Source organism: Nymphaea colorata, chromosome 6, assembly GCF_008831285.2.
Source record: "Nymphaea colorata isolate Beijing-Zhang1983 chromosome 6, ASM883128v2, whole genome shotgun sequence".
NCBI classification, from domain to species: domain Eukaryota; kingdom Viridiplantae; phylum Streptophyta; class Magnoliopsida; order Nymphaeales; family Nymphaeaceae; genus Nymphaea; species Nymphaea colorata.
The window spans coordinates 5,122,900-5,244,795 of record NC_045143.1 but is presented as its reverse complement, the minus strand read 5'-3'; the positions used below and the strand labels follow the sequence as shown (position 1 = coordinate 5,244,795).

Sequence of the window (121,896 nt, the reverse complement as noted above, 5' to 3'; positions counted from 1 at the left end):
TTTTGGAAAAAAGGACTGTTACCGAATCATAATCCTTACCGATATGTGCTTAATGTACATCCATGTTTGGATTCACTGAGAAAGTCCTTGATCTAAGATGCATCTGAATTTACGGCGCTCACATGGCAATTATATATGCTCCTGCAACTGCAGATGTGTTTGCTGTGGATCGTTTCTTAAGAACATATTTTGAATCCATTTTTTTTTTTTAAGCAGAAGTTACCATTTTCTTGATCAGAATATTTATCAAAAGATTCAAGGGCATGATTTCCAAATCATTTTTCTTTGCATTATAACATGAATGTGAGCCAGGCTCCTAAGTGCTAGATTTATCAGAATGGTATGTACACATATTTTTCTCCTGCATGATTGGAAGTTGCATTCACATGCTGGATTAATTGAAATTTATATTCATGTAAGTATATGGAATTAAAGTACTTTGTTGTTAAAGAGAGGACAGAGAATCATCTGTTATGGATTCAGTACTGGTTGCAGATCCTCTTACTAAAACGCTAGCATCTGAACCCTGTTCAACATGTAACAAATATGGGTCTGTTCGATTCGACGCAAACACGCCATATGTAATATAGTGATGTTTGATTTGACGCAAACACGCCGTATGTAATATAGTGATCAGATATAGTTTGTTGATTCTTAGGAGCTAAAACTGTTTCCTCCTAAAACTGTTAGGAAACAGGTAAACCAAGAACTAGAAAGTGATCACATATAGTTTATTGATTTTTAAGAGATAAAACTGTTAGGAAACGAGTAAACCAAGAACTCGAAACCGGACTGTGACATCAAATTTTTAATATAATAACATACCATATCTAGGGTAGAAATATATGATCAAGAATTTATTTTTCCACTAAGAGATATATATATGTCGACCCCATTTATAAAGTTAGATGAATAAAAAAACCATGTTATTAATGAAAAAATAATCTCTTTTAGGAATGACAGCACTCTATCATTATTGTACATCTATAGACACGAAGAGCTAGGCTGCCAGTTGTGCGTGAGAGAGCAAGTCAAGGGAGGAGACAACCATGAGGCATGTGAGACAAAGATGAGCTGTTTTACATGGGATGCCCACATCTTCGTTTAGGGAAAGCTTCGGATCCTTTCCCTTTTTCAACGATACGAATTTGATGGTACTTTTAGAAATAATATTGATTGAAATTATCTGAAATCTCAGGAAATTCGAGCAACAAAACTGAAGCACAGAATGGAGATGGAGTCCCTCCCAAGAAAAAAAAAATGAAACAGCTTCGACCTTCCTGAATTCATGGCTACAGTGGGGAAAGTTGACTAGAAAGTTGCCAATTGCATAGGACCAAAGATTAGTCCACCTTCCACAGTTAAAATGGCAACCAATAGTGTCCAAATTTTATAATGCATCAATTGGCATTAACATCTGCATCAATTCATCGAGGTAATTGCAGTGAACAGCAAGCTCTTCAATGCCTTCTTCAAGAGCTTGAAGAGGCAGCCATGGACCAGATGGGCGTCGAGTTCTCAGCTTCTCAGTCACTAATTCTGAGGCCAGATGAAGAAGAAAGAGGACGAAGATGGAAGGAGCAAGCAATCGTTATAACTTTAAACCAGAAAATTACACATATATTCCATAAATATATCCAATTGTGCTAAGCCTAACTCACTTCAACGATTTCACATACACCATATAACAATCCATATTTCAAAATGAAAAAGAAAGCTGTTTTTTTTTTCTTCTTTTCGAACAATCGACTGACTGAAGATTTAAAGAGAAAAGAAAGAAAAGCAAGAATTCACAAACCGCCATGTCAATAAAATTGAAGGTGGGTAGAGGAGAGCAGAAGGAAAGGACCCTTAAAACTATCAAAACTCCCATCTGAGAATCTTGACCCGGATTTTAATGGCGCATTTGCCGTCGGAGAGGGAAGGCGGAGCCGCGCCCTTCTTCTTGACGACGGCGACGGAGAAGCCGTCGCAGGAAACCTTGATTCCCAACCTCCAGCTCCGCAGCGCCCCCATCTTCGCCCGAACCTTCGTGTCCAACTCGATCGACAGCGGCACGCTGTTCTTCTTCAGATCCGCCGCCAGCGCCTTCGCTCCGTCGGAGTCCACCTTCTCGCCCTTCGCGGACAGGGTCGCCGACACCATCGTCGTGTTCTTCGCCGCGTGCTGGAAGCCAGGGACCGACCCGGACCCGAGCGACACGCCCCCAGAGTCGGCCGTCACGGAGATGTCGTCATAGAAAAACTCGACCTTCTTGTTCGGGTTCTTCGCGTCGAGCGAGATGGAAACAAGGGAGTCCACCGTCGACCCCCCCGTGACGTTGAGCTTCGAGATCTGGAGCGCCGACACCGTAAACACGGGCCGCTGAGGCCGGAAGAGCACCCAGCAGACAGCGGCGGCCACCGCGGCCGCCAGGATAAGGAAAAGCACGACGATGCAGGTCCAGATGAAGCAGAGGCAGCAGCACCGCCTCTTCGACCGCCGCCGCTTGGGCTGAGGACGGTACGCAGGCCGATTAGCGCTGTAAAGTTGGGACTTCATGTAGGTCGGCCCGCCAGTCCCACCGGCCCCAGCCGCTCCCCCCGCCGGCGCCGCCCCCGCCGGTCTGGACGCCGGATAAACGCGATCGTTCATATCTGAAGATTTATCCGCTCCCAACCAAAAAACTTCACGATGGTATGTCGGAAAACCGCAGGGGAAGTCAGGAAACCACCTCTCCCTCTCACTGCTGCTCAGTTGAGTGACGAAGAGGGAAGGAGAGGAGAGAGGAGAAAGGGGGAAGAAGGGAATATGTAACGGAAAGTGGGGGAGAAGGTGCGAGTGGCCTTGGTTTAGCGACAGCCGCTACGCAACCATCGCCGATCCTTCCATTTTACCTACTCCTTAACTTTAACCCCCCATTCTCAATAATTGGAACTTACCATTAAATTCTTCAAGAATTTGATTTTCAGCTTTTTTCTTTATTTTTTTCCCTTCATATAATTTATTTTATAAGCAGCCGGATGCATATTATATTAAACAGATTTGAATTCAATTGGACGTTGAATTTGGATCCAAATCACCAATGGATAGGCTCATAATTTTAGTGTAACTGGTGGGCGGCCGGAGGTGGCAATAAATGTTGAATTTGGTTAATGGGGAGCGGTGAGTAATATGCGGCGGTGCATCTGATTCATTTATATATATATATATTTTTATCTTTGACATCAATTCCGTGGATCCATACTGATCCCATGCTTTCTTAGTCACCTTCTTCCGATCAAGATTACATTAAAAAGAAAGAAAGAAAAACAGAGATCGTACTTTAACCTCATGCAATTTGAGAGTCAACACGTAATTAAGTGCCACAAACAACTTCTTTTTTAGAATAATAATAGCGATATATTTTGTATATCTGAAATCTTTTTTCTTTTCAATGTTTCTTTGGTTCATGGTACAAGAGAAGTTTGGTTATAAAAAGGCACCAACTCTCATGAGTTTTGAAGCTTTCTACCACTTTGGTTTAAGCAAGTCGATCGGAACAACTCTTTTTGATATAATGAAAGCTGTCGATGCATGAAAAAGTCGAGTGGAGCCCCACTGGGACCCGGATTTGGACTTAAAACTTCGATATCCGACTGAAGACAAACGCTGGATGGATGGATGACTTTGTTATCTGGTTTGGATCCGGTTATATCCGAACCGCTTCACCTTTCTCGGAACGGGGGCGGCTAATTAATTATTCCCTGCCTTAAAGTTAAGCCATTAAAAAATAATTTCGTGAAATGAATTTATAAATAATATATAGGCCTGTGGACTGTCGGTGTGCTGCCACGTGGCAGGAAAGTTGGTGGGGGCTCGGTAGTCATTTATGGAAAAGATTCTGCCCCTGTGGGGAATCACCGACACTTTTGAGTCGGTCGAGAAGCAAAGTGCGTGCTCGGGGTGGTGGGCCGGTGGGACCCACATTTGTTGCGTCAGCTTCTCCTTTCACACGTGTGAAAAGAGAAGGGCATAAAGGGGTTTGTGTCAGTGTGTGTGTGCGTGCGTGCGTGCGTTGGGGGAAGGAAGCGTGTTGCTTCCGTCACACGCGTGATGTCTCCTCTTTCTCTCCCTTTGGTCCGGGTCGGGTCGTTATTAGATGCCTCGACGACCGGGACCCGTTTAACCTACCGCGCGGTCTGCGGTTGAAGGGTCGCTTCCCTTTTCCCTTTTCCCTTCTCCCTTCTCCCTTCAAACGGGTCGGGCACAAACCGCTTGAGCTTAAGAGGATCCAGATCAGTAAGCAATTATGGAGTACGTGGATCCCGGGTCCAGGCTGTCACCTGGCCCGATCTTCATTAAAGCATGTGCACTGTAAAATTAATGGGGGTTTGGCACTCGCTGTCTTGGAACCAGACTCAGATCTGATCTCTCTTGTATCACCCAACGCTGGGGCCCCGATCTGGACCTGTACCAGGCTTGGGTCCGGACCCACCGGATCCAGCTCAGGCCTGAATGGATGGCAGCCGGACCTGAACTTTGCTTCTCCTCTCCCGTCTTGTCTGTATCAGTCGGTCGCCCCTCATCTAACCCAATCAGGTAGATCTAGGAATTGACCAGCCGAGCGGGTCGGGTCCATAGATGTCTTCTCCATCTAAAAAACCCGAAGCCCGGACCAGACAACTCCTTGAGTGAGTGAGTTAAGCTGATCCGTCGATTTCTCATTTCACCGATTTGAGATTCTTAAATAATTAACTTCTAAAAAAATAAGATAATTTTGTATTTTACTTAGTTTATATTTATACAAAGTCAAATATTCTTTGACTTATTTATTTGTTAACATTATTATTATTATTATTTGTCATGTAAAAGGCCAAAAGCGAGGCAAAAGGCTGTCCAAAGCTGCATGGCATGTGATGTTAGCTGTCAGGGGGCATCAATGTCACAGCTTAATGCGAGCCTACTACTTTATTGAACTCGGATGGCCGGATCCAGTTGTAGGTCCAAAGCCTCGAATCGGATCTATAAGTACAACTACAAATATATAAAATATGGTAGGTTGCTACAGTACTAATAAGGGTGGCTTGGATCTGCTTGCCATATCTAATCTATTTGGCAGCCCTGGATCCAATGTCAACAACTTGGTTCCATCCGTTGACCCACAAATGGGTTCGAGCAAGCGGACCAGCTACCAGTTGCACCAAGCACACCCCTTGACCTTGTTCCCCAGTTGCACGGGTAGGCGATCCAAGCACACCCCTTGACCTTGTTTCCCCAGTTGCTCGCTATCCGGTTTTCAGTCGAGTAGGGTCCACCATGAAATTAACCTAGCCAGGTACCAGTTAGATTCAAATGTGGCCGAAGCCAACTCCTCTTTTCATTTACGCGTGAAGTCTAAAGCTGCTTCTGGGCTCAGCGGCATACATCATTCAACTTGAGTGTTGTGCATGTCACGGTTTGAAGCCTATAGTAGTAACACCCACAAAATCAAACTGACGCCATGTCGACAGTAACCACTCAAACCAACCAGCTATGCTACGAGAGACTCTCGAAAGAATTTAAACTCGGATTCGGTGTCCAAGCAGATCGGATCCGAGTCCTCGGTCGAAAAGTCAGAGGAGCATTGAAAGTGGTGGTTCAGTACATGTGTCCAGTGAGTTTGACTTGTAATCCAGCGGACAGGAAGGGGAGCTAAGAAACGTGGGTAGGGACCCCTGCATGTCTCCTACCATAAATCTCACTTTCTTCCTTCTTTTCCTCCATGCATATGCGTTTTCACACTCTTCAATATTTTAATGAAATAGTGACACATTAAGCCATGTTCTTTTAAACAGTGAATTTTATAAGTGGTGATTTGAATCACACCCGACCCCTCATGTACATCTAATTTCTATCGGCCACTGCGAATTGAGTAAAAAATATACGGTATTGGTTGTCAATATGCAGCTCACATAAGCGGATTTAGCGCACCCAACCAATATTTTAAGCAAAGAAAAACATTGTGTTCTTGAAATACATGTTTCTTCAACACATTATCTAAAAAACACTTTATCTTTCTAGTTTAGGAAAACATAATGTGATTGATTATAAATGTCGTTCATCAATTCAACAATCAAAACGTTAAAAGTGATCACGCAACGATTCCTGTTACAAAAATAAAGTGGACTTGGAACATTTGTTCTAACAATATGCGTTAGAACTTAATGCATGTAATAATTGCCATTTAAAGAGGTCGTTTGGGCGCCTTATCATCTCATTTTTCACCTACATTCAATGCGCATATGCAGAAGACCCATATCAACAAACACTGAAAATGATATTTAGGGAAAAGAAAAGAAAAGAAAAAAAAAAAAGAAATGGAGAGAGGCACTCGCCGTCGACATGCTCATCAGTAAACACTTTGTGCAATGCGGCTTTTGGACAAAGCCTGCTAGCGATTTACAGTTTACCTTTTTCCCGAGGAAGGAATCTGTAGGACTGACTATCTACATTCTATCTTTCATCAGTTGGACTTGCTGACCCACGAGGTAAATATTTATGTTCCAACTTTTAACCGGTCTCATGCTTAAAATCATTGAGTTAAAATGTCACTTTGAGTCAAAAAGTTGTCCAAAACACACTCAACTTTTGAAGAGGTAACAGGAAACGCGCTTGGGTCCGTATAAAAGAGAGAGTTACAGGAGAACCAAAAAGAAAAACAAAAAAAAGAAGAAAAAGAAAAATCTAAACATGGGCACCTTCAATACCACCAAGATTTGGAGCCTTTTTTTTTTTACTGTCAATCCCCATTGTGTGCTGATTTACATTTAGTCATCTTATCTAGAAGACTGTTTAATTTGAATACCAAAACCACGACATCAGACTAATAATAGTTTTCGAGTAATCAGTGGGTTGTTGGCAAAATTTTCCCATAGAAACCTGACTTGTTTCGTCTGACAAGGAACAAGATGTGTGGATGCTGAATTGTTATAAAGGATGTGTAATAACTTGATTAGTTGTCAAAATTTTAGACAATGTGGTTAGTTGGGGAATGAAAAATCTGGTTATTCCTACTAGTTCACAATGAAATCTGTCTAATGGAGACTCTGATGCTTTGCCACCATCAAAACTCAAATATCATGCAGGTAAATTTCAAGATGTAAAAGAAAAAGGCCATGCCATGACAAAATGCTTATTGACAAATACACTGAAAATATTTCTAATTCAAAAATTAAAAATAAGTCAATACAAGCTAAGATGACGCAATGCTTATGGGCACCTTTGAGCAAACAGGTACAATTTGAGCAAACAGGTACAACACTGTTACCAATATTAACAACATTGGTGAGCTTAACTGCCTCAAAGGAAACACCGTGACAAAGCTCAGGTGAAATAACAGCAGAGCTGAAAAATATGCAGCGATGCCTACACAATAGATGGATCATCGCATATACAAATTCTCTCTTAACAGCAATAAAGCAGAACATTCTAGCATGTGGTCAACAGTTCATGAAAGGGTCAGAAGATGTTTCCTGTCTTTCTATTTCCCAACTTGGGGAACAACTGCGACCCAGTATACAGAAAAGACTGCATCCTGCCTCTACCGTTTCGAACTAACCAGGACATTGAGAAGAAAGACCATAGGATTAGGAGGACCTCTAACGATCTCAACTACGGTAAACTTTTTCTCATCCACTTAAAACGCGGTAGTCTCATCCAGTTACTGACCAGAAAAGAATAAGCGCACCAGAATATGTACTTATATAACTAGAATCGTGAAAAGAAAAAGTTGTGCAGTGAGTTTACGCGGCACAACCTTCGTAAAAAGGGACTTACACCTAAGAGTTCCAACCCCGTGATGGTATCAACTTAACCTTACATGCTCAGTCAGTCTCGAGGGATAAGTGAAGCTCTCCACTAGCCAGACACTTGTGAAGCGTTCATTCTTATGCGCAAGCATGCAGTAATGGATCAGAACATCAACGAATGAATCCACTGTGCACTACACTTGTTGCTGTAAGCCTTTGAAAGGACATGGTAACGTATCATGCTTCATGGCTGGACTCGACCATGGAAGGACCGAACATGGATGAGGAAGACAGCAAAATTTGGAAATGACGCCCATGCTTGAAAGCATAATAACTGAACACCCATCGGAATAACAAAAAATTCATTGTGGCATATAAAAAATTGTAAGCCTTTGTGCATGTGGCCAAACCTTTATGAAAGTGGAGTTCCGGATACATACGACGAAGCAGCAACAGCATCTTGCAGTCCATCCTATTCTTGCCGTCCATATCTCCACTCCTGCCAAATGAGCTGGATGAGTTGCAGGTCTTATAAATAATTTAGAAAGCTCTGTGTTCAATCATCGGTCCTGCATAAAACCTTCGACCACTGGTCATCCATAAGATCCTCAGTGTGAAGCATGACTTGTCATCATCGTGTGATGTAACCTTCTCGCACTCAGTTTCCATGTTTTGTTTCTTGATAGCTGTTTGTACCAGTCAATGACGCCAGTTGCCCAGAGTAATATCATGTCGGTCTCCCAATGCTTGATCACGTTATCAACATGTGTAGCTCATTTCCTCTGTTTTTAGCACTCCATGTTTCCCTAGACCACTTTACGCTAGCATATGATAGACAAGACGCTGCTTCCATCAACAGCTTTACCATGAAGCACACATGGCATGTTCTTGAGAGTGGGGAGATCACCAATGCAGCCACCGCCACGGTGGAAGAAGTATCAACAGGAATGAGCATCCGGATTGTCCAGAGGTAATGACTGATCACTGCCAACTCTTTCACTAGGCCCTTCGTTTTGCTTCATCTTTTCATCACGACGAGTCTTGTTCATGGCTTTGTCAGCCCTTGACACAATTTTTGAGACTGTGAATCCAGCAGTTTCAAACATTTTTGCTTTGTCAGGGATTAATGCACTGCGCACCGTGATATCAATTCCATCGTAACACCATACACCAAGAACAGCCTCTCCCTTCAATCCTATGGCAAACCAACCAAGCCCAGCAGCAGCCACATCTGTGGAGTTCACGTCCCAACTGGCTCCAGAAACTTTATATTCCCGCCTGATCCATTTTCCAAGTTCGCCAACTCGTTTTTCACCGATTGGTGGCTGCATGAACAATGGTCACAGATTAAGAATTTATCACAATAGCTAGATGAGGATATAAAGAGGGACCGACATGAAGTTTGGCGTTTCAAAATCACAAGAATCAGTGGTATTAATACCTGTAACTGTCGACCAAAATGAGCTTCCACCATTGTGCTTGCATGCTCAATCCTGCCCATATGAAGTGGGATATAAGGAGATGCCCAGACTGTAAGATAAATGGTATCAACTGATGCCTCTTCCACGTCCAGCCTCAGTAGTCCACCTATATGAACTGCATAGCCAGCCTGCAGAGAAAACATTGGATGCACTTATTGCGGTAAAATATACAGCATTTCAACATAAGGCTTCTGAATGTTCGTCAGAAAATGCTCCAAGATTGGGTATATTTGCTACTAAGAACATTTATCTTTTTAGAGAAGCTAATATTCAAGTAGAGAAACTATTCGACATTGATCACTGCTAAAGTAACAATTTAACCAAGAATCTGAAGTTTGGACCTCCACAGTGCATCTAACCGTAAAACTATTTTAATTTGTAATGCAAAGCACGAACAAAGTTTCAGGCTTTGATAAATCAAGACATAGCTCGGTTTGCACATGCCAATGAACGTCCTTTTAAAGGTTGCAGGAAAATTATAGACATCTAAGTTCAGAAGAACGTAAAGCCCTTTGTTTCCATACGCGAGATTATGGGACCATAAAGATGGATGACCACTAGACTACCACGACTATAAATTCATCGACAAAAAGAGGAGGATAACCAATCCTGCGTTTCTCTTACCCAACTGATAAACACACGGTAATGGCGATTGGATGGAGAAAAGTCATTTCTGACTATGACCAAAAGGTTAAACTTAATGAGCATAACCATTAGTTCAGAAAATAAACTTAAGACGATATTGCACATGGGCTAAAACAAATCTTGTGAAACCTCCTCGGTTATGCAAAGTGACTTCAAGATGGACAGGGATTATTTATATGGACGAGGTGGTTTGGTAGCTTTAAAACTTCCTTTAAATGAACCCGATCTACCATGTAACCTCAAGGTTGGATTTGTAGAGTAACCAGGTTCAACTTATTGACGCTGTGATTTCAATGGTCATAGCTCTTATAAAGATAAGCCATCAATCCTCATGCCTTCGACTATTCTTTTTTATGTTGAGTTGTTCAGACATGAATTTGCCAATCTTACGTTTGATCGAATTGCATTTATTTTCTACACAACACTTTTGACATGGGTAGATACAAAACCACCTTCATGAGTTCTCGTTAGAAAATTCATCTAACATCATGAATTCTTCGTGTTCGCTGTGGCAATTTGTCGAACAGTTCCTCGAGCTCGAATACACGAATGAAAGTGTTAACCAAACCCAAACCAGAAAAACTAACATGCTGGTTTCGAAATCTGTTCAAGAAAACAAATAGCGAGTTACAAAGCGTCAAACCTTCACTCTGAAAGTCCTTGGCCTAAGCTCCTTACTGATGTGAACCAACTTCTGCTCATCTCTCGTTAACCTCGTCGTAATCTGATAAGGATGCAGGATGCCCGGTGTATCAAACAATTTGGCCTGACCGGGAAACACGCCCTCCACCCGAATGATCCCCAATGTAGTCCCCGGCACCGGCGCCTCCGTCAGGTGCATAACCTTCCCCTTAACCTGCTTGCTTATCGCGTTGATCAGCGTCGACTTCCCCACATTCTGTGCCCCAACTGCCCAGACATTCCCCCGCGTCCCCACCAGTTCTTTGATATCCTCTATCAGATTCTTCATTCCCCAATCGCGCACTGCGCTTACGAGGTGAACGCTCGTCAACTTGTTGGATCCCCCTTCCCTTGCTCGCTGCCGCACCCAATGCTCCAGCCTCGTCGGCGAGATGCTCGACGGCAGGAGGTCGATCTTCGTCACGACGAGCACAACTCGCGGCACGTTCCCGGGTTTCCCCTTCTTCCACGCCGCAGAGTCCTCCTCAATCGTGTTAGACACCAACCTCGCGACTCGCCGGGGAAACGACCCGTCGAAATCGGAGGCATCCACGACCATCATGACCACCGACCGGCTCCCAGTCGAACTCGACAGACGGTGTCCTAGATAGTAATCGAAGTCGAAATCAGGCAGCAGATTCTCTGCGCTCTCGTCCTTCACCCTGCCGTAGTATCGCAACGAGTGGCACCGAGAGCAGACAACCGGCTTCTCTTCAACCGGATTGGAACTAACGCTGGCGTCTTCCGGCTTGCGGTCCTCATCATCGGAAAGGAAACAGAATTTGGGAGTCTTCGTCGAGGGTTTGATGAAAAAACCGGGTAGCTTGGGGTTCTCGTCCTGCAAGTAGACGCCGCAACCGGGGCAAACGAGGAGGTCGTCTCCATCAGCGTCGCCATGGCTCCTGTAGTTTATGGTTTTGGGGAGGACTCCCTCCGAGAAACTCCGAGAGAATCTCCAGGAAGGAGCACCTAGGAAGGTAGGATGCCAGGGGACGGAGGGAGGGTCGGGAACTTCCACGATGTGATCCGACGGCGTTGTTGGCGGAGGGAAGCGAGCAACGGAGGCGGTGGCGAGGAAGGAGGAGATTGTCAGAGCCGAATTACGGCGGAGAAGCCGCCGCGAGAACGCCGAGAAGAGCATCGCCGGTGGGTGGGAAAGGCCCCCGGCGGCGGCGGGAAGAGCAGGAATATGGGCGGACACAAGCAGGAGGCGGGAAAAAGAACTCCGACTAGGACATAAGATATGCCATTCTTATGCACCGTTAGATCAGTCACATCTGACGGTCCACGAGTCGTAGTTTCATAAGTAGAGACCACATATTGTGCGCCTTAGATTGATGTATGGAGAACAACATAATATTGCTAAACTGTACAAATTTACATGATTTTAAGACACCCAACCAAATGCCACTGAATAAATTTTCCGGAAATATTATGTGTGTCAGCAATCCTGTTCATATCTCACAATTGAAAGAGAAACAGCAAATCTTTAGTCGTTGACATGTTTGAGACCTGAATAGAAATCCTTGAAGAGTCAGATTTTGATTACTTAAGCTTTAACTTCACTATGTTTAGTTTGTTCATTTCCATTCATCACGAAAGAGGATCACAGATGTATAATAATGAATCATGAAATGATATCTAAAAGGAATGACGATATCAATAAGAATGCTTTAATGATAGGTGCTTCAAAGAGGCATAATCAAACAAAAGTTTGCCAATCGAGAAGGAAGAAACGAAGGGATCAAATGTACTCATTATAAAAAGATGGGTCGTGTGTGTGGAAGCTGTTGGTTTTCCAATGGGTACCCAGGTGCTTCTCAGTCCAATCTACTCCAAATTTCAAACAAAAGAGAAGACGGTGAAACTCTTCTTACTATATATTAAGACTCTAACTCAGATTTTACAAAATTTTAGCAAGAACAACTATTGGCTGCTTCAGTCGTTGCAGAAACCAGTTCATTCAACAGTTGTTCAGCCCTCTCAAGTACTGATTTCTAACTCATTTGAATGGATCATAGATTGACAAATTATAGAAACTATCCACATGTTAGAAAACTGAAAATGGCGTCCTGCAAATGGCTCTAAGAGAGAAGGAAGCCGCAGTAGATACATTAGTTTTCTTTGTTTTGATTCCAGAGAGGTTCTATGTATACTAAATTTGGTATCAGTAGTTTATAGCTATGTCCTCAATTTACCATCCTCTGTGGCTCACGACCGCAGTGTGTTGCTTCCTCCTACTGATGAGGACTGTTCGACCATGAGAACGATTGGTGATGGAAAATGTGATAATGGTCTTTACATTTTATATAACAATGACACGATATTAGCTATGGCATCGCAGACATGGCTACCCAACAAGGTTCTCCTGATACTTCAAGTTGTGAGTTGTGTTTTGATATTTCAAACTTAGTAATTCTTCTTTTCCTTTGCCTGGAAATTTCACAGAAAATACCTTTTCAGTTGGTTCACTCTAATGTTTAGTCTGGGTCTGGTGCGTGCATATTGTAGATTTGAATATTAAACAAGTTTTCTTGATGATTTGCCAAAGCGCATATCAGGTTTATTTGATGAAATTGAAAGATGGAGCATTTAGATTTCAAACAGTAAATCAAAGCTGAGCTCACTGACAATGTTATTGAATATAAAAATCAGATTTTTCATAAACTATTGGAAAAAAGTTATTGTTTATCAAACTATATGTGTTATAACACAACAATAGCACAGAATAGTAAGAGGAAAAATCTCACTTTCACCCTCATGAACCAATGAGTGTGCACAATTAAATTGCAAACAATATCGATGCTTTGTGTCTAGAGACTGGGAGGCCAGAGGTGGCTAATGCTTGGGTGACGCTTATTAGAAAAATCTTTTTCAGTTACCTGGATTTTTGTTTTCATATTTATTTTTAATTTTTGGCCACCTTTCTTTTTCTCGTCGAAAGATTAATTGTTTTAAATCTTCAAGGGGCAAATGGTTTCGACACCTTAATATATAGATTGAAACAAATGGGTACTCAGCTAGCTAGCTGCTGCTATTTCTGTTGTAATCAAGAAGAAGAACCGTCCCATGCCCTTTTTGGACGTTCCTACACAGTACACAGCCAACATTTGGCTATTTATTTCTAGAAAATTCAGGAAAAGGATTACCCTTTTTGCCTCTACTACCCAAGAAATTAACTAAGAAGTGGAAACTGACATCTTTTAAAAGAGGATGGCTTTGCAAATGCAGTGACTTTTCCAATTGTGTCTTGGAAGATTTGGATGTTAAGGAATGAGATCCACCACCAAGGTACTCATTATTCAATAAAAAAACTTAAGTGGGCAGTTTAGAAAACTTGTGTGGATTCCTATCTGCCGCAGAATTGTGGTGATATAGAAAAAGAGGTCCAATTTTGGATCAACCATGGTATATTTATTGATCAATGGCCAATAGATGAGCACACAAATGCCTCTATCCACCTTACTGGTAAGTTGGTTATGTTCTCTTCACTAACATCAAAAAATGGAAAGATCCTTCTATGTTCTGTTCAAGGTAGGAGCTGACTTCTTCATTTTTCATCCTTGACTAGGGGGGTTGGTCCAATGGGCCAATATGATTGAGTAGGGACTGATAGGCGATCAGTCTCCATTGAGAGCTAATTATATATGCTGAGACCACCACCACCAAGTAAGTTGAAGTGCAGGCCCTTGTACCCTGAAAGATGAAAGGTTAAGTGAAGGCTGTGGGCTTCTTCGTGCAGTTATCAACAACAAATCGATTCACACCATATGACCAACACCTTGGTAACTTTACGTGAATGAGTGAAGGCTAAGTGCAGTAGAAACTGTTGTAGACAAAAATGGAATGATCAAAGGGCATGTTTTGCATGCAGGCATACTTTATATGGATTGGGACAAAAGAGTGCATAAATACAAAAGGAAAGCATGGAAGAACAGCTGCCACGTATCCCTGAGAACAAGAACTCCCACTACGTGGAGGAATCCACTCCATCCACCTGTATTGGTCTGTTCTTCAACCTTCCCGGCCCCGGGAGGCCGCCATGGCCCTCAGCGATGCTGTGTCTCTTCCCACGTGAAGCCATGCCCTCATGAGATGACCACAACAGCATCAGATTACCATCTGATCTGACATCCCTACATTGTTACAGTGCATGCCCTCACATCTGCACCCTCTGCTTCTTCTATCCAGCGGTTCTGGAAGCAAGTCGTGAAACCATGCCAATGGTGTTGAGCAACAAGCTCGTGATCATGACCGTCCACATCCAAAGTTCACGGCCGGGATGCAAAGGTGTTTCAAAGATGTGTGGATTTTGCAGATGAAGTTGTGATCGAGTTGTGCGATCACATGAAGGACCACAGAGAGATAAGCATCAAAGAATGAGAGAGCCAATACGAGTACAATTATTAACTTAATTTGGAGCCTTCTCCATAAAGGGCTGGCACCCACCTGCTCCTCAAGAAAGCTGATCAATATTTTATCCCATTTTATCCAGATCTTGATCGATCTAAACGGGCCATGGAGGGACATGGTTCTCTTCAATTCTCTATATAAAGCGGTCATGGCCTCAGTAACTCCTCACTAGCTAATCCATTTCTGGTCTCGCTGCTTGGGAAATTTGGGATCAGAAAATGGCTTCTTTTCTTTCTTCTGCTCTCACTTCTGTTGCATTGTTTCTTGCTCTGACCTCGTCGCTTGTTGCTGCTGATTTTGATGTTTACTATTATGGCGTAATGGTATCCACCGTTTGGCCTATACCACTTTAGAGACAGGCACACACACACACACACACACACACACAGAGAGAGAGAGAGAGATAGAGATTGAGAGAGGGAGAAATGCTTTTCCTGTATCGTAGTGAAATGGCTTGGCTCTGTCTCTAATTCGTGTGCGAAGGTGTTCACATGTTGACACATACACACACATGTGTGTATGCATGCACGCAACATTCAATATCAAGAAATTAGGAACTTTCTTTTGACAGGTGTTGGTATCAACGTCTGTCATGTGAACGTTTTACTGTGAAAGTTTTCTTGGTTTGAGAGCATTGCACGCAAAACTTTATATATGTATATATAACTATCTTTCAGTCAAAACTATGAAAACTTTCCAGCAATGTTGAAGGAGCTAAATCTATCGGTTCTTAATCTCTCTTCATTGCTTTGGCTCAACTGCACTTGCTACTAACGGCTTTGATCTACAGTGGCCAGGTGCGTATTGTACACAAATGAAGCCAGGAAGGTGCTGCATGCCCAGCACAGGTGCCCCTGCAGAAGATTTTTATGTATCTACCATGGCCACATACACGAATGACGGAAAAGAAGTTAAGAAGTGCAGTTCCTCTAATTTTTACATCAATGAGGTAGATTAACTACCGTTAAAATCTATTTATAAGCTCTAGCTGATACTCCAATTGCTTATGTCTGACATTGTTCCCCTAGTAAAAACAACTACTCACATAAGAACCAACTAGATAAACTGGCTTAATTACCATGAAAATGCTAAGAAAGAGCTTCAAAGGCTGAGTTCAATTCGTGGGTGCACCTCTGTTGGAACAATCTTGCAGGAACATGGTTCTCTTAGCCTTCTGTCACTGAAAGGAAAGAAAACTTATTATGCACTTGATCGTAACTAATCATATGTTTTTCTGTAAGTATAGTGCCTGGGCTAATCTGGGAGAACCTCTGTCGTCATTATTTTTTCAGCTTTTGGATCTGAGTGAAAGCCTCCAACTCTACTGGCCTAGCATAAAATGTCCACAAAATGATGGAAAATCTAGCTGGAGAAGCATTTGGAAGACTTTTGGAGTGTGCACCAATCTGAGTGAACATGATTATTTTGAGAAGGCACTGCAGATAAGAACAGATGTTAATGTACTGCGAATACTAGAAGACAATGGTAAGAAAAATTTTCCACCAACATACGTCAATCATACACCAAACATTCTTCTTTCGTAAACAGCATGTGAACGCTCTTTGAGCTCGATTCTGTTGCGTCTTTTACTTGAAGTTTTGACTGGTCAGGGAGACTTTCAGACGGGCAACCCGTGCAAAATCTTTTACTTCCTTATTGACTCTGTTCATTCTCAAGTTCATCTCTCTCCACAATAATACCAATTCAGAATTGCTCTCCGTAGCATTTGTAGTTTATGGTTCATGATATATCTTTCTATTAATTTGTTTTTGCTTCCCCTGTTCTCCTAGGCATTGTTCCCGATGGAAGTAACTACAGTTTGGCGTCGATCCAGCAGGCACTTGACAATGGCATTGGACAGAAGGTTGCAATTCAATGTAGCAAGATCTACAACACCAGCCTCTACCAGTTGTTTCGGATCTTCTTCTGCGTGGACCAGTCTGATGCTTCCACCATAGTCTCCTGTCCATTTGTCTCCAAATACAAGTGCCCAGATGAAGTTGTGTTCTCACACTTTGATGTAGGCATGCTCAAGGGGTTTACTGCACTTCCCGAGCTCAACCCCATCAAGCTTTATCCGGAAAACGAGTGAGCAGCCACCACGATCGAGACTTGTGGATGTTGCTTGCTTTGTAGTTTCTTATGAATAATAAGCTTGCAGCCATCGAGAAGCATCATTTGAGCTCAAGTGTCGTATGAAAAGCAATTGCATATTTGGTTGGTGTTGTTTTTTTGGGTCTTGTGAAATGATCGTCCTAGTGTTCTCTGCAACTAAGACGTAACAGATTAGCTGGGGTCAAATTCCGATCAGTTAAAAGAAAGAAAAAAGCGGATTCATTATAGCGGCAAATAAAATAATAATAATAATATTCAAAACCGTCCCATCTTATTTATGCCGCTAATGCTGATTGTGAACTTTCGTTACAGCATACGAATCCATGCATTAAAGCAACAATTATCAAACACTAACTTTTCATGGCAATTTGTCAAACAGTTCATTGAATTGTGACATATGAACGAAGGTGAGATCTCCTTAACTCACCGGTGCTAGTGGTAAATAAACTAAATTAAGCTAAAAAATAAACGCGGTGATTTTGGTAGTGGTAACGGACGGCCGCCAGTTTCTAGTACTTTTTTCCTTCTCTTTTCTCTCGCTCTGCCTCTTCCACCACCATTGCGTTCATTCTCTATCCACACCAGGGAGAGGCTGGCTGCGGCCGTTGGAGGGGACAAATGCCATGGTGGGGGAGGGTTCTCTCTCTTCTCCCTCTTCTCCCTCTCTTTTTCTTCTCTCGGAAACGATAGGGCGAAATGCCATGTTCCCTCCTTCCCCCGCCATGGATTTTTCAGCCCTTTGACGGCTGCCCTCCTCACACCAGTGGCACCGGACTCCTTATTGGGAGATGGATGGTGAGAGAATCGAGGGGAGAGGAAGGGGTTGAAGAAAAAAATAAAAATAAAATAAGAGCTGTCCACCAGCTTAGCGTAGCGTGCACCTTGGCTTGGCTTAGGCTTCTAGCACACCTTGTCATTCAGTCATCCGGCCTCTCATATACCTGCGACTCAATGTTACATTTTTGTGTATATATATATATATATTGAAATCAATTGCCAACATCTATTGTTCCAGGACTTTTTAATTTTGTAATACTAAAAATTATCAAATGGTGCATTATGCAGCTAGAAACCTTGACCAATGATTTCCTGCTACATGATGTATTATTTGTGACATTTTTAGCATTGCAAATATTGTAAAATTTAAATTTTACCTATACCGCAATCATAACTATATCTTTTGAGAGTCATCCAACTATATCGTCTGATCCAACATGTTAGATAGTAAAGAGAAAACCAATGACAAAAAGTGGTGGGCATTTTCGTTATCTAATATTAATTCATGTATTTTTTTTTATTTTTCTTTCGACCACTAGTTGTTTCAAATGAACAACCTTGATTAGATAGCTGAGTGATTATTAATAACCAAGTCATCATTATATATAAATAAAAGGAGAAGTGATCTTTAAGATGATCGCTTAAGAGAGCTACAACAAGTGTGGAGTTGTTTTTTTACAAAGTAATGCTCAAATTGGTCTAGATCAATTGATCTTTGAGTTTAGCCACTCAAACTGAATGAGCACCTCCAGGTATGACACTTTCTGCCTTTTTTCTCAAATGCGAGTCATAAACTTTATTGCTCGCAAGTTTCTTTTAAAGGGCACAGTTTAACTTAGCTGTAGAATAATATTGCCAAACATCTCCATCTCTCTCTTTCTCTCTCTCTCCTGTGAAAGAATAGAATCTTTGTTGGAAAATAAGTACATCAGGTCGGAGGAACCTTTACTTAAATAAACATTGGTAATATGCTTCTGCTGCTTCTACTACTAATAGCTATTTGATCAGATTAAGCAGAGTTAGCTAGTCGATTGTCATACGAGCACTCTAGTACTTTGAACTCGACCTAACAGTAGGCAGAGTTCTTGCAGGCTAAGGTCCTGTTGGCCAGCTTCCTGATTATTTCGGTTGGTAATAACCAATTAACATTACTTTTCTTCAGAAAGTTATATGAACTGCATTTTAACAACTTTATGTGCATGACGAAAGACTAGGAGCTCTCAGTTTTTTGTAAATATGGGAGCATTCAACGACAGGCTTACATGTAGATAAGAACATTGCATGAAAAGGGACAGCAGAAAAGTAAATGAACATAAATTGTGTAACGCGCCAAGCTGACGAAACCCATGAATAATAACAGGCGACCCCATAATCCAGCTTCCGCCTTTAGTTTTTGTCACAATGCGCCTTCTTGAAGACAAATAATGGGCATCATGAAAAGAAAAGTTGAATTCTATCATTACTCTGTTATTCTCACTTCTATTATCACGAAGCATATCATAGTTACACATCAAAACTCGGACCATTGTTTTCGTGACAAAATACAAACGTAACGTACAAAAAAATTAGGAAAGAATCATCTGGCTCAATTTATTCATTCATACCAGCGGGTACCATTGATACAAGGGCGAGAAACAATATCAATCACAAGGAAAAACGTATTCACTTCCCGTCGGGTGACATTGTGGGGCTCTTGGAACACATGCTGGTTTTGTGAAGCTCCTTCAAGCTATCAACGGGACTACAAAGCCCTGAAAGCACCAAATTTCCTGTCATTAGTGCATGCCACTTACTAGATGCCAACTTAAAAATAATCTCGATCCAATTTGCTTTAAGGAAACGGAGCACTAGGATAACATTATGATCATGTGCCTTGATCTACTATTTTTCTGTAAAAACATGACTTTTGTTGTGCTAGACATGTTTATGACCTGCAAAAGGGTTGCTACTTGCGGAAGCATACTTACTAAAGATGACTTGGTAGATATATGAACATTGAATGCCAATGAGCAGGCACTTTCTTCACGTCCATGTTCAAGTAGATTATAGCATGTTACGTTTGCGAGGATAAGTTAGAGCATTTTCTGTACATAACATTAGAGTAAATTTGGAACAAGAGTTTTAAAAATTACTCAACAAATTGTATCTTTGCCCGGCGATTCTAGAACAGGCGACCAGTCACCCTGAGAAAACTTGCTTCACGAACATTTCAAGTTTCGTTGTTTGAAGACCAATATCTCACCTGAACATTTTGAAACATCCCACACTGCAATGGACGTTGGTGTGCATTGACTATCACACATTGCCCGACTGTCTTCATGGTTGACATTCATAGCTAACATCCACAAACCAATAGTAACATCCTCATGACTGAAAATCCTCAAACTGGAAAAAAGAAAAAAAAAAGAAAAAAGGAAGAAGTTATGCAATAGAGTTAATGAGCCAGAAAAACCAGTTCAGTTAATCATGAAATCTTTAAATTGGTGACCGATTCACAGAAGGTATAACATCACAACTGGAAACCAGTACGTGCATGTAAAAGTTGGTACGTGGTTCTAGGCCTGGTGGCAGCAAGGGCTGGGGCACAGGGTGGCGCCAGTTCATCAACGCGATGCATCATATACAACAAGTTTTAGAATTTCCAATTTCTTATATTTAGATGCGATTTCAACTATACTGACAAACTACACAACCATTTCAACTACACAACACATTTATGTTCATAGAATCCATCCTTGATCCCTGGGGAAGAAAAGTTTGTCCTCAACTTGAATAGAAGTTCTAGAAGTTGGCAACCGTTCCTGTGCATTGTGCAAGCATGTGCATGCACATACTATCACACTTAAACCACCAGAGGTCACAACTCACAAGGCAAAGTTTGCAAAGCCTACCTGTCATTCCTTGTGTTCACTAATGCCGCCACCACTTCAGCTGATAGAGCATATAGAGGCCCATAGGCATGATAAAAGTACTCTTTACCAAGTAAATGCCCTGCCGGTTCATACCTGAAGATGCATGCAATTCAATAGAGAAGTGAGGAGTAACTTCCAGAAAGGTGAAACATGCCCATATCAGCTGATTCATTACATTCTAGAACAGCAGGAAAAATGTTTTTGTATGTCCAATTACATTCTGTTCTACCATTTCATCTTTGGATCTGTGACAACTGAGCCCTTTTTCATGCAGCCAATGTAAGTGGCCGGATTAATGCGATCTCTAGCTAGAAGGGTTGCAAGACGATCTGACAAAGAAAGAGAAAATAAAGTAAGTCTGCTATAACTATCCAAAACTCACCCACTTAAGATTTAACCTTACCGGGCCTCAGATATACGTCATCATCTAATTTCACATAAAATTCTGCGTCAAAAAGATCAAAAGCTGCTTTGAAGAATGCCAACCTGGAATAAGGCAAAAGATCATTCTCCTCCAGAAGCATTATCTGAGGAACGGAAAGTCATCATAATGAATTTACATTCTTACGTTTTGTACGGCAATTTAAGACCCTCCTCCTCTTCAATGTCTAGAAGCAAAAAGTCGTTGTATTTATCCACCTCCTCCTGAAGGTCAGCATTTTTCTTTGCATCATTTGTGCGTCCAATGACAAATCTGAATGCTAAGCCAGTAGCATGCTCTAAGCTGCAAGAGGTGGATAGAAAAGATAGTCACCTACTGTTTTCAAGTTGTATACATAATAATTCAACTCCCAACACATTTCATGCCCATGATCAAAAATTCTTAAAAATGTAGAGAACATGTTTCTGAGAATTTCATGCAGATCAACAGAATACTAAACCAAATTAATAGAGATAGAGAAATACAGGACACGGTTGCTAAATTTCCACATCTTGCAATGAAATTAAAGCACTTCTAGTTATAGAGCTTGATATGCTTCACAATGGCTTGACCAATTCAGGAAAAGTTTCCAAACATGCAGAGATTTCAAAGACACGGTCAATGTACGGCGTGATTAACAATTCCATACAGAGAGACTATCCAGAGGGTCCACAAAGTCTTCATATCATAATGAAAATCAAAATTCCGTTGTAATTTATCCAACATTCCCTCCCACAAATGATAAGAAACAGTACCACTGGAATACAGAACAGCATCATCACATCAAAAAAGAAAAGGAAAAGGATCCCAGAAATCCTATATGATCTCGCCTAGAGATGATGCAAAGTAACAATTCAAGACATTCTTATAATGATAGCCATGTAATTCAACAGTCCCACAACACAAACGAATCAATCACGTGCAGAATCATGAGCAGACGCGGAAGCTCAACAGAGAACAGAATAAATATCAGCAGATCCGGAGAGGAGGCGGCCGGATCTCACCGAAGGAGCTCCTCGTGATCCGCCGGGAACCACGTATCCCGGAGCGCCATCCTGTTCTCCCTCGAGAAGAAGCTGGTCTGAACGCCGACGACGCCGAGGAGCCTGGGGCGGGGAACGAAATCGATGTGCGCCTTTGACCGATGGGAATTGGCAAGCCGAGCCACGCGTGCCGTGTCTTCTGACCCTCGACATCGAAGGAAGCCAGGGAGGGACGAGTAGGCGTCGAGGGGACGGAAGAGGAGGGCGTAGGCTGAGAGGGAGAGGCCGGCGAGGCCAAGCGAGAAGGAGAGGAGGGAAAAGACAAGGAGGGGAGACAGGAGAGGCCGTTTCTTGCTCTTCCTGAATTTCTGTTTGGGCTTGCCGTGGCTGCCGTAATGGTCGTCGCCGCCGCCGTCACTGTGGCAGCGGGACTCCTCATCGTCGGCGCCGGCGAGACCGCCGTAGTGGGCGTGGGCGTGAGCAGAGAGAGGGAGCGGAGGAGATGATTCGGACGTCATTATTTCATTTCCGTCCTGTGGTCCGCGCCGTCCGCTCCCGCTTCGCCGTCTTGGCGGCAGCCACTCGAGAGCGTCCCGCTTTTGTCCTTTCTCATTTAGACGCTCGTACTTCTATGATTTGCCAATTAACGCATCATCTTTATCTTTTTCTCCTTTTAGCTTGTTCTAGAAGTTTGTTGGTATTCATTAATTTTATACCTCAGTACAAATGTGAGGGGAGCTATTGTTACGCGGAAAATTTAATGACTTGTCACATTTTATGGGGTTCTTTTTTCACATTTATTGTCCATTGTAAGTAATTGGACCATTTTATTTGAGGACGTAACGTGTCTTTCAATATTGACAAACAAATGAAAATGTGGTTTACATTAGACTAGCAAACAAGTCATTTTTAACGATGTAAACCCAATTTTACTTGGACTAAGCATAGCCATGGTAAGTTAGTAACGGATGATAACACGATCTTTTGTGTTTGTTCTGTTTTTGTAAATAAGATTTTATTTGAATGTATCCAATAACAAATCCTTGTTGTTGCATTATCATAATCTATTTTGTTTGATTGCTTATCAGTTTTATAAAACGCCTTTTATCGTAAAATCAATCGATATCTACGTGTCATTTTCTTCTTATAAACTTTCCTCTTTACAAACATAATTGCTCTTGTAAATTTTATTTGAGTGTATGTAAACAAAAACCTGGAGACAATTTATTTTATTCAAATTATTATCGCCTCTTAGTAAATAATAAAAAAGTAGGACTTGTCTTAAAAGAAAGATTAAGAATCCATAAATGAATTGCAATCAGGAGTGTGATATGTTATTTACCAATTAAATCACATGGATACGGTTATTATGGTACAAGTGCGGCGAAACAAGTACGGGTACAACAATTGAAAAGTATATGTTAATATGTACGAGAGTATACACATATAGGAAAATTATTTCTCTTCCTCTTCTCTTTAAAGTTTGTTCGCAAATTTGCTTAAAGACGCCCATAAAACAATATATAAATATATTTTCTATGATGTAAACTTATGAAGTTAAGTTGCTAATGATAGATTATGTTAGGAGCATAAGAATGGATTTGTCAATTCCAATTTACAATCGAAAAAGAAAACGTCAATTACACTGCAATTCAAAGGGCAATACGAGCGAACCTTGTTTGGTCGAGATCGACCTCCAAAACTTTTTGGGCACGTACGAAACGGATGCGCACACACGAACGCGATAACGGCAGCGCCATCCCTACCGGTCACCTTCTCACTCCTTTGTCTCTCTCTCTCTCTTTCTGCTCCTTTGCAGGGAGGGATCTCTAACTCTTCATGGGTAATACAGTCTGCTGACAGTTGAATCTCTCTCTTTCTCTCTCTCTCCTATATGTCCAATCTATGGCGAATGTTATTCATGGAGCGCGGTCCTTCACAGCCACAAACTCCACCGCCCTCTCCTTAGCCTCCATTGATGTCCACAGCGTTTTGCGCTTGCAACCCCAACAATGGAAGCAGAGGTTCTTTTTGTGGGTGTCCAAGTTTTCTGTGAGACACAGTATGAGAAGCCCTCGTGTCAAGGTGAGTTGCTCGCTTGCGCGCTTTTTTGTTGTTCGTTTTTGTTCTTGTTGGGGGTTCATGAATTTTGCTAGTTGACAAGCTTGAGACGTAGAACTGCCCTACTTTTTACGAGCATGTGACAGTCTACCCTGTTTCAGCTAGTTTTGGTTTACTACTTCGTATTTTGAATTTTTGTTGTTACTTTGTGACGAAATACTAGAAGAAGATAGGGAATTTTGGATGGGTAGCCGTCTAGGGGTTGCTAGTGGGTCCGAGGGCACTCTCAGTTCGGAGATTGAGACTAACATGGTGGCTGTGGACCGTAGCTTTCGCTTCTATTTGTCAACATATGTCAATTTTAAACATCTGCCGATACATGTTTTAGGCATATCCTGCTGTTGGTGAGAATGAAACGCCAAAGTGGTGGGAGAAGAATGCTGGTCCAAATATGATTGACATTCATTCTACCCAAGAATTTCTTGATGCATTAAGAGATGCCGGCGAGAGGCTTGTCATCGTTGAGTTTTATGGTACTTGGTGTGCTTCCTGCAGAGCATTATTTCCTAAGGTGGTATCTATTCTCATTGTGGGACTTTTTTCGTTGATATACCTTCTTTTTCATTTTTAATGTGGTTAGCATTTTCCAACTAGAAGGATATTATTCGATGCTGTCACTGATCAAGTGTAGTTAGAAGTATCAAATTCAATTATGATTTTGTTATGAAATTGAAAACAGTAGCCTTTGACGATATGATCATGAGGGCCTATATTATCATTCTGGTAATTGGAGAAAAATGGACATGTTACATCGATGGCATTCCAAACTAGTAAGAACTAAATTTCAGTAGGACCGAGGAGGCGTTGAATCTCTAATATTTCTTGTAGCTATAGTAAACAGAGCAGATTACCTTAACTTTATGATGTGATCATGTGAATTTTCAGAGGAGCTTCAAAATGAAACTCTTTCCAAAAAACGTAGTCAAAATTTTCTCATTTAAATATTTCATGGTTGATGTTCATTAGAATGAAACAGGTTTAAACTTGTGTTAATAGGTTAAGGTCATGCTAATAGAACTGGGATTTGGAGAAAGAAAATTCACTGGAAGTAATCCTATATTGCTTCAAAGTTCAAACTGTGCTGCCGATAAGCGGACGTCAATTTAGTGGCTCTAATCAAATAAAAAACGTGCATTAGGATACAAAAGCTTCTTATACCTGGAAAATGAAAAAAATAATAATAAATAGATTGTGGAGAGGGTGAGCTTTATCAGGTGACTTGGTGTACTTCAAACTTTGAACACAGATGAATATTAGCCTGGGAAGATATGATACATTCAGTTTTAGCAGAAAGATTCTTGTGGATGGTGCACCTCACTGAACTCATCATCCTAATCCTGCCAATCACACGAACAAAAGGGCTATTCTTTGAATAGTGGGGCCAATGCAGTTTGGCTGATCATGTTTAGAAGATTCCTCAAGGATAACAAGATTGATGACTGGCTGAAGTAGCTGGGTGTTTTGAGTACCTGTAAACTAAACAAGCGAGACAACTATTTTCTTGTTGTGATGTCACAGAAATGTCCAGTACACATCCTTGTTTTGTTCATGGATTTGAGTCATTTCATAGGAAGAAAATATGGAATTTCCCTCTTCTCAAGCAAAGGCTTCTCATGGCTGGTTTCTTTATGGAAATTCAATATGCAGAAAATGCATGAACTGGGTGACCTGGCTAACTGCTGTTCTATGCTGATGGGACATGAAAAGACCACTTTAAATTATTGGCTTGTATCTTTTCATTCAGAACCTAGTCAAGGAGCCATTGTACTGATCTCTCTTGATAAACGATAGTTCTCTTTTCTCTCAAAATAAACAGGGAAAAAGTCAGTGTGCCAGCTGCTCCAACTGCAGATGATCATCATAGAAAACATATCTGTCGACCCCTAACCTCTACACCGGAGAGCTAGAATGTAAATTCCTACCACTGCAAACATGGGATTTAATTTATAGGTCAATATTTGTAAACAACCTAAGTCTAGAACTTCTTTGATAACCCCAATAGTGAATGATGAAATTCCATCCTTGGTTTCACTTTCATATGCATGATATGACCAACAATATGTAGGAAGTTCCAATGCTGGCAACCAAGGTTTAGTGAATATTTTGTAGCAATCAGATTTCAATTGACCTGCTGCCCCTGTCACCACCTCCCCTGCAGCCATTTTTTCTGATAATGCATCCTTTTCTTGACTATGAGATATAATTGATATTGATGAATTTTCAGTATAATTGGTGGTCAATGATCACCAAGATTGCAACTTGGGACATGGTTATCTTCAAGAACGTCGGCCAATGAAAACTCAGAAAATGTTTAGTTCAACTTCGCTCTCAAGTGCTACAGATTTGATTGTCCCACAAAATATGTCATGCTTAGAACATCAATGTCCTATTTATCTCCAAAGGATTCCTGCTCTCCATTTGAGAATTGTTCAGGAAATAAGCTTCATAGAGAATGCACTAGTACACCGGTCAATGCTTTCACCAGATAATTGTCGTCATGAACTGTTCCTGCACTGCATGCAACATTCATTTGCTCTCCCTGTGCTTGCTACAAATAACTTTCAAACAAGTAATGAACCACTATACTTTTATTTATTCTGTAGAATGACATTCTTGATTCATTTTGCATGTTTCTTTTGTTTTTAGTGGGGACATGCTGATTTTTTTTGGGTATGATGCAGCTGTGCAGGACAGCAAAAGAGCACCCTGATATTCTATTCTTGAAAGTGAACTTTGATGAGAACAAAGCTATGTGCAAAAGCTTAAATGTTAAAGTACTTCCATATTTTCAGTTCTATCGTGGTGCAGAGGGGCAGTTGGAGTCTTTCTCTTGTTCACTAGTAAAGGTTAGCATTCTAACATGATGATTTCTTATACTCTCGCTTCCATTAGAAAACATGGAAATGGGATCTATTTAACACAAATGCCCACTGAAGCATGAGCAGATGTTTCTTTGTTGGTTGACAGACACAATCATATGATATTTGATGACAATTAAGTACAATCTTATGATGAATAAATGAAGCAAGAGAAAGAAAAAAATTCGGTGAACAAATTTACTTAACTATATGGTGAACAAGTTCATGATAGATAAACTGACATAGGATTCCAGTCATCAGGTGACCTGATAAATAGAAGATACTGTTAACAATGCTGCTTAAGGAAAAGGACCTCATATTGTGCCAGAATGGTATTTCCTACAGCTCTATTTCATTCTTTGCAGTATACTTCTTGTAGAAAACCTGACCATAAGCTACTTATAGAATAGCTAGCAAAAGACCAACCTAATGTTGACTGTCTAGCTGTAAAATTGTTGGTCAATTACAAGGTTCTACTTGTAGCTATGTTTGTGCCATATAAAAGGAACTGTTAGCAGACTATCAGTAATCATCCCTTTAGAACCGAAGTATCCAAAATCTGCTTTCCCAGCAAAGCAAGAGATATCATTCCTTCATGTCTGGGCTTAAGATTGTTAGCCTTTCAATACCCTCCAAGTGTTGGATTTGCTTTGACAGAAACCCATATGATCTCTAATCCTTATATTTCTGCTGAGAACACACTTTATAAAACCAAAATGCAGTTTTTCACTAACACCTTGACTATATATTGATTTGCTGTTGATCCTACATTCATTCTCTTTGCAAACTATCTCTGCTATTTGAACCAATGTTTTAAAACCCAGTGACTCAGGAATCAACTAATCCATTTTCGATTCATGACTTAGGGGGTAACTTGGTGACTCGGGTCAGGTTTTGTTGACTTTGTTTTTTAAAGGAAACAAAAATATAACTTGTCATTTAAACATAAAAAGGTTGTATAATGACTTGATAACCTGTATAACTCAGAAATAAGTCAAACCAAACATTAAGTAATAACTAAGCTATATTTGCTCATACGATAATGAGAAACTGAACAAATGAGCTACTGCGGCTACTCTATAGTCACATACTTCAACACAACTAAATATCAAGTATCAATATATTAATGAAAAGCAACTCAATAAAAAACAAACGTTAAAGTTAATATATTCTAACATTTGCAACTATTCAATAGTTGGCAAACTCAATATGTTTCTATGTGTCATTTAAAACTAGAATTCCAAAAGTAGAGAGATCAATTCTCTAAAAATTGAAATAAACAGATAACCATATCTGGAATTAAGCCTAATCAGATTGAACTTTTCATTTGCAATTTGAAAATTTATCAAACGTTGATCTTAAATTTTTATTTTCCAATAGATTAAAAGATTTACATAAAAAATTAAGTAGTCAAATAGTTATTAACCAGTCACTTGATTATAAAATATAAAGTCTATCACCAGATTGCACCGAGTAGAATGAGTTCCAAAGCGAGTCAAACTAGTTTTGCTAAGTCAAAGTGAGTTTGGGGCGCGTATCCGAGTCGAGCTGAGTCAAGCCAAGTCATGCCAAGTTCCAAGCAAAAAAAGTTCCCCTATTGGGTTGACCACGTTGGGGGTTGATTCAATTAGTTTTAAAACACTGATTTGAATAAACCAAAATGAAAACTTTCAGATTTGTGTTTGCACCTGAAAAAATGAACACCTTGTCAGCTTCAAAAATGGTGTTTCTTTATAAAGTAGCTAGATGTTTCTGTTTCCTGAATACATTCAAAGGGAACCCTGTGGCTTCTGCTTTGCAGTTTCAGAAGATAAAAGACAGCATCACAAGACACAATACTGCTCGCTGTAGCATTGGCCCGCCTGCTGGAGTTGGTGATATACAGCTTCTTGGTTCTCTTGACATGAATGCCAAGCAGGCAGAAGCGAATTCTCAATAGTCATTTTTTAGTTTCAAAGTTCAACCTGTTATGTGATACACTGATGTCCATAGTTCGATCTCCGCTACGTGTATAATTTATGTTCGAGGTATTGAGTTTCTGAAAATTTACAGAAGGTCTTCCTTCTTTCTCTTTCTTTTACTTTGTGTATGCAAGGAACCGAAGAGCAAAAAAAAAAAAAGGAGAGGAAAGAAATTGGGATCTTTATCTTTACTCAGTTGAGTAAACGAAGCCCTTAGACACATCTTATCGCCTGCTGTTTTCAATATTTGTTCATCTAAGATCTCGTGTTCTGTTGAGTCCAAGACTCCAAGCAGTCTGTTTTATTTACAACTACAAGTGTTATTTAATAGGTGTAGCACTAAAACGCGTTTGCCTTCTACTCGTTTTTCTCGCCCTTGGTGGTTCTATTGTAGACCAAACAGATCGCTGCAGTATGCTCTCTAGGTGCACGGTATGCTCTGCTACCAGAATTTGGTGTTAAAAGTTTTGCCAGAACTTATCCCTAAGTTCGTAGTAATATGAGACGCATCGGGTAAATTGCTTACTAATCGCTAGCTTATCAACTAAGAACCCTAGGGGGAAGCTTCTCGGCATCATACTTGGCTGGAGGTTCCCGAAAAGCATTTTCATCGGAGCCAAAACAAGATGAAACCGTGTTTTCCAAGCCATGGTTTCATCTAATGAAGTAAAAAAAAAAAGGGTCACTGCAGGAAGCTATTGAATGTCAGTGGGCCTCGCTCCAAAGGCATGGCTTTTTGCACGATTAAGCTTTAAAATTCTCAAACTTTTAAATGTCAATGAGCCTACTCCAAATTCAAGGCTTTTCCACAGTTAAGCGTTAAATTATTAACTGCAAACATAACTGTTTCTTTTTTTTATCACGAAACAAGGAATCCACCAGGATGAAGCCGTCTAATACTTGCTCAATCCAAATTTCCATATCATCACATAATCTGGCAGAAACATTTGGAATTTGATAGAAATGTTCTGTTTTCAAATTTATCAATGGGAGAAGATAGATAACCTTCAAGTGCAACAAAAAGTACAGTATGTATTAATGAGGAGGAAACAACTATGTACATCACTCACGGTTTGTGAGAAAATAACCATCAAATGGAAAGTTATGAAGGATGCTTCTCTTCTAAAATAATAATCCGGGATCAGCTTCTGCATGTTGCTTTCCTCTTTCACTGATGGTGATCACTTTCGTGCCCACAGAATCAGAAAAAGAACAATATATAAGCAGAAACTATGCTAAGGTCTAGTTTGACTTCATGATTGCCGCCCTTGCCAACTGTAAAAAAAGGCCAATAATGGTTGTGCAAGAGCTTCACTTCCTTACCACGAACCTCTCCAGCTATGTTGAATACCAACCAATAAAATTAGTCAATCAACAAAACCAGAAATTATGCTGCAGAAAGCTAGTTGACCAAGGTCCACAACGTGCAAGAGGACAGGGAGATAGCCAAGCAAAAAGGGACTAGAAACTTCTAAGAATATACATATAATAAATAGAAGAATCAAGGAATTGAAGGGGAAACTTCTAGATATCCCAAGAAAGCTAGGGCTGTGCGAAGAGTAGAAGATAGAAGAACTGCATCGACTGGTGCTACTGAACAGAGCTGCTATGAAATTCCTTTTCAGCCTCCTCCATACGAATCCGAAATTCTGTCCACTCTTCTTTGCACCTAGCTCGCACCTGAAAGTATGACTAAAGATGTTGATTCACCATTTATAAAGAGGCCTATCAGACCCATATGATATACACTAAAATTCAAGTCCTACCCCTTCCCAAGGTTGCCTTCCATCTTTGCCTTCACCCTGCAATGTAGTCAAACATTAAATACAAGAACAGTCAACCAACTGAAACACATCCACATGATCACTCTCTTTCTCTCTACAATGTATATATATATATATATATATATAGATCCTATGTCCTAAATGTCTCTTTATGTCAGCACATCAGACACCCTCTACCTTTTCATAGTAAGACATGTAGGGTTATAGTATGAACCATTCTATATATATATATATACATATATAGAAACACACACACACTGTGAGATATACCATAGCAAACACAAACAAGTAAAACCAACTCATATTGCAGGTCACAAAGAAATCTGCATGTGACACGAAATTGAGTTTGGACAGAACAGATGGTATACCTGATCACCAAGTGAAGGGAGTACCATGTGAATGATCCACTGGGCATCAACAACACCAATCTTTTCATGTGCTGGCTGAATCACAGAAGAAGATTATAAATCATCGCACACATTGTCTCCATAATGCAACATAAAGAACATCCAACTAGACTTTAGGAGGAAGGCAGGCATAGTACAAGTTATCGATCTATAAAACATGCTGGATAAGGTCAATAAGAGATGCACACAATTCAGATACGAGCGAGATTAAGATTGATTTAAATAATCCAGAGTCCGGAACATGAACATGGTTCTTTTGGAGATGCATCCAGGTCAGAAATGAGTAAGACTAAGATTGATTCATATAATCCAGAATATGAAACATGGTTCTTGATTTGGAAGTATTTCTGACTCATCTAACCTTGATATGCCAACTCCCAATTCAAAACAACTTTATTGGGTTTTTGATCAGCTGAAAATGATAGTTGAAGATTTCACAAACGAAGACTCGAAACCATGCCGAAGTCCATTGTATACCAGCTGAAATTGCTGATTAAGCTACTTGCACATGCAGAATCCTTTTCATGGATAAAGCCCTTTGTGGTCCAGTTTTGGATGTTGGCTAGAATTGAGATGCTGCAACACATTGTCCATGACTAAACAGTTGGGGTTAGCATGGTAAGGATAGTGGTTCAATGCATCATTTTCATGGTTCTGTCCATAACCATGTTGGTGTATTCACAAAAGTAACCCCAATCAAGTCATGATGGAGATCATCTCAGATCAGATAGCATTAACCCATCACACCAGAATCATGGGAAGGAGCTCTTAGTAATTGGTAATTACAATTATCATGGAGCTCCTGTGGAGATGACAATCACATGCTCTTGGAGAATGGCTTGGCACAGAACTTCAATAGCATTTGACAAAGTCACAAAAGTAACCCCAATCAAGTCATGATGAGGATCATCTCAGATCAGGCAGATAGCATCGATTCATGACACCAGAATCATGGCAAGGACATCCCAGTAATTGGTAATTACAAATTTACAATTATCATGCAGCTCCTGTCCACATGACAGTCACATGCACTTGGAGAATGGCTTGGGGCAGAACTTCAATAGTGTTTGAGCTACTCTGCAAGCACTAAATTACTGACTTGCAGCAGGGGATATTAATACTAGCATTTCAAAAGTCTAGGTTTTACCTCAACACATCTCTGCAGGGCAAGATCCAAACCCCACCCATGAACCAAGTCATTCTGCAACAGGAGAAAGAACATCTTCTAACACCATAGGCATAATGAAAAAAATCTTGAGACAATGAGAAAAAGAGTAATAGGACTGCCAGACACATAGTGGCTTCATGATCATTGCATCAAATGATTACTCAACGTACCTGAATCATGTGCCAAACACAGCGCCATGCATTCATTGAAAAAACAGGGGCCATTATCTCAACAAATCTGCCATATTGCGTTTTCGCCAATAATCTTTCTTTCATCAGAATTCCATAAAAAAAATAGATTTTACCATCTAAAGACAATGACATAGCATAGAAAGCAAATATGCATTGCTTTAGAAGCAGCAATATTTCTTGTTGTATCAAGTAGACAAGTTCGAATAACAGTTCGAATAACAGAGTTACGATATTTACCCAGCACAAGGTGGCAGATGTGGATCTCGGCACCAGCCTGGTCTTTCTTGTGTTTCTCTGTAGCATGCACAAAATATTATTGAAAAATAGACATGATGTTTCAGACAGGGAAAGATCTTCAATGTTCGTACTTGTGGATTTCAACATCAGTTCTCCTCCTGGTCAACAACCATGTTAAGGCATTGTTTTCCTCCAATGCTGGCTGTGATATTTCCAGACCATATTTTCTCACAAGCTTCAGATACCTGTTCATGTAATTGCATATTACTATGATAATATGGAAATGCCAATTTGATCATTATATGCATAAAAGATGGATGTTCGCCATCATAAGTTCAATTAAGAGGTACATTAGAATCAACCTATTAAATCTTCAGAACTAACAACATATAAAACAGGAAGTCATATGCAAGAAGCAACTTACTCCTCTGCATTAAAATGTTCCACTCCCAAATCTTCATCCCAAATGAATATGTAATCATATGCAGCAAGTATATCTGGGTGAAGGAAACGTTTGGCAAACCACCTAAAAGATACAGCGGTATAAATTATAAACAATCTTGATTGTGTGTAAATTGAAAAAAAGACCAATTAAAAAGAGTATGAATGAAAAAAAGGGAATTTCATTATCTGAATGCCTCACATACAAGATGACATCTAACAGCTAATGCAAATAAAATAAAATGTTATCCTCTAAAATAAGCCCTTTTACATGCAAATTTGGCAAAATAATTAACAGAGGAGGACAACACTCAAAAAAAGTGCAAGGTTACTGTTTCAGCTATTTTCTTAAGCGACTAAGTAACAAATGTTGAATCAACGAAGGTTGTATGCATTAATGTACTTCTACTGTCAAACTGTACATAACGACATAAAACAGTTGTTCAAGGTCTCCATAAGTCAATGTGTTGTGCCATATCTTTAATGACATGACGAAGAAGTGAAATTGGATAGAGGACCACCAAATTTAGTCCGTTAATTTAAGATCATGACTTCATCCACAAGCTGCTCTATCTGTGGTTTGACAATATATGGCCTACTGGTTTTAAAACTGATTTTTTTTAAACTACTTGCTTATGCACCTATCAAAGGGAGATCTTTATATGGTTCCTGGAACCACAAAAAATTTTAAAGAAGGAAAATCAGTCAAAGACACGTAGGTGCCTATGGAGGATGCACGCGCACATTACAGCTTGATATGAAAGTCTCTACATGAAGGATGCTTCTAAAGTTTATAAACAGGCACTGCAATTTGTTAGGTGCATAACTAATTTGGCATGTCATAACAAATTGATCAGACGATTAAACTAGGAAATGAATTACAAGGACTGATGGAAAAGTCCTTTTCTAATTATAGTGGGCATCTTTTATCTTAAATTATAACATCTTAGAAAGAGAAACAAAAAGAACACTTGAATCTTCATCACCATACAAAATGAAAGATACAGTCGGAAAAGGAACTAGACAGTTATAAGTAAAATCCAGAGGAAGTAATGTTCCTTACCACTTCGCTTGTTTTCTTGCACTAACATGAATGGCCCTCTTTGACCATTCAAACTGGTCCCATTCACTGGTTTTTCCATCATAATGGAACAAAAGAAAGGAGAAGTTTTCTGAAAACTGAAAATACAGAACAGTAACACCATAAAGCACTATATAAAAAGCAACATAATGCAAAGAACAGTGACAGTCAAAAGTGATATTTTGATAGTGAAAGGAAGTTCACCTTTGACACTACAGCATCAATGACATCCTTTTGACGATAACCAACAGTCAGTACCAACAGGTATTTTGGCTTCAAAACCAAGTCCTAAAAGATGTCTCAAAGGCAAAACAAACAATAAGAAAATGAAAGAACAAGATAACTGCCTCTACAGGCACAAAAAGCAATGTTTATGCCCTTTCTGGCATAACTTCTTTTGAACTGCCAAAATGATACTCAATGTTTGTACCTCACTAGGATTGCCCCATAGTCTGCGGAGGTAAAGATCTGAGCTAGCATTAATGATGCCTGGAGGCAGCAACTCAGCTCCACGTGGATTTGTGGGCACATAAATCTGTATTAAAACAATAGGAGTGTAGATTTTTAAAGAATGTAGAGTTTAAGAAAGTACAGCTAAAAGCCTAAAACACAACAAGGGAATCAAATGCATGTGTGAAACTGACATCATAGTACACCGCTTACAGAGGTCTATGAAAGCTAGTAGCAAGTCATGGCAATGACAGGATGGAATAATGAATAGGTATTCTTAGAACTACACAAGTTGCTTTATAATTTCATGAACTTTTTATATAAACCTTATTCTTTATATTCCTCATCTGTCAAAAACCACATAATATCTGTCATGTTTACAACTTCATCAAATGTATTATTAGCTTGAGAAGCATGAGAAACACAACCACCAGTAACCAAGCCAGCAAATTATTGATGAGACTATCGGGTCTGAAAATGGTTCTCTTGAGATTTGCATCCATCATGTTGTCAGCGAAAGTTTTACTCAGTGCATGCTAGAGTAGATTTCTCACATTGTGGTGAAAGGAAGTGAAGCAAGAAGAGACATCCTTCAAATACTTGGTTCCTGTCCAGTTAGCTTTCTACATAACCAAGCAGACCTTACAAGAATGTGATGCCACTGGTCTGCCTGGCAATCTAGTTTCAATCTTGGATGAATACATAGGAATCTTGATGCACCACGATGAATGCCACAGTGCATCTGCCTGCATTGAGGTAAGGCACCACTCTGTTGTGCCAGAAAACTGTTCTAGCGTGCCAACTTAGTTCCCTCATCAAGCCAGTTGATTGATGTCTAGCTTCCCAACTCATAGGCAGCTCATTTTCCCCCAGATCAATAAAGAAGGGAGTAGTCACTTGATGTCTATAAGCCAGGGACTCTCCTCCCCTAAATTCCTTGTTAAACATTTGAGTATGGGATCCATCTTTATTCTGAGATTGAGCCCCCTTGCTAACGGTATGATTGCATATTCTATGAATGTTAAAGTCATTATTTTTAATAAAGACTCTTTCTGTCCAAGATAGTCTACAGCAACTCCTTGTTTTGTTTTTCTTCCCTAATCGAGGATGTTGTGGGGCCAATCAAGAACCGATAATTGTATCCAACCAGTGAAATATATCATGTACTATAACATAACACTGGGTTCTTTGAAAGTAAAACCATAGAATGTGCAATACAGTTTCGATTTCTCCCAAACGTAAATAGAATTTAGCCGCCTTGTGTGCCTCTTTTGTTGTGTCAGTTTAGAGTGATTATCTATGAATATTTCCCAAATTAAGTACCAGTTTCTCCTCCATCCAAGAGTTGGCAAATACATCCAACAAATGGTGAGATATCTCATCCTATTTCCACCTAAAAACTATGGTATCTTTGGAAGGGATAAACCCAAACAATGTGCAATGTGGTTTCATCCTTTGCTGTAATATAAGTAACAGAGACTCATCAAGTGATTTCCCTTTTCCTTCGTGTTAGACTGAAGACCAAATTTTGTTCATAAAGCCGTAAAAAGGCTTCTGCAGGTGTTCAAAACTAAAGTCTGCACGCTTAGGGGCTCTCTCCACTTCAGGAGGACTAACAAATTAAGCATAGACACGATTTTGAATTCCTCGACGCACCACCATCTGAATAAATTCTCTTTTTCATTTAACTCTCCTGCACCTAACACCATTATCGTCTTCAACCGCTTCAAAAGTTCGTAATATATCATACATAATATTTATGACAAGTAATTCTCAAGCAAAAGCCAGCACCATAAACGCTCAAAAAGATAGCTCATATAAAAATGTACATACAGAAAAGCCCAAAGATGGATAATAGTTACCCTGGAATTGTTTGCTAAGTTTACCGAAGGGGTGGCGTTGGAGACGTTGGCAGATGGTGTCTGACGCAAATTCAATTTCCTGTGCAACAAAGAATTGAGTCTCTCGAGGTACCGATTATGCTCTGCGTTCTGCCTAATATTCAACAAATCAACCTGCCCATCATCCAAAATAAAAAGAAAAAGAAAATTAGAACACCACCCAGATGAAACAGGATCTTAGCTCTCTTTCGTAGAGAGATGGAGGAAGAGGCCACCTTAAGCAAAGAAGTGCTTGGTAGAGAAGCCCCAACGAAGTAACCAACAACAATACCAACAAGTGTAGTCAGAATCAGCCTGAATGATTCATTTGATTTCCTGTGTGGCGGACTGCATCCTCAATTGACACAGAGAGAGACACAGATAGATTCAGCCATATCATATCAACATGGAACAAATACCAAAAGAACTTAATAAAAAGTTTGTTAACCTCAACCTCCTCATAATGCCTGCCATCGTCAAGCTTTCATGTCGAATATCAGATTGATAGAAACTCGTTGGTGGAGATATTAAACTACGTGCACGTGCCTTTGGTTTGCTCAGAGAAACCGAACTACCCACAACCGGAAAGGCCTTCTTCCGGTCGGCCCCCACCAAGAGGGTTTCTGCTCCCTCTAACTATACATATCTGGAAACCAAAAAAAACCGTGCAATCCGATACATACAGCACTCAAAACCCCCAACCATAACGTGCAAACCGCTACATTTCGCACGCAAAGCTTCGTCACCATTCAAATACCAACAGAATATCTGCAAAAAGACTCTCGCTCTCTCTCTCTCATGAGAAAAGTATTCCGACCTTAACGCCTCGGTGTTGAATTCCTGATTGGTGTCCCACCAAAATTGATTGGTATTCGATTAAAATAATCGTTATGGCGAACCAAACGAGGCCAATTTATAGATCCTGGTGGAGATTGTTGAGATCCTAGAATCTTTATTATTCTTTTCTCATGCATGGCATTAGCATCTATCTCATCAAACGCGATCCTTTCGGTCCCACTGTCAGCAAAATGTATCGGAAACTGCTCTCAATTTCTCAATTCCTTTCTTGGCAATATGGCTTCAAGATTCTCCCCTTACCCCAAACATCTGGGCTAAAGAAAAGGAGAACTGCTATCCGAAATCGATGATTCTATGGTGGTTTCACTTTACACTTTATATGGCAAACTATACCGAGCAAAGAACACATACAGATTGACTTAAGATATGCCAAGTTCGAGAAAGATTATTTTCTAGATAGAAGATCTAAAGGAGTTCGTGGAATGATTGGAGCTCTAAACGTGGTGCACATAGCCCAATAGAGCACGAACGTTAAACTTTTAATATAATGAAATGTAGTAAGTTCGACGACCTTGTAAGATTGAAGCAGACCAAGCAGTTATTCTTTATAATCGGTTCACCAATGTTGAGATTTTTAAGAAGATCCTTAAAGCCAAGCTGACCGATCCCAATGATACAGGAGCCCATATGTCTCATTTTTTGGTGGATATAGTATGTGAATCGGGTCAGTTTAGGCCCGATTATGCTATTTTTTTAATAAAATAATAAATTTCTATTTTTCTAACTTTTAAAGGCGATGATTCAGGCCGTTATTGGTCAGCACACCCTTTTTGCTGCGCGATTGAACGGACAATGTGGCCCACAAATTTTCAAGCGCACTCGAAACTTTGGCACATTATCAAAATCATGACTAAACTTTTCTACTTCCAATTGAAATTCTCATATATTGATTTAAGTTAGTGAAAAATTATTCTTTTACCTTCCAACAACATGAGAAAATACTTAATTTTTCAATACATGTAGGGCACGTTTGAATGACACCCTCAAAAGGCTTGACTTTGTGAGAACCAGGTTTTCTTGTATAAGTTTTTAATATTAATGAAAATAAAATTCTCCTAACTATGTTTCATACTAATATAAATTAGTAATTTGTATATAGCTAGACATAAATCAACAACATTATTTGATTACTTAAAGAGACCAATGACATTGGGATGAAAATGCAAATTGGGTATGCCATGATTAATTATATAATCTAATCATATTCAAAATAATGGAGGTTTTTATTTGTTTTATTTCATTACCCAACTTCAGTTATTGATAGCTTAAAGGTTCAATTCGACTAAACTTTTATTTTTGCTTCGAGTGCAAGACCTAACTATGTCTTTATTCACGTCAAATTTCAAGTGTATTTTAAAAATTCCCCCCATAAAAAAGTGGGTCTAGTAAATTTATGCTGAATTCGCAATCACTATTTATTTTTCAAGATAAAGAGCTGAGAAAGAGAATTATTTTGTCACTATACATAAACCACTCTTAATTTGTTTGATTTTAAAGCAAGAATAGACTAACTACATATTGTTTGTTAAGAAGAAAATACAACAAAATAACTTGAAAAACAAACACAGAGTTGAAACTTGATCCAGAATTTTCAACTTCGACACCTTTCCATAGTTTACTGTTATCAAATGTCACCGCTGTTGGTGGTACAACCTATTAGTTTGAATGGTAGATGACATGAGTGCAAGAGACTAAACTTTTTTGAGATGGTCTTCGAGCCTCAGACTTAGACTTAAGGATAATCTGAACATATTAGACTTAGACTTAAGGATAATCTGATCATATTAGACTTAGACTTAAGGATAATCTGATCATATTCGAATTAGATGTACCCTTTATCATATTTGATGTATTAGATGTTCATATATTTGGGTTTAAGTTCATATGCAAATAAAAATGAAGAAAAGTTTGTATTATATGTGAATCTAATCTTAAGTTTACCCTCCAAGTATGATCTAAATCTGTCTTTTATTTTCACATATGAATCTAAGTTTTAGAAACACAACCAAGTCTGAATTGCTCAAGAACCGACTTTCAAGATGTAGGGATATAGGACATAAAACATTCACTTGAAATTAAATGTGAATTTGAATCTAAATCTACTTGGATATTTATTTAAATCCGAATTTGATTGGACGTCAATTTTTAATTTCAAATCCAATCTAATTTCTTAATCAGAATGGACGTCCAAAATTCACATTTAAGGTCGCTTTGCTATTCTACACTACCATGATCGAATCAAACACCCAAAAGAAGCTTTGACAGATCTCAAATCACCCTTGACAGTTTTGGGTCCAACTCAAAAAAAAAAAAAAAAGCCAAGAATCAGAACAATCAACCATTTAACAATCACAATTATAGGCCCTTTAAGATTTTGCATAATTTCTCAAAGTGAACCATTACCATTCATCTCTCACACGCGCTCACATGTGTGGAACGTCAGGTATGAGTGTTGAACTGTGTTCTTATATCACTATAACAACCCAACTCATTCCCACATCGGGTTCAAGCCTTTAGTTCGACGAATTTCAACCTGCCTCATAAGAGCTTTAGTTTCAATCCTAAAAAGGCTAAGGACCAAGACAACAACCACTCAACAACCCTCTTTATAAGCAATTGAAGATCTCTTGGACTTTTCAAAGTGAGTCTTCACACTGTTTTGGCCCTGATGCAGGAGCGAACTCCATCTCACTTGAAGGAGGCTACAAAGAAGAATCCATGTTTAGCATGTTATTAGCGGATAATTTTTGGGTATTTGCTTTTGTTCAGACCTTTGAATGTATCATGAATCCGAATCATATGTAACTGGACTTGGAAAATCCAAATCTCATGCACATGGATCCAAATGGAAGGCCCGACCTCTTCCCTCTCTATAGGGATCCAAATGGAAAATCCAAGTCATGTTGAAGTCGTGAAATCAAGTTTTACTAAGTTTTTTTTTTTTAGTTCAACAGATTGCTTGCTGCATCCTCTTGTCATTTCGTTTCACTCTTTATATTTATCTCCGGCCATCCAGCCATTCTTCGATCACAGCCACATGATACAAATACATTGTTTGATTAAATACACTATCAGGCAGGAACGGAGTCAAGATTTTCTTTAGGGGCAGGCCGACAGTCCAACTTCTAAATCCGAGTAAGACCAAACTGAATTCAAATCCAAAAAATACATTACGTAATTAAAAATTATTATTTTTTCAATATATTTTTTTTTTCATTAGTCGGAGTGGTGCCAAGCGGCCGCCCCTACTATCAAGTACAAACTGTATGATGTGAGAGGGTGGAACAAGATTAAAGATACTTATAATATATATATATATATATATATATATATATATATATATAAAAAGAGAGGGGAAGACTTCTACGCTGAATTTCATTCCATTCTGCCGGCTGTAGAAGAATTCAATTTCAGGGTCTCAATGTCGCAGATGCGATCCAAGAAAACTTCTTGGACAAATTTAATGCAGTCGCTATCGACGGAAGATAATGACTTAGGGTAACCCACCGGGTCAATAGACTCAATCCGTCGTTTTCAAATTATATATGACATATACAAATTAAAATTTATAAAGATTTTATCGGGCATTCTAGTTTTTTTCTAAAACAATGCACTCCTTATTCTTTTATAAAATATGGGAGATCTTTCAAAGGTTGACGTGTGAGGCATATGGCACGCACCTCTGTCCAATCAATCCGCACTATACATTGCATCAGATCAAAAGGTGATTAAATGCATTCATCAATGCATTCCGTGAAAGGTAGGGCTGTTAGAAAATGAACTCCACAACCTAAACGAGTGGAGCTCAGTTAATTGGGCTCAACTTGGTTAAACTCGATGAAAATATATAAAATATGTCTCATAAAATTATAAAAAAAAGGTAGATTGCTCAAATGGATATACATGTAACAGGTTTCATATTTAAGTCTATATGATGTCTTTTTTTAAAAAAAATAAATCTTTTTAATGAAATACTTGACTCGGTTCAAACCAATCTTCGGCTCAAGCTTAAACGAGCTGAATCGAGCCGAGTTTAAATTTTAAGAACTCAAGCCAAGTCGAACTCAAGCTAATGAAATAGAACTTGACTCGAGCTTGAATGGAGTTCGAGTTCCTTTCAAGACAAACAACGCGAGTTCAAGTTGGCTCAACTCGGCTCAAACTCTTGAAAGGTTAGAGTTGGAAAACTTTTCTTTAAAACAAATACTATGAAATAACCATATTATTAGTCAGGGGCCGAAGCAAGGAGGGGCCCATATGTTATTTGGCTCCACCTCAATTTTTTCTTTAAAAAAATTTCACATGTAAATTTAAAAAAAATTTATTCGTCCTATATAAAAATTTTGAAAAAAAAATGATATTTCAATTCGTATCAAAATTTAAAAACTCTAATTTCACCCTCTTCAGGAAACTATGCCCCTGATTAGTCTTATATCAACCCCAAAATAGAGCCTACATATCTATTTTTTTTTTTCTGCCGCAGATAAGGAATCGAATATGGGGGTTTCAAACAAGTAAAGGATAAACTGGATTATTCCTTCATAATATCGGGAAGAACAGGTTATATATTTCAAAGCCAACGTAGATATAACATGAGAAAACTCGTTGATCAACGTTTTTTTAGCGTTATTTTCACCTCAAATATTCAGAAAACCACATTGTCATGGGAGATAAATATATCGACAAAAAAAAAAATGGAACTAATAATTAATATGAATGAGATCCTGGAGACAAGTGTCATGGTGAGAGGGCAACTGCGCCATTTGAAGTGGACTGACTGCTTGACCTTCACTTTCTTCCTCATATCAACATCAATGGTCTAATAGTTCACCTCCATTGACTTGGCTCCGTTCTTCGTTGCCTGCTCACCTATAACCAACAGTCTAACACATTAAATTGTCTTTGTCTTTTTTATGTGGTGTTCTACTGCTCTCCTGGGGAGCCCTCAATTATGTACTAACTTCTCAGCTTTGAGCTCCCTAGAAATATCTCCAAACCCACCCTTTCCTAGGCTTATGGTCTTTATTACAAAGAACTTCCACCAAAAAATAGGGGCGAAACTAGGATTTTTTTTCAGTAACGAGCCAAATGGGGGCTGAGTTTTTTTTTTCAATTTTTATATTATATTTTTGTTTCTTTCATTTGGTTCCGGTGGGGCCATGGTTAGGTTTCGGGTCTTTATTAAAAAGAACTTCCACCAAGAAATAGAGGCGAAACTAAGATTTTTTTTTTTTCAGGAACGAACCAAATGGGGGCTGAGTTTTTTTTTTTCAATTTTTATATTATATTTTTGTTTCTTTCATTTGGTTCGGATGGAGCCATGGCCTAGGCCCCCCACCATGCATATAACTAGTTTTATTGTGGCGGTTTACATTTGAGGGCAGAAATACTCTTCTTTGGTAATTTGGTTTCTACTTTGGTGATTTGGTTGAGTTAACATGGAAAACAGTTCTGTCATCACTTTTATGATAAGGGCATTTTGGTAATTTTTGTGCATTAACATAGGAAGCAATCGTGTTTTGGTTTTTATTAGAAAGGTATTTTGATAATTTTAACTTTTTTCACCATGGATCATCTCCAAGCGAGCGTTTGATATGCTCGGAAGCATTTTAAAAAATTAGAATTATTAAACAAACAAGGTATTTTGTGTTTGGAATTAAGAAACTAAACCTGGAATTTTGATTTCATTTCATGAGGACAAGTATGGAGCCAAGGGGGGCCGGTAAGGGCACCTGACCTCCCTCATTTTTTTTTTCAATTTACATGTAAAGTTTAGAAAATTTAACTTGCCCGATATTAAAAATTTGAAAAATGATATTTCGCTCTTATCAAAATTTAGAAACTTTAATTTGGCCAACTGAAAATTTTTTTGTTCTGCCCCACATGAAGAACAATTATGATTCTAGAATTTTCATTCTCCAATCCAAATTCCAAATCATCAAACTCCCCTTAAATTAAAAAGAAGCACCTTGGATGACTTTCTTGTCATTCAAAGATTAACGTCTAGAATAAGCTGATCTTGCAAATAACTGCTGACACTTTATTTGTCTGCATTTTCTTGCCTTGGAGGTTTAAAAATAATTCGATTCCAAAAGTAAAAGTATGAACTTATAACAATATTGGCTTCAGATCACATAATTATTTTAGTGGAGATCATGCTTCAATATGGGACATCTTTAAAGTAGACAACAAATAATTTGAAACATTCGTTGACTAGTTTCAAACAGGCAGATACATAAATACGTCTGTTATTCCTCACTTTATATAAATTATATTCCGGTTTAGAAATAAAAGCGTATAAAACTGAGCTTCTGTTATTACAGAACACCATGATAGACGGTGGAGGTGGTCAATCACTGAAAGTTAATTCGTGGTGTCAATCAGTTGCCAGATGCTAAAGGACAACAGGTTTCGCCACCTACTTTGACGTCGTCCAGGCCCTTCAAAACCAATGACTTTTCGACCGATTCTTCCCCCCTCTCCCTCTCCCTCTCTGTATCTGACGCAGTGCTGAAAGAAAAAAGAGTGGATTACAAGGTCATATCCTGGCATTTAAAGCTTTCTTTCTGCTCACATATATATAGGAAGAGCTCCCCATGATCCCAACATGCTTTTAATCTTGGTGTTACAGAGTGGAAGAAGAAATGGACCTGGTTTTCATGCTGGAGGAAGAAAGTCGATCTGCTTTCATTAGATGGGTTGTTCAGAACCTTGGTTGCAGATACATTTGTTTGTGGTCCTACCAGCCTTATCTTCCCAAGTAAGCAAATCACCACAGAAACTACCACCCATAGAATTCATAATTAGTTTCTCTTCACAGACAGTGTTTTGATTCTGGTTTCTACTGTGTGCTTTAATGAAGGTGCATGCTATGCACGAATGGATGGTATGAAGAAGATAAGTCGACTGCAGAAGCCAGCTGGTTGAGGCAGGAGCTGTTCGATACATACAGGGGCTCTGTCTGTGTCATAGAAAATGGAGGGTAGGAAGAAATTAAGCGATTGACCTTGTAAATCAGCACATTCTATTAAACGGCGAAGCTCGTGTTCTCATCTTCCTAGTCTAATTCATATGGCTTCTGAAACTGAGCAGGATTCCGGGGCTTGCTTTCACGGAAGGAAAGGCTTACTTAAGGCTAGGAGAGGCGAGTCTCCAGAGCATGGCGAGAACGGACACGCAAAGGCAATTCTATCAGGTTTTGTTTCTTCTCTGCCGTTGCTCTGCTGAGATTTACTGTCGTTGCTGCTGTTGTAATGATCATGACGAGTTCCTTTGCTAATTATTTTCAGGGAGCTGGGATTAAGGTAATTCATGCTTTTCTCAATTTGGTTTTCCGAGATGATGATCATAGAAGCGAACTTGAAAGATCGTTTACCAGTGCTGGTTCTTGGAATACAGACTGCAGTTTTCTTGGCGTGCAGAAGTGGTGAGGTGGAGATTGGTTCATCCTCTGGCAACGTAAGTTTTCTTACGACTAAAATCTTAAGTTAAGCCATTTATAAATCACAAGATCAATGGGAAAAACCATAAAAAAGAACGACTTACTTAAAAAGACAAAGTCAGAAAGTAGTATTATTAATGATGAAATTTGATCGTATTCTTGTTTATTTATTTGATAACAATAGTTTAACACTAAAAGATGAAAATGATACGACATCAGATTCACAAAATACTCCACAATCACCTGAACAGGGGTCACAGTCAAGAGAGCCATCAACCATGACCCCGAAGTCCATATAAGGACAAGTGGGGCCCACCGCAGTCAAGATACATGGCTTTGTTCCATAAGAAGGGAGCCAGTCTATTATGGTTGTCTTGTTGGTAGGAGAGCATTTGGTAATTGAAAAATTATGATCTTAGAACACATATTCTCATGCAACTTGTTTGATCAACGCCATGTTATTGTTTTATAAGATATAGTAAGTGTTCATACAGGTGGGTGTCAGTTAATAAAATTAAAATTGTAAGAAATTTTTGCCAAGAATTGATTTGGTAGATTATATGATCTGCTCGATCATGGCGTTCCTGAATTCCGAGCGATGGAACTGGACTAAAATTGTTTTCAGGATTTTAGTATTGCTGTTGGGTAGTCATCCGCTTTATCTTATTTTTGCTGTTTGCTTGATTTCTGAAGCAACTTATATAATAATGTGGAAGATGCAGTGATCCAAACACCTTTTGACTGCCATATATATATATTTTAATTAAACAGTTATGTATCAGTAGATGATCTTAATGAAATTGCATTTCTGTTGCCAATTATGCTACTCATTATACACTACGAGAAATTAGTTATTGCATCGTTGATCATTATTTGTTTCATGATTCTGATTTTAAACTTGACGTAGCGATCGTGTACTTGAACAGATCAACTTGGAGATGGAGGAGATCAGAAGCCTTCTTACAGGGGAATTGTTTAAGCAATTCCAGTCAGTAAACCCTGCTCATCCTCTAGAAAGCAGCCGAGCATCGTCTTCCTCTTCCTCGTTGCTATCCTTCTCCATTGGGAGCCCGGAGTACTCATCTATGCTGATCAACCTGCCCAATCCGCAAAGTTTTCAAGAATCCATAAGGAATCAAGCTTCCATTCTTAGGAGCACAACTAGTCATCCTCATCCTTACGCTCTGCCTCCAGCTACTAGTATGGAGGACGCAGCAGTGACAAAAGCAATGCTTGCGGTTCTCTCATCATCAGTTTCTCCATCTCCGGCATCATCGTCGCCATCATCGTCCTCATCATCTCCTTCATCGTCCGCTCAACTGAGCACACAAACTGGCGCATTTAGAAAATATTCACGTGCATTGTCCCCATCAAGATTCATTCGCAAATCGAGTTCCCAGAGCCAAAACCTTCAGAAACTTTCAGTTATTATTCTTCGGGGCATCAATCAGCAAAGACTTGAAGCTCAACTTGGGGCAAATAAGCCTGCAAGCAGCCAACTAAGTCATGTTATGTCAGAGAGAAAGAGAAGAGAGAAACTCAATGAGAGCTTTCTGGCTCTTCGTGCTCTCCTGCCTCTTGGAACAAAGGTGAGGATACTAAATAGCGCACTCCCTCTGAAACCAGATCAGGTTGACTGGGGGGGGGGGGGGGGGGGGACTATCTTAATGTGTAACACCACCAAGATGCATATACATGTCTTAGGTGTTCTATTCACTGTTCTGCTAATGCATTCTCTGATCTTAAATGCTTCTAATCACTTGTGTTCTTATTGGGTTTGCTAATTATACTTATACTCTGTTCTTCTTGGGGATCAATCAGAGGGACAAGGCTTCTGTGCTAACAAGCACTAGAGAATACATGATTGCACTCAGAGAACAAGTCAGGGAGCTAGAAAGCAGAAACAGAGTTCTCGAAGCTCAAATGTTTCTGCTTCCAACTTCAAACGGTATAACAAAAGGAAGAGAAGATGAATCATCTGCTGGTGAAGGAAGAGAAGAAATAAAGGTTGTCGAGGTCTCGTCGGCCCTTGATGAGAGGGAGATCGAACTGATTGTCCATAAACAGATCGAGCTCACGTATTTGGTTCTAAAATTGTTGGGATGTATCAAAGACATGGGCAATGTGGCCCTGCTTGCAGTGACTGCTGATGTCCAGAAAGTAGAGCAGCAGCAACGAAGCTCAGTTGCTCTGAGATTGAAAATCATGGTATGCATCATCTACTTTATTACATAATCAGATCCTTACAATCAACGGAAGTGTGTTCTTGATGACAAAAACCGTGCCACAGTACACTGGCCATCCTAATCAAACACTGGTCATTTTCTTGCTGTACTAGATTTGATTTCGATTTCGGCGCGGCTTTGAATTTATGTATGATCGAATCCATAATATATTACCCTGCAAACTACTAGTCTAATCTTGACCACTTAGAAAAGGGCTAATTTCTTGTTATGTTCTTTCTCTTTGAAACAGGGCAAGGATTGGTCGAAGCGCGACTTCGAGGAAAGGATATCCAGAGAGTTTGGTGGCTGAGAGCCAAACTTGAACGCCTGCATCTCTTGACTCTTGAGATTTTGTTTGACCATATACAAACAAGAGCCGGTAGTGTCCCTCGCCGTGGAAGCTCATCCAAAGTGAGTCCCACCAAAGCTTGGTCCAGCCCAAAAAGTCTGCCTTCTTCACAAGGGAGAGTGGCTCTTTGAATACAGAGGTTCCTGCCTCCTTGACCTTGTTAGGTCTCTAACAACTCAGATCCCTTTCATTTACTTGTCAGGGTCCCTTTACCGTGATGTATAATGCAAGATATTGAGCGACAAATGAAGCACCGATACTGTATATATATAAATATATATATATATATTTCAAGTGCCAAAATCGAAGGAATAGTTTGAAGTCGTCAAACTTGACTGGTTTTCTTCTCCTTTCCTCTTGTCTACTTTACATGTAAGACTGCCTGGTAGATTAATTTATTGATAAGAGATGTGAAGTGAACAAGGTAAGATTTGGCTACTGAAAAGCCTACGTAGAAGATTGTGTTCAATGGACTTCTAAGATGTTGTTGCTTGCCCATGTGGATGAAACCAGGTGACATCTTTTTCTCTTGCCTTGAAATGAAGACTTGCTTTGGCTTAAGAAAAGTAGGCATTTGGAGGATTCAGACCTTTAATCACCAGCCTATGCGGTCATGGCTCGCCCCCCAATAATTGATCTTAAGTCGTTTTGATGAGAATCAATGGCATAATTTCGATTTAAAAAGTTGATTTGATGGGAGAAATTTTGGCATTTTTTGGCAGCCAATGTTGTCGTATGGTTAAAATTTGAGAATTCATTTGAAACCACACAATAGTTTGACATTTAGTAAGACTGAATCATTCCATAGATCTTTGGGCCATCTGGATGGCGGCTGTCTCATGCAAAGCATCAACAACCTTATGTATTTTATGTGATAGAGAGAAAAAAAAAGAAAGAGTAGATAAAATGGGAATGTATATCAAACTTTGGGAACAAAAGTCCTATAGTTACAAAAATTAAGAGACAAGAAATCCCTTAGTTATAAACAAACGGAAGCAAAAAAACGAAATATACAATACAAATTACAGAAAAACGAAATAAGAGAGGTGGAGAGAGAGTGGAAGGATGGAACAGTATCATCACTCAGCTGGAGAAGGAGGATGATGCTGCACATTCTGTACAAAACGAGCCACAGACTCCAGCAAAGAGAAGGTGCCTCTGAAGACCCTGTTGTTGTACTCCTCCCAAATGCACCACCAAGCTGAAATGAACCAAGAGAAAAGAGAAAGAGAGAAAAGCGAGAGAACTTAAACTCATTACTAAAAACACAATAAATTAACATAAATTGTTACTAATTCTTCTATCATTAAGGGGTTGTTTGGTAACAATAGCATGAGGTTACTATTTTACTCATCTACATAAATAATTAGTATCTACATAAATAATTAGTGCATGAATCAACATCAACTTTTGGGGTAAGCATATTCATGGAAAATAACATCATGTTACTCATGCCAAAAGCGCGTGGCTGATTTCAATGATGGAATGTCCAACCGGAAGAGATTGTCACTCAAGCTTAGAGACTTTGTCTTATTACAACGAGTACGAAAAATCAAAACGGGCGACTGACCTTTTACCAACCACTAGCCCAAACAACCATTCCAAAGACTTTGGGGCTTCAAAATTTATTGATTTAGCTGCAGCGAGCCTAGAACTAAAACTTTCAAAAGTAAGATTTCCTTATTAAAATGAAAAAAAAAAGAGAGAGAATAAATTTGTGCCCGTTAAATTTTCATAATAATGGGGCCCTCCAACTCCATATTATGTAAATTGAATCGGCATCTATGGAAAAACCTGAGTCAACTTTAATGGCTTGGATTAAGGTTAGGCACCTGGCCCGATTCGGGCCCGGGCTTATGCTAGGAAAAAGGGGCACTAAGTCGGCCTAATTCCTTTCGGGCTGGTCTAATTGGGCTTGATAAGCTTAGGTAAGCTTGATAATATTTTTTAATATTATATATATATATATATAAGATTTCTTATGATTAATTATATTTTTATATTATTTTATATTTAAAGATATTTTTTTAATTTAATCAACCGAGCCCAGGTTGGGCTTAGGCTCAGGTTTAAATGGTTGGGTTCGGCTCGGGCCCGAGTTTTGGATGTCGGGCTGGCTCGAGCCTAGCTCCTTATTAGGCCGAGCGGGGCCCAACCGTCTTGATGCCTAGGCTTAGTTTGGATGTTGCGTGAATTGGAGAAATCTTTTCATCCTACCACTCAATAATAAGAGGACCGAAGCCGCCATCCTTCCTCATCCCCATAAGATACCAGGCATGCTTTGCACCACAACAGAGTCCGAAGGAAGGAAAGGGGTTTGCAAGGTGTCACTGCAGCCAAGGAGTCGGGATCTGTTTGGCTTTCTCTTCTGAAAGTCATAGTGTTATAGTGTTGAGGTTGTTTCTACACTTGTGTTTGCATAGGATTGTAGGCTATGCCGGTCCAATGTTTGTTGGATCAATCGTTGTATTCTTTCATTCTTTGTACTTGTTCCTTACATTTTGAAAGTTAGTCGGATTCCGTTTAAAATTCACATTCAAATGTGAATTCATAATATCAAATTCAAATTGTGAAATGAGGTTTAAAATACGACTTGTTTTTTCATTTGCATTTGAATGTGAATTTGAATTGAATATGTGATCATCCCAAATAATGGATATAGTTAACAATAAAACTGTTTGGCAACAATTGACATTGTTGAATGAGTCCTTTTGGGTGAGCGAGAGGATCATCTCGCCATTCGAAACGAGGCCCGAAAGCCTTTCATTCTTTCTGTCCTGTTATCTTAAGCTGAGTTGGTATAAAATAATGCACCCTTCAACTTAAATGTTGCATAGAAAAACATAAAGGATCAAGAGAATTATATATAGGCTGTCAGGCCGAGTATTTCAAAAATTTGGTTTTTGAATACATTAATGAATTCGATCCAAGTCTTCCGGGTCAAGACAGAACCTAGTCCGGCATCCAGCTTCTCCCCTTCCTCTCTCTGTCTCTCTTCCGGCTTCACTCTCTTCCCCGCCAACGAACTCCCCGCGCTTCTAGCTGGAACCCTAACTTGATAACATCGGCGGTATCATTCCTCCGGCGACTTCCGACTGGTACCCTCTCTCTCTCTCTCTCTCTCTCTCTCCTCTCTTCTCGCTCTCTCTCTCTCTCTCTCTCTCTCTCTCTCTCTCAGTGAGATAGATGCAGAGTGGGGAAGTTCTTCCCCTATCGTTCGTCATTTTCTTTTGAGCATTTATGGATTTCGAAATTCGAATGCAATCGGAATACTGGGTAATCGCCTAAAGATGGGGGTTCTAGGGATTTGGGGGGGGGGGGGGGGAGGGACGCATTAGGGATCGCATTTGGTATGAGCGATTAACGTAAGTATGTGGGGCTTCGGTGTTTCGTTTGCTTCAAGTTATGTTCGTGAACAATTAATTTGTTCTGAAATATCCTGCGTCCACTTGACTGAAATTCTGATGGTATACTACCAACGCGATTGCTTTCTTGTCAAATTTCTCGCACGCTTACGGGTCTAATGGATGGAACAATCTACCGGCGTGTCGTAGCAGTGGCAGGTTCATTGGATAGGATTGGAATGGCTTCAGTGAATATTCCTTAATATAGTTCTGTGGGCTAGTTAAAAGAAAAAAACTTGGTCTACCTAAGTATTTGAACTGATTCGTTTTGAAGAAGAATGGTTTTAGAAATTCTTGTCATTGAAATGGGGTCGCACGTTTATGTTGCTCTTGTCCTTTTTATTCTACATAAAATGACATTAATTTCTTGTGGCTTATTTCATAGCTGTCATCGGTTCAAAAGATGCAGAATTTACCATATTCTCAAACTACAAGAGAAGCCTGCAGACCTCATTGCTGCCGAACCATCCTACTTTTGGCCTTTTTTCTGTCCATAATCATTTTGTTTTTGCGTGATCCAGTATGTTGGTCTTAAACATTTAAAACGCTAATGTAATGAGCTTGTTGCATGTCAATGAACTGCAAAAGGTTTAGGCAGAATCAAAGAATGCATATTGACTGGTCTTTCTCATCCTCAAGAGAGAAAATGCGTCTCTACTGTACATAAATGTGAAAAGGAGAGAAAAACTGTGACTTCACACATAACCGGTTTTGCCTTAAGTTACTTTGACGAAAATGTGAAAACTAGGTTCACTAGCATGTAGCATCTAACGTAAATTATGAGCAAGCCAGGTTAGACAGTTATTAGCTGCTTTTAGTGTGGTAATCAATGGTGGAGCTACAAATTTTCTGCTGAGGGGAACTAATCCACATAACTTAATTTTAGTCCCTTCAGCAAATCCTAAACTCTTGAAGTACATAGAGAAATACTGAGCGCCACTAACAGGACTAATCAACCAAATTTTATGAGTCCATGTGGGCAACTAACTGCCTACACAAGCCCACATGTGGATATGCCACTGGTGGTAATTAGTTGAAGAAATAGAAATTTCTCCACAGTGCATGGCAAACTGAACTTAGAACATCACCAAACACAGATGAGTGAGCTTGAGATAGCTTGTCTGAAAGGGAAAAAAATGCAACTTGTTAATTTCTAAGTGGGAAAAATGAAAAAATGGAGCTCAGTCTGCTTCACTTGAAAAATAAGCATATTATTTCAAGGCCATAGATAGTTTACATATCAATTGCTTCAACATCTACATTCGTTTGATATGTTGCTAGCTAAGTCATATGGGTACTTCAGTAAGGTCCACATATCCGTGTTGCCATACCCATACCCAAAATGGGTACTTGGACACATTTGGGTACCTTTAGATTCAAACTGTTTTATTTTACTTTGATTTAATTATTTCCACCTTACTTTTCATTCTATTCTTAGACTTATTGTTCACTAACATGTAATGTTTTTATTTATATCACTTATTTGCTAAAATGTTGCTTTCATTTTGATTTTTTTTTTGTGTTATTTTGCATATATACATACATATATCCTGCCATACCCCCGTACCCATATTTTTTAAAGTTGTCGTGTCTGTACCCATATCTTCGTACCCGTATCCAAACTGTACCCGTACCCATGTGACTTAAGTTGCTATTTAACATACCTGGACAAGTTGCTTTTGAAGGATCAAAGCCAAATCCTTGTTCCTTGTGCGCAGCTTGGAAGCCTATGTTAGGAGTTCAAACAGGCTTTTTGCAAGTCAAATGTGATTCTCTTTACAATCAACTCGTCTCCTCCCCTAGCCTTAACTGGTTCTCAAACAAACTCATGCGAAGGTTTTTGGAAACTACTTTTTGCTTCATTCACACGTGACTTATCAAAAGTAGGTCTCGTTTATGTATCATTTCGATGCCCCCTGCCATTGAGTACAACTGTGGAATGGTAAATTGCATTTACTTCGCTTTTACTATTTCTCTAACTTATGCTTATAGTTTGATAACACCAAAGGAAAGACTTAAAAGGGTCACCTCCTCATGTTTGCAGCTTCTTTACGTGCACGATTCTATTCCTGTCTGCTTTATCACACACACAGGCACACAGAGTTTAATTCCCTATTTTCAAATATTTATGGAGAAAAACCAAATTTTGTAGACATTATGAGTTTTCTTTATAGTAAGATTTTTACTGATCAATAATACAAAATTTTGGTCAGCTTGTGTCACATGGGGACCAAAAAGTGACTGGTACTGTGTCAATGTTGATTTGCAGAGTGAATTGCTAGATTCTTCCATGTCTAGTCTAGATGTATTGCTGATTGCAGATATATTCCTAAAAGTTTTGTATGTATGTTACAATATGTTGCATTACATCTCACGACTATAAGGTAAGATCAGGTAGTGTGCCGTAGGTATTTATGTTGCACCAGAAATCTTGTGTAGGTACAATTAATATAATGTACTGTATTGTCCATGTTCTAGGTATTCCAATAAACACTTGAAACTTTCTCTTGTTTGCTTTATAGGTCAATATCTCCACACTTTCATACGAAAGGGAACCTTTGTCTGAAATGTTTTGCGTGAGAAGTAGAGAGCCTTCTTGGATACTGTCGTTTTTGCGTTTGTTTTAGTATTTTTGAATTTTAATACTTTCGGTTTGTTTCTTATTGGATCAGTTTGCCATTTGTGTATATATTTTGTTGCTGATCGCTGTTCTGGAATGTCACGGACATACCAGTGATGGGCTATGTTTTCTGCAGCTTACTTTAGCCCATCCTCCACCCTCTGTATTAGAGCATGGCATTCTTTACAACTTTATTTTAAGTTATCTTTTAGAAAATGGGAACTTCTCTTGAACAAAAGTGTGAAGATAGGGCTACTCTTAGGCAAGGATTCTTCATATTTTGTACCCCCCTTGATATTTAATATTATATTTCTCCGCTGCTTGTGGATAGGCTGATCTTGGCATTGGAAGAAATGGATGTCAAACCAACAGTTGCTTTGAGGGCGGCACTCGTAGGTGCATTGGCTGCATTTGCAAAAGTTGCTGGTGCAGTAAAGGCTGCCGGTGGAGCAAAAGTTGGTGCAGCAGCAGCTGCAATGACCGCGGCTGCTACAGCAGCAATGTCAGGAAGCAAGGGGAAGTCAGATGATTCTCCAAAGAAGCCATCAAATTGATTTTTGATGGACAACGTATTATTCAAACAGGGCTTAACATCTTTTGTTAATAATATACAAAATGTTGTACGAAAGGCGGCCTTTCCTAGGTGCATAATTTAATGTTCAGCTCTTCGAGTTGATTTTCTTGGTTATGAAGTGCTGAAATGAAGTTGCCCTTGCTTTCTTCCAGTTTCCTAGTCACCTTTGCCTTTGAGAAACAAGAAGAATTCGAATGGCAAGAGGCGTCTACATAGGCTTGATCAAGTAGTGATAAGCAGTGCCAAACAACAAGAGCCATGATCAAATGGTAGCATAATGGAACATCCAGGGTTCGAGAACTGGTATACGTAGAGGAGAAAGGAAGAAGAGCCATGATCCCAAACAGAAAAGAACGCTGCCAATCTCTTTCTCTCTCTCCGTATTTCTTGATGCTCCATCTATGGTAAACCAATATTTTCTTTCACCGAGGGACATGTATTAAACCAATATTTACTTTCAGGAGCCGCCATCTTTTTCACGGCCAACATATTTCACTGTCTTAGCTGCCCCTTTTCTCTCCTTTCTCAATCTCCGGATTCATGTGCATTTAGGTACAGATCATTGTAATACTTCTGCTTTTTAAACGACTCAAAGGAAAAGCTGGAGCTAAGCGCCTTGAAGAATAAGGAAATAACACTAGTTGTATTCCACCTAACAAAGTGGCAGTGCTGCACATTGGCTAGATCCGGGCTAGGCCTGGCCTGTCTGAAACCCGCACCAATGTTGATAAAAGCAGATGGGCTCAACCCCGGTTCGAGTTGACCCTGTAAAGATCATTCCTAGACTTTATGACTATGTTCGGTCTCAGGTTGAGCCTTGACTGGTCGGTCTCTATGTTGAGCCCGGGCCGAGTTGGGCTGTACTTAATTAGTATGTGCAGGTATACCTCTGGCTTTTCAAAAGGCCGGCAGGACGATGCTCATGGAAGCATCAGTTACTGCTTGTAGCTGCCCAACATATGGACATGGAAGGTCACACCGTGCCAACCCTTTGGATCCATCAGGAAGTTCTTAACGAGTCAGGAAATCGTGATGTAACATAATCGTATTCCATCAGGATTCATCTACGTCAGCAGTCCAGTATGAAATCTCTGCGTTGTTTAAGTTGCAAAAGCAATAATCCGAACGAAACCCCCAAGAATTTGATAGATTAATGTAAAAGCAAAATAATACAGTAACTATCAGGTGGCAGGTTATACTTATTGTATGAGCTAACTGTTTAGGGCGAGGGTCTGCTTAGACCCTTGGTGTTATGATGGCCTTCATGGGATGGAGTTTGTGAGTTGTAAGCACCACAGTGTCAACATTTTCTTCCTCCCCTTCACAAAGCTTCCATTGAAATTCTTGTACAAATCTTCCGATGGATTTGCAAGCAATCAGCATGGCCTGTAGAGATCCGGCGCACATCCTCCTCCCTGCCCCAAATGCCATTGTTTTGTATAGATCCGTGGCCTCATATTTTTCATCCAGAAACCTCTCAGGCTTCCACTCTTCTGGTTCTTCCCATTCATTTTTATCAGTATTGCAGGCATAGATGTTAATTGCAACCTGAGAACCACCATTACACAGATAGTAACTAGAGTGATGTAAATTTGAAGAAAATAGATCAGAATTGTCTAAAGGCTTAACAGAAACGAGATCTTCTTGCCTGAGTGCCAGCAGGGATATTGTAACCCCCGATTTGCGTATCTTCATGGATGTACCTAAGAGGCACAACTGGTACAGGGGTATGCCTTCTCAAGGTCTCATGGAAGACAGCATTAAGGTATGGAAGTTGTTGCAAGTTCTCTTCCTTGATGGTCTCACCGCCGCAGACTTTCTCAATTTCTTGGTAGAGGTAATCCTACAGCAAGAAACCAATCAGTCAGAAGTAGTAGCCAATGTGGGTAGACGAATTCTAAAATTTCATCGTTTTCCCCTGAAAAAGGAAGGCAAAAGATGATACATTTTTTGAAAATAGCAAGGCCAGAAACAATGGAATAATAGCAGCTCTGAGAAGAAGAATGGAATTAAATAGCAGTTATGAGAATAGATCATTGATTATTTTCATCATGTTGAGAGAGAGAGAGAGAGAGATCGAACAGCATATACAAGTATCAGTAGGCTCCCATGGTTAAAAAGCCAAGATAGTTAAAGGCTGCCAGTGGATAAATAGGCGACCTGATACTGTGGGTTCTTTGCAAGTTCGAACATGGCCCATTCTGTTGTTACCATGGTAGTGTCTGACGTCTCAATTATCGACTCCCAAACAAGCATTCTCACTTGTTTCTCTGTAAGCGTTTCATCTTCGTTTAGCAGGGCACTGAGATAACTATCTGTTCCCTGAAAATTAGCAAATTATTCAGCTTGCTGAGCAACTCCTTAAAGCGCAGACAATTCAATCAACAATACTGTACTGACTTGAAATTTCAATGCACTGACCTCTCCAGCAGCCATTCTTTTCTTCTGTCTTTCTATCAATGCCTTCATAACTGCAGTTCGGCGCCTGTCCATCTCCCTGATTTTTGACTCTGCTCTTCTGTTGGGAACCCAGCTGAGATATGGAAAGAAGTCCCTCCAGTCCACTTCTATGGCACCCATCATTGGATCATCTACCAGAGCACGAAATATTTCCCATCTTGATAGTTCAAGCCCCAGCTCTTCAACATATATAGAATCTATGTCTTCGCCCAGGGCCTAAGTTTCCATGAACAAATGGTGGACAAAATTTAGAGAACAAAATTCAACTTAAATTTTCTGATAGTCAGATCCAGGCAAAGAACAGGAAAAACAGAAAAAGAAGTGCATAATGAAATGATGGAAACCTGCTTCAGAGCTAGACTAAAAAGCTCGTTCTTGAAGATTGCCCTGAGATTTACTGCACCACCCGGATTAGCTCTAACCTCACCGTGGAGACTCTTTATCATGTTCTCTATCATTGAGTCTCTGTTAGGCCGGAGACGTTTCTGCAGTGGTTTTATAAGGGCAGAATTACTCATAGTATTGGAAGTTACTGGAAGCAGAACTCCATTTCATCCAAAGAAAAAGCATATTCCCTCCAATCAACGAAAATGAAAGAAGATTTAATGGTTTCTGATGCACTAATACAGAGAAAATACAGTTATAGACAAAGAGAAAAGTCGCAAAAGTACCTGAGCGTTGGCTCCCAGGATGCTTGTGAGCAAACATTTCTTGAACAACTTATGCTCTTCTCCATAGTCGCTCATGGCCACCATCGTCTTTCCACCTGTCAATATCTTTAACGCACTCGGAAGCTTCCTTGTTGAGATCGATGAGAATTTAGTCACCATGGCCTGCCAACACCAACACTCGAAACGTCACGACGCTCAGAACCAGGGAGCAACAGCATATATATATCTCCAAGTAGGCAACCCCGCTTTCAACAATGCATGCAGAGAGAGAGAGAGAGAGAGAGAGAGGCGCATGTTCATCCTCCTCATGGTCGAAAATGAAGAAGAAAAGAAAATAAAGAAGAAAAGACTGATCTCGTCATTTTCCATGCCTCTTTAGCCACTTCAGTAGAGTTGAGAACCACGAGGGACAAAGCTCCAGTCCTGATGGTGTAAACAGGACCATATGTTTCGGCCCAACGTGCAAACGTAAGATGAGGTTTCTTGGCCTTCAACTGGTGCAAATTCCCGATCACAGGAAATCCAGGAACCGCTAGACACAAATCCACAGTCTCATCAGGAAAAAAGAAGCAACAAAACTAAAAACTTTCAACAAATCAAGCACCAGAAAAAACCAGCGAAAGACAAGCGTTGCCTACCAGGTGGGTGGCCTTTGGGCTGGAAAAACACCTTCTTAAACACCACCCACAACAGAAAACAGATTCCACTGCTCAGAAGAAACATGACAGTGGTTGAGTTTTCAAGAAGAAGAAGATCGGCCATTTCTCTTCTGCAGAAGCCGAAAACGGTGGTTCTGAACACAGGAGGAGGAGAAGAGGTCGGATTGCAATATAAGAAAGAAAAAGTAGTGGGCGAATGGCGGTGCACTTGGACAAGGGCCAGAACGGGCAAGGCCTTAAAGCAGCATTAGAGGGTCCAGCAGGATGGCAGCACAAGAATTAGATTCACTGAGCAAAAAATGGAAAAAGAAAAATAGACAAGTGGGGGAGATGAAGCCGTGCTCTTTTATTGCATTTCCAGAGTGGGATACCCGAGTCCACAGTGAATCTCCACGTTGCAACAGACTACAGTGCTATCTGGGAACGCTAGCCAGCTGCTACCCCTCTCTTCCTCTTTCTCTTTCCCTTTCTCTCATTAACTGATGGGTAGTGCAATCCATCTGGTTGGCGGCCTGTTGTGCTGTAATCGCATCTTTAATTTGATTTCTGAATTACCTTGATGGTATTGAAGAATAATGTTGATCTTGAGACGAGGAAGTTATTATCCATCCTCCTTTTTCCATCTCCTCTCCCTCTCCTGCTGCATGCCAAAGAGGCAACAGCGGAGCAGCAGCACTCAACTTTTTCTGAGTGCTTGTCCTTTTCATGTTAAGGCAAAGATGAGAACTCTCATATGAAGTTCTTTTCTCTGATCCATCTTTCCTCTTCAAAGTTGAGGTCTCATGGATGGCTGCAAGGGCACAAACTCAGGGGAGAGATCTCTCAAAATCTGATGCATTACGATTGAAATAAGTAATGAAAATACCATTATCGTCGGAGGGGATGGTTGGTAGGCCTTTTTTTTAAATTTCATACCATCAATTTGTTGACAATGCTTAAGTTGAAGTGATCAAAGACACCAAAAACATGGTTTGAGTTTTAGAAGGATAAGAAGTGAGGTGAAAGCTTCGAATTTTTTTTTTTAAAACACAAGATGAAATACTAATGCTCATCCAAAAGTAACAAATATATTGCCAATCATCTTAGCAGTTTAGAATTTTTGTTTCGATAAGATAAAAAATACATGATGCAACGAATCTTGACATAGAGATTGAATTTGACACAAAGACCGATTGTTGAGTAAGGAAAGACGAATAAAAGGTCAAAAAGGAAAATGAAAAGGAGGATTGGTACATATATAGAAACCATAGATTTCAAGAGGTGATATAAATTAGATAACATTTTTAAAAAGCAAGCTCTTTTAAGAATCCCAAATACACATAAAAAAACACACACCCAATTTAAAGAAACTCATTTTCCCCCCTTTTTTTGTCTCTTTCTCTCTCCCTTTCATCCTTTGAAGTATATTTTTGATTCTTGAAAACATAGTTTTGCCTTTTGAAATTACAACTTATCTCTACCATCCAATCTCTTTGATGTTTTTTTAAGAGTCCAAATACCCCTCAAAAAAGTCAAATAATTTCATTTTCATTCCTGCAGTCATTTTTCATTTCAAAATTTTGGAACATCAATTAATTTAAGCAAGATGAATGCAACATTTGGAGACACCAAAAACAAGTTTTATATCCTTAAAAAAAGAAAAAAGAAAAAAAGAGGACTTGGTGGAACCTTAGGCTCACTTTTAAAGTATGCTCTCTTTTAAATTAAAATGAAATGTTTTTCTTTATCAAGAAAATAAAAAATTTAAAATGGTACTCAATTGATGAGCAAACATGTGGCAGCGTACTACACATGTTGGGGTGATCCACATCAGCCATGTCGGCCTCTTATCTTTTAAATAACAAAAAATATTTATTTAACTTTTTTTTTTTTTAAATCAAAGCTAGAACGAACTAAAATCATGGCACTCTTTGTCTCGAGCGGGACATTGACAAATGACAACTCTCCGTTTCAGTTGGATTCGGAAAACTTCTTTCCGGTCACGGGACCCAAATCCAATCTTCCAGCGTTTCCGATTGGATTGATTGTAAATCAAACGGAGCACCACGTTTCACTTACGTATTTTTCCTGAGTATTTTTTTTATTAAATTAATATGTATTATTTTTGAAAAATAATATTTCATAAAGTTTTATATGGGGAAGTCAATTAAAGAAGAGATTGCGGCAAAAGTCAATGAGAAATGTATTTTCAAAAAACAGTCTTTTTTTTTTTTATTTACTTTTTCAGATTAAACACCAAGGGCATCATGGAGATGTAACGCAGCACTTTTATTGAAGTTATATTAACTTTCTCTTTCGTTTTCGTCTTGCCGTTTGCATGTTAAAAAACACAAATTTGTGGTATGAACTTGAAGGGTTGGATCAAATTCACCGGAATTATTTCATTCTAAGCCCAGCCCTCACATGGGTGCAGGTAATAAGTTTGGGTACCGGTATAGAGATACAAGTACGACAAGTTAGAAAAATTATAGGTACAGTTATGGTAAAATATATAGATGTATATAGGCAAAATATCAAAAAGAATTTGAAATTAAAGCAAATTAAATTTCAGTAAACAAGTAACGTAAGTAAAAAATATTACATGTTGATGCCCAGTAAAAAAATAGATAAAAAGGAAAAGGTTAAATCAAGTAAAAAGTAAGTCGCTTGGATCAGTCAGATAAAAAAAAAAAAAAACACCCACCTGCTTTGCCAGGTCGATAGTGTGACGACACAGGGACTTTAGCTAAGCAGCCATGTAGGTTAGTGGGGAGGACTATGCTAAAATTGAAAGATCCATTGGTAACTCTGTAGCATATTCAATTCAAAGTTATGATGGTAGCATTCCATTAGATAGGATTGTGATGATCGATAATAGATATCTCATATTTTTTTGTGGATCAGTTTGTGGGAGTTGTCATGAACTACACCAAAGGTTAGAGATGTCAATATATCTAATTTGGAACCGATATTCAGTTAAATCATTGCAAAAAAAAAAAAAGGATATAGAAAAAAGTTTAATATCCGTTTAATAAATCGTTCGGATTCTGACAAATTTGGATGTAGATTCAGATTGGATTTATTTTTAAACAAATATCATATATCAAGTGTTCTAACATTTTGAAAATTGGCCAAATCCTGATGCAGGTATGGATGCAAAAAGCAGATTTAGATTGTGAAAGAAAACTTCATATTCATATCCGTCCTCTTCTTTATTCATGTTGTAATATGAATTTAAATTTGAATATGTGAATATCCGACAAAGCAGATAAGATTAAGAGTATACCTTATTTGAATGAGATCCATTGACATCCCTACACTTATGTAAGCATATCGACCCTCCCTTGGGTGGTGTGACCCAAAATCCAAGCATCGACTATTCTATTATTCAGTAATTTCAAATAACTAACTACTCTTCTATTTTACTGCCGCACCCGGGTTCGCATCGAGACGGGTGCGGCTCAAACTCACACCTGAATCCAGTTAAAATGTCATATTACTAAATTATTTATATATTATTTGTTGTTTTGATATTTTTTTTATGTAATATAATTATTCAACAAGTATATTATATACAATAATGACTAAAGTGTAATAATAATATATAGATGCTTATTCTGTTATATATATAATAAATTAATAATAATTTGAGATGTGCCGTTCCAACACGGGCACGGGCACCCGCACTGGTGACACAGTTTGGAAGTGAAGCCTCAAGCACTTTCCAAAGAACTCGGCCATTAATTTAGCGATCTGGAGACAGACGGTTGAAATTGGGTGATGCCAACACACTTTTCTTCCACTAAATTGCCTCACAAAATTATAGACTTAACCTTCTTCAGTCATTAATAGTTGATGGTGTTGCCTTTCATGGTGATGATATTCTCTGTGTAGCAACATTTTATTTTCAAAAGTTATATGCTGCTTCAGACTTTCGCCATTCAGCTTCCATTACTGCCGCGGGCTTTCGCACTCTACCATCTTACTGTCGTCCACAGCATTCAAGCCCCCTTTCATTTTGAAGAACTTCGTGCTGCCCTCAAGGATCTAAGTGGTTGGAAAGCTCCGGGGCCTGATGGGATCCAACCAAATACGTTTTGGGCCTTTGGTGATCTCTTTCATGTTGATCTGCTTCAACTGCTCTGTGAGTTTCATCGTAATCTCCATCTTCCCTCCCGTGTGCACCGTTGGATGATCACCTCGGCCCCTAAGCAAGTAGTTGGTTATCTGCGACAGGCCATTGCAGGACTTTTAGCTTCAGGATTAACGTCTGTTATGCCTATGCTGGTAGCTACACGATTCCTTGTATGCTTGGTTTGTCATCTGTGAAAAGGTTCAGACTCAATGTAACCTTCAGCAATGGGGTTTCCATTGCACCTAACTAGCCCATTGCACCTAACTAGTTGTTGTGCTCTGCGCGCTGCTGGTGCTGAAAGTATTGTCACAAAAAACGCCTTAAAAAAAAAACACGTATTTAACGTCAAAAATAGTTTTACCCTATAATACCCGTACTATTCTTGTTTAAAAAAAAAAAACGTCAGAAAACAAAAAAAACGCATATAATACCCGTTTAATACTCGTATAATACCCGTATTATACATTATTTTCTCGTTTTTTGTCGTTTTTTTTATTAATTATTATTTTTTATAATTTTTAAGATGTATTAAATATTTAATTTTTTAAAAAAATTTGCCGAACTTTTTCCATTTTATTCCCAATATATAAAACTTTTGTCGTTTATACTTGTTTTTTTCCTCACCGTTTAATACCCGTCCCCATTTTTTGTGACAATGGCTCAAAGTAACCTACCATTTGTTGTGGGCTTATAAAGAAGTGCAGCAGTTATTTGATTTCTCTTTTTTGTTACATGTTCTTTGGTCAGATATTGCAGCTGTGGTCTAAGCCTTTTGGCCACTCTGCTTTTATTTGCTGTGAAACCTTTTCTTATATTTCTTTTGATACTATGTAACTTTTTTCTTGCCTCGTTTAATATAGTTCCCAAAGCTCTTCCATTTTTTACTAAAAAATTATTTTAAATAAAATATAAAAATCTTAATATATTTTTAAAAACTATTTTGATATAAAACATGCTTTGAATGAAGTTGTTTTTATGAAAAATGTTAATTTTTTTGTTATTGAAATTTTGATGCTATGAGAGTCATCCATCTTTGCTTATTATAAAAACACTATTAAATGTGTAATATTAGTTCCTCAATCCTTCTGTTCTGTGAAGATCTAGATCAAACGCAATATGATCTAATCGAGCATTCAGTTTTCAAGCTAATTGTGTACTTGCCCAAACCCAAAACAAATGCAAATCTAAAGCCCAACATTCATCAAACATGCATGTGCACACTTTGCATTACAAATTCTATTTTTTTGGAGAGATTTTCCCCATTTCATAAAAGACAATTTAAATTTTGTGGTTACCCATTTTAGATGTTCAAAAATCTGCTCCATAATAGGACAAAAGAGAATGGTTTTCCTATAAGATCTAAAAGCTGCTTCAGATCTGTTCTGCAGGACCCTACGTCTGAATTCAGATAAGTATGATCAGAAAGTCTCACTCGATATTTGTTCATCAGATCTGAAATCGGCATCCATTGTCCTGTGGTCTCAGCTTTATTAAAGCTGCTTGAACAACAAATCTCCAAAACTGACTTGTAGATTGCGGAGTAGTATAGTTGGTCGGCTTGAAAGTCGCCAGTGGCGACACATCCTTGTTTGATGCCATAGCTGGTATTGTTCTTTACTGCAAACGGTGGTATGAGTGATGCTCAAATTGAAGGGTGTATCGCAAGATTATTTAAGTTTGAAAGCAATACTAAATCCTAAAGACCAAAACCACCTTCCACATCTCCGCTCATTAAAAACACTGAAATCTGTAACTCTAGTAACCTAGCACCAAGGCAGTGGCGGAGCCACAAATTTTTGGCTATGGGGCACTAGTACATAGTTTGTGAAATTTTTTTAAAAAAATATATGTTATTTTAAAAATAAAGCAAATATTGGCGTGGGCAACACAGGCGTGAAGCTGGGTTGAGACTCCATTTCACATGGAGTTTTCTTGAGCTGGCGTGGGCAGGCGCCCACACCTGCCCCACGCTGGCTCCGCCACTGCACCAAGGCCATCCATCTAAATCAGATACGTGGTTGAGAGAAGAAACAAGGAGACAAATGTATAAACTAATAATAGATGACGAAAATTGCCATCATTTTTTCTTCTTATATTTCCCTGAACCGTCTATCATGAATGCATATTATATGGCTATATAACTCTAAAACTAGAATCACCATTCAATTTTCTTTTATATATATATATATATATATATATATATATATATATATATATATATATATATTAATGCTGCACTTGATTGGAAAGCCCATGAAAGAATATTAATGCTGCACTTGAAGACGTGCATGATTGAGCCAACAATTGAGATCTCCGTGAAGTAATCCAGCAGGGGAATCACGCAGAACATGAAGAGCAGCGACTGCAACTCTGAATCACTACCAGCCATGTTAATATTGCATATATATTACATTCTGCTCCACTGAGAACAAGCTTTCTGTAATCTTGTAAATACAGAAACCTTTAGCTTGATATCTGCATGCACTATCTTTGTACAGTCTCGTGTTATCTATGCTGTTGATATCGTCTCGATCTTTTGAATAAAATTTTCATGCAATTGAACATTGACAGTAGCTGATGCAATTTGAGAATACTTTCACTTTCTTTCATATATGTGCAACCTATTCATTCAGCTGAACTTATTCTTCATAGGTACACTTAAAACTCATTTTTTGTCGTAAAAAAAACAGGTTCTAGAAACTCATTAAAAAACCAGATTTCCACAAAACCAGGTTTTGTCAAAACCAATTTTTTGAATATTATCCTCCAGCAAGCTACTTTGTTACTCTTCTTCCTTTTTACCAACTTCTAGTTTATTTGAGAAGGTGCAAATGTGATGTACCTTTACGTTTTTATCAATCATTCTAGTGAAAGTGTCGTCGTTATTGGAAAACTTACGAGGAGTAATTTTCTTTCACAAAAACAAAAATTTAATGCATTGTCAGCAATATTACGTCAGATTATTTGCAGCATTGATTTTGATTATTGATCAGATCTCAGGTTCAGTTCCTTGGCAATTGGGTCAGGATCAGATCTGGTAGGCAATAAAACCAAGAAAAGTCTAATATCAGATCCCACTCAGAACATTGAAAGAGCAAAAAAGTAAAGAAAAAAAAAATCGGCACTTGCAGAGGTTGATTATTAGCCAAACTCTGATTCCTCTTCGTTTTTCTAATAAAAGATTATATCTTTGTTGAGAAGAAGAGTCGTCGATTTATTTTCTTCAGCTACATTAATAGCGAGTGATGAACATTAATAGCCGGCTTTGGTTCTTTTTTCGGGGCAGTGGATTGTAATCCTCTCACTCATCTAAACAGAAAAAGGGAGAAATTTAAAGAAAAAAGTAAGGCTAATCAGTGTTCTTTAACAAATATTAAGGGCCCAGACCGCATTTATTATACAATTAAAGATATTTTCAAAGAATGTGAGGCCACTAAACCCCTCTTGAGAACAAATCAACCAATATATATATATATATATATATATATATAGAGAGAGAGAGAGAGAGGAAATTGAAATGTAGCTGTTAGATATTAATGGGTGACTAACAGTGGCAGAGCTACATATAGGCTGGTGTGGGCAGTTGCCCACACCAACTTCTCAATTTTCTTTTATTTTTATAATTAAGATTGTTTAATATATATATATATATAAAGAGGAAATTGGCTGTTAGATATTAATGTGTGACTAACAGTGGCAGAGCCACATATAAGTTGGTGTGGGCAGTTGCCCACACCAACTTCTCAATTTTCTTTTATTTTTATAATTAAGATTGTGTAATATTTACTTTGTTATACATGTAAGTGCCTATAAAAACCTGTGAATCAGTGTTTTACAAAATATTTAAAAGTGATTGCTTGTACTTCTATTGCAAGGTGTTTTTAGTGATGATTGTTAAATATTTTGCCATGTAGTTGGCTGATTTCAATTCCTCTAATAACAGTATTACGATAAAAGTGAGGCTTTGGATCAAATCTAGAGATTTGCATCTGCTGAAGTAGTTGTGAAATGAAATAAATGCTATCATAATTATTTATAAAAAATAAAAATTATATGTAACAATTGAAAATGATAAAACAAGCTACAGATTTTAAAAATTAACATAACACGTGGTATATAGGCAAACAATAAAACCACAACATTAACAACTTGTTAAGTTCTTGTAGAGCTGAATAAAAGGTTGGGTGTCGGGTCAGGTATCTCAATGGGTACCTAGTATTTGGCCTGACTCGGCCCCAGAAAAAGGTACCAGGGCGGCCAGTTAACTTATCGGGTCGGCTCGACTAAGCCCGGTTCGGCCCGATAAGATTTTTTAAATACATATTTTATTATTTTTTATATTCACTTATAATATTTTATTACAATTAATTAATTATATATATATATATATATATATATATATATATATATATATATATATATATATATATATATATATATATATATATATATATATAAAATTTAATCGGGCCAAGCTCAAACTAGGGTTTTAGGTGTCGGGCTCGCCGGAGCCCGACTCCTTATCGGGCTGGTATGGGCCATGGCCTCCCTCGATTTTTTTTTTTTTAATTTACAAGTAAAAGACGACAAGCTGCAGCTATCTCCTGTTAAATTTTTGAAGCTATAATTCGGCATCCCTTATGAAAAATTCCTACCTCCACCCTTATAGAAATGCAACATGACAAGCTGCAGCTTATAGATGGTTTCTTTCATTGATGCCTTTGAAAGGTTTATGCTTTCCTTCATTGATGCCTTTGAAAGGGAAAACTGGGGAGGGCGATGCACGTAAATGTAAAGGCATATGTTAATGGGAACAGTTGATATGGACATCAGGCATATCCACAACCCACTTGTTTCCATGGTTTTGGCCTATTAGGGCATTGGAGTTGAAGTCCCTACTTCAAGTCTATTACTTTGCCTCATGCCTTAGGAGATCATTTTGAAATCAATTTTTTGTAACAAAAAAAACAACATTTATGTTTTCATTATAATTTGTGAAAATTGTGATCAGTCTTACTTAAATTTCTGTAAAAAGAAATATAACCCCAACAGAAACAAAGGGGACTATGTTTTACTAGTTAAAATTTTATGTGCTCGATCGAGAGTTACATTCAATTTAAAGTGGAAAAAATTAGATTCATTTCTTTTTTACAAAAGAAACAAAATTTGAGGAAAGACTCCAGGCTGCTTAGTTTTGCTGCTGCATTCTCCCAAGGGTGGACCTAGTGTGGGCAGTTGCCTACACAAAGCGAAAAAAATATGTATATTTTTATGTTCATACCTTATGGTAATTTTTATCATTTAAATGTTGATGCTTCTTACAAACTTACAAGTTACTCAAAGAATAAAAAAGTTTCAAAATTTTGAACTGTCACTGCTTTATGACCTATTTGGCAAATAGATCAGTTGCTGTTTTATAAATATATTCTAATTATTAGGCTATATTTATGAAACAATTAAGTACTATTCTGTTTACCAGATGGACTGCTCAACTTGCCATCAGGCACCCCAAAATCATTTATTGGAAAGGAGGTTGGCGCAATGGTTGGAATGGAGCCGGTAGACAGTCAGCTTTCGTTTTAAATCTCTGTGACACCAATCCTCAGTGCGCAGTCATTGACGTGCAAGCTAAAGTATAACGGGGCATCCATAGCACTGAAAGCAAATTTTGTATCTTGAGGAGAAGGAGTTGAGTGGAGACTTCGGCATTCTTCCAAACTTTGTGTTGCTTTACGTAGTTCTAACTCATGATTCAATGCCAAGTGGGGATCGAGGTCTTAGAAAGAATTTGGAGGGAATAACCAATTCTTTAATATTTTCATCATAAATTTAATAGAAAAGAGAATAAAAACTAGAAGCTTGAAGTAGGGCATGTGAGCAACATTTAATGAAAAATAAAGAAATATTAAAAAAATGAGAAAAAGTGCCAAGTGGACATATGAGGCTGGCTTCATTACACCGCTGTTTATAATATTCTGACTTTAGCTCGTAAAAACAAACACAAGCCAACATGCATGTACGGCTCATACATTGTGTCACACGTGTGTAGTTTATATATATATATATATATACGAAAATCAAAAGAGCCAAAAGATTTCAACTCCTTCATGTATATATTTCTGTGTCCAAATTTAAACGAAAAAACCCTTCAATTCCTTAGGCATGATGCATTGTATTATACATCCTTGAACCAAGTGAGATCAGAAAGAAAAGATTTTACCTACTTACTGGCTGCTCGTGAATATTGCTTGTTCAATAGCAACAGTACTATACAAATATTATGAGTCCCTCTCTCTAATGAATATGTGGATTTATTTACTTATTTATGAACCTGACATAATGAACTGGGTTGAGTGTATTGATTCTGTGCTTTAATTGGCACTCGGATCCATGTTTTTCATAAAACTAAAGCGTACCATGCAATTGCATTGCCGGGAAAGATGAAAGTTGACTCGGGAAACAAGTTAAAAGAGATCTTTTAATGCATAAATCGGAATCCGTAAGGCATGAAAACCAATGGTTTTGTGTTTATTACCTTACATTAGTTTATGTATTTGGAAAAACTTCTCCGTACCGAGTTTTAATGCTTGGAGATTAGTTTTGCCAACATAATGAACACAGGTTCTCTAGTTGATACACGCCAAGTATCTGCGTATTTTCTTTGCTTCTGATATGTCAGGGTTAGGTAAGTAGATAGAGCAAGTCAAGTACTCTCTCTTTATAACATCCACTATAAGAAATTCAGTTTCGTATTGAAGTTTGCAAGAAAACTTTACTTGTTTGTAAAAGAGGCTGTCTTGATTTCTATTCTTTATGGGGCTGGAACCGATTAAGCTTTTACGAGGAGGGTTGTCCGAACTTTGTGCAAGAGTGGGTCAAGTTGTTATACAATGAAAGTTAGTGGTACTGCATCAATTGGTATCAGAGCATCGATATATTTCCGATTGATGAAATCATCGCATCCGTTGTTCGTATTTACAAACTACAAATACTCGTAAATTCAATCAAGTAAGTGGGTTTTGAGGGGTTGAAATAGATCCATTAATTCTGGATCAGATTTTCGATCTATATACACTTTAGCTGGATGAATTGGATCCTTTTGCATCCCTAGTGGACCTACTTGTTGATGAAGAACAATAAATGGTCCTCAAGGGAGAGAGATGGCTAGGCACTCTGCAACATGAATATATACACCCATAAATAGTGCATTATGCTGACGGTGGTGGTGCCCACATGCTTGTGTATTCTTGAAAGGCTTGTCCAAGAGCTGGCTAGCGACAAGTAAAAGATGGTATTTAATTTGAGATATCGACGCACCCCATCTCATACCCATTCCACATGATTTTTGTTTTTACTGTCTTAGAGAGAGAAAAATAATAAAACTCCAAGAAACCCTAACTTTGAAGAACCTTTTATATATATATATATATATATATATATATATATAGTCATTCCATGTATCTAATTTTGCTGTCCATGTCACCTATGTTACGGCATACATTCCCTTCATATGCTGATCTTAAGGCTCTTTTTAGTGCACAAGAAGTTTTTTGTAAGGTAAAATTATCAACGTACAGAACGACGAGTTCAATGAAAAGCGCATGGTGAGATTACCTGCTGCAGGAAGAAACTAATTCCCTGTGTTTGATGTTGCAGGGAGAAACCCCAAAAGCTTATCTATGTTGCACAGTATTTTTCTTGTGCATCAAACGAGATCTTGAGAGTAATGGTAAGAATTAAAAACAGACGGCTGGGAGATGTTGCTGGAAGACAAAATATTTAAAAGCCGTCGCTGAAAGTACCATGCAATGGAAGCATTAGCGACGACTTATAGTGTTTGATTCATGGTACATTTTTACCACCCGTTTTCAAGTATTTAGCCATTTGACAACCATCGTCAGCCGGCAGATTTCAAAATTTTCACATAAATAAATAAAGTTCATATGACAATGATGCATGTCAAGTACTTGTAAACGTGTCCATGTGATGTATAATATAGCTCTTGAATAAGGGGACCGATCAATTATTTACTCATCCCGGAGCTCATCAAATGCAGGTAATAACTATTGCAATGAATGAATCGCCCTCTACCTAGGCGCCCCCTCTCTGTACTGTACCACCAGCATCTCTACCCATCAGTGTTGTCAATATCACCCCGCTTCTACGGCCTCTTGTGATATATACGATGCATGTTTGATAGAAGATTTTATTTACCTTCTTATTACAGAACAGAAAACATATCACAATATGAACAGCATCGTCGCCATCGTTAAACGGACTAATAAGAAAATAAAGAAGTTTTACTGCCGATTACTTTGGCCGGCCGCCGGCGGCCGCACCGAGGACCGCAGATCTGTCTTCCATGCACGAGGATGCCTGCTCTATATAAATGCAGGAGGCGAGGACCAGGCTACAGCAGCCAGAATGCGCCGGCCGGCGTTTAGCGGGAGTTGTCGGTGTCGTATCAGCAGTTGGACTTTACTTCTTTTTTAATGCCCGCACCACTGCTGCAAGAGAACTATATATATATATATATATATATGTTAATTTAATTCACCGGGCAATAAAGAGGGCCATCCGTCATATGTTGTTCATTATTTTATTTTATTTTTAAATATTTTTCTCATATATAATAAATGAATATAATAATAATAATAATAATAATAATACTAACTGAATCAACCCAGTTGCTGCGTTGGCTAAATTTTATGACACTGGTTCATGGTCTAGACCTGACGTTTTCAAACGCAATAAAGCAAGAAGGCGAAAAAGTCGCTGACAGGTAAAAAAGTCGTAGGACACTGCATGCCCGCGACCATCTTCACCAGGTTTCGAACGGGCGCTAATTAGTATTAAACTTGGAGGGGAAGGGGTCTTTAGATCCGGTGTTTTAATGTAAAAGGCTGATGTTTGATTTACCCTCTATTTGTTCGGGTTTTTTTTTTAGCATTATTAAATGAAAAAAATGATCACAATATTTTTTTGGGGATGTTTGTTGTGAAATTTGAGGTCCAAGTTTTTCATGTTTAGATATAGTGGTGAATCTAATGCTTATTTACTCAATCGGTTTCAGATAAAAGGGTTTTCGATCCGAAGCTATCAAATATACACTGTAAAGAGAAAACAGCATGCAAGAAAGGAGTTTTGGATCTAAGGAGTTTTGGATCTGATACTTAATGATGTCAATATATCTGATTTGAATCCCATATATGACCGAACTATTACAAAAAAATCAAATAATATCCGATTAAAAAATTGGATATAATTCAGATTTAAGAAATGACACTAAATTGAATTCAAATACGAATGTAAATCAAATTTTGGATTTATCTTCAAATATGATTTTTCTTTATTTATATTCGAATTCGAGTATATAAATATCTGAAAAAGCGTATATGATTAAGCATGTATTTTCTTCGAACTCAATCCGTTAACATCTGTGTTGATGCCGCTTGGTCTGGTTTGGGCCGGCACCGGGTTTTCATATTTACAGTCCCGATGTGATTTCATGGATCAGTTATGGATATTCCATGGCTGGAGAAGTATTTGAGATTTTTGTTGATGGAGTAATTATCTCGTAAGACAGATAATCCTGGCTAAGTTTGGTCCAGATTTTTTTTTTTTTTTACCAAGATGGTTGAAGAAAAAGGGCCACAAGTACCAGGAATGACTTATCACCAAATGACGGGACCAAACGTGTTTGAGATGGTCGGAGGTGTCGTTTGTCACAAAGTCGAAGTTGTCGCAGGTAAAAAAGGACACCAAGTTTTTCTTTCCTTTTTTTTTTCTCTCTTATTATTGGAAAAAAGGATTTTTTTTTTTCACAAACACATCCAAAGAATTGCAAATAATAAAAAACAGTATTTGAACCATTAGACCCAAATTATAAATACCAAATTAAGTTTCGGTTGATATGATAAAAAAAATAAAAATACCCGTAATACAGATAAACTGAGAATCAGTTTTAGATTAGGACTTTTTAACTACATCTAATTATATTAAGATGATTAATTATATTCTAATAGTTAAGTTTTCCATTAATTTTTAAAATAATTATGTGGTATATTTTTTTAATGTTAATTGTATCAATGGAGTTTGGCATATTTTTCATGTTACTTTTTAAACGGCAAAAGGAATAGATCTTTATGAATTTTAAAAAATAATCATTTATTTTCTTGTTAATGGTAGAGAAACTTCATGTGTGTTTTAATGTGTGGTTTATGCATTAAAAAAAAAACAAATCCCTAGAACATAAGGACAAAAATGCTGGAGGAACGCAATCAGGCTCTGTCCGCACCGATACGTTTCCGTTGATTTCGAGACTTCTACATGATCCCACATTTGGACCCACTAGATCTGACTGAAAGTTCAGAAAAATAGAAAGATTTTGCCTTGAAGCTGGAGGAAAAAGAAAACCAAAATTTATTGTCTCATGTTTGCTTAAACATGGTAGTCAAATACACACGTTGAGCATCTTAGACAACTTGTCTGGGCAATCCAAACACGCCCAAAAAGTTTCCGATTCAAAATCAAACCGAAGAAAGCCAAAAAGTTCCGTATTGTGCTAGTGAGACTTTGGCAGGAATCTACCTAACCTACGTTTGGCCATGGGGAAAAAAATCCAAGAGACTTTTCTTAACTGTGGTAATGCAGCAGCTGGCAAAAGGCCAGCACAAAAGCATACAAAAAAAAAAAATCCCACTTCCAAACAGATTATGAGAATTGTCTTGTTCCCTCTTAAGGCAACCTTCTACAACTACCATTTTGTTCTAAAGCTGCTTTGAATGCACAACGGAACGGAGGAACTAGGAAACGATAAATTTTACGGTAGCCTCGGAGTTTTGCGCTGCCGGGCAAGCGATAAAGTCTCTCGACTATGGAGCAATCATCTACAAGAGGATCTGGAAAACGATAAATTTTACGGTAGCCTCGGAGTTTTATGCTGCCGAGCAAGCAACAAAGTCTCTCGACCAGGGTGCAATCCCTTTGAGATAAAAGTAAAATGCAGAACACTGGTCGAGGTTCTTATGACAATACCAAAATCATGTACTAAAAATAACTAACAAGAAAAACAATGGAATCCTTGTGTAACAAAGTAAGCAAAAGAAAAAATTTTATTAAATGTCTTGCTTAGTTATCAGATATTTCTTTGCTTAGAAGCTTGTGATATATGGTCGTTGTTTGGTTGCATGTTCCTGTTCTTCACGTGAGAAACTATTTCGTATGTGGTTTTAGTTTTGAAGTTTTGGAAGATCGCGACTTCAAATCACGTTTTTTGGCAAACGAGGAACTTCCCGACTCGAATGCCGCGTCGGTCGTCTCTATAACTCAGACATGGTTGCAGAGGCCTTTCGTCGATCACTCTTCTTTAGTGCAGATTGTATAAAGAGAGAGAAAGAGAGGGAGGGAGCGAAGAGTTGAGAGAGAGGGAGAGGGAGGATGAGAAACAGAAGGCACGCCATTGTCTGTCTTCTTCTCTCTCTTTTCTCTCTCTCGGTCACCGTCACCAAATGCTCCTCTCCTGATCTCGCTGTCCTCCGAGCGTTCAGGGCTTTTTCCGACCCCTCTAACTCCCTGACGTCATGGGATTCCGGCGACCCTTGCTCTGGAAAATGGTTGGGGATCACCTGCAAGAACCGGAGGGTCACCCACTTTGTTCTACAGGGCCTCAATCTCTCTGGTCCCCTTCAACCACTGACCGAATTGGACCAACTCAGAGTCCTCAGTCTTAAGCACAACTCCTTCGCTTCCCCACTCCCGGACCTCACCTCATGGAGGAACATGAAGCTCCTCTACCTCTCCCACAACCGGTTCTCCGGCGACTTTCCCGCCGGAATCTCCAGCCTCCGGAGACTCCACCGCCTCGACCTCTCCTACAACGAACTGTCCGGCAGATTGCCGCAGGAGCTGAACAGACTCAACTCTCTGCTCACTCTCAGGCTTGAGCACAACAGATTCACGGGTACCCTCCAGGTTTTCGCCTACAAGATGGACACCACGCTGGAGGACTTCAACGTTTCCGGCAACAACCTGACGGGTGCGATCCCCGTTTCGCTCTCCGGCTTCTTAGCTTCAGCTTTCGCCGGGAATTCGCGTCTCTGCGGACGGCCATTGCCCGAAAGGTGCCAAGTCCCGAAGCCCATTTCGGAGATTCCTCTCCCCTTGAACCGGAAACCCGCGAAGAGGTCCGTCGGGAAAGTGGCTGCCATCGTGATCGCGATCGCTGATCTGTGCGCATTGGGGCTTATAAGCTGGGCCCTGTTCTACTGTTGCTGCCGGTACTACAGAGATGGGGAGAAGAAGTGGAAGCAGAGGAAGAAGGCGGGAGGGGAGGAAGGATTGACGACGGGGTGTATGAGTACTGATCTTTACGGGAAGAGCCCAACAGGGGAGGAGAAAGAGGAGAGAAAGAAAGAGGAGAGAATGGTGTTCTTCCAGGGGAGGAAGAGGTTCAGATTGGAGGATCTGCTAAAGGCCTCTGCAGAGATGCTGGGGAAGGGCAGCATGGGGAGCACCTACAAGGCCTCCTTTGATGATGGGGCGGTGGTGGTTGTGAAGAGGCTGAGGGACAGAGCCAGTGGTATCGGGAAGAAGAAGAGCATGGAACACCAGATGCAGATTCTCGGCGGCCTCAACCACCCGAACGTCGTGAGTTTGATGGCCTACTACAAGTCCAGAGACGAGATGCTGCTCGTCTACGATTACTTCCCTAATGGAAGCCTCCACGCTCTCCTACACGGTAAGTTTATGCATTCCCTCGATGATTCTCTCCTTTTTCAATCGCTTCAAGATCAATGCATATCATCTTTAGTTCTTTACTGAATAATTTGGTCATCTCTGTAACTTAAGTTTCAAGTCCTTTCATCGTTAAATGTTGCGCTGGAACTCGATTAGAGGTTTAACAGGGTAAACCAGGAGCTTCATTAGACCTTTTTTACTCGGGAGTTGGTTTCTCCATCTTCAAAAATGAAGTTGAGAGGCCAGATGATTAGAATGTACCAGTCCATGATCTCAGTGTTGCTGCGATCGAAACCCGGGATTGCTTCACTGGTTTGGAGCTGTTCGAATCTGCAAAATATGGAAAAAGAATCAAGAAAAATTAATTTTTACTGGATTGGTAATTGTTTGTACTCCTATTCTTAAAACTGACATCCGTTTTTTATAGTATATTTCTCATGTAACGGTGTTAGAATCTACAATAAATAAAAAAATTTAAATAGTTTTTCTGTTAAAATCTTTTAGATGGACAATCTATCATGGGCTCTACCTGTTACAAATATGTTTTCTATGGGTCCCTAGATAAGTGGTGTTTAAGAATATGGGTACCTAAAATTATTCCGGTTTTTTGGCCACTTGGAGTCGTTTTTCGTAATAACCATAGCGTTATTCTTAAAAATTAAAATGTCTACAAGTGTGAGATTAAGAAAAGCAAAACTCCAATGTGTAGATCAGATTTTGTGAACCAAAAAACTCTGAAATTGTTAAATTAAACTCACTTTTAAAATATGATTTGCGTATTGGTTTGTTATATTTTATTAGTCTTATAGTTTCGGAAATGCATACAGACGGCTGGATTTGTTGGAGACAATTTCAGGTGACCAAATGAAAACTTAAACGTCACATTAGGTAGGCCATATTATAAGAACCCTATTTTCTCCGCTGAAGTTCGAACAAGTACAAAACATATAGTCAAGGACTAAATCAAATGAAAAGGAAAAAGAAAGTGGGGGATCTTCTTCAAGTGAATGTGGGTTCAGGTTGACCACACGTTTCTTTCTATTCCTCCTCTCTCAACTTTAATTTTCTTCCTTTATATTTTTATGTATTTCTTTATTCAACTATTTAGTTTTACACTGGATATTGAAAAGTCATAAGTTGCACAGCTTCTTGGTTTTCCTTTTCCTTTAGCCTGTGAATTTCGTATCCCTATACTAAGAAAAGCGATAGGCCCAAAGATCGGAATACTTCACCCCATGCCGCTAACCACTGTTTTTCCTATTTCCCAGTCCTGTTTTTCACGGAATTAGCTATAGGAAGGTTACTACAATACGAAAAAGAGTTTTTCTATCTCTTTTACCAATATATAAATATACTTTTCTTTGGATAACATAGAAGAGCGATCCAAGGAAGGATCCTTAAAGTCCGAGTCTGAGTGGTAGTATGAACAAAATGTGGGCGTATATATGTGTGTGTATACGGATAAGCAGCCATTACCGGGGCAGAAAGAACAAAGGCTGCTATCGCGATCTTGGCTTTGTTAAAGCCGATAGGAAGAGACTAAAACTCTCTCTCTCCCTCTCCCCCTCTCTCTAAAGGACCGTTGAACGCTGGAGAAGTGTGGATTCCTTAGCTAACACAAAAATCAAAGTTTAATGGTTAGTAAGCCAAAAAGATGCCGCTGCCCATCAGGTGGCCGACATTCTGCTGTTCATACGAACTTTCGGCACCAAATGTATCTCATTATTTTTTGTGTTTACCATAATGCAAACCGGACCAACATTTCATATTTATATCTTTCAAAACCCACTTCATGATTGCAAAAAACGCGCCTAATCAACGGCCGTCACGATTTGTTAAATAAGCTGCATCTTCTTTTTGGCCGTATGTATATATATCTATTTCTGCAAGTGGAGATTAAGCAGTATAGAACAGATATTTTTGTTTCTCCGTTTTTGGTAAAGTTTCTTTTTACCTCGCCGTAATTCTATCAAAAGAAGAAGCAACGTAAGGGGCTCCTGCAGTTGCTTAAGTGTACATGTTCTTGTTAGCACTTGGCACAAAGTTTTCACTTTCCATGTTTTCATCTACCGAACGGTAATGTGGTGATCGTTTTGTTTTTTTCTGTCAAGAAAGGCTTATAATTCTGGGTGCAGGCAGATGGCAGGAGGCAGTAGAAAACTGTACCTGTAGAGAACAGTAACTGGGATGAGACCCCACCCTCTGTATGAAATGTAGGTGGGGCCCTTCGACCACCGACAGGGACACGATGACCTGCCTGCCAACTGGTTTGAAATCCGAGAGATGGCAGATCACCGCGATGTAGAAAAGTATGAAAAACAAAACGGTGGGGGATAGCCCATGTGTGTGGAAGCTGCACACGGAGGAAGGCGAAGAGTGAGGACATTTTCCTGCAACTAGAAGGCGTGCCCGTTTATGGGCAGAAGACTGATTTCTCATCTCATCCCTGTGCATTATTAGTCATTACCCACGTACAGATGAACTGGCATCACAACACCGACACTCCATACTTGGTCTTTGTAGCGTTCAGTAACTCCCCTCCAGAAATAAATGTCTCCTGGCATCTTCTCGTCTAGTCTCTCTCTCTCTCTCTCTCTCTCTCTCTCTCTGTGGAAATTGGGTTTGTAGCCTGTGGAAAAGTGACTCCTCTTCTTCCTTGTGTTTTGCTACACGCCACTTGTTCTTGTGTTAGTCATCTTCATTTAGGGTGCTTGATGTTACTGTCAGAAATGAACAGTGTCTACACCAGCACAAATGGGAAACCCACCCTTTGGATGGTTATTTCCCTTTTTCCTGTATACCATCCTCTGTCTGGTCTCACATTGTGGCTCCAGAACAAACCATCTGCACTTGTTCAGAGGAAGAGCTCCTCCTCAGATGGTTGGCATCAAGGGCAGCCGTGAAGTTAGTACAGTAAAAAAAATGCCTCTCTCCTGATTCTCACATGTAACGACGCTGCATGAGTGGCAGGAGGGCCCATTTCGAGCCCAATTATGACTGCATTAATCATATATATAGGCCATATATCATGTCAACATTACATCATTCTATTTGTAAATTGTAATACTAAAACTTCGTGTTAGTTCTTGACCTTCTGTTCTAGGTTGTTCTCTGCCCCTTATCTGTACCACCTTTTAATGTGTATTTTATCATGTGATGTACTTAGCAGGTAATCGTGGTCCTGGTCGAATGCCACTAGATTGGACTACCAGACTGAAGTTGGCGCTTGACTCTGCAAAAGGCCTATCTTTTGTCCATCGGGGCTGCAACTCCAAGCTTTTCCACGGGAATCTAACTGCCTCCAACATTTTAATCGATCGTGCCGGCAACGCATGCCTCTCAGACTTGTCTATCTCGCAGTTTGTCACATTCTCTTCAACCACGATGAACTATTCATCCGCTAATTACCGGGCACCAGAACAGGTTCAAGGAGGCAAGCGGCCCTCTCAGAGGACTGATGTGTACAGCTTCGGCATCATTCTTCTGGAAATTCTTACTGGGAAGTCACCGTCGGAAGGAAACTTCTCTCTACCCAAATGGGTGCAGTCGGTTGTGAAGGAGGAATGGACTTCTGAGGTGTTTGATTTGGAGCTGTTAAGGTACAAGGACATGGAAGGGGAGATGGTGGCCCTGTTGCAGATAGCATTGCAGTGCTTATCTGAACTTCCTCACCAAAGGCCCAAGATGAGCCAAGTTGTTAAGATGATTCTGGATATTAGGGGTACAAATGATGAGGAAGCAACATGTAGCTCTCTGCAGAATGACAATTCTTCTGACTCCTCTCGTTCTATATCTGGTGAAACAGGGACAACCACCACTGCTACTTATTGAAAGAAGAAAGCACGGAGTGGCTGTGTACATAAATGGAACTTCAATTGGATTCTACCAGCAGTCCTCTTCTTCTTCCCTGTACCAGAACTCATGACATGAAGGTTGTATTAATTTCTTTATTTGAAGGTTGAAATGATTTTTAGCTCTCTTTTGTATGCTAAAACCATCAAGATGGTCAAGGTCTTAATTTATTAAAATGTCGCTCTAGCTCTTGCGTCTCTGGATCGGGTGTTCGTAGAACATGTCTGTCTCCGGTAAAAGAACAAAATCTGCCGAAAGAAATTCTGCTATTGGTTTCTGTTTCTTTTCAGCTTCCTCGGACCATATTCTTGAAAAATGACAATATAATGTGAGCCCCACGATAGCTACCACTTTTGCAGACATAATACTGGTGAGCTTTTAGTCACTTGATAGAGGCAATGATTGTTTTAGTCACTTGATAGAGGCAATGATTGTGTTGCTGATCACCTTCATTACGTCAGGCAGAAAGCGTTAGACAGTTTTTGATGTTAACACACCTCCTCCAAAAGTCAAAAGTATACCGTTTTCCTGATTTTTTTTTTCTTTTCTCAAGTTTCCTATTAATCCTACTGAATCCTGATGATTGGAAATCTGGCACTGAAGAAGACCATTATTTAGGGAACGCCAACATGAATTAAAGAAGAAAAGAAACATGTCAACTTTTGGATGTAGAACAAAAGAAACATGTCAACTTTTGAATTTGTAAAATATAGCATATTCAATCATGAGCCTGTACCTATCTATCCATTCAAAAGTTTGGGGCGAGCTTTTGTGAAGTGGTGGATTAGCAGAGCGGTTCTTAATTGCCAACAACAAAATGGCAGCAAATCAGTCCGCTGCTAGCAACGTTAGAAGCTCAGTACTCCGGACTTTTGTGTCTGAAGCCAGGAACCCGATGCTTGTCTTGAAGAACTGAGTAGGAACTTAAGAAAGCTCATTTTTAATTTATGCAAGCCGCAAGCATGAACACTCACGGATTTTGGTCTTCTAAACCTTGTGCACAGAGAAGTATCTTTCCAAGCCCATAAGATAGATACGATGAGATGGGTCACCCTGGAGTTGTCTTAACATATATGGCCGGAAGACCAAGAGAAAAAAGTACTGACATATCAGCCTAGGCTCAAATGTTCTAAGCCTGATAGGTTTGGATGCCAAATTTCTAGCCCAACTCCAACGAGTCAACTAGTTAATCAAATTATCATCCAAAAACCGAACGCTCCAATGTACTAATGCAGTCAATGTCTCTTTCACAAAAGTTTCACTAGCTAACTCTTATTCTGTTATTCGATTCCTCCTTTCTGTGGGTCATTTGTGGTATGAAAGAAGGGCACATGCAGAGCATCGCAGGCTCGCAGCCGCAGCTGGTCTTCAAAAGGGTGTTGAGTGTGATTTAAAACCTCCTCTTTTCAAGACACCTCTTGACCGACACGAGAAACAAAATTCAAGACGTACGAATGTCTGACGACCCCATTTTGCATCCAGTAATCCAGTCACACCAATATAAGCCCCATATCATATTCCAGATACCTGCTCAAGGCCAATAAAATATGCATTTGATGAAATACCCAACATATAAGCGATACAAGACTACAAGTTCTGTGTTGTTCAAGAGCCAGATCATCACAAGATTGGCCAAAGGTCATTTGACCAATTCAGGGAGTTTGAGACCAGACAATTGAAACTCAGGCAGATCATGGTGCATGCACAGACCATCTACCAGCAATAAAATATATAACAGACATCAGTGCAATCATATTCTGCAGACCCACAAGAAAGGTGGGAAAATTGGATGTCCAAGAAGATTACACATTCTCAGAGTGAACATCATCATTTGATTCCCAACAGTACACCTCTCAACAGTATACATGCGTCAGCAATCCAGCTGAAGCATGAGTTAAGTCTCCATTGGCGCTTATATAACTTTGAACAAGTATGCCATATCACAGTACATTAAAGTATTCATCAGAAGCTAGCTGGTCACAATAACAGCGGATATAGCAATACATCATGAACTCGGATCTGTCATCACCTTCACATGTTTCACGTGGTTTCCAGGAAATGTTCTTAAAAGATCAAAGCCATTTCAAGAGCACAGCATCAAAGATCAGAATAAAAAATTTGATTGGTCCCATAAATGGGGAATGAGAAATGAAATTCTTTCACTTAACACCCAGTTTAATATCACTTTCCAGCACATCATATCAGATGGCAGCACTCAGCCACATCCCTGGAACGTATTGTCAATCGCTAATGTGAATTGTTCTAATAACTCAGGTCTAAATCAAGTTGGCCTATGCATCCCAACCATCGACACGCATACCAAATTCCCATTCCTTGGCTGGGAGAGGACCATACAGATCAGTGAATTTGACCAAGCAGCTGGTCCTTCTCCTGTAATGTGCTCCTGTGTCCCGACTAATGGCCGCACTTGAAAACTTTGAAGTATCTATTGCCCAAGCAGGATGAACATACTCAACAGTTCTTGCGCTACTCAAGTTAGCATAAATAAAATTCATCAAGACATCTTCACAGTTGAAGAACTTATCAACCATGGCTCTTCCTTCTTTTGCCATTTCACTCCAATACCTCTTGAATGCAATTTCTCCATCCATGAAGGCAGCTCCAGTTAATATCATGTTGTAACCATTCATCTTTCGAGCATACCTCTCATTCCTGTACTGCAAGGGTTTCCCATTAACAAGCCGAGGATAGAAACCTACAAGTCTCTCGGGGTGCTCTCGCCAAACCTTGAACCCTCTTTCCAGGTCATTGCATGTCATCATTATATCATCATCAAGTTCAAGAACTGCCCTCGTTTTTATGAGAGGATCAACTTTAAAACGGTTGTTCAAAGAATTGAGTCTCTCCACACGAATACGAACTGGAACAGCAGAGTCAAATTCCCTTTCATCTGGAGGATTACCTTTGTTCCAAACTACTACAATTTCTCTGACAGAAGCACATCGTGAATAATGCTTTACATAGAGCTTCAGATTCCACAGACGAGCTTCATATGTCATTGTCAGCATTGTGAACTGTGAGTACTCCCCTTTAAAAGGGTATGCCTCTTCAGCACCATTTCCTCCAAAGAGAAACGAAACAACCACACACACTGCTACTACCCCTATAGTGGAAAGTATACACAGAATGGATTTGCCCAAGCATGTGTTTAGTCTTAATTGCCCCTGAAGAGATGAACTGGTTCTGTTAAACACTATAAAACATTTTCGCAGCTTCAAGCTAAATTGTGGCTGAACCCACACACATATAGTATCATTTCTCCTGTTAGAACCTAAACCCCAGCTTGTAGGAAGCATGCACATTACACATCCCACGGAAAATCCAACTGCTGTTATGAGAAGAAGAACAAAAGTCAGTCCTGTAAAGGCAATGAACAGCCTCCTGCTTGAATCACCAGAAGGGACACGATCCCCATCCATTAATGCAATCCAGTCACCAGATGGAAGCTGTTGAGCATCCAAGTGATGGTACCTAATACCATTCCATGCATTACGGCCTTTTTTTGACTCCTCAATCCCTAATGGCACTTCTACTTCTCTGTAATTTTCTGTGCTGAGAATTTCCACTTTATACATACGAACTCTTCGGCCATAGGTCTCACCACAGTCCTGTCCACTTCGATACAAGGAACCTTCATATATGAAAGGTCTTCCAGCATTTCGAGCACCCAAACTTTTGTCCCTTGAGTGAACTGGGTTTTGCTTATGTTGTTTCCAAGGACCAAGGGGTGACCTGCTGTACCAAATTTCAAGCTCAGCATTCTTCTCTGTACCATAACGTGTGAAATCAGAACCAAAAATCCAGTAATACCCTTCATACTGGATCATCGTGGCATCAATTAGAGGTTTCTTTATAAGCACCTTCTCCAAAGTCCATCGAAGAGGAAACTCCAATGCACGATAAAGCCGAAGATCTCCCTTTCTATTACCTTCAGGCATCAGGTATATCTGCATGACAAAACAAGAAAATCAAGATGTGAACATCTCCACTAAAGATTAAAAAAAGATTTAGCTGTTATGTTCCGAGTTCCAAACTGCAGCGAGAAGACCACATCACACTAGGGGTGTGGCTGGCCAACATCTCATAAGGACAAGATCTCATGATCATATATGGTTTTGGTAAAAAATTTGAAGTATAAAAATTTGAAGAAATAGGAAAGGCAAGTAGGTAGGTAACAATTTTTTTTGTTGAAAGCGCTATAAAATTATTGGAATGTGAGAAAACAAAATAAAGATTAATAAAGAAAAAATACTTAAACTGTTGAAAAAGAAAATAAGCAGTAATATTGTCAGGTGTGCTCTTTTATATATAAGAACATCATTTTATATTTTTAATATTGTTGGTAATTGTTAAAACAGCACAGATATCTTTGACTATGAAGAAGATAGCACAGCCTTCAGGCCAGATGCTCAACATACAAAAACCACTCTAGGCAAGAAGTTACACCTAAGCAATTAGAGGACTGGTCATTTTAGATTTTTATAGAAGCCATTACCTGAACACATGGTAGGCAACAAAAAAAATCTTACCAACAAGAAAATCTGGTTTAGTAAATGGTTGACAACTTACTTGGCCCTGATAATTGAATACATATGGATAAGAAAGGTGCCATTCTTCATCTAAGGCAATTCCCAAATACTTCCATGTTGCACCCTTGTCAGCACTAAGGGCGACGCCAATATCTCCTTGCATTGTAAGAGAATTCTTTGTTTCGAAAAACATATAAAGTGTATACCCCCTTTGAGTGGGAGAGTGCTGCACAAAGAGAATACATTTAACAAGAAGAATATTCTTTTACATAATAGAGAACTTTGGCAAGAAAAAGCACCTGTCAAAGATCAAATACAACAGTTATACAACAATAGAGGAACAAGTCAAGCAGATATACTCTTTCCATGGGAATTTCATAGAAAAATCTTTTACCTATCTGTCCTACTAGAAATACATTTAAGAGTTTACATGGGAACCATGTCATTGACAGCATATCTTTGAGAAGTTCTACCAAAGCATTTCTCGTTCTACAAAGCTACTTCCCTGGTGGATGCAATGACATGGATCCAATTGCATATCCACGTCTTTAAGCATTAGAATGAAATACTCCATAGTACAACGCCTAGATTAACACAAGTTGAAAATGTGACACATGCAGTTTTTTCTTCTCTTTCAATTAAAGAGCATTTGCAGCTGTCGTTATAAATTTTATGGGCTCACTCAGATACAAAATCACCAAAATTCTGATCAAGTATTATGGGGAAAATGTAAAATACGCTGCTCTGAGCATGAGTTCAATGATGGTTGTGCTCAAGCAGAATTGCGTAAATTCCGTTAAAACCACAGTTATTTTTAAATGACTTTGAACAAGAAGCCACCATCCGTTTGGACATTGCATTTACACAATTTGGGATCCTATGCTGGCCATGGCCCTCCATTGGTGCCTGTGATGTAAAACTCCATGGGAGATCTCTCCTATCCAGTAGGTAAGCTTTTTCCATGACGTCAGATTTATGGTAAAGGTACAAAATCCAGGTATTAAAATTGTGGTAATTCGTCAACCCTGAATCTTAATCATAGCCAAAAATATCAGGGTTTTTATTGGTGAGGTTTTCCTCAGGTATTAAAACTGTGGTAATTCTTCAACCCTGAATCTTAATAATAGCAAAAAATATCAGGGTTTTTTTTTTTTTTTTGGGGGGGTGGGTGGGGGGGAGGGAATCACGGAGTTTTTTAAACAAAATGTTACAAAAAATGAAAAAACTAAGAAGAAGACATAAAGGAAAACATCTAGTTAAAATGATAAAGTAATAAGCATTGTACAGAATTTCGGAAGTCATGTTAAACGCCTAAAACAAGAGGAAATAAAATAATGAAACAAAAGTTGAAAAAAATAAAAACAGAAAATAAAAATTAAAACTAAAAGAAAAAAATCATGATAAAATCGCGTTAAAATTGCTATAAATTGATTTTTGACATTTTTTCAAAATGTCACAATATTTTCCTTTTTTTTTTGCCTTCTTCATTTTTCTCAGTAATATCATGATATTTTCAAAAATATCATGATATTTTTGGCTATGCCTAATTTAATTAGGACAAACAATCTGATTTTGAATTACCTGCATCTGTGCAGAATGAAACTTTCATCGGATGTAGTAACGTCTGAGCCGAGCATGATGCCAGATCTATAAATGATTATAGATGCCAAAGTTGACATTCTGCACACACCCATTATAATGGGAATGAAGACCCCCACATCATGGTTACCATGTCATTAAATGAATTCTGATTACTAGAAACTCTTTGCACGGACCTCTGCAACTGACTGTCACCTTGACAACCCATATCATAATATCAACATCATGAAATTCTGCTACAAGCAAGAGCAGAAAGCTATTATCTTTGTCGAGTTATTATTGTGAGCAAATTATCATTTTCTAGTGCTAACATCAAATTGCTAACAAAAATCCATCAACTAACACAAAAAACAAATCCTTAGCTACAAATCAACAATCATGATCAGGAAAATTAACCTCAATAAAAAGGAAAGGGTCAGCTACAAAGTTGCTCGGGTATCTAGAGTCTGCCACAGAAGCACAAGTAAACACTGGATTCGCCACCGGCCACGCGGAACTCATACTGTTCTCTAGATTTTCCTGCACCGTCATCAAAAGAAATGGACTAAGGACAAAACCAGATTCCCTCACAGCAGGAAAGGACAGGATTTGTATCATACCATTTCAATAGGCCGAAGAGAGAATGGAGTCTTCCCCTGAAACACCCCAATCGACCATGATCCTTCGCTGTCTTCACGGCAACCAACTAAACCTGTACCAGGCCTCGCAAAGGGGGAGATTGTCAACCAAGCAAATAGAGAACCGAAGGTGGTAAGCACCAGAAGGAATCCCAGAAGAATTACAGAATTCGAGGAGGAAAAGGAACTCCCACTCGAGCATGCCCACCTCCACCCACAACATCCTAAACCCATGGAATTCGAGCTCTTCATGCCCTTCTCCCCCATTTCCACTTCCACCAACAATATGACTCCCTCAGAAACTCACAGAGCAGAGAGCACCCAACAAACAGAATACCCAAATGCGCATCTCACCCAAATGCGCATCTCTTTAGATTGAACAGGCAGACATGACAGAACAGAACCCACAAGATCCACCTTAGAAGACGAGCAGTTCTCAGGCGCACAAGATGTCCACCATGATCTATTTACACAAACTCATGAACCAGATTATTGGTTTTTAGAAACCACCACTTCTAGCATTATAACCATCCTGGCTGTAACTCCATGACATGAACTCTGAACTTCACAAGGGACCAGCCTTATCTGAAAGGCAGGACTTTAACCCAAAATGTAGCACACACCTGCTGGAAATGGCACCACCAAGGGGAAAACCTATAGATAAAACAACCACCCGAGGTAATAACTCCAGTCTGGTAGTGCTGCTCCCCAATTTAACTCATCAGATTATTGGTTGTTAGAAACCCTTCTAGCATTATAACCATCCTGGCCGTAACTCCATTAAATGAGCTCTGAGCTTCGCAAGAGACCAGATTTAACTGAAGGGCAAGACTTTAACTCAAGATATAGAAGACACCTGCCGGAAATGGCACAACCAAGGGAAAAACCTATACAGAAAACAACCGCCCGAGGCAATAACTCCAGTCTGCTGGTGCTGTGCTCCCAGGTTACAAGATCCTTCTACTGAAACAAGCACTTTCAGGATGAGATTGAATAAAGATTCCTGGAAACATCTTTCCTAGTTTGATAGCATGGGTTGGAATTGACGAAAGCTATGTGCTGAACCCTGAAATAATCAGCTATAACTAGTGCTACCATCCACAAAAAAATAGATACAGTTGAAGAGAAAATCATGTATTCTTAATTGAGCATTCTTAATTAACCGTCGCCACCGAAACACAGCAAGAAGAAGCAAGAGGCAATCCTGCATCTCTAAACTAATCCACGGTCACTACTGAAGCAAAGCATGAAACAGCCAAGAAAAGAGCACAAAGCCCCCTACACGATGGAAAATGAAGCATTTCATAATGGTGAAAACACAAGATGAACCAAAACAACAACTTTAATCGGCAGAAAAATAAAAGCCCCAAACAATTGAACGCGACAATGAAAAAAAAACAAATATGAACCCATCGAGCCATCAACTAAAATCCGCAATGAAAAAGGGGCAAAAAGAAATCCCAAACCAACAATCAAAAGGGGCAAATTTAAGTCCCCAAATCAAGAACCGAAATGGGCAGATGCAAAGAACCAAAGAAGAAGAAGAAGGGGACGTGGGTGAAGGCGGCTACATGGGGACGAGATGTGAAGTTGGTTGCTTGGCGACGAGGATTTCTTCAAAAGGAGTCGACGGTGAAGGCGGAAGGGATGGGAAGGCAGCTGCTTGGGGACGACAAACACCATGAGAGAGGGAGATAGAGAGAGAGGGGGGGAGGGGAAGAAATAGGGTGAGATACAGAGACAGAGAATGAGATGACCTTGCGGAAGCAGGAAAACGTTGCCAATGGAGTCGGAAAACGTCCAGTTGTCGCCGTCAACGTCCGGGAACCCTGTGGCTGAAGCGAGGCTGCGGTGAAGCATTTATCGTCTGAGGTGAACTCTATATGAAATGGGCAGATGCAAACCCCTGAATCATAGACGACGACGAAGAAGAAGAAGATGGCAGCGTGGATGAAGGCGGCTACTTGGGGACCAGAACCCCTCCAGCTGCAGTGAAGCGTTGTTCGTTTGTGGAGAAAGCGACGGTCGTTTCACTCTCTTCAGCCCTCACTGCCATTATTTTTGGTCCACTGTTTCTCGTACCAGCGCTGGTAGCGTTTGATTGTTTTCGGGGAACTTTCATTCGGGAAAATTCCCGAGTAAAAGGAGGAAGATGAGAAATTTCACCAGGTCAGAAATGTGTGTGTAATGTGTTACTGTGTTCCGCATGCTTAATGAACGAGAAAAGGTAGTGAAGAAATTTTTTTGGCGTTTAACGAAAGAAAAACAGGTGTAATTTTAAAATTGTTTTTCGACAATCACACGATTTTGTTTATTTATTTTTAATTAAATAAAACATGAAAAATAAGATTGTATGCCTAACTTCACATAACAAAATGAAGAAAATCCCAAAGAAGAATTACGGCGAAAATACAAAGCCTTTCAAGAATCTGTTCACATGCTATGCATCTCAACAAATTAACAATTGCAATGCATTGTTCATTTTGGGTGAGCAATGTCCATTCCGGGTGAACATTCCGGGTGAACAAGGGGTATTAATCCCACCACCCGAAAAAGACCCCCTATTCCCTCTGCCTCCCGGGTCCTCACAATGCATTGTCCATTAGGATGAACTTGCCACAAAAGAATTCTCACCATTGACCATCTCTCTCATTATCTATTTAAGTAGTGCAATTAGTTGGGTTGAATGGCATGTTATAGTCAACTTTTTTTGTTCAAGTCTTAAAAGATGCTACCTCAATGGTATTAAAAGAATGTTGAGTTTGAAATTAAAGATGCCATTATCCCTCACCCTCCCTCTTAGGCTCTTCCCCCCATCTCTCTCTCCCCCTTTAAACACTCTGCTTTACAAGTTCAGATAGAAAAGCATGTGATATGATAAAACATAACAGATGCCCACTTGTAGCATCGTGTCAATGCTATATGCAAGCAGTAGGGAATCACTCAAGAGTTCAGATAACCAAGAAGAGGATACTTTATAAGTTAGACCAACCACAGATCTGCCCCCCACACCCAACTATTCACAAAATAGCTCAAGGGAATAGGGTAATGCTATCATGCGAGGACCCAACTCTTCAAAATTCAAAAAAAGTAACAGAGGAAAACAGCCATCACAGGAATCAAAAGGATAAACAGACCAGCAGAATCTAAAATCGCTATTGGTAGGAACCAAACAACCCCAATACAAGAAAGAAAGAGATTGCTTCTCTATTGGTAGGAGAAAAAAATGGCAACAGATGTAGTTGGCAGTCAATGGAATGGCGAGAGAGGGAGAGAACGAAAATTTGCAGAGAGAGAAAGAAGAGGGAAACAAAACGCAGGGATCCAGGGCAGCATCTCTTCGATTAACCATAGTAGATGAGTGGCGAAGGAGAGGAAGTCGAGAGAAATTAAGGGCACCAAGAGAGGAAGGCGACATGCTGGGAAGGAAGAATGTGAGAGAGAGGGAGAGGAGGAGGCCAACTCCTCACATGATCAACACTGACCATGCAAGGAACATGAGGAATCAACCAATAGCGGCTTCTGTTTCATCCATTCGTGGCCACATTTCTCAACGGATGGATGGTAAAACAGTGTGGCTTTGTCATCGTTTTTACCTTCAACAGTTGACTTTAACGTCAATCTAACTGCATAACCCATTGACAACTTGTAACATAGAGAGCTGATGATTGATGAAGCACAACAACTGTTGCTGCAGGGAGGAAGATGGCTACTGCGGCGTCAAAGGTGAACGACACAACACAACAGTCGTTTGTGAGAAGCCTTGAATGCCAAGGTAATTTTACCAGGGCAAAAAGTCTGACTTCCGAGGTCGGGTTTTTTTACCTTGGTAAACTTTCAACCAGAGGACCTGATTTCACAGTTTACCGCGCTCTGTAATGTTTCATCCGGTTTTCAAACGCAAACCCAGGGTGGGATATAATTTTCAGAAACATTTTTTCTGATAAGTGGACCAAACATATATTTTTTGGTTTTCTGTTAGATAATCAAGGATCCAATTTAAAATTTTGAAATTTGTTTCCGCATCGCCAGTGTATTTCTAGGCCATCTAACTTGCCCTGCAACGTAAAAGAGAAAAATGCTATAGGAAGTTAATAAGAGTTTTGTCTGCACCACACCAAGGATGTGTTTGCATTGATTTCCAGACGTTTTCAAGAGCCACCACTGGACCCAGCCAAATCTGACTAACAGTCCAGAAAAATGGAAAGATTTTGCCTTAAAACCAAGGTTTATTATCTTCCATTTGCTTGAACATGGTAGGTCTAAAAAAGAAACTTTGTGCATCTCAACCACTTAGTCCACTTAGTTGGGCGATCAAAACATGGATATACAGTTGAGCCAGCTCGAGTCTCGAGTCTGCTCAAATTCACTCGTTTATACACAAGTCAAGCACGAGTTCGTTCATATGCATGCTCGAATTGTTAAATAAGTCACTAGACTCAGTTCGACTACACAATGAATATTGAGTTATAATGTGAAAACGATTAAATAAATAACCTAATCGAGCTAATCAAATTATAAGAAACGAGACGTGTTTAACATAAACGAGTTAAACGAGTTAAACGAGTTGAGTTCGAGCTCAAGCTTGTTGTTTTGAGCTGGACTCAAGTTTGAGCTTGAGTTGTTTAGTAGCTCAAGTGGAGCTTGGCTCGACTTGTGTGCAGCCCTACCACAAGAAAAACACGCCCTAAGATTTAAGCTCAATATAGAGAAAGCCAAAAGTTTCCTATTTAAGACACGTGTCCGTGCTAGAGTGATTTTGGTAGGGATCTACCTAACCTATGTTTGGCCATGGGAAAAAAAATCCAAGAAAGTTTCTTAGGTGTTGTACTGCAGCAGCTGGCAAAAGGCCAGCTCAAAAGCGTACAAAAAAAACTCACTTTCAGGCAGATGATGAGAATTATCTTGTATCTTCTTAAGGCAACGTTCTACAACTACCTTTTGTTCTGAAGCATGAAGCTGCATTGAATCTACAACGGAGGAACTAAGAAATGATAAATTTTATGGTAGGCTTAGGAGTTTTACGCCGCCGAAGGACAAACTTTCTCGACCATGGTGCGATTTCTGAGATAGAAGTAAAAAAACAGAAACCTATCGACGTTCCGACCATGAATAGCAACTCAAATACTAAAAATAATTAACAAGAAAAATAGCGGGATACTCCAGTTTTGTCTAAAAGGCAAGCAAAATAATATTTTTTATTAAATGTCTACCCAATTATCAGGAAAGTTAGGTTGCATGGGCATTGTTTTGGTTGCATGCTCTTGTCCTTGACAAGAGAAATGATTTCGTATGCGTGGTTTTAGTTTTGAAGTTTTGCAAGATCACGACTTGAAATCACGTTTTTGGCGAAGGAGGGAACCGTCGGTCGTCTCGTCTCTATAACTCAGACAGGGTGTTGCAGGGGCCTTTCATCGACCACTCTCTTCTTCTCTCTCTTTTCTTTCTCTCGGACACAGTCACCAAATGCTCCTCTCCTGATCTCGCTGTCCTCCGGGAATTTAGAGCTTTTATCGACCCTTCGAACTCCCTGACGTCATGGGACGCCGGCGACCCTTGCTCTGGCAAATGGTTGGGGATCACCTGCAAGAGCCGGAGTGTCGCCCGCCTTGTTCTACAGGGCCTCAGGCCGTCAGCCTCTCTGGTCCCGTTCAGCCACTGACCAAGTTGGATGAACTCAGAGTCGTCAGTCGCAAGACTCGACTTTCCCACTCATGGTCCCCCGGACCTCACCTTATGTAGGAACATGAAGCTCGTCTACCTCTCCTACAACCGGTTCTCCGGCGACTTTCCTGCCGGAATCTCCAGCCTCTGAAGACTCCACCGCCTTGACCTCCCTACAACGAACTGTCCGGCAGATTGCCGCAGGAGCTGAACCGCCTCAACTCTCTGCTTACACTCTGTCTGTGAATTTCCTAGATCTACACTAAGAAATCGGATAGGCTCAAAAGATCGGAAGATGTCACACCAGCTAACTAATATTTTTCCTCGGACACTACTTGAAGCCGATGTATATCGCAGTCCTGCTTTTCATGGAATTAGCTATAGGATTAGGAAGGACACCGCAATGCGATAAAATTTTTCAATCTCGTTTACCAATATATAGACACACTTCTCTTTGGATAAAAATAGATGTGCATGATCCAAGGAAGGATCCCCAAAAGTCCCAGTCTGATGATTTCTACACTATTAGTTTCATGATAAAAATGTCATCAGGGCTTGTTAAATTAGCTGCATCTTCTTTTTTGGCCACATCTTTGTATATATTTGTTTCCGCAAGTGGCAGTACAGAACAAATATTTTTGTTTATCCGGTTTTGGTTAGGTTCTTTTTACCTCGCTGTATTTGTTTCAAAAGAAGATCAATCAACATAAGGGGCTCCTACAATTGCTTAACGGTACATGTTCTTGTTTGTTAGCACTTTCCTTGACACAAAATTTTAACTTTCCATGTTTTCATCCACCGAACGGTAATGAGGTGATCACTTTTTTCTATCAAGTAACGCTTATAATTCTGGGTGCGGGCAGATGGCCGGAGGCAGCAGAAAACTGTACCTCTAGAGAACAGTAACTGGGATGACACCCCACCCTCTGTATGAAATGTAGGCGGGGCCCTTCGGCCACCGATAGGGACACGAGGACCTGCCTGCCAACTGGTTTGCAATCCGAGAGATGGCAGATCACGGCGATACAGAAGAGCATGAAAAAAAACGGTGGGGGATAGCCCATGTGTTTGGAAGCCTGTACTTCACAGGGAGGAGGGCGAAGAGTGAGGACATTTTTCGTGCAACTAGAAGGGCGTGCCCCACGTAGCGTTCAGTAACTCCCCTCCTGAAATAAAAGTCTCTTGGCATCTTCTGGACTAGTCTCTTCTCTCTATCCCTCTCTGTGGACCCTGTGGAAAATGAAGAGTGTCTACGTCACCATAAATGGGAAACCCATTCTTTGGATGGTTATTTTCTTTTTCTCCTGTATACCATCCTCGTTTGGTGTCACATGGTGGCTCCAGAACAAGCCGTCTGCAATTGTTCAGAGGACGAGTTCCTCCCTAGATGAATGGCATCAAGGGCAGCCCTGAAGTTAGCACAGTAAACAATGCCTCTCTCCTGATCCTCACATTTAACCACGCCGCATGAGTGATATGAGGCCCATTTTGAGCCCAATTATGACTGCATTTATCATGTCATATATATCATGTCATCCAACATTACATCATTCTATTTGTAAATTGTTATATAAAAGGAACTTCTTGTTAGTTCTTGACCTTGTAAACAGAGGAAGAGAGTATCTTGTCAAGCTCAGAAGATAGATATGATGAGATGGGTTACCCTGGAGTCCTCTAGCATATATGGCTTGGAGACCAAGTGAGAGAAGTGTTTGGCATATCAGCCTAGGCTCAAACGTTCTAAACCTAATAGGTTTGGACGCCAAATCTCTAACCCAACTCTATCGAGTCGACTAGTTAATCAAATCATCATCCAAAAACCGGAAGCTCCAACGAGTTGATGCAGTCAATTATCTCTTTCACAAAAGTTTCACTAGCTACCTCTTATTCTGTTATAGGATTCCATCTTTCTGTGGGTCATTTGTCGTATACAAGAAGGGCACATGCAGAGCAACGCAGCTGTAGCTGGTCTTGAAAAGTATTAAGTGTGATTTAAAACCTGCTCCTTTCATGACTCCTCTTAACTGAGACGAGAAATAAAATGCAAAAACTACGAATATTGGATGATCGCATTTTGCATAATGTAATACCGTCATACCAATATAAGCCCCATATCGTATTCCAGATACCTGCTTCAAATTCAAGGTCAATAAACTATGCATTCGATGAAATACCCAGCATATAAGCGATACAAGTTCTGTGTTATTCAAGCGCCAGATCATCACAAGATTGGTCCAAGGTCATTTGACCAATTCAGGGAGTTTGAGACAAGACAATTGAAACTCAGGCAGATCATGGTCCATGCACAGACGATCCACCAGCAATAAAATATACAGCAAACATCAGTACAATCATATTCTGCAGACCGACAAGACAGGTGGAAAAATTGGATGTCCAAGAAGATTACACATTCTCAGAGTGAACAGTCTATCAAAGGTGATTAATGCATCTTTAATAGGTAGTTGAATTATGAAAACATCATCATTTGATTTCCAACAGGACACCTCTCACCTGCGTTCTTGCAATTGCAATCTAGCTAGAACATGAGTTAAAAGTCTCCATTGGCGCTTATGTCACTATGAACAAGTCTTCCATATCAAAGGACATTACAACATTCATCAGAAGCTAGCTGGTCACAATAACGGAGAGCATAATAATGCATCATGAACTCGGATCTGTCATCACCTTCACATGTTCCATGTGGTTTGTAGGAAATGTTCTTCAAAGTTCAAAGCCATGTCACGAGCACAAAATCAAATATCAGAATGCAAAATTTAACTGGTCCCATAGATGCAGAATGAGAAATGAGATTCATTCACTTAACACTGAGTTTAGTATCACTTCCCAGTATATCATGTCAGATCGCAGCACTCAGCCACATCCCTGGGACATATTGTCATTTGCTAATGTGAATTGTTCTAATAACTCAGGTTTGAATCAAGTTGGACTATGCATCCCAACCATCCAGACGCATACCAAATTCCCATTCCTTGGCTGGGAGAGGACCATACAGATCAGTGAATTTGAGCAAGCAGTTGGTCCTTTTCTTGTAATGTGCTCCTGTGTCCCGACTAATGGCAGAACTTGAAAACTTTGAAGTATCTATTGCCCAAGCAGGATGAACATACTCAACAGTTCTTGCAGTACTCAAGTTAGCATAAATAAAATTCATCAAGACGTCTTCACAGTTGAAGAACTTATCAACCATGGCCCTTCCTTCTTTTGCCATTTCACTCCAATACCTCTTAAATGCAATTTCACCATCCATGAAGGCAGCTCCAGTTAATATCATGTTGTAACCATTCATCTTTCGAGCATACCTCTCATTTCTGTACTGCAAGGGCTTCCCATTAACAAGTCGAGGATAGAAACCTACAAGTCTCTCAGGGTGTTCTCGCCAAACCTTGAACCCTCTTTCCAAGTCATTACATGTCATCATTATATCATCATCAAGTTCAAGAACTGCCCTAGTTTTTATGAGAGGATCAACTTTAAAGCGGTTGTTCAAAGAATTGAGTCTCTCCACACGAATACGAACTGGAACTGCAGAGTCAAATTCCCTTTCATCTGGAGGATTACCTTTGTTCCAAATTACTACAATTTCTCTAACAGAAGCACATCGTGAATAATGCTTTACATAGAGCTTCAGATTCCACAGACGAGCTTCATATGTCATTGTCAGCATTGTGAACTGTGAGTACTCCCCTTTAAAGGGGTATGCCTCTTCAGCACCATTTCCTCCAAAGAGAAACGAAACAACCACACACACTGCTACTACCCCTATAGTGGAAAGTACACACAGAATGGATTTGCCCAAGCATGTGTTTAGCCTTAATTGACCCTGAAGAGATGAACTGGTTCTGTTAAACAATATAAAACATTTTCGCAGCTTCAAGCTAAATTGTGGCTGAACCCAAACACATATAGTATCATTTCTCCTGTTAGAACCTAAACCCCAGCTTGTTGGAAGCATGCACATTACACATCCCACCGAAAATCCAACGGCTATTATGAGAAGAACAACAAAAGTCAGTCCTGTAAAGGCAATGAACAGCCTCCTGCTTGAATCACCAGAAGGGACACGATCACCATCCATTAATGCAATCCAGTCACCAGATGGAAGCTGTTGAGCATCCAAGTGATGGTACCTAATACCATTCCATGCATTACGGCCTTTTTTTGACTCCTCAATCCCTAATGGCACTTCTACTTCTCTGTAATTTTCTGTGCTGAGAATTTCCACTTTATACAGACGAACTCTTCGGCCATAGGTTTCACCACAGTCCTGTCCACTTCGATACAAGGAACCTTCATATATGAAAGGTCTTCCAGCATTTCGAGCACCCAAACTTTTGTCCCTAGAGTGAACTGGGTTTTGCTTATGCTGTTTCCAGGGACCAAGTGGTGACCTGCTGTACCAAATTTCAAGCTCTGCATTCTTCTCTGTACCATGACGTGTGAAATCAGAACCAAAAATCCAGTAATACCCTTCATACTGGATCATTGTGGCATCAATTAGAGGTTTCTTTATAAGCACCTTCTCCAAAGTCCATTGAAGAGGAAACTCCAATGCACGATAAAGCCGAAGATCTCCCTTTCTATTACCTTCAGGCATCAGGTATATCTGCATGACAAAAAAAAAAATCAAGATGTGAACTTTTTCAGTAAAGATAAATCAGATTTAGCTGTTATTGTAACACCCCAAAAGTTTAGTCTCATATTGAAGATTGTGAGGAATCTTCAATGATTTATAAAGGGAGGACATTAAGGAGATGATTGTCCTGGTTCTTAACCTTTTTGAGGCTGGAGCCGAAACTGTTATGGGCGGGTTGAGATCCGCCGAACCAGGGACCCGAGCTCAGGAGTGGGTTGGGTTGTTATAGTGGTATCAGAGCAGTTTCAACACTCGGACCTAAGGTCCCACAAGCGCAGACGCGTGTTCCTTAAGGAGGGTGGATTGTAACACCCTAAAAGTTTAGTCTCGTATTGAAGATTGTGAGGAATCTTCAATGACTTATAAATGGGGCTCATTAATGAGATGATTGTCCTGGTTCCTAACTTTTTTTTAGGCTGGAGCCGAAACTGTTAGGGGGTGGATTGGAATCCGCCGAACGAGGGGCACGAGCTTAGGAGTGGGTCAAGTTGTTATAGATGTTCCCAGCTCCAAACCGCAGGGGCCTGAGCTTAGGAGTGTGTCGGGTTGTTATAGATGTTCCCAGCTCCAAACCACAGTGAGAAGACCGTATCATGTTAAGTGTCTTGCTGCCAACATCTCATAAGGACAAGATCTCGATCATATATGGTTTTGGTAAAAAATTAGAAATATAAAAATTTGGAGAAATAGGAAAGGCAAGTACGTACGTAACAATTTTTTTTTGCTGAATAAAGATTAAGAAAGAAAAAAGTACTTAAACTGTTGAAAAAGAAAATAAGTAGTATCTTTAATATAGTTGATAATTGTTAAAAGAGTACGTATATCTTTGACCATGACTGGTCATTTTAGTTTCATATACAAGCGTTTCCTGAACACATAGTAGGCACCAAAAAATCTTACCAACAAGAAAAATTTGGTTTAGTAAATGGCTGACAACTTACTTGGCCCTGATAATCGAATACATATGGATAAGAAAGGTGCCATTCTTCATCTAAGGCAATTCCCAAATACTTCCATGTTGCACCTTTGTCAACACTAAGGGCAACGCCAATATCTCCTTGCATCGTAAGAGAATTCTTTGTTTCAAAAAACATATAAAGTTTATATCCTCTTTGAGTAGGAGAGTGCTGCACAGAGAAAATACATTTAACAAAAAGAATCAGCTTTTACATAATAGAGAACTGTGGCAAGAAAAAGGACCTGTCAAGGATCAAATGCAACAGTCATTCATCAAAACAGGAACATGTCAAGCATATATACTCTTTCCGTGGGCAATTTCATAACAAATTCTTTTACCTATCTGTCCTACTAGAAGTAAATTTACGAGCTTTACATGGGAACCATGTCTTCGAGAAGTTCTAATTAAAGCACTTCTCATCCTACAAAGCTACTTCGCTGATGGGTGCAATAACATGGATCCAATTGCATATCCATGTCTTTAAACATTAGAATGAAATACTCCATAGTACAACGCCTAGATTACCACAAGTTGAAAATGTGAGATGCAGTTTGTTTTTCTCTTTCAATTAAACATGTGCAGGTATCATTATAAAATTTACGGACTTACTCAGATACAAAATTACCAAAATTTTGATCAAGTACTATGGGGAAAATGTAAAACACACTGCTCTGAGCATGACTCCACTGTTGGTTGTGGTCAAGCAGAAATGGGTAAGTTCCCTTCAAACCATAGTTATTTTTAAATTACTTGAATAAGAAGCCACCATCCATTTGGACGTTGCAAATACAGAATGAAGAGTCCTATGCTGGCCATGGCCCTGCTTTGGTGCCTATGATGTAAAACTCCTTTGGAGCTCTCTTTTATTCAGTAGGTAAGCTTTTTTCATGACGTCAGATTTATGGTAAAGGTACAAAATACAGGTATTAAACCTGTAGTAATCTTCAGCCATGAACCTTAAATCTCTTCTCCAAATGAAAAGGAAAATCTATAACCACTCTGATCCTACATGTGACCACTAACCTGATGGCACCCTTACCCAATTTAATGATGAACAATCTGATTTTTAATTACCTGCATCTTTGCAGAACGAAACTTTCATTGGATGTAGTAATGTCTGAGTCGAACACGACCCATCTATCCAGCAAGATCACACGCCACTGTCCTGTTTCTCTTCCATATATAAATGATTATATATGCCAAAGTTGACAATCTGGACAAACCCAATTGTAATGGGACCCCCACATCATGGTTTACCATGTCATTAAATGGATTCTGATGACTAGAAACTCTTCGCATGGCCCTCTGCAACTGATTGTCACCTTAACGATCCATGTAATAATTTCGAAATCATGAAATTCTGCTACAAGGAAGAGCAGAAAGCTATTGTCTTTGCAGAGTTGCTATTACTAGCAAATTATCATTTTCTAATGTTAACATCAAATTGCTTACAAAAATCCATCAACTAATACAAGAAACAATTCATTATCTGCAAATTAACAATCATGATCAGGAAAACTAACCTCAATAAAAAGGAAAGGGTCTGCTACAAAGTTGCTCGGGTATCTATAGTCTGCCACAGAAGCACAAGTAAACACCGGATTCGCAACCGGCCATGCGGAGCTCATATTGGCCTCTAGAGTTTCCTGCACCGCCATCAAAAGAAACGGACTAAGGACCAACCAGATGCCCTCACAAGAAAGAAGAGGATTTGTATATACCATTTCAATCGGCCGAAGAGAGAATGGGGACTTCCCGTAAAAAACTCCAATCGACCATGATCCTTCGCCGTCTTCACGACAACCGACTAACCCTGTACCAGGCCTCCCAAAGGGGGAGATTGTCAACCAAGCAAACAGAGAACCGAAGGTGGCAAGCACCAGAAGGAATCCCAGAAGAATTACAGAATTCGAGGAGGAGAAGGAACTCCCACTCGAGCACGCCCACCTCCACCCACAACACCCTAAACCCATTGAATTCGAGCTCTTCACGCCCTTCTCCCCCATTTCCCCTTCCACCAACAATACGTCTCCCTCAGAAACTCACAGAACACCCAACAAATGGACAGCCCAAATGCGCATCTCTTTAGAGTGAACAGGCAGACATGACAGAACCCACAAGATCCAACTTAGAAGACGAGCAGTTCTCAGTGCACAAGATGTCCACCTTGATCTATCTACACAAACTCAAGAATCATATTAGAAACCAATTATAGCATTATAGCCATCCTGGCCGTAACTCCATGAAATGAACTCTGAGCTTCGCAAGGGACCAGCTTTCACTGAAGGGCAGGACTTTTAACTCAAAGATAGCGGACACCTGCCGGAGATGGCACCACCAAGGGAAAAACCTACGCAAAAAACAACCACCCGAGGAAATAACTCTATCTGGCTGGTGGTTCCGTGCTCCACAATTTACAGGATCCTTCCTTTGGATCCTTTCACTGAAACAAGCACTTTTACCATAGAAAGCGGCATTCATACCACACTTCTGGCACAACCAAGAGGCACAGAAGAATTTGAAAAGTGAAATCCAGACAGGAAGAAAGTTCGCTCCACGTTCAGACATCAGACAACGCACACAATGGCTGCTTTCGTGCCGGCCGCCTTTGACCCTATTTTTTCAAATTCTGCGTTCCTGCAGTCCACCTTTGCCTACCACGACGCTTTGAATGGTTCAGAAAAACAAGCTTTCGGTAATAAAATTTTCTGGTAACTGAGATTATTCGACTCTTGGGGCAAAGGGAAAAGAGGGACTTACGCTCGTCGTTTTCTTTACATTCTTAATAATGTCAATGAATCTGATTTTAGACGAATATATGTTTTATCATATCTAATTTTTAGGATATCTATATATTTGGATTTAAATTTTGATGAAAAAAATATACATCACATCTGAATCCAAAATCCAAATTCGTAATCTGAACAACCTAATCTGAAGCCAATTTTTAAATTGAATCTAAACCTACCACATTGAGTATATTATATTTATTTACAACTATATTTTATCTGAATATGATTCCAAATTCAATCGATATTTACTTAAGCTAGAATTTAATTCTGGGTCTGATCAAATGTCATTTCTTATTTCCAAACTAAATTCTTAATTCGAAATCTTTTTTTTTTATATCCAACTTTTTTATACAGTTCAATCGAATATAACATCCAAATCAAATATATTAACCTCCCCATATTATATAGCTGAAACGCTAGAAAGAAAATGAGAAGTCATCGTAAACCAACCTGTCACACCTAAGCGACTTCCTCACCATGATTCCAAAACTAACTAGAAAAAAATGAAGTCTTAAAAGGATCCGAACATTGATATAAGATTATATAAAATCCAACAATTATTGTCGGGCCCAGTTGGCCGCAGCCCGCGGCCGACGTGACCACATGCACCTTCTTCATTTAATCAGAAACAATTGACCTTAAAATATGTTAACGGATCCAGACTTTCAGCACCTCTTCTTTGACCTGTACTGGAACAACAATCTGAATATCAATCTAGCCAGCGGCTGAGTTGTCCACACCAGTCTTTTAATATATATATATATATATATATATATATATATATATATATTATTGAATTAGTGGTCCCTCTAACTACTCAAATAAAATATTGGCTTATACACGACCTGATTGAGGGAACTTGAAATTTTTGGCTGAGGAACACTCAATCTACCAGCCCAAGGTTAAATGTGGGCGCATTACATCATTTTTAGGTCATTAGAATGTAATTTTGAATTTTTATAATAAAAATCTTGATGGGTTGGTGTGGGCAGTGGCCCACATCAACCCCATATATCTCATCCACTTGCCATCAATGTTTTCATCTCTAGCAGGCCTTTTATATTTATAATATTATACTTGGACGGCCTCTTGGCCTTCTTTAATTGACCGATAAAATAATTATGTAGATGCAAAAAGAATGAACCCTTATGTCCCTCAATTTTAAGATTTCTTTTGATTTGAATTCAAATCAGGTGTAACACCATACAATGTTGTCAGAATCAGCTGATTCGAACCGAATCAGTGACAAACCGGTCTGATTCAATGCTTTATTGGTGGTGCCATGTGTCAGCTTTCAATTATTTTTTTTAAATAGTTTAAGATTTTACGTTCTTAGTTATTTAAAAAAATAATAATTTTGAAATGTTTTTGGTTCATTCAGGACTGCGAATTGACCAAATGTTGCACAATTTTGTGGAGATTTTTTTAAAATGTATGTTGTTTTGTTTTTCAGATTCAGTTTGCATGACATGACTCGCAATGAGGTGCAAAACTTGAAAAATGATAAGGTTTTATTAAATGAAGAACTTACTTATTCAGGCGTTTGATTAATTGTGGAAAAGCTTGGTTACGTTTTCATACCATTTCTAGCGAGCTTAAAGCCTCATGCCACTGTGCTCTCAAAGTTTCTTCACAGGGAAGGAAAGAGGAAGTGGAAGAAGATGGCAACGCATGTGGTGTGCGAAAGGGACGTGCACCGGCCGCCGGGCTTCATTCACTAACCGACGACGGACTCACATTTCCTTCTCTGGCAATAACAAGAAGCTTCTTCCACAGCTCTTCTTCAACCCCCCAAAAGCTAGTACTGGACTACTGACACCTTTCTTTCTCTGGTTTCCGCATGGGCTCACTCCCCTTTGCATGAATGAATGCCTTCAGAACATTCCCTATCCTCAACATCGGCGGCCCCAATTAGCTCTCTCTCCCTCTTGTATGAATTTTGCCATGCAAAATAAGTGTATATAAGGTGTTTTAATTCTGAGAGGGAAGAGAAAGCACCAACTTGGCTTCATAGGCTTAATATAAGAATTGAACTAAGAATTGAACTGACGACAGCACATTAACACAATCAACTCAACCAGCCATGTTAAGCTCTTCGGTCAATGCAGAGAAACAAATAGCCCTTCAGCCAATACAGAGAAACAGAAAGAAGGAATTTGACAGTTTAAAACGAACACACAAGATTGGTATGAATGCCCGAAGCTGGTTATATTCGCCATATACGATGTCGGCTTATCATGGCTTATGATCAGTCAGGTAGTTTCTTGGAGCCCACAATGTCGGTGTGCCGGGAATGAAATGGCGAAACCCCTTTAAAAAGATATGAAACAGAGCACGTTTTGCAAGACAAAATGAAAAAAAATCAATTTAAAGACACGAATATGGTGAATAACCCCATCACATGCAACAGACGCATCTTCTCATGCGCCTTCTCCCTCTCTGGCTATTAATGTTCATAACAAATACCGGCCCTGCGAGTAAACTTAATGGCGAAGTTAGGATTTCGAGAAATCCCGTGGGCGGTCGAGTAGCAAGAAGAGGAGAGATGCATATATATATAGAGAGTAGAACCTTGCTCTTGGTACGTCCGTATCCTTCGGTCGTGCCAGACGAAGAAGCAAGCTGGAGGCAGCAGTAGCAGAGAAGAAAGAGAGCAAATTAATATGGGGCGCAGGAAGATTGACATCAAGAGGATCGAGCACCCCAAGCACCGCGACGTGACCTTCTGCAAGAGAAGAAGAGGCCTGATGAAGAAGGCACAGGAGCTCGCCATACTCTGCGACGTAAAGCTCGGCATTGTCGTCTTCTCAAGCAGAGGGAAGATGTTCGAGTATTGCAGCCCGAGCACAAGGTTTCTCTTTCTTTTTAATCTTTTTTTTCTCGTTCATGCTTTCCCCGAACACCTTTTCCGGCGAACCCATGAAGATGATGAAATTTAATTAAAAGAAAATGTAAAAGCTAGTAAACCAGATCACCCGCTTTTCGTAAATCCATGAAGTCTACAGTCATCCTTTATGATGGTTTTAGTTGTTGAACTAATTTCATGCAACTTGTAGCATGAAGCAAATTATTGACAGATACACGGGAGGATTGCCGATTGATCAGCGAGGGGGAGGTGCATCATCTTCCCGTTCCTTGCTAGACACATACACGGGAGATTTATGGGCTGATGAACAATTGTATCGAGTGCATGAGGATCAGGTTGTCCTCCTCGCCTTCTAATTGGCCTTTAACTTCATCTCTATGGTAAAAGTAATGCATTTGGTATTTCGTAAAACAGATGACAAGAGAGATGGCTAGTTTGAAGAATGAGAGGGAAATGCTGCACGCAAGCATAAGGCATCTCATGGGAGAGGATCTCGAGACGCTCAGCATAAACAATTTAAACCAACTTGAGCAACAGATTGAAGCAGGAATGCATCGAGTCCGATCATGGAAAGAAGTCTCTGCATATCGCTCTTTGGGTCAAGCTCAGACTTCTTTTACAGTAAGATTTCACAGATGTCGAACATGATAACCTGAAGATGTATTACAAACCATATGTGTTCAGTTCCTATGTGAATTACTTATGGTTTTCCTTTTTCTTTCATGGAACAATAGCCAACAGCAGCAGTCGGCTACAACAGTTTGGAGCCCCAAATGCAGCCGGACCTCCGTTCTGCAGCACCAACGTCGGTTGAAAGCAGTTTCGAATCCCAAATGCAGTTGGGCCACTTTGCTTATGAACATGACCGCTACAGGGATTTCCCCCGTGAGCAATCACCTTTCGAATTCCAGAATACATACCACTTTTGGATGTAGTGTCTCAGTCGAACGGGAAGCCAGATCTATCCACGTTCATGTCAGTTTCTTTTTCATATGTAAATATTAATAAATGCCAAAGGTCATAGACAAACCAAGTCAGGAAATGAATTCTCATGACTGGCAACTCTTTGGTTGGATCTCTGTAAATGCCCGTCACCTTGACATTTCATATCATAATATTGTATATGTCAGCAGATGATGAAATTCTGCGAAGCGGAAGAGCGAAAGCTGTTATCCAAATGATGAAATTTTCAATATTATACGGGGAACGGACCAAGTGTGATATAATTGGACAATTTTGTGCAATTACGCTTGAAAGATTAAATTTTAGAGTCCTTTTTGTTGTATTTTTGAAATTCTGATTGCACGATTCGATTCTTATGGTCCAAATTATATTTGAAGGAATTCTTTTAAACAGTTCATTCAGACGAGGATATATGATTTTTGAAAAGCATTAATGATATTAACAATCTAAAGCATCTGAATATTTGTCTGTAAAGATCTTACAAACGGATCACCATCTCAAATATCAAGTACATAGTTACATGAAAAATTCATATTAGGATTGCTGTCGGTGCAACTTGAGAAGGCTCTGGAATTGCCTACAAATGCAAATGTCTAAAAAGTCAGCTGGCTTTCACGATTTACCTTTCGCCTTTTTTTTTTCAAATAATTTCTTTCAATTATGAAGAACAAATGATGTATGTTGGACTGGGTTGGCGTGTAAACCCATGTTCCCTATCTTCAGTTCGATTCTTGGAGTATGTTATCTTGATGGAGTGTTGGTTTGAATTGAGAGTTGTTGGCTGATGGCTACGGCAAGGTTTTTTGCCCCCTCTTATCTGTCTCTCTCTCTCTCATCTTTCTACAAATCAGTCTTCTCATTTTTTTGTCGTCTTGCTCAGAAGTGGTGGATTAGGGAATCTATCTATTGACAACAGCGTTCTAGGTTGGGTTGGCTTTCGTATGGAGACCAGAACTCTAGATTCTTCCACTTTGCTGTCTCTCAAAGGCGCCTCAAACATTGCTCCAGTCTATAGTTATCGGACACAGGGTTTTTCTTGGTGATGATATTTTTTCGGCTTTGACCGCATTTTCGAGATTTTTATTCTAAGCCCCTTCGCTTCCGTGCCCCGTTGCCGGATTTTCACCTCTCTGTCTCGTGTGTGATCTCTCTTGAGTGACCTTTCCTGCACCAAGAGATCAAGAATGTTGTCTGGGCCCTTGGCTCTGGTAAGGCGCCCAACATTGATGGTTTTCCTATTGAATTTTTTTGCACCTTTTGGGAGGCTTGTAGCGCTGATGTGTTTGAGTTTTGTGATGAATTTGCCTCGAACTCCATCTTTCTTAAGGAATTTAATCAAGTTGTTTGTGTCTTGGTGTCTAAGCGTTCTAACCCTACAGACGTCACTCACTTTCACCTCATCTTCATCTTAAGCACTCCTTATAAGATTATTGCTAAGTTGCTTTCCTTACAGATTACCGTCTATCATTAACCTCTTCCAGGTTGCTTTCATCAAGGGTCGGTATTTGCAGGACGCTGTAGTCCTCGCCAATGAGGTTGTTCATTCTCTATACTGTTTGCATCTTCCTTCCTTCATCCTTAAGTTGGACATCTATAAGGCTTTTGATTCGGTTAGTTTGGAATTTCTTTCTCACCTCCTCACTCTTGCTTTTGGCCTATCGTTTAGGCAGTAGATCATTTCGCTTGTCACTAGGGCCCAGCTAGCGGTCTCCTTCAATGGGTTGTGAAGCGATTTCTTTTGTCTAGGTCATGGCATCCGTCAGGGTTGTCCGTTGTAGCAGATCCACCCTCCATTCGTCTTTTTTTATCTTTTGTCTTTCTCTGCACCTGACGGTTTCCTGGGGTCATCTCTGGAGGTGTGGCTAATCTTGTTCAAGGGGATATACATTTTGTCATTCGGCTACGACGTCGTCTTTCATCCACGGCTAGGTGATTGTGTTGCTCTGTCTCTTCATTTCCTCTTCACCCCTCTTATTTTGTTTTACTGTACATTGTATTGTATATTTCGTCTTTTTTGTTATGTTTTGCGGTTGTTATTGTAACTAGGGTACTTCTTGTCTCCAAATTTTGGTATTGATTCCCATTTTATCAGCTCCCTCTTTCTCTCTCTCTCTCTCTCTCAACCAACACCTTTCCTCTCTCTGTCTCTCTCGCTCGGCTTTTGAGATGGAAAATAAATGAGTATATTTCACACTTGGCTGTTTTGATTCAGAATGTGTGTGTGAGAGAGAGGGCATACACCGACATCATAAAGTGAATATGATAAAATAAATATGTCTATGAAAACTACTTGTAACTAGTTTACAAGAGCTCAAATACTTAAAAGAGAATAAATCATTCATTGAGATGGATGGTTAAAAAAAGAAAAGAAAAGAAGGTAGCAGACATTTTGGCCATTTAAAAAGCCATGACATATATTTTGCCACTTTAGGCTTTATCTCTTTTGTGTTATTTGAGCTCTCAAAAAATGGTTACAAGTAGTTTTCATAGGCATGTTTATTTTATCATGTTCTTGATGTCGGTTTGTCCCCTCCCAAATCTCACACCCTGAATTAAAACGGGTAATTAAGTGTGAAATATGCTCAATTTTCTTCTCAAATATAGTTCTTTTTTTTTTTGGTTGAGGGTGGTGTTGGTGACAAGAGAGAGAGAGAGAGAGAGAGAGAGTCCATCAGGATAGTACTCCAAGAATCGAATTGAGGACATGGAACATGGGTTTACACACCAACCCAATCCAACTGGTTGCACTATGCACCATTTGTTCGCACCATTTGTTCTTCATAATTGAAAGAAATTATTTGAAAAAAAAAGGCGAAAGCTAAATTCGTGAAAGCCAGCTGACTTTTTAGACATTTGCATTTGTAGGCAATTCCAGAGCCTTCTAAAGTTGAACCGACAGCAATCCTAATATGAATTTTTCATGTAACTACGTGCTTGATATTTGAGATGGTGATCCGATTGTAAGATGTTTACAGACAAATATTCAGATGCTTTAGAATGTTAATCGATCATTAATGCTTTTCAAAAATCATATATCCTCGTCTGAATGAACTGTTTAAAAGAAGGATCCTTCAAGTATAATTTGGACCATAAGAATCGAATCGTGCAATCAGAATTTCAAAAATACAACAAAAAGGACTCTAAAATTTAATCTTTCAAGCGTAATTGCACAAAAATTGTCCAATTATATCACACTTGGTCCGTTCCGCATATAATATTGAAAATTTCATCATCTGGATAACAGCTTTCGCTCTTCCGCTTCGCAGAATTTCATCATCTGCAGACATATACAATATTATGATATGAAATGTCAAGGTGACGGGCATTTACAGAGATCCAACCAAAAGACTTCCCAATCACGAGAATTCATTTAATGACTTGGTTTGTCTATGAACTTTGGCATTTATTAATATGTACATATGAAAAAGAAACTGACATGAACGTGGATAGAACAGGCGTCCCGTTCGACTGAGACACTACATCCAAAAGTGGTGTGTATTCTGGAATTCGAAAGGTGATTGCTCACGGGGGAAATCCCTGTAGCGATCATGTTCATAAGCAAAGTGGCCCAACTGCATTTGGGATTCGAAACTGTTCTTAACCGACGTTGGTGCTGCAGAAAGGAGGTCCCGCTGCATTTGGGGCTCCAAACTGTTATAGTCGATTGCTGCTGCAGGCTATTGTTCCATGAAAGAAAAAGGAAAACCAGGAGTAGTTCATATAGGAACTGAACACATATGGTTTGTAATATATGGTTTATAACACTAGATAAATCTTCAGGTTATTATGTTCGACATCTGTGAAATCTTACAGTAAAAGGAGTCTGAGCTTTGTTCCAAAGAGAGAAATGCAGAGACTGCTTTCCATGATCCGACTCGATGCATTGATGCTTCAATCTGTTGCTCAAGTAATATATTTATCGACATCGGTAGCATATTTATCGACGCAATTTCATGCGTCCAAGAAGATTTGTTATATATTTTTTTTCTTAATCCACGAATGGCATAATTAGTTTCGAAAATCGGTAGAGACCTATAGTGATGTTATTTGTTGACGTGAATAAACATTAATTACAAACAAGAAAAATTATTGTGCCCAATCTATTGAATAAAAACTGATCGTATTACATGAAAAATTCATATTATGATTGCCATCGTTATGATCATTCGATTAACAAGAAAGATTACCATTTTACTTTTCAAAATAACCTTAAAAAACGTTAACTCTATTAATACAATATTTAGGTCTCCTTCTCAAGTTGTACCGATAACAATCCTAATATGAATTTTTCCTTGATATTTGAGATGGTGCTCTGATTATATGATCTTTACAGTCAAAATTCCTGTGGACATTGCGGTTTGATGCAAAACATTAAAAAAAAAAACGATAACAGAATTACTGTGGTTCTATACCACTAAACTAAATGCATCCGTCGACCTTAATCCAATGCGTGGTACTGAAATCCATTATATAGTTGTCTTGCAATAAATGCTTCCTCTTATTTTTAAGGACTATTATAACACCATCATTTAAGTCACAAGATTTTACCATAATGCTTGCTCATTTTTAATTTCCATGACGATAGTTAGACATTTTCCCCTTGAGATTCTCTCTTTGATTTTTGCATGGTCTTCCACCACTTGCTATATTTGATATGCCATGATGTTCATGGTAATTACCATTCCATAGTTGTCGCCTTGGCCAGCACACTTACCATTTACACCTGAAAAGTTGAACTTGGAAAATAACCCAAGAAGAATGAAACCGGTGGTTTTCTTCAGCTTCACCGCTATGTGGTTTTCTAGATCTGGTTTGGATATTGAAGCATATAGGAAAAGCTTCCAGATGGAATGAAAGGGCACTCACTAGTCACTACTTCAGGTGATTAGATAAAAATCAATGGATGCAACAGATGAAAGATGAAATAAAGATACTTAAAACAATATAAGAATTATTAAGGTCAGAAGCCTGGGAGCTGTCTTTTATGTGTATTGCCTGTAGGAAATAACCTGCTGGAGGTTTGCCTGCGGAATTGAATCAATGAAAAATTGAAAGAATGAACTGTACATAAAGTAAGACAAAGGGAGCTGATCAATGTTAGATAGCTCCTCTGCTTCTAACCTGAATCATTCTTATATTGCTTCTGATATCTTTACTGCTCGTTCAGGAGCCATTTTCAATGGGCGTCAATATCTGCACCAAACTTGGGACACGACATTGCAGCGGAGCCAAAGAAAACCAGTGGAACCCATCGACTTCTACAACTAGAGAGGAAGCAACCTTTGGAACCTTGCATCCTTCATTAAACCACCAAAGGAAATGGCTGCATTGGTCGCTTCTTCTTTTGTTGGAGAGGTTGATGGGCTCTCCAGGTTTCTTCAGCTCCACCACTACATGGTTTTCAAGGTCTCGTTAGAGTATTGACGCAGATAAGAAATGGTTCCTCATATATTTAATGTATTATGTATTAATATATTGAAAGTAGTTTAGGTTGCCAATGCAAAATAATTAAAGTGCCTTTAATCTTTTTGTCACATTAACTTAGCTCATTTAGTAATAACCGACTGCCAATTTTATTAGTAGTGCAAAATGTAGTTGTGGTTTTTCTTAATTACCAACTTTTCAAAAGCTTTTTTTTTTTTTGCCAACCCGTGCTTGCCTTTTTCAGCGACTAAAGGAAAGCGGCGCCGAAGAGTCACCGGCGAGCATAGCACAGATGAGCATCATCGTTAGGGATGGCCACCCCTCCACTTGTGCTTTCTCCTGCATCGAGCCCGCCTCCACCTCCTCCAGCCCCCGCTTCCTCTTCTCCTCCCTCAGCCCCTGCTTCCTCTCCTCCTCCTCCCAACTCCACGTCCCCGCCGCCTTCCTCTTCCCCTCCTCCATCGTCTCTGGCAATGCCGTCCTCGCCTCCTCCGTCGTCTCCGTCCCTAACTCCCCCGCCTGGTAGCCCTCCTTCTACCCCATCTCCGCCTCCCCCTCCGTCCTCTACTACTCCTACACTGACTACTCCGTCCACGACTTCTACTCCTACACAAACTACCAAATCCCCTCCTCCTCCGTCTTCTTCCTTCGGATCTGTGTCAGTCCCGTGATCGCCGGAATTGCAGTCGCAGCTGCTGTCATTGCCATCTTGTTTTGTTCTCAAGCACTTCTTCTCTCTTCTCCTGTCTGTGAAGATCATTAGCGGAAAGTGGTATGCCGTTACATTTGGTCTTGTTTTTAATGGATTTCTTCGTTCGTTTGATCATATTTTAAGCATCAAAGGCATAAAAGCGGAAACTTAAGTGAGAAAGGCGGAGTTTTTTGGGTTCCTTGTTCTTCTTTATGAGGTTTCTCTCCTGGTAGATCGTGGTGAGTTCTTGTTAAAGATTTGGGCGTAAGCGACTTGCTTATGGTTGAATTGCCTGGTTTAGAATGAGAAGAACGCGCTATTTCACGTGTGTTTTGATACAAAAAGCACCAGCCTACGAATTTATGGTTTGTCTAATTAGGCCTTCTACTCTTAAAAGGCCATGAGTTTTTAAAATGGTTTAGCCAATAAGCTTACATCCACTACTCTATCATTTCTGACTCACTGCTCTATTATTTCTCACTTGCATTCCTTTGATAGAGAGGTTCTTTTATATGGAGAGGAGATATATAAAAGGTTTCTAATTTCCAAGAGACATGGCTCTTCATATCTCATATCTCATGAGACATGATTTTTCATCTCATAAAATACATGACTTTTTATCTCTCAATAAACATGACTTTTCATTCCTCAATAAACATGACTTTTCATCTTCCAAGTAATTCACTTTGAGAGTTTTCTTGATATTTTCTGTTAACATCCCTCCACAAGCTCAATGCTCTAATAATGAGATTGAACTTGTTAATTATTTGATGATGGTGCTGCTTACTAAGTGACTTAGTTAATATATCAACAACTTGATTTTTGGAAGAGATGTATTGAATTTTCAAATCTCCTTTAGCCAGTTTTTTTTCAAACAAAATGAAGGTCATTTTCTATGTGTTTGCTACGACTATGATACACAGAATGAGCTGCAAGATAGGTAGCGCCGATATTGTCGCACCAATATATGGAAGGTTGTGATTGAGCAACACAAAATTCTTTTAATGAAAATTGTAACCACATGATTTCAGCAATAGTATTGGCAATAGGTCAATACTCATCCTCAATGCTAGAATGAGAGACAATTGACTGCTTTTTAACACTCCATGAAACTAAATTGAGTCTAATAAACACTGCATATCTACCTGTAGACCGTCTATCATCAAGACATCATGCCCAATTTGCATCACTGTAACCATTAATTTTAAGAACTGAGGTAGGTTTAATAACAAGACCATAATTAATAGTATGTTTCAAATATCTTAGGATTACGGCATCCTAATAGGCATCAGTAGGATGATGCATGCATTGACAAACCTTGTTGACAACATAAAATATGTCTGGGCAAGTCGTAGTAGAGTATTGAAGAGTTTCAACAATGCTGTGACAAAGAGTTAGATCATAAAATTTTGATACAGTTTGAGCAGACAAAGCAGAGGAGCATGCTATGGGGGTTGGAACACCCGTAGATTCAAACATATTTGTTCTTTTGAGAAGCTCAAATATATGTCAAACATTCATTCTTCCACATCCTTACTAACTCTTTGAGTTGGTCCTTTTATCTTTATTGCAATGGTTATCCGTAAAAAGAATGTTCAATGGTTATCCGTAAAAAGAGTGTTCAATGATGTCAAACTTTCATTCTTCCACATCCTTACTAACTCTTTGGGTTAGTCGTTTTAGTTTTATTGCAATAAGTGTTTTTTTTACATAAATTTTCATTATTTAATTAAATCATATAACTTATTAAATCAAACAATTTGTTGTTCTCCTACTAGTTAAAGGTTTTTGGTTTTAAATTTGTGAACTATGTGTTATATATCAAATACCTAAGACTTTTGGACGTATTATATGATTATACAAAATAATTTACTTGATTGATTAAATAAATAATTGATAATTTGATAAATAAAACTTTTTTATTAGTTCAATAGTTGTTTTATATTAAATATATTTATTTGCAATTAATTTTTATATTTTTAAAAATACTCATTTTATTGAAATTTCTTGATACAAGATTTTTTTATTATTTTTAATTAAATAAATATATTATTTAAGATATCGTGTTGAGTTGATGCCTTAACTATAATACTTTGCCTGTTTACACAAAAATGTTTAATTAAATACAATATGAATTATTAATTAATTAGTTTTATGTGATATAGTTTTAAATACTTTAAGTTAAATGGTATATATGATAACTATTTAACTATTTTTATATACAACTTCATAAAAGTCATTACCTCTTAATAAGACATTACCTTAATATACAATTTATATTGTTCTTATATGTCATAATTTTAATTTGGTGCGTTTGGCTCAACCGTTCATAGGTCTCAACTTCAGGAGACACCAACTTTAGAAATTAACGCCGGATTCAGATATCATGTTGTATTTCGGATTCACATAGTTCGGATTTGAATATCAAGCTGTAATTTAGATTTGGATGTCAACTCAAGCTTCAGATATGCTTGTTAAGATGGTTATATATCTCATTGGATATTTACTTAAAACCGAATCTAGATCCCTATCCGATCAGATAAGATGGTTAAGTATCTGATCGGATATTTACTTAAAACCGAATTCGATCAGATGTTATTTCTTAAAACCGAATCCGATTTGATTTTCTTATTCAGATGTTAAATTGCTTACCATATCCAATTTTTTAAAAGTAGTTCGGACAGATATCTGATCAGTTAACATCCTTACACATAATAATCATGTGTAATAATCATAAGATAGATGCAAACAATTCCATCAATAGCTTGTAGAAAACCCGAAGCAATCAGCACCAATAATAGAACTTTTCATTTCTTCAGAATTTGACAAACATAACAAAACATCAAATAGTATAGCGAGATTAAATTTAATGACAAGAAGAGGAAATATCTGAAACAAATGTTCCAATTTTTAACCTAATTATGAACCTCATTACAATATATTAGGAGCTGATTTTCAAAATGTACGGACATTATATATATGAGAGATTTATTTAATCTAAATCTGATGCAAATCTGTCTGAATTGATACTTTTCAAAATGTATGGACGTTATATATAAGATATTTAATCACTAAGTCTGACCCAAATCTGTCAACAGAAACTTATTCAAATTCTATTGCACGTCGTTTTTTAAATTCAAATCCAAATCAATTTCCGAATCAAATGTTAAAATTCTTTTAATACCTGACTGATTTCAGATATCAGACATAAATGAATCGAATTTATGGACATCCCTAGCTACACCGTCTCAATTGGTCATATCCACTGTTGCTGATGTTGGTTCATTTTGCTGACCAGCATCATATGACCATGAGATTGCCGATGAGATATGGGGGTCAAATCAGCTCATATTGGATGTTTGGTTAATATATTAATAAAAAATTAATATAAAATTTTAAGTTAAATTTTCAAGGCCTATACATGCAGATGCATATGATCGATATATATAATTTATTTCAACTTTTTAGGGCCTATATATCTGTGATGATATATATATATATATATATATATATATATATATATATATATATATATATATAGAATGTGTCTTTTATGCTTTAGAAATCAACGTTTCATAAGTTAATTAAATTTCTATTCATAATGAAGTGATCTCCAAAGAGTAAACCTGGAAATGTACTCTTTCATCGTCTTAGTTGCATCTGCAGATAGCATTTTATGAGAAACAAGAAGTGGCTGTCTAAATTTCTACAAGCTTTTTAAGTTGATAAGACGTCAGCTAGTCAAATTTAAAACAGGACCATCAGGTATATTTGGGTATAGAATTATGCAATTAAGTTGTAGTGGTCATGCTTTGCCTTAATGATGCATTATACGTTGTTTTCTTGCAAATAACTTTATGAATAGAACTTATGATGTACTATTATTTTTCCAAAGTAGGTAAACAAAATCGTGAGCCTTGGTGGACGTTTCTTGTCATCAGTTTCGTAGTCTTAAGCAGCTGCCTGCGCATTGTGCCGGTTTCGGGTCTCTTTTCTCCATCTTTGATATCAACAGTTTTCTCCCTTTCCTCCCCCTCTCTGCTTCCCAATTGTCGAAAGGACTGCTTCTCTGTATGGTTGGGATCATGGAGAGAATAGCCTGCACACGCTACTCGTTCTCCTGGTTCTTCTTCTTCGGCTGGGGCATGTTGGCATGGCGGACAACCCCTTCTGAAGGTTGTTACGTATCTGGAGTGGTAGTGTGGGAGACTACATGCTGCAATAATATGCAGGAAACCATCATCTGCAGGTGTCTGCATGTCATCAAATGTTCAGGAAGCTGCAACAGTCGGACAGGGAAGATTAGCAAACAAATAACAGGAGATTGGGGTGATACTTGGAAAGTGTATATCCTCCAAAGCAGGTTTTTACAGTCCAATTTCTAGAATACGCTCAACAGGTGGAGGAGCAGCCTTCAAAATCATCTAGTAAGGCTAAAGTTATCAGAGAATGACACGCCACTAAAGGGGATTGGGTATAATCTTGTAAATGTGTACATATGTATATGCCTTTGGATATCCAAAAAAAAAGAAAAAAAAAACTATATGCACTATATCTTTGTTATTATTGTATTTACACATTCGTGCGTACCAAAATCTTATTTTATTGACATTAATTTTTATTTTGCCAGGAAAATGTTTTTCTTTTAGTGTATTTATTTTCACTTTTTATGCAATATGAACTAAAGATCTTTAATTATGTCTTTAGTAGGCCTTTAGTGATGTTTGCAAATAGTCATAAAATGTCAATAATGTCATACATATATGTGCTATTAAACATGCTTAGTAGCAATTTGCAATGTCACTAAAGAACCTTTAGTGGCGTCATTGGCCATAGTAGGCTAATACCCATGGCAGTCATCAAAAACTCTTCAGTGGCACCAAAAAAATGCCACAGAAGGTATACATATATATATATAGCCACAAAAGACTAATGCCCCACAAATGACCTTCAGTGGCACCTTTTGATGTCACTGAATGTCGTCTATCTTGTAGTGCAATAAATAACAAAATAAAAATATCTACTATTGTTTAAAGAAAAAGTATTCATAGGGCCCATAAAAATCTACATAAGGTTCAAGAAGTTTTCTTCACCTCCATGCCTTTTCAATAGGACAAGACATACAGTGTTGTTTCTTGTTTAAGCAACTTGCATTGCATGTTTTATATATATATATGGTAAAGACATAATTTTTTCATGAGAGGAACTGAATTCTTATATATGATAAATAAAACTTTTTAATATTTACATGTAAATTTTAATTTTTTTTTAGGGTCCCGGGGGGAGGACCGGTGAGGACGGAGCGAATGCCCCTGTCAGCCCCTGTTATATATATATATATATATATAAAGGTTGACAAAGCAGATGTTTTCATCACTGGTTGTACTGTGGCCGATGCTCTCCGCCCATATAAGATTATTTGCTTAGCTGATTTAATCATGAGAATAGTCCTCAAAATGTGCCGAACCCATTTTACTCTTAACGAAAGCATCTGATAATACTATCATTTATATATTATGAGTTTTTTTTTTCCATGATAATCTCTGCCTCGTTACCTATTCTAGATTTAGTCCTTTCAGCTTAATTTTTTAAACCCATCATCTTCGTTTCCGATCTTGCTTCACCATCCCAAATGAAGAAGCTAATCTCGTAAGTGGCTAATAGAGGAAAGCATATTTTCAGTCTTGATTAAAATATAATGGACAGGACGTGGATTCTTTATATCTTGGAATATTTTTCCTTTCTACAGCTAATGGAAAAATTGCAATCCCTTGACCTAAAAGTTAAGGAATCCAGAAATCCTTAAATTCAAATTTATGCTAAACAATATTTGCCAATGTGAGTCAATTTTTACTAACTATATCAACCAACAAAAAGCTGGCCACTGGCCAATTTCAGATGGCTCCTAAAGACAAGTGCTGCAATTTCTTAATTAGCAATAACATGAGCTAACTGTGGGAGTTCTTTCTTTCTATGAAACATTCATATTGGACTATAAAAGATTGCATCATGATTCACTGAAAACAAATCAGCGCCCATTTGATCAATTTCACCTGGATTCTAGCTAGAAGGCCAAAAGCCCTTGATCATCATAATCATCATCTTCTTTCTAGTTATTGTGCCGTCAATGTGGATTGTTTAACTATGAAATTTTGCTTACATTAGTTTAGACTTGTAACTCGACTGGGTGCAGCTCGATCAAGGATTGGTGAACCTTTAATAAGGAGTAGGGCTGTACATGAACCAAGTTGAGCTTGGTTAGCTCGACTCACCAACTCAACTCGACTCATATCTTGTTCAGTCGAGCGAGTCAAGCTGTACAAGATCAGCATGAGCTTGACTCAATAAACTGAGTCCCGGCTTGAGCTAGAATCACATGCTTCTTCATTAATTAGTTTTTTGGACTAATTAATCAATTGCAAAGACGTAAACAAGATTTTCAAGCTGACGCAGAGAGGAGACAAGAAAGGAAAAAAAGAATAGGTAATGCGGCATCGTGGAGAAAGCAAACCTTGGAAACGTGGCTATTTTCTTCCTCTACTTCGATCTGCTGGTCTTCTTCTCCGTAATGTTCGAGATCTCAACAGTTCTGGCGCTCCGACAGAGTCACAGCAGGAGGAGGAGAAGAAGAAATAAGAAGCAGCAGGAAGGAAGGAAGGAACGGTGCGCCAGAGGAGGTTCGTGGCGGGGGGCTCTATAGCGACTCAGCATCGACCGTGGCATCCAGAAAACGCCCTTGTGCTTCGGAGAATTATCGAAGACCCCCTTTCCTTTTGGGGGTCCAAAACGCCTCCACGGGCGGAGCATCTTCCGTGGAATGGCGTTTTCGATAATTCTCCGAAGCGCAAGGTCGTTTTCTGGATGCCACGGTCGATGCTAGAGCCTCTGCCACACGAGCTCCTCTGGCGCACCGTCCCTTCCTTCTTTCCTGCTGCTTCTTATTTCTTCATCTTCTCCTCCTCCTTCTGTCGGAGCGCCAGAACTGTTGAGATCTTGAACGTTACAGAGAAGAAGACAAGCAGATCGAGGAAGAAACTAGCCACGTTTCCAAGGTTTGGTTTCTCCATGATGCCGCTACCTGTTCTTTCTTTTCCTTTCTTGTCTCCTCGCTGCTTCTGCTTGAAAATCTTGTTTACGTCTTTGCAAATGATTAATTAGTCCAGAAAACTAATTAATGAAGAAGCTTCTTGCTCGTCTAAATTTATCTCTTGCTCATCTGAACTCGTCTAGATTTATCTCTTGCTCATCTGAAAGTTCCAGAAAACTAATTAATGAAGAGGCTTCTTGCTCGTCTAAATTTATCTCTTGAAAGTTCATATGAAACTTCATTGCTTCTTCCTCGAGAGTGGAGCTGCTTTACACGTCGTTGGGCAGTTAAAAGAAGAAGAAGCAAAACCATTTTAGTCATTTTGTGGTTTCCCCTCCCTCCATTCTCTTCCGTCCTGCCAAAACAGCTGGACTCCACTCCCCCCACCGGCTCCGCCTTTTCCCGGCGTCGGAGTCCGACCGACGCGCGGGGATCTTTGACGGAATGATGAGGTGGACGCGTGAGCACTTCTCTCCCACCTGAAATTGCTTTTCTTTTAATTAAAATACATATTCCAAATACAGGAGGCCTCAACCTTCTTGAGAGTGTTGGTAATTACCTCTTCCACTCCAATTTATTTATTGGTAAACCACACTCAAAATTCGATTTCTTTCATTTATAAAAGGTTCACCATTTGAGCAGTGAATGGAGATGACTCCTAGAATGTTTACTGCACTTAATTTTTTTTTTATTCAGCTTGTTCTTTAACATAATTAAAATTGAAAGATTACTAGTTTGTCAACGTTGTAACATTGGTTGGATCTTAGATCCAGGTTGATTTCAGATTCTCGGATTCAGATCCAAGGTTTTAAAATCTGACCCTTAAAATGCATGCATGATAACATCTTGCTGCAAGATAAGAGGCTTCAAACTAGTAGCGGAGCCGGCGTGGGCGCCTGCCCATGGCAGCCCAAGAAAGCTCCATTTGATGGGATCGAGTCCCAACAGTCCACAGAGATTCACGCTCCAGCTCCAGAAAACATAAATCAGTTGCCCGCCCAAATTCACCCCAAGGCCAAAAGTAGAAACTAAGAAAGGCGAAGGGCAAGCCGGCAAGGCCGCAGGGCGCAGGTGCTTCTTCAAGACTTCAAGTCCAAGGGCGGCGCCAGGTGCTTCTTCTTCTTGAATGATTGAATAATGGTGTTGGGTTTCCCTTTTTTTCGTTTGTCATTGTGCATCACATGCCACAAGATTGAGAGCGTAGGAGCCAACCAGTCAAATTTTCCTCCTAGCTGAGCACATGGGTGGGATCAAGAACAACTGAACAAGAGACCTGTTGTCTGACGTTACTAATAATAATTCTTGAAAGGAAATAACTCTCGTCTCAGAAATTTTGCGAGTGGCCTTTGCAAGTAATCCTGTTTTGATACCCATGTGCTCAGCAAGGAGGATTATTAGTAACGAGAGTTATTTCCTTTCAACAAGTATTAGTAACGTCAGACAACAAGTCTCTTGTTCGGTTGTTCTTGATCTCACCCATGTGCTCAGCGAGGAGGAAAATTTGACTGGTTGGCTCCTACGCTAGAAAGAAGCACCTGGCGCTGCCCTGCCGGCTGCTGCCGCCCTTGGACTAGGAGTCTTGGAGGCTTGACCCTTGCGCCTGAGGGCCTGCGCCCTTACCGGCTTGCCCTTCTTAGTTTCTATTTCGGCCTTCGGGTGAATTTGGGTGGGCGACTGTTTTATGTTTTCTGGAGCTGGAGCGTGGATCTCTGTGAACTGCTGGGACCCGATCCATTTTTGACGTTGGCAAGGCTCCATTTCACATGGAGTTTTCTTGGGTACTTCTCTCCAGTGTTGAGAGGGCTCCAGGGGCCCGACAGACCACCTTCGGGGCATCAAAAAGAAAGAAACAGGGGGAAAGAAAAAGATCAAGGACAAGGCTGGTTTGGAACTTTTGGTTTTGGGGGCGAAAAAACCCCAACAAATGGTGTATATATATATATATAGTTTTATATCGCTAAAACTCCAGTTGGACCTTACTCGGCCGAATCAAGTCTTGGCTGATTCTTGGTGTGGATCGCTTAGGTCCTAACCCGTAAGCTAGTAAGCGAACAATCCTGATCCGACTCGGGTGATTCTCCAGTCGGATCCCTGGGTTTGCCAACTATAATGCTCTCAATAATGGTAATTGTTTTTGCCACAATATGATTTTTTAGGTTGGGCTAATTTAGGATGGTCTTTCTTTCTTTTTGCGTTAATTGATGTTTGTTCCATTGCATTACAGGGGAACCATGACGAGCTCATGCCGAACTTCTTTGCGCAGGCAGATGCTCTTTCTTGTGGAAAGATAAGAAGAGTGATAATTTTATAGTCAAAAGTTTCAATCATAGTGCTTCACACAATCCATTTCGCTTCCCTAATTCATTTTATGCATCTTAATTTCAACAATAACTATTGTTGCTGGGAATAGGGAATCTTCTTCTTCCTTACCTAGATGCATATAATATTGGTCGGGTTTGTGATACTTCTGTAACTATTTTTATAACAACCCGACCCACTCTTGGGCTCGGGCCCCTGGTTTGACGGATCCCAACCCGCCCCCTAGCAGTTTCGGCTCCAACCTCAGAAAGGCTAAGAACCAGGACAATCATCTCATTAAAGCCTCCCTTTATAAGCCATTGAAGATCCCTCACAATCTTTGATACGGGACTAAAGTTCTGAGGTGTTACAATTTTCTTGAAATACTTTTGATTTTATATGCTTGTAAAAACACATTTTGTCTGGTTATGCATATAATATCTTCATCTATGTCATTCTTGGTTGTCTACTGGATCTAACATCTAAGCAATTCTATTATTTAGTTAGTCTAGCAAAATTGAGTGCCTTCTCATTTTGAAAGGTTCTTTCTCTCTTCATGTATCAGTTTTTATTTCAATAGATCGAGCAAAATCATTTTTCTTGTTTGTAATTAGTGTTTCTTCACGTCAACAAATAACATTACTATAGATCTCCACCGATTTTTGGAACTAATTATGTCTTTCGTGGATTAAGAAAAAAAAATTAAGAAATCTTCACGGACACATGAACTTGCATCCATAAATATATTACCAACATCCGTCAGCATGTCAATAAAAAGTTTTACCGACGCCCATCACATGTTGGTAAAAGTATTATTACTGATGTCTTTGGATGTGTATGATGTGTCAAGTGTAGATATCTACACAGATCTGTGCGCTGAGATGTCAATGATAGTTTTCACTGACAACCGCTTCAAAGGTCGCTAAAACTTTTACCAACTCATCTCCATCAGCGGTCGGTGAATCCTTTGTTTTTTGTAGTGACTATTCACACTCCAGACCCTGATGCAACCCTAAGTCCCAAGAGTAGTTGGCCGAAGGGCAGACAGAGTCTTTGGCTTCTCATCCTCTCATTCTCTACAAACTCTAAATTGAGGGGGACTACATTCAGATAAGGAAATAAATTGTTGCTAGCTGCGTGAAATATTGGTAGCGTTCCGTGAAGAATTGGTTGCCACTTATCTGAAGATGTACTTGTTATAATTGTCTAAGGCTCAAATGGAACTAATGTCACGCATAACAGATGCTTTAAATTTCTGTAAATGTGTTGTATTGTAATTCTTCATTTTAGAACTTGTACAAATATTTGTTCATCAATGAATAACATAGCACTACCTCACCTTTCTTTCCAATTTTTTTTTCAACTTAGTCACATATAAATGGTAAGTGTGCTGGCCAAGGAGATAACTATGGAATGATAATTATCATGAACACCATGGCGAATCAAATATAGCATGTCGTGGAAGACCATGTTAAAAGCAACCAGAGAATCTCCAGTGGAAAAGGTATAGCTATCATCAAGAAAAACAAAAACTGGCAAATAGTGCTGTAAAATCTTCTGACTTAAATGGAGGTATTATAACTGTCACGGGCCGACTCCTTCGGACCGTGCGGCGTGGCAAACTCTCGCCAGTAAGCCGCAAGGAAACAATAACAGTCCTTAAAATAAGAAGAGGCATTTATTGCAATACAACTATTTAATGAATCTCACTACCACTCGATGGATTAAGGTTGATAGATGCCTTCAGTGGTGAACAACTAAATTCAATCCCTTAAGTTGTTTTTTTTTTATGTTTTTCATCAAACCCCAATGTTACCTTCTGCAAAAAAAGAGGCCTCATGAAGAAGGAAGGCACACAAGCTCATGGCCATACTGCGCGACATACAGCTCAGGATGATGGTCGTCACGAGCAAAGGATACATGTTTGATGATCGTCTCGAGCAAAGGTTACAGATTTGAATATTGCAGCCCTAACATAAGGACCATCTGCTCTCTTTTCCTTCTTCTCATTTGTGCTCTGTTGATCATGAACATGTTGTGCAACCTCATGAAATTTCCATTTTCAATCTTCCTCTTGGGTTCTTTAATAGTTTCTCCAGCCGGTATAAGTTCACTTGAATATGTTGTTTTTGTTTTTTCAAAGTACTGATTGCAAGACAAACTTTCTTCTTCGTTGCCTTAGAAAGAAGTATTGTGTAAACCCTCATACCTTTTGGTAACAAACAACAACTCACTGGTACACAAGGAATTAATCCAAACGATAGCAAACTTGATGGATGAACAAATGCAGTCATCTTGCCATTAGTAGTCTGAAGCAAAAACAGTCGAGTGAAATTATATTGGTTGGTGTAACTATTAAAGAACTCAAGTAGAGGATTGAAAATGGAAAATTTCATGAAGTTTATATATATAACATTTGTTACTTTTCATTGGTTCATAGAGATCAATTTCAAGGAATTAACTATATAGCGCAAATGCCAAGGATGACAATGTGAATTCATTTGCTAATCTATACAATTACCATTCATACAAATAGATAGAGACAGCTTAATGCAAGGTGTCTATGTCCCCTTCCCCAAATGAAACATGTGAATAATTATTCTTGTGTATGGAAAGGGAGAGTGAGAAAGACAACATTACTCAAAATGTCATATGGTTCTTTATTCCTTTAGCAACACACTTGCTGGAGATTCTGCCTTCGGAATTGCATTAATGAATGAACCATACGCAAAGGAAAACAAATGGAGCTAATCTATATTAGAAGTCCCCTAGGCTTCTAACCTTAAAAATTCTTATATTGTTTTTTGTATCTTTATTTCATCTTTCAATGTACTTTGTTACATCTGTTGCACTTTATCTTCCAACATGAAGTAGACAATGCTCTTTCATTTCCAATTGGCGTTAAATAATGATGTTAAAACAATAGACAAATTATTAAGGTCAGAAGCCTAGGAGCTATCTTTATATGTATTTCCTGGAGGAACTTACCAATTGGAGGTTTTGCCTCCAGAAT

At 39.2% G+C, this 121,896-nt stretch overlaps 13 protein-coding genes and 1 long non-coding RNA gene across 22 annotated transcripts; 6 read left to right on the top strand and 8 right to left on the bottom strand.

Moving 5' to 3' along the window:
- Positions 1-1,574: 1,574 nt before the first annotated feature.
- On the bottom strand, positions 1,575-2,850 carry LOC116255377 (NDR1/HIN1-like protein 13). Its single transcript, XM_031631166.2, has one exon. The coding sequence runs from the start codon at positions 2,632-2,634 to the stop codon at positions 1,861-1,863; it is 774 nt and encodes a 257-aa protein (XP_031487026.1). The 5' UTR covers positions 2,635-2,850; the 3' UTR covers positions 1,575-1,860.
- A 4,293-nt stretch (positions 2,851-7,143) lies between these two features.
- Positions 7,144-11,761, bottom strand: LOC116256876 (GTP-binding protein BRASSINAZOLE INSENSITIVE PALE GREEN 2, chloroplastic). Of its 2 annotated transcripts, XR_007573754.1 has the most exons (4): positions 10,518-11,761; positions 9,190-9,357; positions 8,329-9,073; positions 7,144-8,247 (listed from the first exon to the last, which is right to left on the bottom strand). XR_007573754.1 is itself a non-coding variant. In XM_031633410.2 (3 exons), exons 1-3 carry the CDS (start codon positions 11,694-11,696, stop codon positions 8,687-8,689), a joined length of 1,734 nt encoding a protein of 577 aa, XP_031489270.1. In that variant the 5' UTR covers positions 11,697-11,761; the 3' UTR covers positions 7,144-8,686. The 2 variants fall into 2 exon arrangements, 1 of the variants encoding a protein (XP_031489270.1); XM_031633410.2 differs by having other exon boundaries at positions 7,144-9,073.
- A 3,369-nt stretch (positions 11,762-15,130) lies between these two features.
- LOC116256264 (extracellular ribonuclease LE-like) lies at positions 15,131-17,150 on the top strand. The gene is made up of 4 exons (XM_031632575.2): positions 15,131-15,291; positions 15,759-15,917; positions 16,261-16,453; positions 16,759-17,150. Exons 1-4 carry the CDS (start codon positions 15,187-15,189, stop codon positions 17,058-17,060), a joined length of 759 nt encoding a protein of 252 aa, XP_031488435.1. The 5' UTR covers positions 15,131-15,186; the 3' UTR covers positions 17,061-17,150.
- A 2,156-nt stretch (positions 17,151-19,306) lies between these two features.
- LOC116255483 (probable beta-1,3-galactosyltransferase 12) lies at positions 19,307-22,770 on the bottom strand. The gene is made up of 7 exons (XM_031631321.2): positions 22,198-22,770; positions 21,341-21,496; positions 21,176-21,258; positions 21,002-21,101; positions 20,752-20,865; positions 20,103-20,245; positions 19,307-19,611 (listed from the first exon to the last, which is right to left on the bottom strand). Exons 1-7 carry the CDS (start codon positions 22,692-22,694, stop codon positions 19,523-19,525), a joined length of 1,182 nt encoding a protein of 393 aa, XP_031487181.1. The 5' UTR covers positions 22,695-22,770; the 3' UTR covers positions 19,307-19,522.
- Positions 22,771-23,844: 1,074 nt separating this feature from the next.
- Positions 23,845-29,230, top strand: LOC116255487 (thioredoxin-like 2, chloroplastic). Its single transcript, XM_031631326.2, has 4 exons — positions 23,845-24,261; positions 24,626-24,808; positions 26,979-27,143; positions 28,957-29,230. Exons 1-4 carry the CDS (start codon positions 24,082-24,084, stop codon positions 29,092-29,094), a joined length of 666 nt encoding a protein of 221 aa, XP_031487186.1. The 5' UTR covers positions 23,845-24,081; the 3' UTR covers positions 29,095-29,230.
- Positions 29,231-30,128: 898 nt separating this feature from the next.
- LOC116256901 (uncharacterized) lies at positions 30,129-37,830 on the bottom strand. 2 transcript variants are annotated; one of them, XM_031633444.2, is made up of 14 exons: positions 37,204-37,830; positions 36,992-37,103; positions 36,738-36,890; positions 34,856-34,960; positions 34,630-34,713; positions 34,408-34,523; positions 33,328-33,429; positions 33,035-33,148; positions 32,904-32,960; positions 32,646-32,712; positions 32,455-32,508; positions 31,269-31,343; positions 30,883-30,918; positions 30,129-30,796 (listed from the first exon to the last, which is right to left on the bottom strand). In XM_031633444.2, exons 1-14 carry the CDS (start codon positions 37,227-37,229, stop codon positions 30,707-30,709), a joined length of 1,191 nt encoding a protein of 396 aa, XP_031489304.1. In that variant the 5' UTR covers positions 37,230-37,830; the 3' UTR covers positions 30,129-30,706. The 2 variants fall into 2 exon arrangements, with proteins under 2 accessions (XP_031489304.1, XP_031489305.1); XM_031633445.2 differs by having other exon boundaries at positions 37,210-37,829.
- Positions 37,831-44,097: 6,267 nt separating this feature from the next.
- LOC116256329 (putative transcription factor bHLH041) lies at positions 44,098-48,032 on the top strand. 2 transcript variants are annotated; one of them, XM_031632670.2, is made up of 9 exons: positions 44,098-44,150; positions 44,245-44,373; positions 44,476-44,595; positions 44,706-44,808; positions 44,903-44,917; positions 45,012-45,071; positions 45,981-46,643; positions 46,876-47,262; positions 47,530-48,032. In XM_031632670.2, exons 2-9 carry the CDS (start codon positions 44,258-44,260, stop codon positions 47,587-47,589), a joined length of 1,524 nt encoding a protein of 507 aa, XP_031488530.1. In that variant the 5' UTR covers positions 44,098-44,150; positions 44,245-44,257; the 3' UTR covers positions 47,590-48,032. The 2 variants fall into 2 exon arrangements, with proteins under 2 accessions (XP_031488530.1, XP_049934353.1); XM_050078396.1 differs by lacking the exon at positions 44,098-44,150 and having other exon boundaries at positions 44,194-44,373.
- Positions 48,033-50,489: 2,457 nt separating this feature from the next.
- LOC116255607 (uncharacterized) lies at positions 50,490-54,763 on the top strand. Of its 2 annotated transcripts, XR_004172902.2 has the most exons (3): positions 50,548-50,726; positions 53,984-54,295; positions 54,379-54,763. It is a non-coding gene; the product is annotated as an uncharacterized LOC116255607 (long non-coding RNA). The 2 variants fall into 2 exon arrangements; XR_004172901.2 differs by lacking the exon at positions 54,379-54,763 and having other exon boundaries at positions 50,490-50,726; positions 53,984-54,377.
- Positions 54,764-55,343: 580 nt separating this feature from the next.
- LOC116255470 (ent-kaurene oxidase, chloroplastic) lies at positions 55,344-58,840 on the bottom strand. Its single transcript, XM_031631304.2, has 8 exons — positions 57,996-58,840; positions 57,729-57,889; positions 57,358-57,519; positions 57,031-57,171; positions 56,648-56,902; positions 56,387-56,548; positions 55,875-56,069; positions 55,344-55,774 (listed from the first exon to the last, which is right to left on the bottom strand). The coding sequence occupies exons 1-8, from the start codon at positions 58,117-58,119 to the stop codon at positions 55,463-55,465; spliced, it is 1,512 nt and encodes a 503-aa protein (XP_031487164.1). The 5' UTR covers positions 58,120-58,840; the 3' UTR covers positions 55,344-55,462.
- A 14,629-nt stretch (positions 58,841-73,469) lies between these two features.
- LOC116256550 (probable leucine-rich repeat receptor-like protein kinase At1g68400) lies at positions 73,470-78,906 on the top strand. Of its 2 annotated transcripts, none has more exons than XM_031632950.2 (2): positions 73,470-74,869; positions 78,035-78,906. In XM_031632950.2, exons 1-2 carry the CDS (start codon positions 73,570-73,572, stop codon positions 78,697-78,699), a joined length of 1,965 nt encoding a protein of 654 aa, XP_031488810.1. In that variant the 5' UTR covers positions 73,470-73,569; the 3' UTR covers positions 78,700-78,906. The 2 variants fall into 2 exon arrangements, with proteins under 2 accessions (XP_031488810.1, XP_031488811.1); XM_031632951.2 differs by having other exon boundaries at positions 73,474-74,869; positions 78,038-78,906.
- A 738-nt stretch (positions 78,907-79,644) lies between these two features.
- LOC116256549 (glucosamine inositolphosphorylceramide transferase 1-like) lies at positions 79,645-87,666 on the bottom strand. Of its 4 annotated transcripts, none has more exons than XM_031632946.2 (5): positions 87,244-87,666; positions 85,469-86,449; positions 85,266-85,388; positions 83,311-83,496; positions 79,645-82,688 (listed from the first exon to the last, which is right to left on the bottom strand). In XM_031632946.2, the coding sequence occupies exons 2-5, from the start codon at positions 85,751-85,753 to the stop codon at positions 81,012-81,014; spliced, it is 2,271 nt and encodes a 756-aa protein (XP_031488806.1). In that variant the 5' UTR covers positions 85,754-86,449; positions 87,244-87,666; the 3' UTR covers positions 79,645-81,011. The 4 variants fall into 4 exon arrangements, with proteins under 4 accessions (XP_031488806.1, XP_031488807.1, XP_031488808.1 ...); XM_031632947.2 differs by having other exon boundaries at positions 85,469-86,446; XM_031632948.2 differs by lacking the exons at positions 85,469-86,449; positions 87,244-87,666 and adding an exon at positions 84,852-85,102.
- Positions 87,667-93,332: 5,666 nt separating this feature from the next.
- On the bottom strand, positions 93,333-99,408 carry LOC116256196 (glucosamine inositolphosphorylceramide transferase 1-like). Its single transcript, XM_031632478.2, has 4 exons — positions 98,484-99,408; positions 98,286-98,408; positions 96,746-96,931; positions 93,333-95,774 (listed from the first exon to the last, which is right to left on the bottom strand). Exons 1-4 carry the CDS (start codon positions 98,766-98,768, stop codon positions 94,098-94,100), a joined length of 2,271 nt encoding a protein of 756 aa, XP_031488338.1. The 5' UTR covers positions 98,769-99,408; the 3' UTR covers positions 93,333-94,097.
- Positions 99,409-102,174: 2,766 nt separating this feature from the next.
- On the top strand, positions 102,175-103,355 carry LOC116255929 (floral homeotic protein PISTILLATA-like). The gene is made up of 4 exons (XM_031632020.2): positions 102,175-102,405; positions 102,611-102,755; positions 102,835-103,041; positions 103,155-103,355. Exons 1-4 carry the CDS (start codon positions 102,218-102,220, stop codon positions 103,353-103,355), a joined length of 741 nt encoding a protein of 246 aa, XP_031487880.1. The 5' UTR covers positions 102,175-102,217.
- Positions 103,356-109,078: 5,723 nt separating this feature from the next.
- LOC116255928 (glycine-rich cell wall structural protein 1.8-like) lies at positions 109,079-109,567 on the bottom strand. Its single transcript, XM_031632019.1, has one exon. The coding sequence runs from the start codon at positions 109,565-109,567 to the stop codon at positions 109,079-109,081; it is 489 nt and encodes a 162-aa protein (XP_031487879.1).
- Positions 109,568-121,896: the final 12,329 nt, after the last annotated feature.

Excerpts from the sequence above, each read along its gene's own strand:
- LOC116256264 (XM_031632575.2), top strand. The coding sequence starts at position 15,187 with ATGGCTTCTTTTCTTTCTTCTGCTCTCACTTCTGTTGCATTGTTTCTT. Across the intron at positions 15,292-15,758 it reads TTTACTATTATGGCGTAATG|TGGCCAGGTGCGTATTGTAC; the intron begins GTATCCACCGTT and ends TTTGATCTACAG. Across the intron at positions 16,454-16,758 it reads GCGAATACTAGAAGACAATG|GCATTGTTCCCGATGGAAGT; the intron begins GTAAGAAAAATT and ends CTGTTCTCCTAG.
- LOC116256901 (XM_031633444.2), bottom strand. The coding sequence starts at position 37,229 with ATGGCAGGCATTATGAGGAGGTTGAG. Across the intron at positions 34,961-36,737 it reads ACTTAGCAAACAATTCCAGG|ATTTATGTGCCCACAAATCC; the intron begins GTAACTATTATC and ends GTTTTAATACAG. Across the intron at positions 30,797-30,882 it reads GAAGGCAACCTTGGGAAGGG|GTGCGAGCTAGGTGCAAAGA; the intron begins GTAGGACTTGAA and ends TCATACTTTCAG.
- LOC116255928 (XM_031632019.1), bottom strand. The coding sequence starts at position 109,567 with ATGATCTTCACAGACAGGAGAAGAGAGAAGAAGTGCTTGAGAACAAAA.
- LOC116256549 (XM_031632946.2), bottom strand. The coding sequence starts at position 85,753 with ATGGGGGAGAAGGGCATGAAGAGCTCGAATTCCATGGGTTTAGGATGT. Across the intron at positions 83,497-85,265 it reads ACCCTTTCCTTTTTATTGAG|CACTCTCCCACTCAAAGGGG; the intron begins GTTAATTTTCCT and ends CTCTTTGTGCAG. Across the intron at positions 82,689-83,310 it reads TATTCAATTATCAGGGCCAA|ATATACCTGATGCCTGAAGG; the intron begins GTAAGTTGTCAA and ends TTTGTCATGCAG.
- LOC116256329 (XM_031632670.2), top strand. The coding sequence starts at position 44,258 with ATGGACCTGGTTTTCATGCTGGAGGAAGAAAGTCGATCTGCTTTCATT. Across the intron at positions 45,072-45,980 it reads TTGGTTCATCCTCTGGCAAC|ATCAACTTGGAGATGGAGGA; the intron begins GTAAGTTTTCTT and ends GTACTTGAACAG. Across the intron at positions 46,644-46,875 it reads TCCTGCCTCTTGGAACAAAG|AGGGACAAGGCTTCTGTGCT; the intron begins GTGAGGATACTA and ends GGGATCAATCAG.
- LOC116255483 (XM_031631321.2), bottom strand. The coding sequence starts at position 22,694 with ATGACGTCCGAATCATCTCCTCCGCTCCCTCTCTCTGCTCACGCCCAC. Across the intron at positions 21,102-21,175 it reads TGACGTATATCTGAGGCCCG|ATCGTCTTGCAACCCTTCTA; the intron begins GTAAGGTTAAAT and ends TTTCTTTGTCAG. Across the intron at positions 20,246-20,751 it reads GTGAACACAAGGAATGACAG|TTTGAGGATTTTCAGTCATG; the intron begins GTAGGCTTTGCA and ends TCTTTTTTCCAG.
- LOC116255377 (XM_031631166.2), bottom strand. The coding sequence starts at position 2,634 with ATGAACGATCGCGTTTATCCGGCGTCCAGACCGGCGGGGGCGGCGCCG.
- LOC116255470 (XM_031631304.2), bottom strand. The coding sequence starts at position 58,119 with ATGGCCGATCTTCTTCTTCTTGAAAACTCAACCACTGTCATGTTTCTT. Across the intron at positions 57,520-57,728 it reads CTACTGAAGTGGCTAAAGAG|GCCATGGTGACTAAATTCTC; the intron begins GCATGGAAAATG and ends TGGTGTTGGCAG. Across the intron at positions 57,172-57,357 it reads TCCTGGGAGCCAACGCTCAG|AAACGTCTCCGGCCTAACAG; the intron begins GTACTTTTGCGA and ends AAACCACTGCAG.
- LOC116256876 (XM_031633410.2), bottom strand. The coding sequence starts at position 11,696 with ATGCTCTTCTCGGCGTTCTCGCGGCGGCTTCTCCGCCGTAATTCGGCT. Across the intron at positions 9,358-10,517 it reads CAAGGACTTTCAGAGTGAAG|GCTGGCTATGCAGTTCATAT; the intron begins GTTTGACGCTTT and ends TTTTCTCTGCAG. Across the intron at positions 9,074-9,189 it reads ATTTTGGTCGACAGTTACAG|CCACCAATCGGTGAAAAACG; the intron begins GTATTAATACCA and ends TTGTTCATGCAG.
- LOC116255487 (XM_031631326.2), top strand. The coding sequence starts at position 24,082 with ATGGCGAATGTTATTCATGGAGCGCGGTCCTTCACAGCCACAAACTCC. Across the intron at positions 24,262-24,625 it reads TGAGAAGCCCTCGTGTCAAG|GCATATCCTGCTGTTGGTGA; the intron begins GTGAGTTGCTCG and ends TACATGTTTTAG. Across the intron at positions 24,809-26,978 it reads GCAGAGCATTATTTCCTAAG|CTGTGCAGGACAGCAAAAGA; the intron begins GTGGTATCTATT and ends GGTATGATGCAG.
- LOC116256550 (XM_031632950.2), top strand. The coding sequence starts at position 73,570 with ATGAGAAACAGAAGGCACGCCATTGTCTGTCTTCTTCTCTCTCTTTTC. Across the intron at positions 74,870-78,034 it reads CCTCCACGCTCTCCTACACG|CAGGTAATCGTGGTCCTGGT; the intron begins GTAAGTTTATGC and ends TGATGTACTTAG.
- LOC116255929 (XM_031632020.2), top strand. The coding sequence starts at position 102,218 with ATGGGGCGCAGGAAGATTGACATCAAGAGGATCGAGCACCCCAAGCAC. Across the intron at positions 102,756-102,834 it reads ATCGAGTGCATGAGGATCAG|ATGACAAGAGAGATGGCTAG; the intron begins GTTGTCCTCCTC and ends TTCGTAAAACAG. Across the intron at positions 103,042-103,154 it reads AAGCTCAGACTTCTTTTACA|CCAACAGCAGCAGTCGGCTA; the intron begins GTAAGATTTCAC and ends ATGGAACAATAG.
- LOC116256196 (XM_031632478.2), bottom strand. The coding sequence starts at position 98,768 with ATGGGGGAGAAGGGCGTGAAGAGCTCGAATTCAATGGGTTTAGGGTGT. Across the intron at positions 96,932-98,285 it reads ACCCTTTCCTTTTTATTGAG|CACTCTCCTACTCAAAGAGG; the intron begins GTTAGTTTTCCT and ends TTCTCTGTGCAG. Across the intron at positions 95,775-96,745 it reads TATTCGATTATCAGGGCCAA|ATATACCTGATGCCTGAAGG; the intron begins GTAAGTTGTCAG and ends TTTGTCATGCAG.